The sequence below is a fragment of the Gopherus flavomarginatus genome, chromosome 25 (assembly GCF_025201925.1).
Source record: "Gopherus flavomarginatus isolate rGopFla2 chromosome 25, rGopFla2.mat.asm, whole genome shotgun sequence".
Classification (NCBI taxonomy): domain Eukaryota; kingdom Metazoa; phylum Chordata; order Testudines; family Testudinidae; genus Gopherus; species Gopherus flavomarginatus.
Window position 1 is genome coordinate 9,643,794 of NC_066641.1, and position 141,812 is coordinate 9,785,605.

Consider the following 141,812-nt stretch of genomic DNA (forward strand, 5'->3'; position numbering starts at 1 on the left):
ACCAAGCTGGGAGGGTTTGTGAGCACTTTGGAAGACAGGACTAGAATTAAAAATTACCTTGACAAATTGGAGAATTGGTCCAAAATCAATTAGATGAAATTCCGTAAAGATTTGTGCAAAGTAGCAAAGAGACCTGTGGCACCTTATGAACTGACAGACTTATTGCAGCATGAGCTTTCGTGGGTGAATACCCACTTTGTCGTATTCACCCACGAAAGCTCATACTCCAGTACGTCTGTTAGTCTATAAGGTGCCACAGGACTCTTTGCTGCTTTTGCCAATCTAACACAGCTACCACCCTGATACTTGTGCAAAGTACTTCACTTTAGAAGGAAAAATCATATGCACACCTACACAAGGGGGAATAACTGGCTAGGTGATCGTACTGCTGAAAAGGAACTCGGGGTTATAGAGTAGCAGCCGTGTTAGTCTGTATCCGCAAAAAGAACAGAAGTACTTGTGGCACCTTAGAGACTAACAAATTTATTTGAGCATAAGCTTTCGTGGACTACAGCATGCATCCGATGAAGTGGGCTGTAGCCCATGAAAGCTTATGCTCAAATAAATTTGTTCGTCTCTAAGGTGCCACAAGTATGCCTTGTTCTTTTGGGGGGTTATAGTGGATCAGAAACTACATATGAGTCAACAACATGATGCAATTGTGTAGTAACAGAAGCATCATATGTAAGACTCGGGAGGTAATTGTTGTGCTCTGCTCTGCACTGGTGAGGCCTCAGCTGTAGTACTGTGTCCAGTTGTGGATGCCACACTTTAGGAAAGACATGGACAAACTGAAGAGAGTCTGGAGGAGAGCAACAAAAATGATCAAAGGTTTAGAAAACCTGATTTAGGAGGAAAGGTTAAAAAATCTGGACTTGTTTAGTCTTGAGAAAAGAAGACTGGGTCGCGGGGGGGGGACCAGGTAACAGTTTTCAAATATGTTAAGGGCTGTTACAAAGAGGACAGTGATCAATTGTTCTCCATGTCCACTGAAGGTAGGATAAGAAGTAATGGGCTTAACCTGCAGCAAGGGAGATTTAGGTTAGATGTTAGGGAAAACTTTCTAACGATACGAGTAGTCAAACTCTGGAACAGACTTCCAAGGGAGGTTGTGGAATTCACAAGAGGTTTTTAAGAACAGGTTGGACAAACCCATCTCAGGGCTCATCTAGGTTTACTTGGTCCTGCCTCAGTTCAGGGGGCTGCATTGGATGACTTCTTGAGGTCCCTTCCAGCCCTACATTTCTGTGATTCTATGAAACACGCTGGTTCTTATTTGATAAATTTATGAATGGAATTATATGATGAAGTTGCCGGTGATAACAGGAGATTGAATGTGCTGGTCCAAGAGGTCCTTCCAGCATCGGTGCTGAAACTAGGCATGCTATGGGGGCTGCCACACCACCTGCTTTGAAGTGGGTTCCATCATATACAAGGTTTAGAGTTTGGTTCAATGGCTCTCAGCACCCCACATCCTATGTTCTTTTCATATACACCCCTTTTATACTGATATAACTCCATTGGGTCAGATTCTGTGCTGCACTTCACAGCTGATGCAGAACTGGAGAGAGAGGGAAAAGGTGGCTTTACTTCCCCCGGTTTGTGCTTCCTGAATTCTAGCATGGTTAAGAGCCTGCCACCTCAGTGTCCCCAGGGACTGCTCTAAGCTATATAGGTCATGTATAATTGCCTACGAGCTGCTCTTCAGTCCAGAATAACTGCAGTCCAGAGCAGAGCTTCCCAGAGGATTCAGGGAGCCTGGGGCAAAGCAATTTTGGGGGTCCTTTCCATAAAAAAAGTTGCAATACTATAGAATATTATATTATCATGGGGGCCCCTGTGTGGCTTGGGGCCTGGGGTAAATTGCCCCACTTGCCCCCCCCCCCGGGTGGCTCTGGTCCCGAGCTCTACTTCCATGCCTCTGTCCTCCCCTGATCCAATCTCTCTCACCCCTGGGCTCACCCCAGTATCCAGGGCTGCACAGGAAAGCAGAGACAGGCAGCCTACAACACCTCTAGGCTGAAGCAGGAACCTTCCCATGCCAGGTGAATCCCCAGGGATTCTACCTGAGAAACATAATGGGGCCATAGTGGGGGAGACAGAATTGGAGCCACTGGCTTTAGTGCTGTGACTCCTGCTTTATACCAATGTAAATGAAAAGAGAATCAGCCTCTGGACTGATTAACAGCTGCCATTTGCATTTGGTAGAGGAAGTGAGGGGAATTAAGTAACATTGCCCCACTTTATCATGCCCGACGAAACTGGATCTGAAAGGAGGGACCATGTGGAGTTCAGTTCTGGGCCAACACAGTTTATGCCATGTCTATTACGCCCATAACGTGCGCTAGTTCTTAATTTTGTCATACAGCCATGCTTAATTGCCATTAATGTAAACATATTTTAAAAGGGTATTTTCCTGTTCTGTGGGTCAATGGACCTAATGTAGCTGATCTAAGTGGCTTTGATTTGTTTTAATTAGCTGGCTGGTTTCCTGTTTATTTCATGGAAATAGAATTGGTTCATCACACCTGATGTATATAAAGGGGCTGAAGGTCCTAAGTTGAGACCTGAATCTGCTGGAGTCCTAATTGCTACGTCGGAGGACCAGGAAGGTAAGAAACTAAAATCCAATCTCTTTATTTTTGTAATCTCTTCTCTAAAATAATAGTGTGATGGCAGCAAAGGGCTTTGACATTCTCAGGCAGAAGGAGGTGTACAAAGTAGGAATGTGAGAGCTGCCTTACTGGTCAGATCAATGGTCCATCTAGCCTACTATCCTGTCTCTGGCAGTGGCCAGTAACAGAGCTTCAGAGAGAGTGTGCAGAACAGGATAATTTTGGAGTGATCCACCCCTGTCTTCCTCTTACAGCTTTTGGCAATGAGAGGCTTAGGGTCGCCTTAAGTATGGTGTTGCATCCCTGATCATTTTAGCTAATCGCCATTGATGGATCTATCCTCCATGCACTTACCTAGTTCTTTTTTTTAACCAAATATACCTTTGGCCATCCCAACATCCCATGGCAATGAGTTCCTAAGGTTAATTGTTTGTTGTGTTAAAATGTATTTTCTCTTGTTCGTATTAAACCTGCTGCCTATTAATTTCATTGGGTGACCCCAGGTTTCTGTACTGTGGGAAAGGGTAACTAACACTTCTCTATTCACTTTTTCCACACTATTCATGATTTTATAGACCTCTTTCATATCCTCCCTTAGAACCGTAGCTCACTAGTGGATAAAAATCTCCTGGCAAGGAGTTCTGCAGATTAACTGTGCATTGTATGAAGAAACTCTTCCTTTCATTTGTTTTAAACCTGCTGCCTATTCATTTCATTTGATGACCCCTAGTTCTTGTGTTATGAGATGGAGTAAACAACACTTCCTTATCTACTTTCTCTAAACCAGTCATGATTTTATAAACCTGAATCTTATCTCCTCTTAGCCGTCTCTTTTCCAAGCTAAAAAGTCCTAGTCTTATTAATCTCTCCTCATACAGAAGCCGTTCCATACACCTAATCATTTTTGTTGCCCTTTTCTGAACCTTTTCCAATTCCAATATATCTTTTTCTGAGAAGAAACAATCAGATCTGCATGCAGTATTCAAGATGTGGGCATACCATGGATTTATACAGAGGCAACATGAGATTTTCTGACTTATTTTCTATCCCTTTCTTAATTATTCCCAGCATTCTGTTCCCTTTTTTTCACTGCAGCTGCTCACTGAGTGGATGTTTTCAGAGAACGATCCACAGTGACTCTAAGATCTCTTTCTTGAGTGGTAACAGCTAATTAAGACCCCATCATTTTATATGTATAGTTGGGATTATGCTTTCCAATGTGCATTACTCTGCATTTATTACATTAAATTTAATCTGCCATTTTGTTGGCCAGTCACCCAGTTTTGAGAGGTCCTTTTGTAGCTCTTTGCAGTCTCCCTGGGTCTTAACTATCTTTAGTAATTTTGAATCATCTGCAAATTTTGCCACCTAGCTGTTTACTGCCTTTGCCAGATAATTTATGAATATGTTGAATAGGACTGGTCCCAGAACAGACTCCCGGGGGACACTACTGTTTACCTCTCTCCATTCTGAAAACGGACCATTTATTCCTACCCTTTGTTTCCTATCTTTTAACCAGTTACCAATCCATGAAAGAACCTTTCCTCTTATCCCGTGGCAGCTTACTTTGTGTAAGAGCCTTTGGTGAGGGACCTTGTCAAAAGCTTTCTGAAAATCTAAGTACACAATATCCACTGGATCCCCTTGGTCCACATACTTGCTTGCAATACAATGCTTGGTCTGGGGGAATTCTCCCCATATACCATCAGGATAGCATATAGTGGCTGATAGGGGTGGGGGAGGCAAAGATCCTTCCTCTAACATCTTGCCACAGTGGGAAGGCTTGTGTGTTCCGGTGACCTCGGGAGGTATGTTGGTGGGAGTTTTAACTCCTGGCAGGGCCACCCAAGCTGGACAGGACAAAGGGTAGAGGCCAGACAAAAAGCAGATTGCTTGCCCTTCAGGTTGGGAGTGGAGGGACAGGCCAACTGCCTATGCTCATAAACAAGTTAAGTTACAGTGACACGACAAGGTAGTGATGCCGGCAAACAGCATGATGGAGGGGGACAGCAGAGCCTTTATTATGCTGTACGCAGTGGCTGATAGCATGGGAACGATTTGGATTCAGAATTTCATACCAGAACCCCAATCCTGCAATATCATTAAAAACGTCATCACATTACTGTGCTAACTCAGCTCTGATTTTCATAAAATCTCTCAACAGTTTAAACCTTTTCCCCCTTGCTCTGGTAAATGTAACATAATCTGGGAATGTTTTACTACATGTTTTCCTTCTCTTTCATACCTGGTACATTTCTACCTCTATCCCAGCTTGACCAAAAATTACCTTTTAAGTGAAACACTGTTCTTCCACAGATTAACTATTTTCGTATATGTAACACAAAGCATTTGAAAAAAAGACCACCGCCAGTTATTTAAGCTTTATGCCTTTTAAAATTCAAAATTAATCAAATACTGTTCAACTTTGTATTTCATGTAGCTTCTTTCTGTAATTCACGAGCACATTCTGCAAACATTTGTCTTCTCTTGTTTTAGATATAAGCATTTTGAGGTGGTTGTTTCACTGTACATTTGATTTAAACATGAAAGATTGGATTCTTGATTCATTTGACCTTGATACATTTGATTTAACCACTATACCTTTGATTTAACCTCTGTCCATCTGATTAGTTTTCACTTAATAAAAGGGCTGCACAAATAATTTTTAAATGTCCTGTTTTTCCAGAAGTGAAAAATGTGTCATTCATTAAACGGCATCTAAAATTTTCACAATTTCTGTAAATTATAATTAAGGGACTGATCGTGGAAATATTTAAGAATATAAGTAACTTTATTGATGTGACTAAAGTTACTCTCATATAAAAGTACACCTCTACCCTGCTCAGGGCCAGCGCTACCATTTAGGCAGCCTAGGCAATCGCCTAGGGCACCAGAATAAATGGTGGGCGCCGTTTTGCCAGATGGGGCAGCAGGCGGCTCTGGTGGAGCTGCTGCAGTGGTGCCTGCGGAGGGTCCGGTGCTCCGCGGCTCCGGTCGAGCTGCTGCAGTCGTGCCTGCGGACGGTCAGCTGCTCGCGTGGCTCCGGTGGACTGCCCGCAGGCATCACTGTGGCAGCTCCACTGGAGCCACGGAGCACCGGACCCTCCGCAGGCACCACTGCGGCAGCTTGACCGGAGCCGCGGGACCAGCGTGCTGGGCGGCAAAATTGCCGTCCGCCTAGGGCACTCAAACCCCTAGCGCCGGTCCTGACCCCGCTATAACGCTCTCCTTGGGAGCCCCAAAATCTTACCGCGTTATAGGTGAAATCGCGGTATATTTAACTTGCTTTGATCCTCCAGAGCACGCAGCCTGCCCCCCTGGAGCACTGCTTTACCGTGTTCTATCTGAATTCGTGTTATATCGGGTCGCGTTATAACGGGGTAGAGGTATATTTGCGGGACTGGACACCTAAATGCTGATATATAATGATCTTTTTTTATTGGTGTTAATAATATTAAAACTCAGCACTGCAGCACATTTTCCAAAATATCTGTAAAAGAGAGTGAGATGCCGAACAACAAAATGCATGTTTTCTGCTATAAATACAATGAAAAGACAAGACAATATTTTTGAGGGGGAAGGGACAGCTCAGTGGTTTGAGCATTGGCCTGCTAAACCCAGGGTTGGGAGTTCAATCCTTGAGGGGGCCATTTAGGGACTTGGGAATTTAGTTGGAGATTGGTCTTGCTTTGAGCAGGGGGTTGGACTAGATGACCTCCTGAGGTCCCTTCCGACCCTGATATTCTATGAAAAGCATTTGCAGAGCTGAGATCTTAATTCAAAGCAGTCAAATGCCCAGTGAGTTTTGAACTTAAGTCTGGAAAACACACCACATGGACCAGTGATAGCTCAAAGACCATAACTTCTTGGGGACTGATCCAAAGTGTTTTCAAATGAACAGGAGCCTCTCCATTAACTTCAATGGATTTTGGCTTAAATCTTAATTCAAAATCCTATCCAACTGACTGGAAAAAGGCCCATTCATCTAAATAGAAATTAGAGTGGGCTCATAAATCCTGCAGAAATGTTACATAGAATAATCTTCCTATCAAGCTGCCATATTATTACCATTTATTATGTAAGGTCCCAATCTGAAGCTATTGAAGTCAATGGAAAGTCTCCCACCGATTTCACTGGGCTTTGGAGCAGCCCCTAAAGCAGTGTAGAATATGCAGCCCTTTCACAAATGTGGAGGAAGATAGGGTCTTTGGGTTTGTCTATGCTATGGGGACTACACAGGGGGCAGCATAGCTCCAGCACCTTGGCTATGCCGTTATAACCCTGTACCGTAGTTGCAGGCTACAGCAATGGACAGGTTTTCCTATTGTTGTAGGAACTCCACCTCCCCGAGGGCAGGGGAACCAGCACTTTGGAGGTGGGTCCCAGGGCGGAAGGACTCCCCGCCGTGGGTCTTCGGGGCACTTCGGCGGCAGGTCCCGGAGTGGAAGGACCCCCCGCTGCCGAACTGCCACAGAAGACCTGGAGCAGAAGAAGCTCCGGGGGCCCAGGCCCCGGGAGAGTTTTCCAGGGCCACTGGAGCAAGTGAAAGACCCCGCTCCAGGGGCCCCGAAAGACTCTCATGGGGGCCTGGGGCAAATTGCCCCACTTGCCCCCCCCTCTGGGCGGCCCTGCCCAAGGGGTGGTAGTTAGGTCTATGGATGGGTTGTCCTGGTGTCCTAGCCGTGTCTACGCTGGGAGGTTAGGTCAGCATGGCTGTGTTGCTCACAGGTGTGACTATTTCACACTCCTGAGAAATGTAGCTAGGTCAATCTAAATGTTAAGAGTAGACTAGGCCCTTGCCTCAAGGAATTTACAGTGTCCATGTATTGATGATTCCAATATAAAAATGTAAAGTGGCAGGGAATGGTTTTGGGAATGGTGTGTGTGTGGAAGTCGCTTTGTGTTTAGGAGAGAAGAGGCTGTTCTAAGCAGAGGCGTCGGATTCATGCATTACAGTCACACACACAAATTACACACGTCTCCCTCAGCTTGCTTTCCTGTTAGCAGATCACTTGGTCGTCTGGCCTTGTTGGTCATCTGTATTGCCAGTGCTTTCCGTCTTCCTTCAGAGAAACAAGCCAGGAAAATGATGTCCTTGAAAGTTCTTGCTCTGCTCACGGTCTCTCTGAGCCTTGTTCTGACAGAGGAGAATGACTTCAGGTAAGCCACGAACATTTTCTGTGCACTTTAGACCTCCCAGTGATTTCACTGGGCACTGGGTCAGATCCTTAGCTGGATTTCATGTGGTGTATCTCAGAGCACTGAGAGGTGAGCGGAGAGGAAGAGTTGCTTTTAGAGATGATCAGGTATGAGGGAGATTTGTCAGCCAAGGGCCCTGAGCACAGGGGTGGGAGCCATGAACTCCTGAGTCCCCAGCTGCAAACTTCTCGTGCAAACGAGCTAGAAATAAACGAGGCTGGCTAATTCCTCAGGGGTGACAGGCTTGGAAGGCTCTCATGTTTTGAAGCTGTTGAAGCCACAGGCAATTATACCAAATGGACATATGATATAACTCCTCCCCCCACTGTAAACTCGCTCCTCCATAGAACACAAGTGATTCGCACTGAAATCAACAGGAGTTACTTGTATCCTAGGGGATGGAATGGAAAGCTGGGAAAGGAGGATCCGGCCCTGGTGTACTTCATTAAGTTGGGCAGGCCCTGGGGGCCATCATGGCATTAGAGAGATTGCAGCTGGTCATGAAATGTCACTAACCACCATCCTTAAATAGGGCATTCGCCTTGAGCTAGAAGCAAGGGGGCCTTTGCAACGTTTTCTCTCTGCCCGGCCATGACTCACTCCGTGCATCTTCTGCATTCTCAGTGCCAACCCAAAGAGTCTCGGTGCCAGAGCCATACAGCGTCGCTACTCCGAGGCCATCCTGGCCAGCGATTACAGCCGGACCATGGATAACATGCTCAAGAAGAACTTTGTGGAGTGGCTGTTGGCTAGAAGAGAGAAGAAAAGCGAGTGAGTCTTTAGTGTTGCCGTTGTCCAAATTTCAGGCTGTCGTCGGCCACACTGAGGCGTATGGAGAGTGCAGAGCCCGGAATATTTTTCTTGCATGACAGCAGCAATGATGCAAGTGCTTGAACTCCAGGAAATGTTTCTGTTCCATGGGGGGTGACACAGCACAGCAAGTCTCCCCTCTGCTATCTGAGGTTTTCCCCTTGGCCTCCAGTGCTGCTGATAGATGGCATGGGGAGGGAGAGGGGGTCAGAAATCACACAAGGGAAGCATGTTAGCACACTCTGGTGGAATCCCAAGGTAAAGTCCTCTTTTAATTTAGCCTTTCCAGTAACGCCATTGATCCATCCAAGAGGGAAGCAGAACCCCAGCTGTCAGCTGTCAGTGGTCAAGGTTTGGAGCTGGCCTCCCAAGGGGCTCAGGACTTTTTTGTCTGGCTTCTAAAAAATAAAAGAAAACAGAGGTGAGTTAGTTCTGTGACTGGAGAGCTATTTGCTTGTGAAATAGTATCCCCATGGCAGGACGGGATCCCCAGTGGCCAAGTGATTTGAAGGAACACTTTCAGATTCCAAAGCTTTGCTAAGAATTAGAGATAGCTGAAACTTGGCATTTCCAATCTTTGATCAGAACACTGGTAGCAACATGACTCACAACAACAAATTCTGTTGGAAAACAAAGTGTATCCCTGGTGAATTCCAAATGCAACTGTCAATTTATTCCATTCATGGCCCTCACTTTTATGCATGGCAGAAGTTTAGGAACAGGCGTGGGGGTGTCAGAGAGTTTGTAGAATACCCCTCACCCACAAACACACTGGTCACCATGCACCCCAGAACTGCAAAGAGGAGTGAGCTCAGCCGACGGACAATCAATGCCACATTAACAACTCCCTCTGAAGGGTTTGTCATGTCGGAAAGGGGGTTAAGTCACTCACATTTCTTTCCTGGTTAGTCAGCAGGAATGCCCCCCAGCCATTGAGAGGTCCTCTTCATTCTGCCTTCCTCACTGAAGCTTTTATTTTGTACAAGAGAGCCCGGTTATTAAGACCAAAATACCCTTTAATTTAAACTGCCTGTCACTGCTTATGGTTTTGCTGGGATGCTCAGACAGCAGCATGAGGGTTTCTGTTAAGAAGCAAATGACCTAAGGGAGTTTGTCTTGCCTGCTGCAATAACCAGGACTCCAAGCGGCATCTAGAGGGACGAGACTGGATCCATGCAGGATTACCTAGTTTTTGGTCCGGATCAGGAGGCAGAGATTTATTTGGGAGGTTCCTCAACGCAGGGGGAAGATGGAGGGAAAGCCATGTTGTGGTTTCAGAGGGAAAGAGTGTGGAGTGATACATTTAGTAAAGGATAATACAGAGCACTGTGAGGTACAGAGAGGAGGGAAATGCGTGCCCCTCACTGGGGAGTCCTTGAGCAGTTAGATCCAGACAGCAGATGAATTTAGACAAGACCCTGAGCTGCAAAATTTGAATCGAGCTCTAAACTTTCCCATTCCGATCCACGGGGTTGATCTGGGTCCAACTCTAATTTATTTGCAGAATGAAATTCCCTCGGCGTTACCCTCTGATAAGCTAATCACTGTCCAATCTGTCCAGCAGTCTGGCAAAGCAAGTTCTCTTTGACATTGGCATTGCTACCTTTGCAAAAATTCTCACCTTCAAACCTCTCTGCTGGGCAACCTGAATTGCATGAGCAAATTTTCTAGTGAAGACAAGACTTTGAAGCAGAGAAGGAATATTGGCAGGGGGCAGAGTGAAGCAAGCTTGCTCTGCCAATGCCCCATCCTGTCTCTGTCCAGTGTAGGACTCCAGTCTCCAGAGCTGGCAATCAAACATCTTCCAATAGCATTAAAGTGAGTGACTATATTTGTAAGAGAAGGAAAACACAAAGGTGACGGTCTTGGGGGGAGATTTGTATTCGTGGATCATTATCAAATGAAACTGGATTATCTCTGTTCCTCTGATTTACATTTGTTGCAGTCTTACTGCTCCCAAAGAATCTGATCCCCCAAAAGACGTTCTGAGCCAGGAGCTATTGGCGTGGCTGATGTCTGCTGATCTCTGTAGATCGACGTGAGTGGCTGTTCTTCCTAGTCCTGTTTTTTTTTAATGCTTCGCTTCAGTTCCCATCTCCCCTCCGTCCCACTGTACAAATAGCTGCATAAAGGTGCTGGGCTGCTTTGGTGACAGACGTTAGATTTCTTCAGATAATGTTCAGGCCAGATCATTAGCGGTGCTGGCACAGCTAGGGTGACCAGATGTCCCGATTTTATAGGGACAGTCCCAATTTTTGGGTCTTTTTCTTGTATAGGCTCCTATTGCCCCCCACCCCCTGTCCTGATTTTTCACACTTCTTGTCTGGTCACCCTAGGCACAGCTCAGGAATAATGTCTTCATTCCACCTTAATAATAACATAACATACATGAGAACAGTCAGACTGGATCACACCAATGGTCCATCAAGCCCAGTATCCTGTCTTCTCACAGTGGCTAATGCCAGAGGTTTCAGAGGGAATGAACAGACCAGGGCAATTATCAAGTGATCCATCCCCTGTTGTCCAATCTCAGCATCTGACGGTCAGAGGCCTAGGAGGACACCCAGAGCATAGGATTGCAGCCCTGAACACCTTAGCTAATAGCCATCGAGGGACCTATGCTCTATAAACTTATTTAAATCTTTTTTTTTGAACCCAGTTATACTTTTGGCCTTCACAAAATCCCCTGGCAAGGAGGTCCACAGGTTAACTGCGTATTATGTGAAGGATTACATCCTTTTGTTTGCTTTAAATGTGCTGCCCACTAATTTCATTGGGTGAGCCCAGTTCTTGTGTTATGTGAGGGAGTAAATAACACTCCTCTATTCACTTTCTCCATCCTATTCATGATTTTGTAGGCCTCTGTCATGTCCCACCTTAGCTGTCTCTTTTTCAAAAATCACAGTCTTTTAAAGTGGCGCAGACTGAAGGATGTGCTTGCCACCCTTCCCGCAGACCCCATTGGCCTGGAACTGCAAACCACGGCCAGTGGGAGCTGCGATCGGCCGAACCTGCAGATACGGCAAGTAAACAAACTGGCCTGGCCCACCAGGGGCTTTCCCTGGACAAGCGGCAGACCGGCTTTGAGAACCACTGGTCTAGAGAGGGAAGATCAGGAATTTCTGTTCTCACAGTCTCATAACACAAGAACAAGAGGGCACTTAATTAAATTAAAAGGTGGGAAATAAAAACTGATTGAAGGAAATATGTTGTCACACAATGTATGATTAAATGGTGGAACTCACTGTCCGAGGAAGGTGCTGAGGCCAGGAATTTAAGAAGATTCAAAGACGAATTGGACACTTAGATGGATATCAAGTATGTGCACCAATGTCATAATTAATTATGACAGTTTTCAGAAGGGATATTAAGCCTTGTGCATCAGGGTTTAAGCTGATCTCTATTTAGAGACCAGGATGAGACCTGGAGGGTGGGGGACAGATTATCACATATCTGCCTACTGTGGGGTTCTTGCACCTTCCTCTGAAGATCTGCTGCTGGCCACTGTAGTGGACAGATTTTGGATCTGATCCAGCCTGGCTTGAATATAGCAACGCATAACATTGTTCCTTCTCCCAATTATCTCTTTTCCCAGGACTCAGTAGCCCCAAGACTCTCCAGAGGAGCTGTCTATGCACTCTAACAACGGACGTGTTAAGAATGAAGGAGGATTTTGTAGCCACTTAGCTCAACATTCCCCCTCTGTGCATATTGTGCTCTTTGCTACTGTAAACAATAAAGAAGGTAGTCTGAAACTGAAATGAGACTGAGATGATTTTTTTTTTTTAATGAATGGAAATATGACAGGGTGACTGGGAGGATTGCCAACCCTCCAGGATTGACCTGGAGTCTCCAGGAAGTAAAGATTAATCTTGAATTAAAGATTATGTCATGTGATGAAACCTCCAGGAATACATCCAAGCAACATTGGCAACCCTACCAGTGGTCCCTTTAAGAGTGAGTGAGGTCCTGGGTACCAGAGATTGATTACCTTCTGCCCAATTGGGTCTAAGGGATGGCCCCTGGGCCTTATATAGGGAGGAGACACAAAAACAAGGAGGAGAAAAGGAAGAAGGTGAATCTAGTAAGAGACACCCAGAGTCCTGTGCTAAAGAAGAAGCTCGTCTCCAGAAAGAAAGCCCTGAAAAGACACCATCTGTGGAAAGGTGTCAGGGTGCAGACCATGCCTAGAGAAGATGATTATCTCCAGAGGGAAAGCCTGATGAGAGAGCACCTGGTGAGGAGGCAGTGGGATGTCTAAGCATTGATTTAAGATGGTTCAAGGAAGTGTGGGGTTGTTGAACTGGAGAAATCGAAAGGACAAGGAGAGACCACTATTGTCTCTGGACATTGGGGTTTAGAGCAAGGCAAATCCTCCTGTCTATGGGAGTGAGCAGGTGACTTTGTCCCAGTAAAGAAACCCAGTTTGATCATCAGCATGGATCATCCTGGTGTAATTCTAATGGGGAAACCCTAACTTGTGGAGAAACTGAGGCAAGAAAGGTGCTGCAGAGCCACACTTGGCCAGAAGGGGACGTCACAGGGCAGGCATGCCCTTTACTGGGAGATAGTAAAAGAACACAACACTGTGCCCTAGGATCTCTAAGCACTTTAGGAACATTTCTTAATTTTATCCTCATTTTACAGATGAGCAAATTGTGACACAGACTGGTTAAACTCCAGGTTTTTAAAGACCCAGCTCTCATTTAGGCACCTGAATAAGGGCCTGATTTTTGGAAGTGCTCAGCAGGCTGAACTCTTCTGCAAGTCAAGCCCTGACTGTGGGCACTGGACCTTTACTAAAAACCTGTTCATAAATGGCCTGCTACAGGCATAGAGTGATCTAGGGCAGGGGTCAGCAACCTTTCAGAAGTGAAAAAAGAACAAGAGTGCTTCTGGCACCTTAGAGACTAACCAATTTCTTTGAGCATAAGCTTTCATGGGCTACAGCCCACTTCATCAGATGCATGCAGTGGAAAATACAGTAGGAAGAAATATATATACACCGAGAACATGAAACAATGGGTGTTACTATACACACTATAAGGAGAGCGATCAGCTATTATCAGCAGGATAATAGCTCGCCTTAACTGATCACACTCCTTATAGTGTGTATAGTAATACTCACCATTGTTTCATGTTCTCTGTGTATATATATATCTTCTTGCTGTATGTTCCAATCTATGCATCCAATGAAGTGGGCTGTAAGCCCACAAAAGCTTATGCTCAAATAAATTTGTTAGTCTCTAAGGCCTGGTCTACACTGGGGGTGGGGGGTCGATATAAGATACGTCGACTTCAGCTACGGGAATAGCGTAGCTGAAGTCGACGTATCTTAGATTCACTTACCTCCCATCCTCATGGTGCAGGATCGACGGTCACAGCTCCCCCATCGACTCCGCTTCCGCCGCTCGCCCTGGTGGAGTTCCGGAGTCGACAGGAGCGCATTCGGGGATCAATATAGTGCATCTAGATCAATTGCTAACCGCCAATCCAGCGGGTAGTCTGGACATACCCTGCAGTGCCACAAGTACTCCTGTTCTTTTTTGCGGATACAGACTAACACGGCTGCTACTCTGAAACCTTTCAGAAGTGGTGTGCCGCGTCTTCATTTATTCATTCTAATTTAAGGTTTCACGTGCCACTAATACATTTTAACGTATTTAGAAGGTCTCTTTCTATAAATCTATAATATAGAACTAAACTATTGTTGTATGTAAAGTAAATAAGGTTTTTAAAATGTTTAAGAAGCTTCATTTAAAATTAAATGAAAATGCAAAGCCCCCTGGACCGGTGGCCAGGACCTGGGCACTGTGAGTGCTACTGAAAATCAGCTTGTGTGCTGCCTTTGGCACATGTGCCATAGGTTGCCTACCCTGGTCTAGGGCAGAGTCTGAAACAGAACCCAGATCTTGCCTATGCTCTGACTTATGTCTTAACTACAAGACAACCTTGCCTGTTCACACTCTTGGATCCTCTCACACACTCATATTTATTATTATCCCAATAGGGCTTGGCAGTGCTGAGACCAAAAGTCCACTGCAAAATAAATCCTGTGTTAGAATTCATTGCAGAATAAAAGCTCTTGCCTGCAATGGTTCTAGGCCCTGATCCAGCAAAGCACTTAACCCAAGCATTGCTGAATTCACACCCGAAACGTTTCAGGAGTCTAGTTTGATTGGCTCACCACTAGAGGGGGGGCTTATAAAAGGAACACACTTTACCAAGCTCACTTTACTATGGCAGGGCTAACTAAATTTATCCATGGTGTAACTCAGCTGAGGCCAGGTCTATGCTACATAGTTTTGCCGACACCGCTATATTGGTAAGAGCTGTGATCCTCGACTGACATAGCTGCCTGCACCCAGATTGTCCTACACAGAATCCTCTCACCCCAGAGCTGGATCCCCACCTCTGATCCCCTCCACACTTGGAGCCTCCCTGGTTGAGCCTGCCTGCCTGCCCCAAACCTGGTGTGCCTGGGCCCTTGTGGTGTGTCAAGGTCAGGTGTAGCCTCACCACTGAGTCTGTGTCTGGGGGCTGAGGCGGGGGGGGGGGGGGGGCTGCAGGATGACCTCCCACCATCATGCAGCCTGTGCTTCTCCACTGCATTTATTTATTGACAAATAAAACTTGCAGAATTTTAAAATATTGTGTGCAGAATTTTTAATATTTTGGTGCAAAATTCCCTCAGGAGTATTACATTGCAGGGTAGACAGACCCATAGAGTTTGATGGAAGGCAGGGGGTATAGTGAAGCCTTCAGGGCTGAGGTCAGGGGAAGGAAGGAATCAGAGAACCACAGGTGACAAGTGGGACTCAACCTCCTCTGCTGATTATTTCGAGGGTGCCGGTGGAATTGGTCTCCCAGGAATCTGGGAGTCAGCCCCCAGATTTTGGAGGAGATGCTAGCAGGATTATCCCCCCACCCACTCAGAAGTTTGAAAGGAGGGGAGATTAGACTCCAACACCCAAGATTTTGGTAGGAAGTTGACCCTCAACATTTGGGCGGGGGTACAAATTGGTATGAGCCCCTCCCCCAGAATTTGACGGGACAAATTGATATGAGCCCCTCCTCCAGGATTTGGGTGTATGAGCCCCTCCCCCAGGATTTGGGGGGACAAATTGGTATGACCCCTCCCCCAGGATTTGGGTGTATGAGCCCCTCCCCCAGGATTTGGGGGGACAAATTGGTATGACCCCTCCCCCAGGATTTGGGGCTACGAAGGGGTATTAGCCCCTCCCCCAGAATGTGGGGATACAAAGGGGTATTAGCCCCCCCTCCCCCCAGGATTTTTGGTAGCAGGGGGATTAGCCCCACCACTAGAGTCAACCCCGCTGCGATAAGGCGCAGGCGCAGTGGCTGGGGGATTAGCCCCACCCCTTTAGAAGGGGGCGCGGAAGGGAAGACGCCACTTCCTGTCGCAGAGAGATGACGTTGCCCGCGAGCATTTCCGGTTCGGGAGGCCCCAGAGCGGTTCCCAGCCGCCGGGATGCACCGGCGGGGGGTGGGAGCGGGCGCCATCGCCAAGAGGAAGCTGGCGGAGGTGAGAGCCGGGGACGCGGCCCCCCCCGGGCCCGACCCCACATCCCGGGGGGCCGAGACACCCCCCCGCGCACCCACATCCTCGGCAGGGGCTGAGACCCCCCCCCTCACCGGGGATCGTCCCAGATCCCGGGGGCCGAGTCCCTCCTGAGGCTCCACCACCCTCTCGTATCCCGGACCTGCGGGTGCTGAGTCCTATTCCTCCTCCAGCCTGCGGAGGCCGAGACCCCCCCCCATCTTCAGACAGAGGGGCGCCAAGTCCGCCCCTGCACCCAGATTCTGGAGAGGCTGAGCACCCTCCCCCCATCCCAGCCGCCTTGCCCCGGACTTTGGAGGTGCTGAGCCCATTCCTCCTACTCCATCCTGGAGAGGCTGAGCCTTTTTCCCCTCGAGCAGGGGGGTCTGAATTCTCCATCTCCAGATCCTTGGGGTGTTGAGAGTCTGTACTCCCCTGCTCTGAACTCATCTGGGCCTGAGTACCCCTTTTGACAACTTAAACTCCACTGGTGTCGTCCTCCTTCCTCCCCTAGCAACTTTGAAACTACTGGTTCTTTTCTCCAAAGCAACAGGCTGTAGGACACCCCTGTCACCCAAACTAGGCGTATCCTCTCTTGGTAGGTAGGGAGCGCGTCTGGGATGGGTTTTCTAGTTTAAAATGCGGACGTACTGCAGAAATGGTGGTGGTACAGGTGGGGGACCCTGCAGAGGAGAAATGGTCTTGGCCTATGTGGGACCGCTGAAAAACTTAAATAAAATGATTAGGGCAGGGATTTGGAGCAATCAGATTTTTTAATTGCTCTGCTCCAGCTCTGGGCAAAAACCTTCTGGTCCATGCTCCAGCTCCAGGCACAGCTCCAAAACCCTGCATTAGGAGGATTTTGTTTTTCTCTTCTAGGCCAAATACAAGGAGCGAGGGACAGTTCTGGCTGAAGACCAGCTGGCTCAGGTGAGACACTGGCTCCAGGTTGTGTGTGTAGGGACCATTGCTGGTATGCAGTGGACTTGAAAGTTGGAGGGATGTGAGGTTTTGCAGCATGCTCTGAAACTGGAGTTGTCCACCTATTTATTATTGTGGCTTGATGCGGTGATGGTGGTGGGAAAAACAGGAGTACTGCACCTGTTAGTTTTACCTGATTTTAGGCTGGAAATCTGGAAGTCATGGATGACTGTGAATCCTCCTCCCACTTACATTTTAGGGCCCTTCTTCACAACAAGAACTAACTTCCTCTTCAGTGTGCACCAAGTAGGCCTTCCAGATCTCTGCCCCCGTGCCTAAAACAACCCCAACAGTCTTTTCAGCTGGCTTTTCACTCCTTATTTTGCCTCCTGTGTAAGGTTGGTACTTTCCTAGGAAAAACTAGTTTGGGGCAGGATGCAAGTGAATACCAGCTTAATTCCAGTTTAAACTGGGAAGTGGGGAAAAATAATTGCTCCAGTGTCCAGCAAGTTCAGCAAGCCCAGAACGAACCTTTTCAAACTTTGGATACATCCATTCAAAAGCTCAGTCGATCCACTACATCAGAATTGGTCCATTACAGAACACTGCATGACCAAATGGACCTGAATTAGTAGGCTGCAAATCTGCCTGCTTCTGCTTACTTAATGCCTTAAGCCTACAACTCTGCATTACTGGCGTTTTCATATAATTGATGGTCTTTGACTTTTGTTTATGTAATACTGAAATGAGTCATTACATATACAGCTTCCTTGAAGAAAATACTGAACCAAACTGTATACAGACATTCTGTTGTTCAGTATTTCAATTACCGCTATTATTGGTATGTTTTACTTCTTATTTGTGCAGCCTTAAATTAATCAGTGCATCAGCTGTCTTATGTAACCACAATTTGAATATGTAATGAAAACCAAGTGTGCGTTAATGAAACCATTTCTAAAATAGAAAATGCCTTAAACTGGGACTAACTAGTTTTTTCGGGGACAGTAAAAAAAAAAAAAAAAGATTTTTACCTGGTGAAAACTATCCCTGGTAAATGCCATGCCATCCTGCTCTGTTGTGGACTACTCTATTATTTATGCCTGATTATTTAAATATATATTTAAACAAACAAAGGATTCTGACTTCTCATTATGTTTCTCCTGTGAGCAGTCTTCTATTATTATATCCTCCATCTAAGATCCCTATGGTCAATTATCATCTTGTTTTTAAATGGCTCCAGAAGCAATCCTGGAAATTAGACCGCTAAACCTAACTTTAATACCAGGAAAATTGGTTGAAACTGTAGTAAAGAACAGAATTATCAGACACCTAGATAAACACAATATGTTAGGGAAGAATCAATGTGGCTTTGGCAGTCATGCCTCGCCAATCTATTAGAATTCTTTGAGGGTGTCGTCAAGCCTGTGGACAAGGATATTCCAGTGGATATAGTGTACTTGGACTTTTAGAAAGCCTTTGAAGTCTCTCACCAAAGGCTTGTAAGGAATCCTGGGATAAGAAGGAAGGTGCTCTCACGGATCAGTAACTAGTTAAAATATAAGAAACAAAGGGTAGGAATAAATGGTCAGTTTTCACAATGGAGCGGTAAGTAGTGGGAGTCCCCTAAGGATCTGTACTGGGACCAAGGCTGTTCAACGTATTCATAAGTGATCTGGAAAAAGGGACAAACAGTGAGGTAGCAAAATTTGCAGACAGGACAAAATTACTCAAATAGTTATATCCAAAGCTGACTGCAAAGAGTTATTAAGGGATCTCACAAAACTGTCCAACTAGGCAACAAAATGACAGGTGAAATTCAATGTTGATAAATGCAAAGTAATGCACATTGGAAAACAATCCCAACTATACGTACAAAATGTTGGGGTCTAAATTAGCTGTTACCACTCAAGAAAGAGATCTTGGAGTCATTGTGGATAATTCTCTGAAGATATCAGCTCAAATGTGCAGTTATAGTCCAAAAAAGTTAAGTGTTAGGAAAGGGACAGATAAGGCAGAAAATACCAAATGCCACTATATAAATGCATGGTATGCCCACACCTTGAAAACAGCATGCCGTTCTGGTTATCACATCTCAAAAAAGATGTATTAGAATCGGATAAAGTATAGAGAGAGGCAACAGAAATGATATGGGGTATGGAACAGCTTCCATACGAGGAGATGTTAAAAACTTTGGGACTGGTCATCTTAGCAAAGAGAGATGATTAAGGAGCAATACGATAGAACAGTGGTTCTCAGACTTTTGTACTGGTGACCCCTTTCACATACCAAGCCTCTGAGTGTGACTCCCCCTCCTTATAAATGAAACACACTTTTTTTAATTTATTTAACACCATTATAAATGCTGGAGGCAAAGCGAGGGTTGGAGTGGAGGCTGACCGCTCGCAGCCCCCTCCATGTAATAACCTTGTGACCCTCAGTTTGAGAACCCTTGCAATAGAGGTCTATAAAATCATGAATGGGCTGTAGAAATTGAACAGGGAAGTGTTATTTATCCCTTCACATAACACAAGAACCAGGAGTCTCCCAAAGAAATGAATAGGCAGCAGGTTTAAAATATACACAAGGAAGCACTTCACACAGTGCACAGTCAGCCTGTGGAACTCATTGCTGGAGGATATTGTGAAGGTCAGAAATATAAACTGGATTCAGAAAAGAATTAAGACTCCATGCTCTGGGTGTTCCTAAACCTCTGACTGCCAGAAGCTGGGAGTGGATGACAGGAGATGGGTCACCTGATTATTCCTGTTCTGTCATTCCCTTTGAAGCATCTGGCACCGGCCTTTGTTGGAAGACAGGCTACTGGGCTAGATGGACCATTGGTCTCACCTAGTATGGCTGTTCTTGTGTCTGTGTAAGTTAAACAGGGACCTTGTCATGTTTTGTACCAGTGCCATGCTGTGCTTTTCTAAAGCCTTACTGTTTTATATAATGTTACAAAGCAAGCGTTCAGTCATAGATGCTTCCCCTCTTCACTTGTCACTTACAGATGTCTAAGCAACTGGACATGTTTAAGACCAACTTAGAAGAGTTTGCCAGCAAACACAAGCAAGAGATTCGTAAAAATCCCCAGTTTCGGGTCCAGTTTCAGGACATGTGTGCAACCATTGGAGTGGATCCATTGGCATGTAAGGAATATGCTGGAGAGGTTTAATGCTGAATGTCGTGATTGAGTTTGGAGACAAATTGTATTGTCTTTGCTCGGTAAAATCTCTCATTGAAGTTGATAGGAGCTGTGCTGAATAAAGACGATGGGATTTGGTTCTTTGGGCCTGTAAACTGATAGACTGTTTTGCCAGCCTGGGAAGGGAAGCAAGCACCAGGACTAAGTCCTTTTAAGGCCTTTCCATTAGGACATGTTTTATTGTTTGAACAAAAAAGACATGAACAACCCAAAATAAAGCAACTCAGCGGACAAATCGGATTTTCTCTGGCTGACAGACTGGAGACTGAAAGGACACATCCTTATACATCTTGCCTACCCTGTGCTAGGAAGGGCTCCCTTAACTCCTTCTGGGCTGCTGCATCACCTTATCGCAGGGCCCAGTCCTGCAAACGCTACACAGTACAGTGCTTGTGGCTGAAAGTAGCCCTACTGCCATCAGTAAGGCTCAGATCCCCCAAGATATTTAGGAGCGTAAATACCTTGGAGGATTAGGCTGTTAATGAAGAAGAATAGTCTTGATGCCTAATCTGACACACCCCCTCCCTCTCTCTCCCCCCCACTTCCTTTGCAGCTGGTAAAGGATTCTGGTCAGAGATGCTGGGAGTTGGAGACTTCTACTATGAGCTGGGTGTTCAGATTATTGAAGTTTGTCTGGCTCTGAAACACAGAAATGGAGGTGAGGACTCTACATGTTTGCCTCTTGAGCACAGGAGCAAATACTGGCTTCCACCGGTTGTATGTTACAAGGTGCTTCTGGAAACCGAGCCACGCTTGGTAAGATGCTCAGTGTGTGGTGTACTTTATCGGGTTTCAAAAAGTGCTGAGAAAATGGTTTTGGCTTTGTCTCCGCTCCAATAAAAAGGTGGTTTGGTTTTTACAGTGAGGTAGCTAACACACACGGCTTTTGTTTTTCCTTAGAAAATCCGTTGGAGGCAGGGTGGATAAAAATCAATGATTTTTTAAAAAAAGTGTTCCTCAAAAAGCATTTTATAAAAAACAATCTAAAGATACATTATAGTGCAAAGATATCTCCTCATGGAATAGTGATTAGAAATTCTAATTCTATAGTATGAGACAATATATTCATGTAATGTTTAAGAAAAGTTTTGTAAATGAGTTCAAATAGTTCATGGATTAGGGACCCAATCTTATGGGGTTCCAGGGTCTTCTGTACAGATTCTTTAGGTTAATCTTTCTATCTACCCAATGGGACTCAGTGCTCACTCTAGAAGATATTATCAGAGATGCTTGGTTTGCAATTCTCAAGCTGTGGATTTGTATCTCCAGAGATAACGTGCTTAACAGCAAAAATGTTTTTTGAGAAATAACAGACCTCAGTTCTATTGTCCCTCTGCAAATTTGTGTACACAGTCTCAATCCCTTACCTCTCTCTACAAGTGCAAAGTTTCAAAAAGTTCAATGAATAGAAGATTGTGGGGGGCAGAATAGATCTGGATAAGGAGAAGAAGTCTGGAGATAAATGTGAGACAGGAGGGACATATGCTTTTTTGTTAAAATATTATGTTGGCTGTTGAAGAAAAAAATCCGGAATACTTAATGTTTTACTTAAATAAAACAATTTAAATGTCTGGTGATGTTCTCCTCCTAATACAGCATGGCAAGAAAATCCTCCAAATATTAATGATTAACCTGTTAAATTGGAGATAGTTCACCTCCCAATGACTTGATAAATAGCTGCTTCAATTACCTTTGGTAAATGAACTAACCAAACAACCATTCATTTTCTGATATAGCTGTAAAACTCATCTGAAAAGCTTTCAGAATAAATCACTGTTTAAAAATGTATAGTGTGTACCTTCTAAAAATGAAACCTATGAGTTGTGAAGAATATGTATTAAAGTAATAACCAACAAGAATGCACTTTTATGTAGAAAACCATGATTAAATCGAGTCTTCCTGAGTAGTGATTTAAAATCAAATCCACTCTGGCTGGAGGCAAGGCTCTGTCGCTTTTTGCTTGATGAGCTGAATTGTGGATGGGAGGTGATAGTGTTGCTATTGCCTAGCTACAGTGCAGTGAAAGCGACCTGCATGCAGTCACTGATAGGATTTTATAGTGAAATAGCTAATGTGTGTTAGTTATTACAATGTAAACTTCTCACACCAAAGATGCTGCTTAACGGTGCCATAAAATATGCCTGGTGAGCCTGTAGCAGTACGTTAAGTTAATAGCAAAGATTGGAGGATTAGTAATTGATTTTTTTATTAAACTATACATAGAGACACACACAGAGGGAGAAAATATGAATTTCTAGCCCACTATTGCTAAATAAATAAATGGACAAAACTTATTTTAAAGAACTGGCCTGATATCCTGCCTAGTAAAAATTAAAAATACTTCTGACACCTAGAGTAAGCAACTTACTATGCAAGCATTTATTGTAAGGTAACGTCACGTGTATGGCATCTGCTGTTAGTTTGTACTGCAGTAGTGGCTAGCAGCCCCAGTTTTGGACCACAACTCCATGGTGGTAGCTGCTGGACAAACACAGAACAAAGAGACAGGAGGATACAGTCCCTTTTTAATTGAATTAAATGTACCTGATCCATTAATGGGAGAAAACCAACTAACTCTGCAGTACTCTCAATCTGGGAATAGAAATGTTTAGATATTTAATATCCTGTCTAAAGCGGTGAAATTGAATACAGTGAAAAACAGGTTAAAATGACTACATAAATGAAAGGAACATGTAAGATGGCGAATGTGAAAAGGAATTTCAAGTGCTATATAATGCTACCAGAGGAACCTTTGCTCTGTATTAACATCACCTCCCTCATTTGTTCCAGGTCTCATAACCCTGGAGGAACTTCATCAGCAAGTGCTGAAGGGAAGAGGGAAGTTTGCCCAGGATGTCAGCCAGTGAGTATCTGCTTGAGCTGTTACAATCAAGGAGAGCCTGAAAACAGCATGAATAAAAAGTGACAGTTAATATAGGCAGGCACCTGAAAGTTCTGCTGCTGCTAATATAACCCCAGATAGCTCCATAATAATAAGTCTGTCAGTAGTGAGTCCATAATTAAGGTTGCAAGCAATGCCCTATTATAAATGATATGCCTGCTGGAGGGGCCCAGCCTGGTTCCTGCCCCCTTCCCTCCTCTCAAGATTACATTATGCAAAATATTTTTAGGATAGCTTAGATCAGTTAATAAGAATCTGTATTTGCAAATCATACATTAAGACAAATTACACTAAAGTCCTACAAGTGAAACATTAGCTCAGTCTGTATTGCAATGTAAACAAACAGTCTGTACTTGCATCAAGGAGAATTGACAGACTAATTAAAAAAAACCCTTATTTTTGACTTTACATTGAGTTAAATAAGAGGACTGCTAAGATAGGGAAATCTATTTAGTATAAAGAACAGGAGTACTTGTGGCACCTTATGCTCAAATGAATGTTAGTCTAAACTTTTGTGGGCTTACAGACTAACACAGCTGCTGCTCTGAAACCTGTGTTTAGTATGTTAAGTGTAACATCTTATGAAAATGAGATTCATACTTTTGGCACAGATTCACTTGGACAGTGAAAATAGACTGAGTTTCACTTTCTTCTCCTGCATCAGCAAGGTGTTACTCTAGCAGGTTGGGGACTGGTAGACAGTATTACTTGAACAAATAACAGTTGAAAGTTCAGTTGAAACTTTGTGCTTGGAGACCTTTCCGTTGATAGTTTGCAAAAGGTTGTCTTACAGGATCTGAATTTTGGGCCTGACCTTGTCTTTTGAATCTTATTTTGGCAATTTAGAGTTTGAGTTCACAGGACTTATATAACGAGTGTTCTAGACAGTTGTGGAATGAGTTCACTCAAACAGTTTTAGTGACCCTCTCATAATCTTGTTGGAATCAGAGCACACCTTAAATGGAAGGAAGGCAAGCAATCTTTTCAGTTGCTGTTGCCTCTTGGTAAGTATGAAATAAAACGTAAACAAATAGCATCTGATTTTTCAGAAATGCTTAGCATGAGAAGAAATTACTATAGCCACTCAACATGTGGAGGTGGCCTCTGCATTTCAGACCTTAACTTTGCCACTTGTACAGTTGTTGTCCCTTATTTACTACATTACTTAGCATCTGGTTCAACTGAAGAGCAAAAGCTTTTCTTTTAAAGTCTTATATTCACTCCCACTGCCTCTTCAGGGATGATCTCCTCCGCGCAATCAAGAAGCTGAAAGTTCTGGGCAGTGGCTTTGGGATTATTCCTGTCGGAGGGACATATCTGATCCAGTCTGTACCAGCTGAACTGAACATGGATCACACAGTGGTTTTGCAGCTGGCCGAGGTAATGTGGCAAGAGATTCTTTAGTATAAGCTACCCCTGAGGGGCCACAGAGTACCCTTGACACACTAGGGCAGGCTCTATAGATAGAGAAGAGATGGTATGAAGAGTGTAAATTCTAATATGAACAAGAACCTAAGGTCTCAGCTTGTAAAGATATGAATATATAGGCAAGTAGACATTCCAAAACATGGCCTCTGCTATTAAGTCCTGCTGCTTAGCAGATGGTAAGGAGCTTTCTGTGCACTGAAATCATTGTCCTACAAATTTTCCTTCCCTTATTCCAGAAAAAGGGGTATGTAACTGTCAGTGAGATCGAGTCCAGTTTAAAGTGGGAGATGGAACGTGCCAAGCATGTGCTGGTATGTATGTAATCCTTGTGGGGTATGCTTGTTTGTAACCTGCTACAGTGGCATTTAATCCAACCATTTACACTACCACAGCCACCCTAATGGTAGGACACAGTAAAAAGTTTAATCCCATCTAGTCTGCAAGACCAAACCAGGGAGAAAGTAAAATGGGTTCTTCACCCCTGTAGGACTCAGTGTGGCCAGGCTGTGAGGTAGAATCCTTTTAATGGCAGGTCCAGGCCTTTGATTGGTGCTGCTGTGAAATATGTACACACTTTACTCCTGCTACTCCTCATTTCCTGCCTTGGGACTGGGGCTGCACCTTCCTTAGTTCTGTAAAATTTACTTGCCGGCTCTGGCTTTGCTTCCATGGTTGTAGAATACACTTTGAACATCATCTTCATCTGTCCCCACCCAGTGCAGTATGCGGAGAGAATGGAGGTAACTGTAGTGAAGTGTTTCTGCAGTCAGTATAGCCACTTGCCCTTTAAATATTTGTAGTGGGTGAGAACACTTCCAGTAGCGGAAGTGGTGATCAGTTGTCTGAACTACAAGCAGCTAGACTGAGTGGGGCAAAGGAAGCCCAGTCTAGTGCTAAATTAAGTCACAGGACTCTTCCTTCTCCTGCCTGTAGAAGGGCTGGAATGCAGAAGTGGTTCTTGCATGCTTCCCCCCCAGCTGACTTTTTGCAGATCCCTGTTTTCTCCATTCAGCTTCTGAGACCTTGGTCTGTTTTGACAGGAACACCTGCTGAAGGAAGGCATGGCCTGGCTTGACACACAAGCTCCAGGGGAATCTCAGTACTGGCTGCCGGCTCTCTTTACAGAACTTTACTCTCAGGAAATCACTCCAGAGGAAGCAAAGGAGGCAATACCCTGACTGTTAAGAGGAAAACATGGAGCTGTACATATTCTCCCTGTGCTGTATTACTTGAAGTAGGACATTTAGCCTTAAAGTTTGTTTAAACAAAGTCCCTAGGTTTACCCATTTAATTGGTCAAAATTATACATCTTTAAATTTCCTTTGAATTGTACCAACCTTTACCAGTGGTGTAACTTAAAGGGCTACTGTTCTAAACTAGAACACTGGAAGGATGTAAAAGTGATTCTACCTCCTTAAAAGGGTAAATTCCAGTTTAAGCTTATCAGCTGTGGAGACTAAACTGTTCCCACCAGCATCCCTGCTCAAGTGTTTTAGAAAGCTCCTGTAAGCTCAAGTCACTTTCCCCATGAAAAATACAATAGTCTAGATTCTGCCAAAACAAACTTTATTGCACAAAAAAATCTTATGTACAATTGTATATAAACAAGGTGTTTTATAGTGACTCTTGTGCATATATTTTCAAATCATTAGGTCTAAAATTCTGTCACTAAAACAGGTCTGCCTAGAGCAGTCATTGAGGATTGTCACTTTGAAATGGAAACATTCAGAAACAGCAGGACGGGTAACAGCGCTATTAAACTAATACGTTTACAGCCACATGCTTTAGGTGAATGGTGCCCACAGTAAGGCATTGTGTGTGTGGATGGTAATGCCACATGCATCACATACATATTTCTGAATGAGATCTGCCTTATGAAGGCAGAGGCCAGCTCTAACCCATTTTAAAGTGGGGATACTATTGATTGATGGAAACAGTGAAATTTACAAGGGGATTAAACAGAGGCATCACAGTAGCACAGCTCGTGCCTTCTCATACAGATATGCCTCCATGAAACCTTATATCAAGGAATAAACTGCTGTATTTACTTCCATGTGGGGTGTCCTATGTGAGTTTCCCTTCAGAGAAGATAGGGTTCTACTCTAAACCATACCAATGACAGACCCAAGGTGAGATTTTGTTTGAGGGGGAAAAAAAGTTGTTGGAAACATTCCTGAATTCAAGGTGCCATTTAACATCTTTCAACTTCAAGGCTACTTATGCAGCAGGAGGCAGGCTTCTGAAAGTTTACAAGAGTTGAATTGTTTTCAATACAGATTGTTTATGTAGAATATCAACACATGGGACATTGAAAACAACTGCAATTTGATCTACAAAAACAATTTTTTTAGAACAAAAAGTTTCCTGGCTTGGAGTTTCTTTCCATGCTACACTAAATCGGGAAAAGGATTACAGCAAAGGAATTTGGGGGTGGGTGGGAAGGTTGATGCACCATTCTATGTGCTCAACTTTTAGGGGAGCATTTTACCACCCAGTTTGGTGATTTTATTTTGTTACCAAATCGGGCTTATTTATCTGCCTGCTTGACCTTAGTATGTTTCATCTCCATACCTCTTACTTTAAATACATCCTTGATGTAATGGCATGTGCAGCCAGACAACACCTGCCCAAGAGGCACGAATTGCTCAAAAAGGAGACTCTGCTGTTAAAGCTTTGATCGTTCTGAGAACTAGTTTTACCACTGGCCAAGTTTAGCAAGGGAATATTCTGCTGCTATTGACATTCGCTCCTCCCCTTCTCTGTAGGGCTCCATCAGAAGCTGGCTTCCTACTTACAAATGTCCCTTATCCTAGCATGTAAATTTGGCCTGGATCAAAATATTAACAGAAAAAAAAAAACCCACTGACTTCAGGGGCTGAAAGCAAACAGCAGTCAAGGAAACAGCACTTCCATTTAGAAGAGCCAAAGTAGAACATGTCAACTCCAATCAAGATCATAAAAAACCAAAAGCCTTGATCTGTGGGCGGGTGGGTGTGGGGGAGTTGTTTTAAAAGAACCAGTGATTCTCTCTCCAATGTTTCCAAGGTAAAAGCATCTGCTCTTGATTTATAAGCTTTTACAGTTTGCATCCATGTCTCCCCCCCTTCCACCTAAAGTTCAGCCAGCAAAAGCCACCCAGGGACTGGATGAAGCTTTCAGAAAGAAAGCTAGACTCCACCCTGTTTCTTTGGTCTGTCTAGAAGAGACATCAGCAGGTAGATGGGCTTATGCAGAGCACCTGTGCCCCACCTCTCCTCAGACAGAAGTTAACCCTGGGCAAGCAGCAAGTGGACCCCTTAGTATTATGGACTCCACCCAAGTGCTCCTACAGCTCTGGTCCTTGGGAGTTCTGCATGGCCAGAGGGAAGGGCACATACGGGCTATTTAACAGAAAAGCTGTAAAACGGACTTGCATTCTACATCTCATTGTTTTAATCCAATAAAGAAAAAAAAAAGCCACCCAGTATAGGTGTTTCCAAAATAACCTGATGCCACATGCTCCAGCTTTCTAGCATAGGAAGTACCTTTTCGAGTAGCTTGTCACAAGCTTGGCTTTGTCTACCATGAAGTCCTCTTGTTCGGTATCCACCAGAGCATTAAAGGAGACAGAAGACCTCTTCCAGCTCTAGCCACTCTGGGATTGGCTTGGTTCTCAAGTCTGTCGGGTAATTCTAGAGTTCGAAGACAGAACCATCCCCAGGATTGGGTTTCTCACTTAGAGAGACCTCTAAGCCTTGGAGCTCCCTTGAGTGTCCGTCTCTGTCTCCGAGGAGCTGCTGTCAGAGTCTATTTCTACATTCTCCTGCTGGTGTTTCTCTTGCACCTTCAGCCGAATTCCTTGCAAACGGATTAATAGGGACTGATAGTCAAAGTGGCCTCGTTTCTCACCAAAAGGATCCTGGGGGGAGGGAACATGTAAGATTTAGAGACTTGTACAGTGCCAAAGTACATCACACTCTATGCGGCATCTACGAAATACACCCACCGCAAGGGCAGACAACTGCATGGCAAGGAGATGCATTTTGGCCAAAGACACTGGTTAAACCTCTCTCTGCCAAGTGTGTTAGGGGTTTGTCAGTGTCAAAGCAGAGCATATGGGACCCTGGCTCTTAAATGCTCATCTGAAAAACCCAGGCAAAATAAACTGGAGGGAACTTAGTTTACCTTCCACAGCCAGATGAAAGCTTGAGTGGACACTGGCTGGATTTGAACCAGTTTCAGAGAACTGATGAATTGGTCTCAGGCAGGAGGGAGTGACAGTCTCATTAGGAAAGACTACAGACTTAGTTACTAACACCTCACGTAGTGCTATAGAGGCTTTATAAAGGAAGGCAAGTAGCATTATCCCCATTTTACAGATGGGGAAACTGAGGCATACAAGTGCCCAGACTTGCCTACAGTCACTCACAGCAGCGAACAGGGAAGAGAGATTTAGCTCCTACTCTCTCACCCTGACAGGACCACACTGACAGAGCGATTGGGAGGAAGCTTGCACTGTACCTGCTCTGGGATAAATAAGATGACTTTAGACTCCAAAACTGAAAAGTCAGCTTCTTTCCCAAACACTACGCTCATGTGGGGAAGCTGACAATGAGCTCAACATTTTGGAATGGCTTCATTTTCACAGTTTATTCTTTTATCTACAGTTCATCTAATGAAGTGCCTATGCTACAATTTATGACGGGGACAGGAACGCAGCAATCACGACCACTGTAAGACCACTGTGTGTGTACAGCACCTAGCACAATGGGGTTCCTAGGTGCTACAGTAATAAATTGAACCTCTGCTCTTCGCAGCTGCAGCAGTTATGACTGTAGAATGTGATTGGTGCCATTCCTGAATAACCCCTCAAGTCGTGTTGTTTTACAATACAGCCTCTAGTCGCTGTACTAAAGATTCCAGCTGATGGGAGTCAGTGTTGCCTGGTGGCACTATTCAGTCCAAACACAAGCGGTCTGCTTTTGTCAAGCTAATTTTATGGATTATGGGGCTGTTTGTTGACAATAAGGGCATGGGTAGATACTAGGTGGTAAAATTAACCACCTCCCTCTTTCATCAATGGTGATATCTTTAAATGAGCAGACGGGAGATGGCTGATTACAAGCGTCTTCTGTTCTATTCATACCAAAATATCTTAGCAATCAGCAATAGGAAAAAAACCAGGGTTTTTTCTGATGAGGGGCTCAGGAGCAGTGCTAGGAAAAGCTCAATGGCTTGTACTGGGTCTGGGAAATCAATGGAAATTGAAGGCACTCGGCACCTCAAGGGACCGGGCCTCAGCAAAGCACCTCTGAGTCCACACTTAGGCTAGCGCAGATTAAAAATTACAAGAGTTACTAGCTGGTTCTCAGGATTAGAGAGTGGGAAGAAACCTCTCTGACTTCCCAGGATTGTATTGCATAAATAGCGATGGGGCCCTTAAGAAGAGATTAGCAGCATCGCAGGAGAGTTTTAGGATGTCCTGTAAAGTACCCAAAATAGCCAGAGCCAGCAGAAAAACACCAGCTAGCTAAACCTTTGACAGGGACATAGGAACTGTCTTACTGGAATCACACCATTGTCCAACTGGTGGTAGTAGTTTCCTATTCTCTTTGCATGAGTCCAAGGATAGACCAGCAGTTCTCAACTTATTTACCATTGGGGGCCATATATGTGGCCCACAATGTGTTATGTGGGCCGCATCCAATACTACCTGTATGGCCCTGATCCACGTGAAGAGGAAATACAAGCACATTTAAGCTGGTGTATTCCCCCGCTTTCTGGCTTTCAGGGGAAACTTTCAAATGAAGTACAATTGGCACCAACAGAGAATTAAGCAGACACTTAGTACACTGTCTTTCTTCTAAACACAAACAACAGGAATTTCTCAGCCTTATTTAATGGCTGATGTGAACTCAAAGCACATGTCTGGAGAGAATTTAAGAAATTCTATCCTTCAATGAACTCCCATTCTCCTCCTTCCTAAAGTAGCCATGTTGAGAGGCAAGCTCATTACCGCCTTCAGCCAAAGTGGCCAATAAAAAGAGCTGTGGCTCCATCTCAACAAGCAGACATTTCACACCACATAGCTGGCACATCAACACTTTCATTTCTTACAACCTAACAGGTCATTAAACTGTGCCCTTCTAATTAAGTCATGGCATGGTTGCCAGCTGCTTACCTGCATTGTCTGTCCTTGGAGGTGAAGCCTCTCTTTGCATGCACCCTCGTAGAAGTCAAAGTATTCCATGAAAGACTTCTCCATAACACCCCTGGAACGCCACAAAAGAGCACAGGGTCAATGCAGGATGAGCGAGCATTTAAGCAATGGTCTCATCACCTCCTGGCCACATGAGACTCCATTCAGTTAAGCAAACCTGTCATTCATCTAATCCACAACACTCAGTGTATGTCTTAAAAATTTACGAGGATGATCCAAGCATTCAAAAAATCTGCCCTGGCAACTGAGGCAACCATTCTGCTGCTCAGCAGAACCTCGGACACGTGGGGTTTGCATTAACTTTGTGTCTCACTGCCCTGACTGAATCACAACATACAGGAACAAGAGTATGCAGGAGAGGAGGTCATATAGCAAGTGGATACAGTGAGACAAAAGCAGGGCAGGGAACAAGTACAGGGGGCTGTATAAATATTATACTCGATACACATCAGGAACAATTAGCCATCCACCCATGCAAGGCAGGGACATGTCATCCCCCTTTACAATATAGGAATGGGAACAGACAGGTTTAGCGGTACCCACGGTGACACAGTTAGGACTGGAACTCAGGAGTTCAGAAACACCAAGATAAGAGTTCCAATATATGACACTGTCCCTTCAACAGAGATCCAGCCCCTAACAGTGACTCAGCAAGTGAACATGAAGCATATAGAAGTGCCCAGTTAAAGCGGACCCTGACTGTTCAGAGCAAGGTGGGGCCACTCCTCATCCCCATTACCTACCGTAAAGGCTCAGGACAGGGACACTTTCCTTCCAGCATGTCGCACACAGCTACTCGGATGGTTTCATGCCGAATGCACTCGTTATAGTTCTTACTATCCCCAGGGTGCCTCTCCTGTAAACATAAATTGCTCTATTGAGTCCAGTGTGGTGTGAATGGCTATTATCCCTTCCCCTCCCCTTGGGCCATAAGGATTTCACACTCCACAGCGAACTCTCCTCGGATCTGCCTGCTCAAAGTACAGTGATCTCGTTTATGCTGAAAAGCTGGTAAGAGATACCGCATGTTCCCAAAGCACAGGATTCGGGTAGCTGAGGAGATGGATCAACCTCAGCTAAAGCCAGCACAAGTCTCTCTCTCTGGGACTGAAGGCCAGGATAACCTGAGCAGTTTGTTATGTCCTACATGAATCAATACATCCCAGGGAAGCCATTTACTGTCAGCAGAGATTGGGAGAACTAGGAAAAAACCCTGCAGATATAGTCAGTTTCCTGTACGTTTCCAGTTAATTCCACTACCTTACTTATAATGTAAATTACAACGGGATCCGTGGCATTGGCTCTGCGGCATGAGTGCGAACACTTTTTTAACCCAAGCCCTGTGTATTTAAGCCAGGTGACCATTAGCGCTGACAGGATATTCCACCATACAAATCTCAAAAGGAATTACAAACATTTGAGCTCTTCTGCAAGTCAGATAGCATCATATCCATTTTATCGGTGGGGTAAATTGGGGCTTGGCACAGTTAACAGATTTACTCAAGGTCACAGCAACTCAGCAGCAAAGAATGAAACAGAAAGCAGGAATCTTCCAGTTCTCTAACTACTAGACAACACTCCCTTTTGCCCATAAGTATACACTTCAGCTACCATTGCTTGCATAGCGTCGGGATGACTAACTGTTTCTCTGCAAGAGGGAATTCACTGTTGGAGTGAGGGAGCGGGGGGGGGACGGGGACGATGACCCAGGAGTCAAGTCATCTCAGAACTGGAGTAAACCGTGCTCAATCAGATCTATTACCTGCTCAAAGCCAGGTTCGTTGTGATAGGGGTTCTCAGTCATCAGAGACTGTATGGAGATGAGGACTGAAGAGATACTCTGTGCTGGGCTCCAAGCAGGACCAGTCCAAGTGCTGAAACATCATAAACATAGGAATGTATTTAAACACAAGACCTACAATATGATGCAGTGACCTCCCCTTTCACCATTACCACTCTCAAAGTCAACAAACCCCAGTTTAGGAAATCAGAAAAAGCTAAGAGGGGACTATCCAGAAGGGGAAGTGGACAAGAAAAACAGGGAGCCCAGAACAGCCCCCAATGATCTGCAGTGTTCAGAAGCTTTTATGGGTGAAGTTAGTGTTAGTGTGAGGCAGACTTTCCCATTGCGGTAGAAGTTGGGGTTAAACCTCACTGTGTTATTCCAAATGCAGGGGTGCGCACCCCTTTATGCAGAGGGACACTGCTAGATGACGACTCTGCATTAGCTGCCCTTAACCCTTTTGCTATAGATCCTCTCTCTCCTCCCCTAGGAATGGCAGCATTTCAAAAGAAGGATGCACCTGACACATGAGATGCTTTCAAATCCTTTCATTTTTACTGCTCCCTTTCCCTCCGCCTTTCAGTTTGATGCACATCCCAAGAGCTTGAGGAGGTCTGCCTAACCAAGTGCCTCCCGCTTCAAACCCACCCCCTACCTTTACATCAATAATCTTCCTTCCTTAAACCGTTGTTCTGGGTTTGCTCGAATTTAGACCCCAACCCTGAGAGACAATGAGCATCTGCAGCCTGCACTGGCTTCACGCCGAGCTGCACGGTGCTTAGTGGCACCTAAGATCATGCCCTTACATTGTTAACGTGTCAGGGACGGGCTAATGCGTTTGCAGGATTGGGACCATCAATACGTGTCCTTTAAGCACAGTAGTCCAGTTGAGGCTAATGGGACTGCTCACCTGCTTAAAATTAAGCATCTGCAGAACTGGAGCCTAAGTTTGTAAAAGCACTGTTTGAATAGGCAGTGCTCTACTGGAGACTTAAAATAATTATACTACTCATGGTTTTGCGCTGAGCACAGGCGGAAGCAGAGAAGCAGTTAAACAGCTTTCCAGGGAGTTCTTAGTGGCTTTTTTTTAATTTCTATTTTCTTTTTAAAAACCACACACACACGGGAAATTAAAACCACAAAAATCTACATTCAAACAACAATAACGGACGGCCTTCAAACCACAAAAAGCAGAAGAAATGCAAAAGTTCAGGCCAAAACTCTATGGTGGGACTGGGAGAGGGGAAGAATGTTGTGTTACTTAGGCACAATGGCGGAGAGAAGAGAATTTCCGTCCTGGCTTTTGTAGGTTCAAAGAAAGTCAGTCGTAATTTAGCTACATTTTGGCAGCGTTAAGGCCTCCATTGTACAAGTGACTTCATGCAGGGTCTGTGCAGGCAGATGTCACTACAGGATTGAGACCGAAATATGCAAAGAGGGGGACATACTGCAGGTAACTGCCTGCAGCAAACTCCTGGCTTCCCCTTGAAACAGCTGAAGTCTCCTCTTACCCTAGAATACTCAGGCAGACTTTCCCATTGCGGTAGAAGTTGGGGTTAAACCTCACTGTATTATTCCCTGTTGTCATCAGTTTGACCCTTGGTGGGTGGATGGGATAATCTGGAGGACAGCGAAACAGGAACAAGAAGAAACCCCCTTCATAAGGCGTGTCAAATGGGCCTGTGATCAATGCATGAATCTGCAAAACAAAAGCCCATCTTGCGCACCACTTCAAAATTGCGCAGCACGGTGAAATTCTCAACAAAACCGAACAAGTGCAAGGAATCCCAACACAGACCAGGCTTCTCTCACAAGCATGTCATACACGGTCCACTCTTTCCCCTCCCTGCCAGACTCACTCATTCCCTGAGCCACTGCTTCACATTTCTCTGCCACACCTGTGCACAATGCGTGCCTACGTAGCCGTTTTTACAAAGGGGCCGCGGCAGCTGCACGTCTCACACACTTGCACATACATCCGCTCCATGTCTGCACAGCCAAACGCAGAGTAAACAGTACTTCATCAGAAGAGCTTGACTTTTCAAAAGTACAGGATTTAAAAACAAAAAGCAATTAAGAAAAAACAACATTCACCACCTATTTCCATCCCCGACACTTTAATTTTCCAACTTCTGAATTTCCGCCAGCAGTTTTGCTTGGCTTGAAGATACTGCACTGATTTGTACTTAAACGGATCACTAACTTTCCTCAGCCAGGACCTAAGATTAGGAGCACATTCTCTCCTCATCGTAAAGTTACCTCTGAAAATCCTGATTGCATACAGGTGAAACTACTCCTCCGAAGCTATTAGTTGAGCAATATTATTTCTTACCGTGCTTTTTCAAATGTGATCACTTGATCAATTTTAAATGCTTTTTAACTCCTTGTGATTTGCAAGAAGATGCCAATACTAAGACGCTCTAGGACATGGTCAATGATATAATGCATTGTTGGAAAACGTGTGTGTATTTTCAGCTTCCAGCATCAAGTTGGGCCAAAGTTATGATTAAAATACTGAGTATATACTTGGAATTTGGAGTATTCTCGTATATAGGAATTCTCTCAACTATTCCCTTGCAGTATCTTAAAACCCAAAGGCCTCAAATTCAACCAAGGGTTAGTGCTGGTGGAACCTAGAAGTGGAAACTTTGTTGTAGAGGTGGGAAAAGCTTGCAACAACAGGAAAAGATGAGGCAACTTCTCATCCACTATGAGTCTCCCAGGAACCAGTGCAGCCCAAAGAGTGGATGTCGCACGGAGGCTGGGAGATGCACGAAATCAAACGCATCCTGTCAGCATCCACTGTTTGCAAACTTACTAGGGTATCCTGACTGCAGTGTGACACTTAGCAGAAACTACATGGACAGGCCTCTCCCAAGAACACCTCCGCTGGGGCACAGGGATGCAGGCTAGCACGGGGAGTGTAAGTTACACTTCTCTGCATCAGCTTGGGTGTGAATCGTGGCCAACAGGGTCACTAATCTGAAGTTTCTGATGCATCCAACTACTACATTTACCATCCCCAGCTTCCCATATCCAATAGCTCACAGTGGAGTCAGCTCTTCCTCAAACATTTCCACTGATCGTTTTCAAGCATTGGCAGCACGAAGCCAGCAGGATTGGTGCTTTACCAAGTCACATGGCCATGGAGGCGCTACTGGATTTATCTGCAGCGCCAAGGTTTCTCACTTCACAAAGCCAGCTTCCTTGAAAGCCTCTTCCAGTTTTAAACACAACCCCTTCCCACTGTCCCCAGGAAAATTTAAGCTACTTTATTCTTTTACAACCTTTTGAGGATGCTCTATGAGATTCTTACCCACCCCAACATGATACCGACAAGCCTTATATGGACTAAATCTTAAAGTAGCCAGCAAAACAAGATACACAGAAGGGGAAAGTTGGATCAGTTCTGGATATTCACTTACCTTAGTCATATCATGGGGATCAGGCACAACAAACATTCCAGGGGGTGGTTCCTTATAAATGGACATGATATCCCTGAAGAAAACAAAACAGGAATTAGCCATTTTCTCCCTCAGGGTCCAGCCCAATCCAAGGAACAGAACAGAGTATGAGAGAGAGAGAGCGAGAGAGAGTGCACGCGCGCACAAAGGGGTGTATTTTAAGAAGTAAACCTGTTACTGAAAGCATTTATTTTGTTGCCATTGTTTTCTGGCTAAGCTGTTCCTGCTTATCCAGAATAAGAGCTGTAGGAGATAAGGAGCGCACACGCTCTCAAAATACGTAACAAAAGAGACGTGGAATCAGATACGACTCACTGCGAGTTGGGGACATACGGCAGCACTCTATCTCTAACAGTGAAAGAGCACCTCCCACTGTTGACCCGAGTTGCACACGGCCACAGAAGGATTTTCAAAAAGCCTTCCTGATTGTAAAGAAAACTGAGCTGAGCTAAAGTTTTCAGCAGCATGACTAAGCAGATGAAACTTCTGAAGTGACAGGAGAACCTCATCTTCTTACAAAGTATTATTAAGTTAGTGCTATCGTCCATTTGGACTGGAAACATAGTTTGTACCATCTTATGGTGAAGTTACAGGAGTTTTGTAACCGGCAGTAGACAAGGATATGCAATCATTTGGCAAGCAGTGATATTGGTGATGAGGGAAGAGGAAGAATCTATTGACGTAATGCCAGTATTTAAAACAACATGTTGTTGTATTGTTATAAAGTTGATTAACACGCCAGACCTAATGTGAGCAATCCTTTTACATGCAGCCTCTAATACTGCAGTTAGAGGAGAAACAGCTGAATTGATCAATTTGCACCACTCAGGCAAATGAAAGAACAGGGTTATGGGTGGGCCAGTAATGAACACCTTATAATTCAATCTAGGAACACAAAAAAGAAACCCATTCCCCTATTGATCTAATACAAAAAACTCCTAATTTGCAGATGCACAGAGACATTGGGTTTCAGATCACTCCCTGGCAGACAGCCAGCACAATAGATTAAGTAGAGGTAGTTTTGGTCAGGTGAGGCTTCATCTTATGTTGAATGCACAGGACAGAATTAAGAGATCAAAATGCTACTCTTGTCTCTGACACAGCTTCATCGTTAACCTCGGGGAAGTCACTTTGCCTCTCGTATGCACCTGTAAAATGCAGTTGTGAGGCTGAATTCAATGTATGGGCTTTGAGATCCTTGCATGGAAGGGGCAAAACATATGCTCTGTTGAGTTGTATGAAGTCATATTTTCCTAGCCACTGGTAGCAGCAAGAATGGTTTAAACCAGGTGAGGGACAAAGGGGGGAATTAACAGAAAATTCCCCCATTAAAATGATAAACGAAAAGGACTGTGGCAGTTTTAGCAAGAAGCTGCTGATCCATATGAATTGCCAAATTTCAATGGTGGATAATTTATTCTGTCTACTACATTTACCTGGAAGTTTCATGTGCACATGAGATGCTTCATTTCCTGTGCTGTACAGCACTGCTGCGCATGGAGAACAGCTATCACATTCCACCCGAAAAGTGGATACATGATCTTACATGTATACAGCCTGCAAGTCACTTTGGGATCCTTCTGGCTGAAAAGTGCTTTATAAATACAAAGTGGCATTAGCACGCTGGCTCTAGAGCAGCAGCAGTCAGCTGGGAGTAGATGCGTCAACAAAGCCAGAGGGAATCTAAAGCATTTTGATGCACAGAACGTTCTCCTAACACTGGGGAAGCCTACTAAAACCTAGAGAGCTGCAGATACCTCTGGGGACAAGACCAAAGGGGTGATGAATGAGGTAGCCCCACGCTCCATTGTGGAAAGCTGTTAAGTGCTGGAGCATGAAGAAATGCATCTAGTACCCTAGGATATATAGGTGCCTCAGTAGGTGACTTCAGGCCATAGAGCAGAACAACATGGAAGAGTTTGCCCTGTTCCTAGCACAAATGCTGATGACATCCATGTGGTATAGGCTATCTAGGTGGTTAGGGCCCACTCCACATACACTGTCCCATCTGCCTGTGTGTTGGTAATGCAAAGCCCAAAACTCTAGGCTCAAAGAGTAAGAAGGTGGAAGAGATCACGAGGGTTTAGAAAGAGGGGGAAGGCCCCAGACACAGACAACCGGCTCCTTTCGGGGGATCCCCAATAGAGCAACTAGTTATCACCATGACGGGGCATTTACTCAGAGGCGATTTGGCCAGGGAAGTCCTTGGCTATCCCAGCAACGCCGGGCGGGGGTCACTGGATCCCCAGCTGGCACGCGGGGTGCTGGCTGGGCCCGGAGCAGGGAAGACACCAGGCGAACGGGGGATTCCCCATCGGGGCCCCCGGTGTTGGGGCGCGCTGTCCCGGGGCAGGGACCCATGGGAGGCGGGGGTTGTAGTTACAGACACCCCCCACCCAGGCCGGGCAGGCCCGTGGGGCTGGGCTCCCCGGCTCGATCCGCGGCAGGCGGGCCGGCCCGCTCGCTCACCGTTTGATCCGCAGCAGGCAGGCCGGGCTCGGCCTCTCGCTGTCCCAGTCGCCGCTCACCGTGGGGTCCCAGAAGGCCGAGTGCGTGAGCAGCGCGGCCCCGGCCGCAGCGGCGGCGGCCGCGGGCAGCCCGGCGAGGGGGGCCCCGCCGCTCCCGGGGGGGACTCCGGCCCCCGCGGGGGGCGCCCCGAACCCGGCCACCGCCCACAGCTCGGCCGGGATGAACACGCCGGGGCTGCCCGCGCCGCCGCCCCCGGGGCCCGCCGGGACCCCGCCGCTCGTGGCGGCCGCCAGCACCGCCGCCGCGGCCGCCTCCTCCGCTGCCGGACTCTCCGCCATTCTCCAGCCCGGGAGAGCGCAGCTTCCGGGACTCCACACCAGCGAGTCCGCCGGCCAGAGCGGCCCTCACCCCCGCTCCTCCACCACCGATTCCGGGCCAGAGCGTCCACCCACCCCGCCCTACTGCCGCCGCAAGCGCTCCGCTCACCACCATGGAGTCGCCTCCCACCTGCAGAGTGTCGCTACCGAGCTGCCCGCCGAAGAGACGACTTTCCCTAGAGCGTCCCCCTCTGCCAACCAACGAGTTGCCGACCATAGAGTCTTCCCTGGGAGCAGAGTGTCAAACCGGTCAACGAGAGGCCGAGGAGAAGGAGGGCCCTGCTTTTCATTCCCGGGAGGCAATGGGCGTGGCCTGGGGGTGCAAGACTTTGCAGTTGCAAGGCTCGGTGCAGCTAGGGTGGTGCCTGGGTGTTGTGACCTTTGCACTTGGGTGACCAGATGTCCCAATTTTCTAGAGACAGTCCAGATTTTGAGGTCTTTTTCTTATACAGGCTCCTATTACCCCTCACCCCAGTCCCAGTTTTTCACACTTGCTGTCTGGTTACCCTAGTTTGCACACAGCATTGTCCTTGGCCTATACTTTTTGTGGAGGGTGATGATGTTTCAGTGTGATGGCATTCAGGATGTCACCACATTGCATCACAGCCTGAATGCATGCAGTGTAGGTATAACGGTGTGAGTCCCAGGATATTAGAGAGACAAGGTGGCTCAGGGAATACTTTTTTATTGGACAAACTTGTGAGAGAGACAGGCTTTTGAACCACACAGAGCTCTTCTTCAATAAAAAGTATTACCTCACCCACCTTGGAATGTCTCTCTAATCACAGCATGAAGACATTTTGAGAGTGACTGTGCATTCAGTAATGTTTTGTCAGTCTCTTGCCATGATGCTGTCCTGGCTACAATCATGTTGTGTTTTCACCATTCCCGAAGGCAATGATCCTATCTTCATCCTAGAGTTTTACAGCACTTTACAAACATTAATTAAACCTCAAACCTTCTCTGAAATATAAAGCATTATCATACTCAGTTCACAGAGATGGGAGATTGACAAAAACAATGAGGAGTCCAGTGGCACCTTAAAGACTAACAGATTTATTTGGGCATAAACTTTCATGGGTTAAAAACCCACTTCTTCAGGTGGGTTTTTCATCCACGAAAGCTTATGCCCAAATAAATCTGTTAGTCTTTAAGATGCCACTGGACTCCTCATTGTTTTAGTGGATAAAGACTAACACAGCTACCCCTCTAATACATGGGAAATTGAGGCATACGACATGAAAATCTTACCTGAGGTCAGGCAGCAAGACAGTGACAGAGCTTTGAATAGACCTCAGGACTCAGCCTACTGCTGGAATTTAACAGTTACATTCTTTTCGATCAATATATAGAAGTTGAACCACAAATGACCTCAAATGTATATACTTGGCAGTAGTTACAAGTTGGAAATATTTGGTGAACTTTCCTCACACAATAATAATAATTTATGGGTTGGGTTAAACCCCATTAAAACTTTCCAGTGTAACAGCCACTCTTCCGTTCAAGGTAAATGAGGGAGCAATTAAATGCCACTTTGTTTAGCAACAGCCAAAACAACAGAGACCAAAGCCCAAAACACAGACCCACAGGGCAAGGCTGAGTGCAAGCTATGACATGCAGGCTCAGGGGTTTCCCAGGCACTTGTATAGCAAATGCAGAGGCTGAGTACTCACTGGGGAAAGGGAATGGGGTGCATATGAGGCTATGTCTACACTTAAAAACAAGACAGTGGCATAGCTGCAGCACTTCAGTGTAGACACTACAATGAAAGGAGGGGTTTTCCTGTCACCGTTGTAAACCCATCTCCCTGAGAGGTGGTAGCTAGGCGACAGACGAATTGTTCCAGCAACTAGCACTGTCTACACAGGGGGTTGGGTCGGCTTAACTACATCATTCAGAAGTGTGGATTTTTCACACCCCTGAGGGATGTAGCTGGGTTGATTTAATTTTCTAGTGTAGACCAGCCCTGAGACAGAGGCAGAAGCAATAAAGCAGATACAGTGGCAGGCCACAGCCAAGAAAGCCAAGGATACAGCCAGAGCAAGCATGGGGAGCAGGGCCCTGAGAAAAAGCCTAGAGAGAGAACTTGTTGGGCTGATTGCAGACTGAAAGAGGCTTGGAACTGTGAGCAAAGAAACTATCTCCTGTTTGATTCCTCCTGTGTTCAAGGAAACAGGACTGTGTACATTTTTGGAAATAAACAGGATTGCATCAAAGAAATAACTATCATCAATTTCTCCTTATGGAAACAACTTATAGGATCCCAAATTTTGGCTAACCACTTCGGTCAAAAAGAGGTAACAATACTACGAAGCCACAATTGACTAACAATAATTCCTCTTCAAGGTCATTTTACTGGGGGCACAGAAAGGAAAATCAATGACCTGGAAAAATAAAAAAGTTGTTAGTCACAAATCAGTGCAAAAGAGTTCTCTGCCAGGAAAAGTCAAATGTAATAAGTAATTTAAAATTAATTTAGTGAGTCACAAAGGCCAGGGAAGGCCAAAGTGCAGTCTGCAGTTACTTATTTCTCTACTAGAAAGGAGCAACCCAGAGAGACTACATCTCCCAGCAATCTATGCTTTAACATACCCTTAAGCAATGTGTGGCCTTTTATTTACAATTATATCAACAGAGAGGGGCGGGAAGGAGGGGAGGGTGACTTGACAGTGGGACTTTAAATAAAAAAAGTGCATAGAAAATAAACAGGTTTAGAAACATCTGTACAAATTTTACACCAGAGGAAATGGGAGCCCTCAAGAGCTACGATTCACAATTTGGGAGCTGGGATTAGGCAGACTCACCTGTCCTTGGGTCTCTGCCAGTGTAGATGAGGGGGTCATTGTGCACCCCCTGCTCTGGGGTGACCCCCAACAGTTTCTCCTAAGATGAAAGTACCTCTGGTGTGTTTTTATGTATGTTGTACCTAGCTTTAGGGCTTGTGACAATTTGCCACAGCAGCCCCTGTTCTAGGTTATCCCTTTGTAAGATCCAGTTATTCCACAGCTATTCCTGATTCCTAGTGCTAAGGGTAGACTTGAAATTTAGATTACAAATGGGAAAATATCAAAGAGTCTAATCAGCTGATGGGGATTCTACTCTGTGCTTCTGGCTCATCACTTGACTCATGGCTGACTGGCTAATCGCTTTTCCCCTCATGGATACAATTCTAACACTGGAAGAGGCCAGATCAAACAAGCAACAATATCTGACCCCAAGTTGTTTCATTGTAACTGGGTACTAAAGCTGGACATGTTTTCAGGCTTTCTAAGATCCTAATGTATATACAGCCTTTCATTAAACTAGCAAACTCACTTCAGGGCAGGCACATTGCATGCAGAGGCCCCAGCAAGCCACTTGCTGGTGTTAAGGTCTATCTTTATACATAGAGTCTGCACTCACCAGGCAGGCAGACCCTGTGAAGCAGGCACCATTGAGACAATGTAAGTCTATCATAAACCAAAAGCTTGCCTCTCTCACCAACTGAAGTCGGTCCAATGAAATTTATTACCTCACCCATTTTGTCTCTCAAATATCCTGGGATGCAGCTACAACTACACTGCAATAAATGCAAGCATCGCCCTTAGATGGGCTCGAGGGGATGGGATCCACACAGGGACGTGTGAGCCACGATGCTCAGCATCACACCACCTAACTTTTAGGTACCCAGAAAATCACAGGAATAGCACTATCATCCACAGTCTGAGTTAGGTGCCTAGGCTCTCTATACAATGAATGGGGAGACAGAGGCACCTTACAGGAGACTACAGGAAGAAGCTGAGAGTGGTGTGTGCTAAACCCTCACCCCTCTCACAGAGATAGCTGCCTATCCTGCTAGTAGAACAGGAGGACTTGTGGCACCTTAGAGACTAACAAACTGATTTGAGCATAAACTTTCGTGGGCTACAGCCCACTTCATCGGATGCATAGAATGGAACATATAGTAAGAAGATAGATATACATACAGAGAACATGAAAAGGTGGGAGTTGCCCTACCAACTCTAAGAGGCTAATTAATTAAGAGAAAAAACTTTTGTAGTGATAATCAAGATAGCAGATTACAGAGAGTTTGACAAGAAGGTGTGAGGATACTTAACATGGGGAAATAGATTCAATGTGTGTAATGGCTCAGCCATTCCTAGTCTCTATTCAAACCTAAATTGATGGTATCTAGTTTGCATATTAATTAAAGTTCAGCAGTTTCTCACAGAAGCTTTTCTGTTGCAAAATTGCCACCTTTAAATCTGTTCCTGCTAGTGAGTCTCGAACCTGGGGATTGGAAGATAGGTGTTTGGCCCCCTAAGTCACATGTGGAACCCCAAACAAAACAGCCAGGAGGAGGTGCTCCCTTATAACCTTTAGCCTAGTGGATAGGGTACTCAACCAGGATGTGGGAGACCTCTAATACAAGTCCCTCCTCCACGTGAGGGCCTCTGTGGTCCTATGGAAAAAGATAAAAGGCACCAGTGATGTGTTATTGCCACTCCCATCTTTCCTACTGCCAGAGAGGAAAAGAGGGAGCTGCCAGGCTCACGTGGGATGATTGTAGAGTTCTACATGGCTGCTTCCTTTATTTATGCTCAAGGCCAGCCTTGACTGGGGGTTAGTCCAGCATGTTAAGAAACCACACCTATAAACAAACCAGATCCTCAGAGGTACTGATGCACCTTACCTCCACTGAAGTAAGAGTTAGCTGTCTAAATACCTTAAAGGATCTAGGTCCCCAGAGTCTTTTCATTTAACAAGTAGTTGATCCTGCTCCATGTACACTGATCCCCTCCAGCAGAACTATGTACATCCTCAGAACAGTTCACAACAGCTACCTATCTCAGGACAAGTTACATACATTCCAAATCCTTTCCCCTACCTTCCTCTTTATTGAGATTTCACACAATGTTATTTGGCCCAGAATCCTCCTCTCTCTACACAGGTACTTGCTCCCAACATAATCACTTTCCTCAGAAAAGATAGATACTGGGCTTGTGTAAGATAGGAAATACAGGACAAGGCTCATTGTATGAAGTGAGTTTTAGCTCACTTAATACAGCAGTTGCCTAGGAAACACAACTGTAGAGCCTTAGCTATGGTACCACATGACCATGTACACAAAACAGTTCCAGCCGTGCAAGGAGAATGCCCCTAACTGGCTAAACACCAGGGCACAGAAGTCACCATATTTAAAATAGCATAGTCATTTCACATTCACGTATGTGTATTTGGCCAACAACTTTCAACTTGGAATCCTCTGAGATTCAAGTAAGTCATTTTCTCCAACACAATCCCTTCCTCATGAGGGTACTTTCTTACTCCTACAGGGGAGTTTTGGGATTCCTTCTGACTCCATGTTACTGTTTGCCTCATAAGGCTACTCCAGTAGGTAAGTAATGAGAAAGCACCCTAGTTATTAGTATAATCCATTTTAAAATTCACATTGTCAGCAAAGGTCATGACTAGAACTTCAACAAGGGCTTTAATTTACCAACAGTTGTTTTAGAATTAATTTATCAGAAGCAGAGAACCAGGTAAGATTTCAACAGAGCTGCGATCTTCCAATTTTTTTATTAAGATCATAACCTTCTTTCCAGCAGAAATTTAATTGAGTTGATTTAGAACGTGTTAGAGCCTTGGTGCTTTCTTCTGTTCCAATCTCTGTTACAACACTGCCAGTCATGCACAGCTGCTGAGGAAGTAAAAGCCATGTATTCGTGTCTGAATATCAGTGACATCACATCAGAATTTTCAAAAGCCTTGCTGAGTGGAAAAATAAACCTTAATTGGTACCACTTTATGTTATTGCTTACCAGAAGATGATGCAAAGAACCCAGGGAGGGTTGGTTGATGACAGCCCTTTTAAACCCTGACCTTCAGCCTGCCCCATTTCTCTAACACAACAGGGAAGTTAAATGCATAAGGCATGCATTGTTGGAACTTTTTCTATGATGGAAGATACCTTACCCACATTCAATTACTACCACCAGATATGCTCAAATTCTCCTTCTGAGAATCTCAAAACAGCCTGTTTCAGATGTTGCATAAGAAAGGCACCAGAGTTAAGATATTGATTTGAGAAAATGGTGCTGTCTCATATCAGCTTAAGCAGTTATCCGCTTTAGTCTGGCAACATCTGCTCTATCTTTTGAGATCTTTATAGATTTGTGTAAGACCATTGTATTTGTGAATGCGATCAGCTCCAGTGGCCCTATTATTATGGTAGTATAAAGCTGCAGACTCACGTCATTTAGTGGCAGCCAGCCAACTTTACTCATCTTGCCACTTTATTTACAATAGCTACCTTCTCCCACAGCCTCCCATTCTTTCTCTTGAGTCATCTTTAAAAAAATCCTACAAGACTACTTTCTTTTATCAGTATACTACAGAAGATGAATCCTTAAGGACATCCCAGGCCTCAGCACTGGGCCATATTGAGTGTGAGAAAGGAGGAGTCTGAAACTAGTTTATTAGGAGAAAAGTTTTTGTTTAATTATAAATCTGGAACACTCTGATGAAGGAGGCAGACTCAACCCGGAGAGGACACAGAGTGATGGAAGCTATGGGTCGGCCCAGAGGCTATCACATAGCAAACAGGATGAGGAACGCCACCATCAAACAGAAGAGTCCCATGGCCTCGGACAGGGCAAAGCCCAGGATGGCGTAGGAGAAGAGCTGCTGCTTGAGAGAGGGATTCCTGTAAGGGACACATTAAAAAAAAAAATTCCCATGTCAGAAAAGCCAACAACAAAACTATTCCACAAGCCACTGATTCAGCTAAAGTTATGCCTCCTGAAGACAGGATCCCACAGAACAGTGGATACAGATGAATGTGGATATGGCATTGGCAGGCTCAGAACACACACATGCATTAAGTTGGAGCAAATAAGTTAGTGAGAAAAAGCCAAAGTAGTTCAAGGTATTTCCCTGGCTTCTTAGCATGTCTGTGTGCAATCCACTAAGCTCCTGAAGGTTGGTCTCCAATGAATTATTTGATCAGGCAGCAATCCCTTACCAAGCATTAATGGGATTACACCCTCTGTGTGATGGTAGGCAGTTGTGAAGTTCTATCTAGTTGTTGTAAGCACGTCGAAAGAATAAGGAAGTGATTGATATTCTTTACATAGGTTCCAACTTTCCCCAGCACCGGTGGGTGCTCACGCCCTCCTCACCCTTACCCCCACCCATTCCAGCCCCTTCCCCAAAGTCCAGCCCCAATTCCGCCCCCTCCCTGCCCCATTGGACCGCTTCCTCAAATCCCTGCCCCAGCCCCACCTCTTCCCCAGCTCAGGGAAGAGGCGCTGGGAGCTAGGGGGAAAAAGCGGGCATGCAGCACGCTCAGGGAAGAAGGCAGAGCTGAGCTGTAAAGCCTGTGGGATGTGCATGGATAAAAGATGCTACACAAATGCAAGATCCTCATAAATGGTTCCTTGCGGTTTGGAACACTACAGTTCTAAATTCACCTTCTTATTCTCCTCCCATTTTTCTGTTTGCTATGGGTCAGTTTCAATGTCTTTTTCCTACAAAATAAGTACAGGCGAGTCTCATCTTACGCAGGGGTTCCGTTCCGTGGTTAGCACGTAAAGCGAAAACTGTGTATAGTCAAAATTACATTGGAGTTGAATGGCGGGCAGAATCACCTGCACTACAGAAACAGTATTTAAATTGTTATTTTTCTCTCTTTTTTTTGTTTTTGCCGACCACGTAAAGCTGAAATCGCGTATGTTAAATGCGCATAAGATGCGACAGACCTGTAAGTGACGGAATGTTTACAAAAAGGGCCTCCACAACTGACTGCTGGAACTGGGAAGTAAAGTTGAAGCCAGTGGCTTGCTTACCTAGCATAGCCAATGATCAAGCTGCCAAACACGGTTCCAATACCTGCTCCTGAACCAGCCACCCCAACTGTGGCAGCACCTGCACCAATGAACTTAGCAGCAGTATCAATATCCCTAGAGGTTGTGCTCGTTTGGAACTCCCGGAGAGCCAGCTGTAGATGGGAAACACCAGAGGGCTGTGGGGAGAAAGGAGAAGAAGCCAAACAGCGACATGATTTTAACTGAATACATTTATTAAGTGTCTGTCTAAATTTTATGCTCTATTCTAGGTACAGCAAGGGCATCCAAACTTTGTCCAGCTGAAAGGCCATTCTAGCATCTTGGTAGGGTAACACTCCAACCCATAGTACAACCTCTAGCCATTCCTTAATGTACAGGCCTCTAACTTAGACACACACACACACACACACACACACACACACACACACATACACACATACACACATACACACACATACACACAGCCCCTCCTTGAATCTCTGTACAGCGTCACCAGCAAGTCAAGCTGGTAACCAGAACCAGGCACTGAAGACAAACGGTATCTTCACTGTCCAAACCCACATACATCTGGCTAGTGATGAATGACAGGGCTACCCATAACAAGGAGGCATTTCATCCCAAGATGTTAAAAACAGAGACCCAATTATAGCAGCAAGGGGCAATTTTCTTTAGTCTTACCTGTACAGTAAGAGTCTCAGGCCTGCTCAGTACAGATATGGAAACCGGCCTTGCCAGAGCCCTGGAACAGCAGCGGAACTGAAGTGAAAGAAAGACATTTGACCCACAATGGGACACCTCCACATTCCTTAGAGCTGAAGGCAGTTTACAGTCATCTGTCAGGGTCTCTGAGCAGCTTTTGTCAGGAACAAGAAATTAAGAGTCACCCTCAACTCCACTGAAAATTTGAAAGTACATGTCTCAGGGACTCAAGCTAGTTGACTAACAATAAGCTATAATCTAAAGGACAAGACACTATTGAAGTATAATAAGTGCCACTAAATTTGAGTTTTGAGCCAGTGTTGCACACTTTGAGGGATTTATAAGGAGGAAGGAATCCTATCAAGAGTGGAGGTGCCAGTACCCTTAGCCACAATAGGTTAGCACAGGGGTTGGCAACCTTTCAGAAGTGGTGTGCTGAGTCTTCATTTAATCACTCTAATTTAAGGTTTCGTATGCCAGTAATACATTTTAACCTTTTTAGAAGGTCTCTTTCTATAAGTCTATAATATATATAACTAAACTATTGTTGTATGTAAAGTAAATAAGGTTTCAAAATGTTTAAGAAGCATTTAATGTTTAATTTAAAATTAAAATGCAGAGCCCCTCAGACCAGTGGCCAGAACCTGGGCAGTGTGAGTGCCACTGAAAATCAACTCACGTGCCACTTTCAGCTCACATGCCATAGGTTGCCTACCCCAGGTTAGCATATCTTCTCAGCCTCTGGATTTGCATAACAATACAACCCTATTGAGACGGTGAAGGGAGTGTGGATATCTTCTCAAACACCACAGATGACCTTGATTCCCCCAGTCAAGGAGTCTGGACTGAAAGTTATCCACCATAACACATCCCAGGTAGAATGGGGTCTGGGACAGCATTCTTACTACAGCTCTAAACAGAAATGCCTTCATTCTCCATGATAGTTGCATCCCCACCTCCTGGCATTACTCCTCTGCAAACAAATGACTGCTTACCAGAGCTGGAGAAGCAAGGAGAGCCACTGGAGTCTGCATTTTGATTGCTCTAGTGAGAAGAAAGCAAAAGCACATTGAAAAGGAACAACACATACCCAAATCCACGTTACTCTTTATAGTAGAATGCTCATCAGATCAACATACGCTCCCCAGGAGAACTATATGCAAAATTTAGCTGCTGCGTCCTATCCTTGTCCTGCTTCCTTCCCCTGATTCTCCCTTCAATTACAACTCACTCTCTCTCTCGGCCAAAGTTTGTTGCAGTTTTACTTGGGGTCCTTCAGACAGAGTCACGAAAGGGTTTTGCCAATTTTCAATCATAAACTAAACTAAAAGAAAAGGCTGGCTTTAAGTGGATGCCAACAGAAGGATTAAGTCAGTCCCTCAGAAACAAGAGAGAACCACACAGATGGAGTAGCATGAGTGAGAATGACTTCCAATTGTGGAAAGTCACCACGAGGACCAAGATGGGAAGAATAAACTAAGGGATTGCCTAGATTAGAATAAAGTTTTAAAGCTAGCATATTTAAAAGCTCTAGCGGGCACAGGACAAGTTGTTAGCAGGAAGAGGTGAATTCTGGTGGGGTGGAGCCTAAAGTTGCACCTTTACCAGAGAACAAGTTACCATATAGCTTTCCTCGTCAATGCTAGTTGTAAAACACACCGCTGTTAATCACTACATTTTTTAAATACACCTATTGTCATAATCAGGACACACCCTAATAAGAGGGAGGATGCAGCAAATCAGTAAAGGGGCCTCCCCGCCCCTCCTCAACTGCCCCCCATCCCCCCTTCCTGCCTCCCCCCCTCAACTGCCCCCACCCCCCTCAACTGCCCCTCTTCCTGCCTCCCCCCAACTGCCCCATCCCCCTTCAACTGCCCCCCTTCCTGCCTCCCCCCTCAACTGCCCCATCCCCCCTCAACTGCCCCCTCACTTCCCCCCTTCCTGCCTCCCCCCCTCAACTACCCCCATCCCCCCTTCCTGCCTCCCCCCTCAACTACCCCCATCCCCCCTTCCTGCCTCCCCCCCTCAACTGCCCCCCTTATTTCCCCCCTCTTCCTGCCTCCCCTCTCCCCGGCCCAAGCCATGAGGGTCAGAGGAGAAGGCGCCGCCCTAGCGAGCCAGGCTCAGGCTGCAGCCTCAGCACAGGCCCAGCAGCCAGCTCGGGCACCTCACCTGCAGCCGGTAGCCCCCCACTCGAGCTCCAGCGCTGCAGCCCTTTCAGAGAGGAGAGCAAGCCCCGCCCCGCCGCTCACCTTGCCATGCACCTCAGCGTCCTCCACTCCCATTGGCCGCCGAGACGCAGCGTGCACTACCCCGTTGCCTCATGGGAACAGAACGTGCTCTCTCTATTGGCTCTCCTGGGTGAGTCTCCGCCTACCAAAATCCGGGTCATTTGGTCGGCGAGAAACGGAGACGACGTAGTCATATCTCCAGTTTCTGATTGGCTCCTTTGGGGCGTCTCTGGCTTCTGATTGGTTGGCTGCCTGATAGCCTTCCAAAGGACCGTAGAGTTGGCCAAGGGGGAGGCTAGAGAGTCGCTGTTACTTTGACTCTTTCCCCCTTCAGACCTGGAGATTATTGCAACATGGGATCTGAAGCGGCCTTGGCAGTCACGTGATGAGGCTGTAACTGCCGGGTTGTGGGTTCGAATCCAGCCCCGGACAGCTCCTTGGGGGCCCCAAACCTACCTCACGCACAGGGGACCTCAAGGAGTTGTCTGGGGCTGGATTCGAACTCAGCCCCCACAGCCACTGTCCTGGGCTGGATTTGAATCTGGGATCCTCATCCACCGTGCTGGGCTGGATTGGAACCCTAAATCCCCCCTCAAGCTATCTTGGGCTGGATTCGAGCCTGTCCCATCACCTCCCTGCAGTTGCCTCATATTTGAACCCAGGGTCTCCAGTGGCCAGTATGGGCTGCATTCAGACCAGGGGCTCATGAGTGGCCGTTTATAGGAACAGTTTTCCTTGCACAACTCTCAGCCTGGTTTTGAACTTCAGGTCACGGATTCAAGTTCAATCTGAGTTTGAACCTTTCACTATTTTATGTTTCAAGGTGATCTGTCTTTTTATGTTTCTTCATGATGCAAAACAAAGGCTGGAAATGTTTATAATTATTTTATTTTCTACTTTTTTCCCTTAGTAACGTTATGCTTCCCTTTTGTCAGAGGTCTCTGTGGATATATCTACACTGCAATGTAAGCCCATGGTTAATAGAACTCAAATGAGCAGACCCTGGATTTGTTAACCTACGGCTAGAGCTTGTTTGTACCATCAGGTTAGCAATTGTTGAACCCTGGATCCTAACCTGGGGCTACAGTCCAGCATCTACACAGCATTATGCGGGCCCAAGACCAGTCACTGATATCCAAGACTTTCTAGCACCCTCCCAAAATGTGTCCGCTCTAGACCTTGGTTTTTGGTAGTGTGGTAAAACTTGACTGTCCAAATGACAAAGAAATTCAGCCCATAGAATTGTTAGATACTTTTGGTGGACTCCCAGAGCACAAGTCCAGTGGGACTGCGTCTACATTGCAAAGTAATAGGGCTATCCTGGGTCGCATCTTGACTCAGGGTTAGACCTTCCACCCCTGTCCAAGAAACCTAAGTCCAAGCCCTGGGTTAGTACGATTTGTAGACATCAGGAGGGTTAGGTTTGAGCCTGAGTTCAACCCCTGGGTTTACACTGCAGCATAAATATATCCTGTGAGTCACTTGGAAATGTAGGCTTGGGGCTTTCTCAACCTTTAGTTAAAGGATGTATATATGTGATCAGGCCTCAACAAAGAGGGTTTTTCTCCTGTGTGTTTGAGTTAAACAGGTGCTGACAAAATCAAATAAAAATTGAGAGGTTTTAAACACCAAATAATAAAAAAAATTCCCCTCTCACTTAGTTTAGGTTTATTTTCCATGTTATCTGTGATGTCACTATTCTTAATTTTTATTTGTATGACCTAGAAACCCTAATTATGGATCGGGATCCCACTGTGCTAGGTGCTGTACAAATACAGAGCAAAAAGACTGTCCCTGCCCCAGAAACCTTATAATCTAATTTATAAGACAAGAGACAACAGATAGATACAGACAGGCAGTTTCATAATTCTACTTGTTATCCAGTGCTTTAGAATTTTTTTAATTTATATTTTCTTTTCACCTCCAGAAGAAGCAAAAATGTCAGAAGGCCATTTTTTTCCTTTTATAAGTTGCTTCTAATTGTGTTTTTTAATGAGCTGTTTAAAACAACTTAATTTTTCTTTGTTTTGTTCACATCTGTAACTCAAACACTTGAGCAAACAGTTGGAAGAAACGCTGTTGTTTAATGCAGCACCCCGGGTCCTATAATTAAGTCCTCTGCTATTTCTGCATCTTTCTAGGAGACCTCCAGGGAAGATAAGCTCAATGTTCCAGTTATTTCTGAGGTAAAAAATAGAAACAGAAGTTACAAACAATTTTCAATTAAGTCAAAGTTATGTAATTCATGCTTGTATTAAGAAGTTAATGGCCTGATTTTTAAAGACCTCTCACATGTGCTAACATGTCTCAGTGACCTTGACCTTTCCCCACATCAGTACAGACTGCAGGAGGGAAACAGGGCAGCCACAGAAGAAAAGTAAAGTGAGGTGCTGCTCAACCATTCTAGTAGAGTAAAGACACACAGTGAGTTAGGCTTTGGGTTCATCCTAGGGGAAAAATTCAACCACTGAAGATTTTTTCTCGCTGTTCAATACTTTTATCTTGTATTGAGTTAAACAGGTACTGATAAACAGAAAGCTTAGAGGTTTTAGACACTGAATAATAATAATAATAAAACCCCCCAAACCCCACGTCCTCTCTCAGGTTTACTGTCCATTTTATCTGACAGCTGTCTGTCAATCCACAAACTAGCCAGCGGGTGGAGCCATCTGCCTGAGCAATAGGGTGTGTACCTCCCTTTCCAGTGCCCAGTTAAATGGTTAAGAGGATTCCCATCTTGTTACTCTTTCCTCCTAACATGAAGGACCCACACAGTCTCCTTGCCATATCCCACTCCAAAGCCATATCCCAGGGCAAGGAATGCCTCCATGATGTGTTGTTGCAGGAGTGCAGAGTGGGTGAGATCCTGGGCTTGGGAGATGCAGACTTATTTCAAATGGTGTCCCATCCTATCTCTCAGGGGCGAGGGTCCCCTCTGGCAGGACTACAAATCCCAGCATCCTCTTCGAGGGGCGGTGCTCCGCTAAACCAATTCCGGCCGGGGCTGAGGGGCGGGAGCAGTCGGTTCCGCCCTTTCCCGGTGGCTCCTCCTCCTCTGTCGCAGCAGGGCCCGAGAGGCGGCGAGAGAGACGTGGTCCAGCGGTGAGCGAGTCCGCGGGGCGGCGTTGGGGGGTGTGTGTGTGAGAGCCCCGCCTCCCCCCGGGGAGAGATATTGGGGGGCACCGGGTTCTCTACCTGCGTAGCAGCTGCCCCCTGCTTTCACTTTCGTTTCCCTGCGCGCAGCGCAAGTGGGGCTGGGCTGGAGGGGGGGTCCCCACTTGGGGGCACCCCCCCAAGGCATGGCTGTTGTATAGGTGGGGGGCAACTTCTCTCCTCCACCATCAACGGACTGGGGGGGCAGCGACCCACCTGGGCTGGCACTGGGGGTGACCCCCCATCGTAGGATCGCCGCAAAGTGTCACCTTGGGGCACAATGGTGGGGTTCCCCCCCAATTCCCTCCGCCTTCCTCCCCTTGTACCCCTTGTCCCTACTTATTCCCATCACCCAAGGCCTCTTTGTACGTAGCCAGTAAGAGGAGGTGGGTGGCACAATCCCCTATGCCTTCCCCCCCCATACCAGAAGTGGAAAGAGGCAGGTCTTTAGGCTTTCTATGGGTCAGATGTCTCTCCCTCCCCAAGAATCCTTTGGACCCTGGACTTTAGCCATAGCATCTTCCATGGGCCAATAGCTCCAACCTTTTTGAATGACCTGCCCCACCCTGAGATTTTCTGGGGCTGTCCCCGTTTCCCCCCCCCACACTGCCCCGATCATCTCTCGAGGGGCCCCATTTGAAATGTTGCAACCTGTGCCAGATGATGCGCTGGTGTTGCACACCAACATAACAGTGCACGGTGACAAAGGGATGATGTGTCAACAGTCACTGTGTCCACGTAGGGTTGTGATGCCTGAGTTGGTAAGGAGGCAACTCTGCATGTGCCTCATGTGACTGGACATGAGTTTGGGTGGAAGGGAGCTATGTTATAGTATTGGGGAACAAGAGAGCATGAAAGGGATATATGAAATAAAGGGCTATATAGATAAGGTAACATGGGAGCAGTCTGTTACCTTTATTGATGTTTCTAAACTATTAAGGAAATAAACTTTAACACTGATAAAGGGAAGTAAGGTGTTTTAACACACATATAATTGGCCTGTGGAACTCACTGCCACAATATACAATTGAGGTCAAGATCTCACCAGGCTTCACAAGATGATTATCCATTTATCTGAATAATGAGAACATCCACTGTGACATTGAGTAGGAAAAAAAGTGTAAGGGATATAATCCCTTTGCCTTATTGGGGAGAAACTTCCCAAATGGCAGTTTATTTCATAACTGCCCTAAGCAGTGGGTCGTGATTGTATATGTGAAGCATCTGCTAAAGGCCATTGTCAGAACCTAGATGGACCGTTGGTCTGCTCTGATATGGCAGTTTCTATGAGTGATGAAGAGGGAGGTCAGCATTGGAAACCTAGCAGAAAGAAGTGGGTCTTGGGAAGTTGCAGGGCACCCCGGATCAGGGAGGTTGTTCCATGCATATGGATTGATGTGGAAAAGACATAGAGCTGCTTATGGGAAAAGGAGACTAGAGGTGTGTCAATGCAGATTGTGTTGGCAGAGTGGAGTGTTCACTGGGCCCAGTTACTCATTTCTGTACAGTCCCTGCCGCTTAATATACAGATGGCACGTTGGGGCTGAGCTGGGCCAAACCTAGCCATTCTCTGTTGCTGCAGTACCCATAAGGGCAGTAGCTTCAGGGGGTGCCACTGAATAGAGGAGACACATTCTGCCCCCCTCTGTCCTTGCATTGGCATATAGTTGGCTGCATGAGCAAGGAAGTAGTGAAAGATGTGGGGGTCAAATACACGTGGGATAGAACTGTGAATAGCTTTCATGGTCAGAATGAGGGAGTTGAGCATGGTGCTGAAGGAAACTGCAAGCCAGAGTAGAGATTCAAGTGGAAGCAAAGGGGATGACATCGTAAAAACAGCAGTCAAGGAAATAAACATATGATATTCCAGACTTGCAAGGGTAGTCAATTAGTTTTTGTCAAGGTCCAAATTTCTTTGCCAAGGTCCAGACTCCAGAAAAAATTATTTAAAAAAAAAAAAAAAAAAAAAAGGAAAAATATTTTGGGGTCCATTCAGAAGCACTCTGGATTTGGCCCATGGTCCGCCTATTGACCACCCTGCTCCAGAGTGACAAGAGTTGCTGCTAGCTTTGCTGGCAGAGGGTTTATTGTGCTTGAGTTTACTGCTTTTCTCCATCCCGTGATTCATCTAACTAGGCTCCTTTAGGACTACAGTAATCCTTGAAAATAAGTGGCGGATCATCTGTCAGAGAAGAGGGGAGGGAGAAAGGGGCTGATGTATCTGAATGATGGCATTGGAGCAAGAGAATAGAGTTGGGGTTCCTGCTCACGTGAAGGCCATCGTGATTGTACTTATGCAGCTTCTTTCATTCAGGGATCTCAAAGGGCTTTGCAAAGCATTTGATCATCAGAGGGGATAAGAGGGTTGTGTTGGGCGCTGAATTCCTGGACTGGATGATTCTTGCTGTTTTTTAACCTTTCTCCTGGATCTGGACTCTCTGATCGAGGCCCTGGCATATTTATTCATTGGTGACACAATGGAGCAATTGGTTTAACTTGTTCAGCAATCACCCATGCTAGGTGTAGGGATTTCTTGAAGGGTTCAATTCTGGGCCTTGTGGAAACAGTCTGTTTGCCTCTGTCTAGATACTTGTGATTGCCCTTTATAGGTTTGGTTTGGTTTCTTCTTGCACAAGGAAACTGAGCCATAGAGGGATTAAGTGACCTGCCCAAAGTCACATAAGAAGTCTATGGCAGAATCAGGAATTGAATCCCAATCTCCTGAGTATCTTGTTTTAGCCACAAGACCAACCTGCCCCCTCTTTTTCTTGAATCCAATTATTTATTATCTAGCTGGTACCCGAGGGCTATATGAATACACCTCTACCCCAATATAACGCTGCCCTTGGGAGCCAAAATATCTTTCCGCGTTATAGGTGAAACCACGTTATATCGAACTTGCTTTGATCTGCCGGAGTGCGCAGCCCCCTCCCCCCAGGAGCGCTGCTTTACCGCGTTATATCTGAATTCATGTTATATTGGGTCGCGTTATATCGGGGTAGAGGTGTATTTTGGAGAGACTCAAACTCTTCTCAAATAACTTTAGTTGATTAACACCTGTGAGGTGCGAGTGCAGGTCTAACCTTTCTGATCATGACAATTCAATGACCTTGTCTTGCCTGGTAAGAAGAATTCAGGGTTTCATATAGTTCTAGGAAACAGTGTTCATATACAAGCCTATCTTAGGATCTCTGGTGCTTATATGATAGAATTGAAAATGGCCTCTTCCTAAAGAAAAAAAAATACAAACAGTCCCTCAGAGAGGGACTGTAAAAAAGGGAAATCTTTAATTGGTTATTTATTCCTCCCCTGCTGGGTGCATGGTGTAATAATATCTCATTAGTTCATTGCACAGTCTGCGTTACAGCAAGCTACTCATTAGCATTCCATAAGGTGTGGCTGTCACTGGCCCTTTCATAAGGAGCAGCCCCAGATTGCTCATTTTTTTCTTCCCTCTTCTCCCTCTGCTGATGGTTTATGAACAGCTCAAGGAATAAGTGGCGAGATTTGACATCATTACATTGTCACTTCATCCTTTTTTCCTTTCTTTCATGCTCTTATAATTTCGTCCCTCTTCTATGTCTATTTTCCTCCTCTCCCTCTTTTTTCTCCTTAATTCATTATTGTTCTATTGATTGAAATGAGTTGACAAACAAGTCTTGCATCGGTGAAGCACTGGAACAACGCATGCAGACAGCTGGCAGGCTTAGCAGCTAGAACAGGGGGGAACTGGGATTCAGCACTCTTCCAAATTCTGTCACCAACTTGCTGTTTGATCTTGGGCAAGTCACTTAAACTCTCTGTCTCTCAGTTTTCCCCATTTGTAAAATGAGGATAATAATACTCTTGTAGAAGGGTTGTGAAGTTTGCATGGCACTTTGTTGGAAGATGCAAGAGAGAGGCAAAGCATTGCTAATTATAAAACGAACGCAGAGCCCTGTATGTTCTGTGGTTGTGGAATTTGCCGTGGAATTTACCCATAGTTTCAGATTGTACCCCAGCACCTCAGCTTTCATTTTTTTTTAAATTAAGTTTGATCTGTAATGGCTATAACAACCTCTAAAACATGAAACAAATGTAAAGCAATGCCTGTCTGAGTCTGTAAAAAGTCTGAAATAATTGGGTTTATGAGTGGCCCAGCCATCTCACTCAGGGCCCTATGGCTTCTGCTATTGGGGCAGCTGCTGAATTTAGCTCTTTTGCTGCTGAATTCATTATTTGGCTGCTGCCAGACACTGTTCACATGTAGCCTTTGCACCATCTTGGGCTCAGACCCAATTCTGACGTAGCACAGTGGCTGTTAAAGGTCCGATGGCATAGCCCAGAAAGAGCCAGGCTCCCTGCCCCCAGCCTGACTAACTCCTCCCTGTCCCAAGGAAACATGTTCCAAGGGTCAAGTGGTTTTGAGCTAGTTCTGTGTGCAGAACAGTTGCTATGTTTGTCCACGTAGTCCTTGCTCTCTCAACATCTGAACCGTTGCTTTGTAATGTGCCTTGAGGCATATTGAACGTGAAAGATACGAGATACAAGAAAATCACACTCTAAATGTAGTGCTTATTTGGGGGCTGGGGTGATGAATGTCATTTAAACATGGAGTCGGTAGCTGTCAGCCTTTGTACCTTGATTAGGAAGGCTGGGAAATAATGGAGATAAAGTAATTGTTATCTACCCACGGCATTTTGTTGTATGCTGTGGATGTGATTGGGCAGAGGTGATAGCTGCACCACCTTTTGCTGGATAAGTTCTCAGCTGGAGTACTGTTGAATTCACCCCTGTACTACGAGACCTGTGAGAACCCATGGGCCTAGAACCAGGCCTGCAGGGTCCAAGGTAGGTACTACTTCCTCACTGCTACCCAGAGCCTGGTTAGAGTTATCACCAAGAGGAACTGAGAGGCTAAGCCCTGCAGGAAGTCCCACCCTAAGGGGCGTGAGCAACAGCCCTCCATGGTTCCCTGATTGGCTGAAACTCCCCATATAAGCTAGGAAGCCATGGCTGGGAGTTGTCTGAGCAATGCAGACTCTGGTGTGCTTTTGCCCCAACTTTGCTTGCTGTGATCCCTGGTTCCTGACCCTGATTTACTGTCTCTGGCTTAAGACCATTCTTGACCCTAGTGAAAGACCCGGGCCTGGCCTGACTCCGATTCTCACCTCACGTTCTCAGTTTTGTAATGGACTTTGACCTTGTGGTTTTGACCCGACTTGGATTGATCTCTGACCTTTGGCCCTGATAGTGAGCAGCTCACTGTGCCCACAGGCTGCCCAAGTCCCAACCTTGACAATACCCGAGTAACAATAAGGACCAATAGTGTCCCTCTTCCTCTCTATGGCTGGCTGAGATATTACAGCTTTTCTTTTCTGAATGCGGCCCTAAGAACAGCCGCCTATACCCTTGCCACCTTCAGGCTATACATCTGCCATCTGTTCCATTGAGAACTGCTCCACGAGGTCACTGGGAAGTATTGGCTGGCACAGAGTGCAGCTGGCCACCTTCTAAGTGATCACAGGAAAGCAGCGTTCTGATCTAATGTCACTTCCACATGGAACTCCTGGTGCCGGTGATGACACAGACTTTGATGACACAGTCCCAGACCTTCTGGGGATTTTATCTGAGGTCATCTCTTACCCTATGTACTATAGCTGCAGTTAAGATTAGTTGGGAGGCTCCTGCTTTCTACTCTTGGAATTGGGTTTTCCTGGACTTGCAGCAGGCTTTTCTTGGCAAAAAAATCCCACCCCTTGGCAATCTGCCAGACAAGGAGGCTGGCTGCCTCTTGTGCATGATGGTAAGGCATATATTTAGTTTTCTGAGCGTTTCCTGACTCTGTTCTTGGTAGTTTGGATACTGTTTTATTAACAGTTGCTGGGTCAGTAATTTTGTACTGTCTCTTGCAGGTAACCTTGTGTAATTTATTTTTTGAACTTGTAATAGCACAGTTAAAAGGTTCCTAAATAAAGAAACAGGTGAGAGTTCTTATACTATTGATTAATGCTGCTGCTATGCAACATATGTGTTTTAATACTGAGAACCATGTGGCAATTTTAGTATAGTGGTTGCTAGTAGCAAATGCTATATCCTTAGGGTTCGGACCCTTAAGAGCGAACTACTGCCACTTAGGAAGCAAGGATCATGTTGCCTGGGAGGAGTGCACAATGAACAGGCTTGGAACCATTAGATTTCTACTGGTAAATGTTGGCAAATGTCGATGTCACTGTACACAAGCACACAAACCCACCAAAAATATTTCTATCAACAGTATTAGAAATTTACGAATAGGCAAGGCAGGAAAAATGTTTCTTGGGAACTTCTTGCAGTTTGATTTAAGGATATTTGTTATGTATATTTCGATATGCGATGCTGACAATTTTGTTTTTTAACATTTAAAAAGCTTTAACTTTTTGAATCTCGATGTTTCCTGTTGTTTAAACAGTTATTGGCTGACCTGCCCACAACTTCCTGCAACTGTGAAAATTTAGATAGCTGATGATAAAAAAGGCTTAACAATAAACATCGATATTATCTGTTAAACTTATAAGTAAATAAATAAAAATTGATTTCTGCCAAGCCTAACAGTGAGGTATCAGTCTCCCTTTTGAGCCACAAAGATGAGGATGACACAAAATGTATTGGATTTGGATGCTAAAGCGTTACAGTAGAATTGCTAATGAAAAAGATAGGAAGGCTGTTGGATTTGCTTCTTATTGGCATGAGTGCGTGTCTTGCATTTCTCATGCAGACTGGCCTTGGGGGGTAAGAATGCTCTGGATGAGGTCCAAAGATTCTCTTGTGTCCCAGCACCACAGGCTGTAAGGTTTTGTCTTACCCTTCGCTTTTGCTCTTGTCCTCTCATAGAGCCCGGTCATGGACGAGACCTTAGATGAACCTCCCACTTCTGCTGTCTTCTTGGACAACTGCCACTTCTCCCAGGTTATCTTTAATAATGTGGAGAAGTTTTACGTCCCCGGAGGAGATATAACCTGCTATTATACCCTCACGCAGCACATCACTCCTCGCAGAAAGGACTGGGTGGGCATTTTCCGGGTAAGTGTGTGCTCCAAGCCATTAGCCACCATGTATTGTAAGGTGGCCGCTCACAAAAGGAATGACTTGATGTGGGCATTTCCAGTTATTTCATGCTTGATCCCTAAGCGGGAGTTTGAGACTTTGGAAGAACAGAGTAGCAGCTCTTTTTCGGTGGCTAACTTGTATATTGTTGTGTCTGTACTGCATCAGGAGACGTGGGACCTGAATCTTTGCTGCGCCGTTCTTGCACTTGGGAGCAGGAATGGAGTAGGGGAGGTTAACGTTGCATTGAGCCACTGTTGCACTTCCTGTATTCTGGGACTGGTCACGGGCCAGCCTGAAATTAGAGCTGTTTCAGGGCTAATCTGACTTGTGCCCTGTTTCCTAGAGCCAGTGAGGAATAGGCGTGGTGTAGTGCATTGTGCCCCCATCTACCCTCAATGCTCTTCTCCCACGCGCCTCTCATTTCACACCTCTCCCTTCTGTCTTGCTCCAAGGAAGGAGTAAGCAGGCAAATAGCCCGGTTTTTCCTATTTGTATGGACCCAAGATCTGGGTAGCTAGTATAGGAGTGTAAAGGGGGTTCTTATGGCAGTGTGGGCATACAGCCCAAGTTACAATATCGCCCTGCCACAGGATAAACGTAAGTAAGCTGTATGATACCATATGATTATCTCGCTGTTGCAGGTGGGATGGAAAACAACCCGCGAATATTACACCTTCATGTGGACTCCTTTCCCGAGTGACCTCAGCGGTGATTCTATCGTGCAGCAGCAAATTCAGTTTCGAGGTCAGTTGGGAAGGGATGGGCAGCTCACAGCGTGCACACACACACACCATCATGTACCAAATTGCTCTAAACGCCAGTAATAAGTGTTACCACCTGAAGCTGTACAACTGTTGAACAGGAATATAGTCCAGTATTTGGGTAAATTTCATTCGAGGAGCTGTGGCTATAAGGTCATCTCAAAATAATAGCCCCCAAGTTTTTCTCAAAGGGTCCTTCCCCCCAAATGTACTGTCAGTCAAGTTCAGCTTGGTGAGAGTGTACCCTCCTGCTAACACAGAGACACGTCTATATAGCACATGCAGTCCTGCGGCCTCTTCTTCCGCTGTTATCACTGTAGCAAAAGCCCCTGGTGAGAATCCCCCTTGCAGGTACTACGCCGAGCTGTGTTTTACCTACTGTGTTCTTCTGGTGATAAGGAGTCACTGACCTGCTCCTTGAGGAGTCATTTACATCAGCGCAAAGTGTCAGTGTTTTACGCTTACTTTGCACTGCTATAGATGAAGGCACAATGAGTGGGTCAGTGATTACCTGGCCCCATAATGTGGATGCTGCTTTGTATTCTGTGGTCTTGGGTCTGTTAGATCTGGGGTTTCGGTGCTGTACAGATGACAAGAGGCCTGAGTAATTAAAAACACCTTACGGTGGGGATTTTTGTTCCTTTTAAGCCTACTACCTGCCGAAAGATGACGAATATTACCAGTTCTGTTACGTTGACGAGGAGGGAGTGGTCCGTGGAGCCAGCGTACCTTTCCAGTTCCGGGCAGAGACTGAGGATGATATCTTGGTGGTTACTACACAGGTATGTTCCCTCTCTCGTCCTGCTTTCTCATGCCCTTATCTTCTGTTCAAACTCCCTTTACCTAACACAACATGGAGGTCCAATGGCTACGGCACTGAACTGGGACTCACATTTGTCGAGCGCGCCAGTGTGCTGCGTGTTAACTTCCCCCATGCGATCCTGGCTGGTGTGCACTAAATGTTCTGTAGTGCACATTGATATAGTCCTGGTTCTCCCCACTGCACGTGAGCATGGTCTGCCTGGGGGAGTCAGAGCACAACACATTGGTGTGTTCTGCACATCACATCCCCGTAATGCGGACTCTGGGGTCAAAGTCTGAGGACTGGATGAAATGGCCTGCAGAATGTACATTTAACAACCCTGGTCTAATCCAAGTTATTGGGCTCAGCATGTGAATACATTTAATGGCCGGTGATATATGGGAGATCAGTAGATGATTTACAAGTCCTTTCTGGCATTTGTGAAGTCCATGAAATGAAATCTATGAAATACTGTAACAATAATGTACACTCTGTAGCACCTTTTGCTCAAGAATCTCACACACTTCGCAAACATTCATTCATTAGCCCTTGCAGCCTCTCTCTGAGGTAAGCAAATATTATCCCCATTTTATAGATGGGTGAACTGAGCCACAAAGCAGTAAAGAAACTTGCCTAAAGACTCAGAGCAACTCACTGACGGAGCTAGAAATAGAACCCAAAATCCTGGTTCCCCGTCTCTTGCTCAGAAGACCAGACCTCACTTCCTCCCTAGCTTAATAGAACTTAGGGTGAACAGCTTAGGATGAATCTTTTCTGCTTGCCAAGCAGGAGGTAGAAACTGGCATTTTATTTGTCTCCATTAGCGGGGAATCTCCTTGTCAATGTAACAGTTTGAGGACTGTTGTTGTTTTACAGACTGAGATCTGGAACTTAAACAGAAGAACAGATTTTTTCCCTCCCCTCCCACTGTCAGGCTGAGCAAAATTATCCTGTTAAGGGTTCTTTGCAGAATTTGGCCTTGGAGTCAGTTAAAAAGTTTGGTGTTTGGGAGGAGGGTCAGACAGCCAACTTAGATTGTCAGCTCTTTGTGGCAGGGGCCATTGCTTTGTTCTGTGTTTGTGCAGCACCTCGCACAATGGGGTCGTGGCCCATAATTGGGGTTCGTAGGTGCTGTGAAAGAAAAACTGTCAGATTCAGTTTTCCACTGGACTTAAGGAGACTTTTCTTAAAAGAGGCAATGTAGTATAGCTAGAGTAGAGGACTGGAAATCAAGACTGCTGGGTTATGTCCCCAGGTGTACCGCAGACTGTGCTATTTGGACAAATTCCTTTATTGCTGTATGCCTCGGTTTACACCTTTGTAAATTGAGGACAGATACACTTTGTAAAGCCCTTTGAGTCCCTCGATGAAGGTGCTGTGTAAGTGGAAAGTGTTTTTTGGCTGGGCTACATGGTGGAGTGTTGTATGTGGCCTGTAGCTATCTGTGGCTTCTTCAGCTGCTGCTCCCTGCAGCTCCGTCAGGAAGCCTTGAGCATGGGTGTGTATCTGGTGCAGTTCACCACCTTCTCCGACACCTGCCCCTTCGGCGGTGAGAGGGAGACCCTGGCGCACATCTACATCGAATGCGCCAGGTTGCAGTCCCCTTTCCGGCTTCTCCAGAACCTTCTCCTTAAGTTCTGGCTGCACTTTCCTGCATCTCTTGATCTTTGCATACCTCATCTGTGGCCCCGCAAAGTCACAAGACGTCCTGGTCAACCTCCTCCTGGTGCTGGCCAAGGTGGCTGTCCACTATATCAGGAGGAGGAAGCTGGACAGGGAGGTGTTCTGTGATATTTCTGATTCTCCTTTAAGACATGTCTCTGGGCAGAGTTCCTCTGGGCTGCGTCCACTGGCTCCCTGGATGCCTTCAAGGGGTAGTGGGTGCTATCCGGGGTTCTCTGCTCAGTGTCTTCCTCTGGATCCCTGCTTTTGACCACGTGACTCTCATTCCTGTCTGGTTTTTCATTTGTGCCTCCTATAATCTGTTGAGACCTGGGTTCAGTGGCTTCTTCCCTTAGGCTGGGGGAGGTGGGGATTTAAAGGTGTCCCATAGCCTCAGTCTCCAAGAGCCTCAGTAGGTGCTGCTCCCTGCAACCCCAGAAGTAGAAATTGGACCATTCCTGCATTAACAGGGTGGAGGTGGAAGTGCAGCTGTGGCAGCAGGTAGTGCTGTGCCAGGAAATGATCAAGGGTGCATTTGGGTAGCCAGCAGGTGCTTGTTTGTATCGAGGCCTCAGCTGGCCACCTGAACTTAATGGTTGTGCAGAGCCGTCAGTTCATGGACCTAATCCTACAAGAGGCAGAAGACCCTCTGCTCCCACTGATGTCACAGGGAATTGAGGGCATTGAGCGCCTTAGAGGTTCAGGCCTAGTGGAGCTTGATTTTGAGCTCTGGTTGGACAAGCTCTCGCAGCACCGGGAGAGACTGAAAGGGAAGTCCAGTCTCCTTGGTGTCAGTGAAGAGGTAGGGAAGAATACACTGATTTTCTGCAGGGCTCACGTTCCTTTCCTCATCACTACACTGCATTCTTATTGATCAAGTCTGTGTTGTTTGCCAGGGAGAAGTGGAGGAGATTGAGCAACAAAACAAGGATTTACTTAAAGAAAACAAGGAACTGAAAGAAAGCTGCCTGTGTCTCCAGAAACAGAACCTGGGTCTGCAGGAGGAGCTCCGGCTGGCACAGGTACAGACACGGGATAATACAGTAATTCAGAGGCCTTGTGGCTGACAGCTCAGGCTTATACATGCCCATTGTGTGCTTTCAGGAGAAGATGAAGGAACTGGAGGGAGAAGTCTGTTTCTTGCAGACTGGGAACTTGGAGCTGCGGAGAGCTCAGGAGCTACAGGCCGGAGAGATGAGCTCTGCCCAGATGAATTTGGCTTCAGTTAGGGAACAGAACATAAAACTTGGAAAGGAAAATCAGGTAAAAGTCCAGATTAGCTGGAAACGGGTGACATGGAGGAAGGGAAAAAGGGGAGACCAGAGAAAGTGGAGAGGGGAGAATAAGATAGAGTCAAGGTCTTAGCCTCAGAGAAATGTGAGCAACTGTATCTCCCGTTGTAACCCATGAAGGGGTTGGTAAATGCTTCTCAGGGTTAGTCCCAAAGGGCAGAGAGAAGAGAGAATCTCCCCCTCACTTCTTTCCCTTCCCCCATCCTCTTTGATCTCTGTGGAACGGTCTTGCTGCAGCCCCAGTGCCTTGTGCTTGGGAATGGAACTGACAAGCCTCTTTCTGCAATTAAACAGGTTCTGAATGGAACGGGGCTCCTGGGCTCTGCAAAGTTGGAAACCCTGGACCTTCCCAATTCGGGGGAAACCCTCAGTGCAACAGAAAATCTCCACTTCCATTTAAAAAGCAAAACAAAAAGGATTTCAAGGCCCTTTCCTGACAAAAAGCCTTGAAAATACAAACCATTTGCTTAGGTGGAAAGGACCAAGCAGCTGGGCTTCGCTTCTGTAGCAGGAGCCTGGTGAGGTCCAAAGATTTGGACAGAGAGAGAGATCTGACGCGCATCTCATGTGCCACAAGTCAGTTGTGCATGTATCTCCAACAAACCATCTCCCCAACCCTCTCCCAAAGCCTGAGGCTGACCCAGTGCAGAGTAGAGTGGTAATGATGGCCTGGAGTTGGTTATGTTTGGGGAAGGGGAAGTGCTCAAGAATGATTTCATAGGCCTGTCCCAAAACCCCAAAGACCAGCTCTGGATCTGACCTGCCTATTGCTCCTTCCTCCTCTTCTGTTGGCCAAGGCCCCAATTTAAGGAAAACTGGAGCTGAATACATGCGAGAAAGGAGAGAGAAAATCTTGTTCCCTTCAGGAGGGTTGTCTGATGTTGCATTCAAAGATACAGTGGGGAGCAAAAATGATGGCCATTTCTGTGGTTTGACTCCCATTTACCTTCCTGCACTCAGGAGCTGCAGAAAGGACTGGAGTCTCTGAAGAGCAGCTGTGAGAAATTGGAGCTGGAAGGAAATTTCCTGAAAGAGGAGAACAAGCGGCTGACGGAGCAGAATGGCTGCAGAGAGAGAGAGCTGCAGCAGTGAGTGTTTACACGATATGTTTGCAAATGGGAGTTCCTGGAAGCGCAGCGGTTTGGGTTTCCTCTTCTGTTTGGTGCTGATGAAAGCCAGTGACTGTATGCACAGAATGAACCCTGTGAGTGAGAGTATAAGGAGCCCCTTGGGGTTTTGAGCTAGGTTTGGTGTTCACAGGCCCTCAGGCAAACATAAGTGTGAGGGTAACTGAACAAAACTACTCTTGGAATAAGTCCACGCATTATAGGCTCTCAGCTGTTTGCGTCAGTTGGGGGAAAGCAACCCACAGGGCTGTGAAACAGATCCAGGATTCACAGGATCTCTGGTAACTTCATGCAAAGGTTTGAGCAAGACAGCAGGGCTTTGGTATCTAGGGTTACTCCATTTGAACCTGCCTGAAGACTAGATAAGCTTTTGATTAGGTTGAGAAATGAAGGTCTGCGGGTGTGGTTTACCAAGAGCTGGTGCTGAGGGGGAATTTGGCGGGGAGCCCACATGCAGCTGAAAATGTTACAGTTTGGTTTCCTCTGAGCAGATTCAAAGAACACAACCAAGAAGTGTCATCTGAAAAGGAACAGCTAGAAAGCAGATTGAAAACTACCTTGGATCACATGGACCAGCTGCAGGTAGGCAAGGCGCAGTCTGTCTCTGCTTCTGCAATCTGTGCAGTACTCTGTATCTGTCTGGCTGTGAATGGAGCTGCCTGTACCAAATTAGGATGGTATCTGAGTTGTTCCTAGAGATTCCATGAGCTTCTTAGGAAACTGTGAACCTACAACATGACAACCTGAGCTCCAGGAAGTTCCTAACAAGTGCTGTATTTGGGAAGGAGGAAACTTAAGTGAATCCTTGCAGATTTTTCATCTCATACTCCAAAATACCTACCTTGTGCACCCATGTTAGGTTCATCATAAAGACTTTGTACTCCTCTAGCTCCTCCTATCTGAGGATCTCAAAGGGATTTATGAATGTGGAAGGGTTTATTCTCACAAGAGCCCTATGAGGTAGGTAAGTGGTAAAGATGGCAGGAAAACAACAACTCCATTTCATGAAACAGAGAGGTTTCAAAAAATGTGTTGTTCTGCATTAGAAGGAAAAGAAGAGACTGACTCTCTGTATCCTGGTAGTTAGGCTGGGGATCTGGGAGACCCAGGGCAGTGTCTGAACTACTGGATTATGGAGCCTCTACCCACCCGGCTACATAGCTTTCCCACCCTCCTGACCAGAAATGCCGTCCTGGTCCCGATGAACCTTTCCAACAAAAATGTTATCAAATCCAATATGATTCCTTTGAAACATCCCAATTTCACTTAAATGGCATTTGATGGAAAACTGTTGCATCAAAAAAAATTGATCTGCTTTAAGATTACTAGCCCTATTTTACAAATGGGGAAACAAAGATGGAGTGACTTGACTAAGGCCATGCACAAAATCAGTGTCAGAGCCAGGAGTAGCACCGAGCTCTCTTGTCTCCTAGCCAAAGGATCATCTTTCTTGTCTCCAGATTGGTGCTTGTCCAAAAATTTCATTGGGTTCCAAAAATGTCTCACTGGAATTCATTTCCAGACATTTGTTCCACAACATTTCAGGTTATTTACCACTAGTGTGTCGTTATGCAAATCACCCCCAAAATCCATGTGAATAGGGCAGGTTCATTCTGGACATTCCTGCTGCATTATAAATTCCCTGCGCTTCTTTCTGTCCTGTATAAACTGTTGGGCCATCGCTTTCATCCACTCGTTTTACCTCAGTCACAGGTGTTGAATCAAGAGAAGGAAATGGAAAACCTGGTTCGGCTGGACCATGACAAGACTGAGCAGCTGGAGCATTTGAAGGAGGAGAATCGTCAGTTACGCATTACTTTGACTGAACAGGTAGGGCCTTCCCTAATAATGTTGAGGCTTGAGGGAGCTGGGTTGGAGGGATATAGAGCAGCCCATAGCGGTGAGCAGATGGAGGTGATCTTATGGAAGCTCCAGGGGAATTAGGTGATGGCGGGAAAGGAGTTGCCCCTGTTATAGCAGGTGGTGCTGTTGCACATAATTTTCTGTTCCAGGTGCTCTTTTTTTAGAGTGCAAACCAGTTTTTAGTTGGGGAGGGGCGGGGAGACATTTGTTGGTTGGTTGGTTGTTGTGATTCAGTTCCTTTGGAAGAGCAGTTGCAAGCAGCAAGAGAATTTGCTCCCTACCTTAATCTCTAACTAGTGTCAATTCTTTGGTCAGGTTTGCTCTGTGGGAGCCAGGGTTTTGTGTTTGGCTGAGATTTCTGAAAAAGAGAGGATTGCCTGTGTTCTGTTTGTGACCACCCATGTCCCAGGACTGGTGTATACATATAAATAAAACAAGGTATTCTAGGAATATACCCAGACTCTGCATTGCTGATTTCTGCTCCAGTGGGAAGCTGGTTTACAAAGCCCTGTACATCCGCTACTGCTTGATGGAGGGGCAACAATACCCTTAACTCTTTTCTATTGTTCCTTATTCATCCTATAGTGTCTTAGTTTAGCAAAGCCATTTAATAAGGTCTAAATTACAGAAGAAAGCCAGAAACAGTGGGAAGCATCCATTTTTGGTGGGGGATGAGTTGATAGGCACTGTGCGCTTCCCATTTTCTTCTCCAACCTCCCTTCTCTTTGGCGTTCCTTTTGTTATTTATATGTGGCTCCCGCTCACTGATGCGTATGGTGCTGAAATTTGTGGTCCTGTGCAGAAAGAGCAGGAAGTGAAGCTGGAACAGTGTCTGGAGGATCTGAAGGTGACAGAGGCCAGCATGGCTCTTCATCTGCAACATAAGCAGGTGTCATGTCTTTCTTTGGGTGGATGTGGGGGGATGGTCTCCAAAGAGCAAAGTGAAGGGATGAAATCTGTGGTTGCACAGAGGACAGAGTGTTGCTGGGATTCAGAGAGGGCCAGTATTTCACTGAAAGGAATGTAAAGTCAATGGGAATACAGCAGAATGGAACACTGCATTACTTTTTTATCATGAAGGGCATATACCTGGCAGGTTAGAGAAGTCACATCAAAGAAACAGACCTTGCACTTGGAGAGGAAGGAGGCCAGGTTTGCGATGGTCTTTAGTCCTGGGGGAGTTTGCCCCACAAGCTCCAACTAGCCCTGAGAAAGCTCTTGTTCCTGCACACACAAACTGTTACCATTGTGCTTGAGGAGCAAACTTGTTGACCGTGATCTTGAGCTCGGAACTTGAGTAATCTTTTAGATACCCATGGCTCAGGTCATCGAGCACCCTGAAGATGAGAACCAAGACCTCAGACTTGATTTGCTATTCTATGGGAAGCAAGTGTAGGGAGCTGAGGGCAGGTTTTATGTATTCTCAGTAGAGTTGTCAGGTTTGGTTGGACGTACTCCTGGAGATTCTATCACATGACAGAATCTTTAGTTAAAGATTCATCTTTAATTCCTGGAGACTCCAGGACAGTCCTGGAAGGTTGGCAGTCTTAGTTCACAGTAGCCAGTGTTGCTGAGGAGATATGCTGTGGTGTTCTCTACCAGCTGAAGTTTCCTGAATGCTGAAGGCTTCATGCCCAGGTACGCTGCATTGAGGTAATCCAGCCTGAGCGGTAACAAAGGCATGTATAGCCAAGGCCAGGTTGCTGTTTGCCAAGATGATGGAGACTTTTAGACAACCAGAGAGGAGTCCTGGGCGCAGGCCAGCTGTGGAGTTTAATCGATAACCGAAACTGATAAGATTAACCGATAAGCATCAAACTTTTTTACATCCCTACTCACAGTATCACCATGTATGTAATGAGGGAAGTACAGACCATGAGTGGTTTATTTTGGAAGCAGTGGTGACTTAGGTTGGTTACATATGACATGGTCAGACTCTCGTTGAAGTTCAAGGTTGATTTATTGATCTCTCTCTCTCTCACACACACACACACACACACACACACACAAAACAAATGATATCTGAGCAATTCCTGATACTCTCACAGCTTTTCGTTTGGTGATTCGCCATCACTGATTAACCTAATGCTTTTGCTTAACAGCATCAAAACCACGATCTAGCAAAGGAACTTGAGGAGAAGAACCATTTGTTTCAGATTCTTCAGCGGAAAAAGGATGAAATTGAGGAGAAAAATCTGGTGAGAAACTCACACCCGCACTACCAACCTCACAGCGCAGAGAGGTCTTCATTAGTAGTGGTACTGAACGCAGTTCAGAGTTAGGCAAGGTGGTTGGACGAAAAGCTGTAAGAGATTTTGCTGAGATGGATTAAGGAGCTCGTAAAAGTGAACCATTATTATGAAATAGAGAATCATGAGAAAATAGTTAAAAAGGGCTGTCTGACAAGGAAATTGTGGAAGAAAGCTTTAGTAAAATGCAATCAGACGACATGGTGGGTTTTTTCAGGTGCTCTCAGCACTGGCCTAACTGCTCCCATGGAAATCAGTGGCCCTACTCAGTATTTGCAAACAAACCACACAAAAGTCTTTTCACTGAGTTATTAGCTAAAGAATAGCTCCCAGTTTCTGTTAAGAGCTTTGCCACTAACTGAATGACCTTAGGCTGGTCATAGATTTTAAGGGCAGAAGGGGTGATTTTGATCATCAGTGTCCAGTTCTGGGCACCCCACTTTAAGAAAGATGTGGACAAATTGGAGAGAGTCCAGAGGAGAGCAACAAAATTGTTAAAAGGTTGAGAAAACCTGACCTATGAGGGAAAGGTTTAAAAAAAACCAAAACACCTGGTCATGTTTAGTCTTGAGAAAAGTCTAAGGGGAGACCTGTTAAGTCTTCAGATAGATTAAAGACTGTTATAAAGTGGACAGTGATCAATTTTTCTCCAGGTCCACTGGCGGTAGGACAAGAAGTTAAGGGCTTAATCTGTAGCAGGGGAGATTTAGGTTAGATACTGAGGGGAAAGCTTTCTAATTATAAGGCTAGTTAGGCTCTGAAATAGACTTCCAAGTGAGGTTGTGGAATCCCCATCATTGGAGGTTTTTAAGAACAGGTTGGACAGACACCAGTCAGGGATCCTGACTTGGTCCTGCCACAGCTCAGGGGGTTGGACTTGACTACTTCTCAAGGTCCCTTCCAGCCCAAAATTTCTATGATTCGATGATCATCAGGTCTGACATCCTGTGTTACACAGGCCATCAAATAGGTATTTTCACCTCTCTTTGCCTGTTTTCCCCCCATCTGTAAAGTGGGGATAAGCCTGACCTACTGAAAAGGATTTGTGAAGTGCTTTGAGATTCTCAGGTGAGAGGAACTAGTCATGACCGTTTGCGCTGATATAACAACAGATGCTTCTCTTGGAAATGGCCCCCTGAGCTCCTGGAACTTCATTCTGCTCTTCTTTCCCTTTGCAGAGACTAAGGCAAGAGAACAACGAGCTGCTGATGCGCCTCTCTGAGAGCCCAGATTATTCTGCCTGGGTTGCAGTCCCATCGGCGCAAGTTCCAACTCGGTCTCCAGAAAATGCAGACCTTTTGTTTGGGAACCCGTACAATAGTGAGTTACTTGGCATTCTGTGCAGAGGCTCCCAGGGACCACATGGGATGGGTCCAATCTAATCACAATCCTGACAGCTCCCAAGCAGGAGAACCCTAATCAAGGAACTGGGCTAGAATCAGAGATGCATTAAGAATGAATAGAGTTCGGAGCTACCAAAATTCCAGTCCCCACCCCCTGAAGATCTTTTCTTCAGTCCTCCTACTTCTTCTTGGGCAGTGAGAGACAGAAGGTAAAAATCTACTTCCTTCCCATAGCTCCTGAGAAGATGGAATCTGTCCATTCACTCTTTGTTGGCAGGAGGGACATCCCCCTACACGTGGTGGTTGGGGTCTCAGCAGGTTGTCATCCCTCTTGATTTGGAGGCTTGTAGAAAAGAAGCTCTCAACAGCATGTGTGTACTGCCTCCCATGTGTTCAGAAGATGCCCTGCCAGCTCCACAACTCTGTCAGGTCTGAGAGTTGGCTTAAGTGATTAGCACTGTGCTCTCTTTCTGCTAAGAAAGAGAGCCAGTTTGCCCAGTCGCAAGGCAGCCAGTTGAGCATTCCAGAGTCTTAAATACGGAAGTTCCTTCCAGATTCAGAGCTAGAGCTGGTGCTTCAAGAAGAATCAAGAATAACAGGTCAACAGCACATCAAATGGTTTACTTTTGGCTATGGTTAAGACTTGCATTTTCTGTTCTTTTGCAGAATCCCTAGAAACATATGGTGTGAACGTGGTGAGTAAAGTGGCTGGTGGATTTTGCTTAGTGGTCTGAAGGTGGCAGTCTAACTGAGCTCTATGGCCAGTTTCCTCTATAAGCTTTTAGTGCTGGTCAGGGTAGTGGGTTCTACCTTCCCAGATAGCAAATGGAGCTCTGGATATTTCAGAATAAGCTGGGGGAATTAATGATAATTGTGCTACGCAGGAGCGAGGGAACTTTGCTAGAACTCAGTTGCAGCCCTGGACAACATGAGCATGGAAGCCGTAATGAGCAGAATTCAGCTGCCAGATGCTGTATTTCATATGGAGAAATGGACACATACTGGGTAGGATAGAAAGCAAAAGCCATTCTGAGAAGCTCTTGGGCTCCCAGAGCCAATCACTGAGGCATGGGGACATTTAAAACCCTGTGGAGTATTAGAACCTAGAGCGGCCTGTCCTGTAACTGATTATTTCTAACCTCCCTTCCTCCTTTTATTGCTAGTGCAGATATCTATACATCATTGTTTTGTATTCACCTTTCAGCCCTCTGTGAAGAAATGCCCCCTGTGTCATGAGGTCTTTTCTGATGACATTGGGCCACGTCAGTACGAGGAGCATGTGCGAAGCCACATTCTGGATTGCCCGTTCTGTGACGAGACCTTTCAGGATAAGCAGGTGTATGATGATCACGTGTACTGCCACAGCCTGGAATAATTCTTCAGTCTGCTTTGTGCTGTCTAGCAGGTGTATAGCTCCTCTTTCAGGTGTGGTAGCACGGACTTGATCATAACCAATACTGTAAGAATATAGACCCTAGAAAAATCACCCCAGCAAGGCTGGATTCAGCACCAGTACTGTAGTGCTGACCCATCTGTTCCGTGTGATGTAATCCATCATCAAGTTGGGTCAGATACCAACCAATACTATTGAAATAATCCATCCTTGTCAGCTGTGTCCTTTATCTTTAGTCAAATATGGGCACTCTTCAACAGCTCAGTCCCTGTAACCAGTTGTTCAGACCAAGTGCGATACCAATACTTCAGAACAAAGGCTGTCACTATGATCTGTTGTTCCAATCTAGCCAAGTGCTGATATTGTAGAACAGCAGTTCCCAACTGTCTGTGTTTTGCAGGCATGTCTCTGTTACAATTGTTATATTTCATAGAGTAGAGCTGAGACCACTAACCCTAAGGCCAAAAACAATGTATACTGCCCTTGAGCCCAAAGTCCCAACTCTTATTCATGGTTACAGGACTGCAGCTCTAACTTCATAATAAAATTGAATCCTTCCTTCACCCTTTATCCCAAGCCAGTGAAAGCTTTACATATCTCAGGAATGAGTTTAACCATCTATGCGCATCCTCTAAGGAAACTGATGGGGTGGAGCCTGGATTGTTTCTCTGATTTGCTTGCCTGACGCTTCTTGATTCCAGGCCAAAAGGAGCCTCTTCTGAGTGCAGAATGCTGAGGTTCAAACCTATCAAGTTCCTGGGATGATTGCACTGCTTTTGCACAAGTTTTAAATTCTTTTTGTTGCAATTTACAGCAAACATTCTTTCCTCTATGCAAACCCAAGGGTAAAGTTTATTATCCAACAGAGTTACACTGTGCATTAATTTAGTGATGAATCTCTAAATCTATAGGGAATCCTAACAGGTTTTCATAATAGCCTGGTTCAAATGAAGTTAAGAATAATGGATATTTTAAAACGCTGCTTTAATATCTTCAGTGCTAAAGGCTTAAATAAACTTGTATCCATCAACCTTTGAAAACTTTGGACTTCTGTCTTCAATTATGTAATAAGGCTTTTATTTTATTTTTTTAACTATTAGCAGGCACTATACAAAACCATGTAACAGAAAAATGGAAAAGGTGAATAAACAATAGCAAACAGAAACTACGCCCATAGAAAACGTCTGGTTATTTTTGTAACAAATAAGACAGGTGGAGATTCTACCATCCCATCCCGAGTGACAGATGTCCTCGGGGAGTTGTCTTGCAGGTCCTTATTCCTTTCTAAGGCCCAAGTCCATTTATGCACACCCTTAACTTTTAGCACTCCACGCTGAAGTCAACTGCATTGCTTGCACTTACTGTAAAACAAGGGGCTTGTCCTCACACAGCCTGGCACCAAAATATCTAAATTGATTGCAAGTCGCACCTTGTGCTATTTCAGTGCAAATCTGTGCAAGGACACTCTTCTAGAACCCTTTTATTCTAAAGTAAGTGCCCCCTCCCCCCCGCAGACTTTTCCCATCCCCAAGCACATTCCCAGCCTCTTCACTCTGCCCCCAGCATTGCTACTGAATCCCCTTGACTCTACCACCCGTATCACCATTCAGAATCCCTATTATTTATTTTCCGGTAGTATCTAGGAGCCCTAGTTGTGGACCATGGCCCCACTCTGCTAGGTGCTGTACAAACACACAACATTTTCCCTGACATGTCCAGTCGCCTTCCGTGTTTCTCACACTCATCCCTTGCTGCCCAGTTTGCCTCCAGGCTGGCATAAATAATCACCATCCCCAGAATTGGATAAATATTTCCTCATAAGAGAAACATGCATCGGTTTCATACCCAGGGCATTTAGTTAGTAAGATGGATCAGGACTGACACAATCATGTCACTTTGGACAATCACTTATACTCACTGGCTCAGTTTCCCCATCTGTAGCATGGGGATTCTGACACTTTCGTACCTGTCACCCAAGACTATATTGCATAGCTCTGAAGAGGGAGAGCATTGTATTTGTGCTCAGTATTATGATAAGGTTTGCAGGTTTGTTTTCCTTGTAGGTGAGACCATAGAGCTGTTTTCCTCACCTCAGCTCTGAGTTAATGAGTCACTGATGTTCAGAGGTTTGCTTGAAGTACAGGAGGAACAATTCAGTTTGATCGTCTATTCCTCCTCCTTTTATCATCATTAGGTTTAAGTTTGACTTGAGGGTTTTTGTGGTGGTGACATCATGCAATCCTCTTAAGACATTTGTCTATAATTAGGGCATTGCATGATTTGCTACATCATTACTCTATTTTTCTCCACTGTTGCCTCTCCTCATATGTTTAGACTATAAATACTTTTAGGCAGGGATTGGTCTTTTTTTCATTATGCGTGTCTGGTGTCTAGCACCCTGATTCCCTGATCCATTGACAGATGTCTGAGTTTCACTATCAGAGTTGGCCTTTATTTCATCCATGGTTTCCATGAGGTCTCTCTTGGCCAGATCCTCAGCTCATGTAAATCAGTTAGCTCCCTTTACACCAGCTAAAGATCTGACCCTCTGTGTTTAACTTAAATGGCATAGAAGATCTTGGAAAAAGGAAAGATTCCTGTTGTTAACTGCCTCCTTAATATGAACTCCAAACAGAGCAGATTGAAAAAAAGGAATTTTTATCCTGTGGGAAACAGTATTTTGACGTTTTGTTTTCATCTCCAATTGGCACAAAAATTGCAATACTGAGACTCCTTGCACAATAAAAAGTTCTGAAATTTTTTATTTTGAAATGTCAGCGTATTTCATTCTAACATGATCAAAATGAAATCTCAAGATTCCCCAAATGAAATGGTTCATTTCAATTGTCCCCTACAGAAAATGTCACCAAACTTGTTCTTTTCCCACAGAAGCCCCATTTTCAAGTGAAAAACCATTTTTTCCCACCAGCCCAAGTACCAAGTTATTTTTTGCTTCCCAGGAAACCCTCCGTTTTTACAGACACATGGCTATGATACAGACAGCTATCGATGTTATTAAAATCCTGATATCAACACATGCTTCTGTTAGACACTATTACCACACCTCTTTCCCCACCTACACTTAGGGTGACCAGATGTCCTGAAATTATAGGGACAGTCCTGATTTTTGGGTCTTTTTCTTATACATGGTCCTATAACCCCCCACTCCCACACCCATCTCGATTTTTTACATTTGCTGTCTGGTCACCATACCTACACTGTGGTTAAAACTTGCTTTAGAATCCGAGTTCACAAACCCAAACCATGGTTATTTGAGGTTAGATCCATGGTGGGAGTGTGTCTTATGCCCTTTATGCTGTCAATGCCATGAACTGTGCTCCTAGTTCACCATTCCCTCCCTTTTACATTGGTTGCTGTCACCATCATCTTCCTTCTTGTGTGCTCCTGTCGCTTCTGCAGGTATCATCACATAACAGCGCCTGCACCATTCCAATAGCATGCAGAGACAGTGGATGCCCAGCAGGGGAGGTTAGATAGCAGGAAGTCTCATGATGGAGCTAGTAGGAATTTTCTGCAGTAGTGGCACAGATTCAGCCCTGCCCCTCTACAGAGCACAGTAAGGTGCAGCACGCATCTTCTCTGTCCTGGGGTAATTTGGCCCCTGCACAGATTAAGGCATCCATTTGCTGACCTGTAATGTACAGCACCATTTATATCACCAGGGAATGGGGCCCAAGGAATCCTCTCTGATACACTGGTGTAAATTAAGAGTAACTCCACTGGCATATACAGTAACTCCTCACTTAATGTTGTATTATGTTCCTGAAAAATTCTACTTAAGTGAAACGATGTTAAGTGAATCCAATATCCCCATAAACATTAATGTAAATGGGGAGGTGTGGGAAGGGGGTGGGTTCCAGGGAAATTTTTTTCACTGGACTAAAAATATATACAGCATAAGTTTTAAATAATTTTAAACAGTTTAATACTGTACTCACCAATGATGATTGTGAAGCTTAGTTGAGGCAGGGGCGTAGCGGGGTTGAGGCGCAGGGACTTGCCCCTTTCCGCCCACCTGGTGCTCCTGCTGGGGAACGGGCTTGGGGGCTTGCCTGCGCCCCGGCTGGGATGCTGGGCAGGCAGAGCAGGGTGAGCCAAACAACTTTATAACAGAACATTGTGCAACTTTAAACGAGTATGTTCTCTAATAGATCAGCAACCTAATAACAAAACAATGTTATCCGGGATGACTTTAAATGAGGAATTACTGTATGTACTTTCTAATTTTGGAGGTGCTCCCCTATTACATTGATAGGTGTTGAGTAAGAACCTACAGAGAGCAACCCCAAAAAGGCATAGGAGGAGTTTTCTGCCTGTGGCAAAGTTTCCATCCCAGCACTGCCTCTTAGCTGGCTGTGGTCCTGTGGAAACTTTTGTCTCAGTTTCCCACACCATCCTTAGGCCTGCTCCAGGCATAAGAATGTCCTAGCCATCAGCCAGATTACTTTACAGAGTCCTTTACTAAAGTCCTAAAGGAATGTATACAAAAACCAAATCTTCAGCCCAGCTGGGTTTAGCTAGTAGCCACCTCTCCACAGGTGCTGACATTACAACTACCATAATAGTTTCTTCCCTGTACCTGTGCAGAGTTCAGCAGGTACTTTTTTGTCCAACTTTGGTTATATCCTAGAATGGAAAAGGTGTTTATTTGAAATTTGGCTAAAAGGGAGGACAGTGGGTGTAAGTCTGGTCAGCTCTATTCACCTCAATGAAGCTACATCAATGTACTTCAGCTGAGGATTTCTGGGGCCACTGATCTGTTCAGGGTAGCAACTCCTGTAAGCCAAGCAAGCCACCCAGATGAATGCAGCAATCACCACAGGTACCTAGTGTCAGTATCCCCACCATATCTCTCTTCTGTCCCCAAAACAATCTCTTTCTGCCCTATGAATGAAATAAAAGTATCCCTCTATCCATTCCCATGCTCCACAAATTGTTAAACCAACAACAACAACAAAAGGTACAGCAAAACAACCCTAAAATAAAATAAAACCAACTTTTGGCATTTAAAACCTAAACACAGCCATATCTGGAAAAATAAGATGACATCCTTTTGTCCACACTCCCAATAGGCTCTGAAATCCTGGGCATTAGCAAACTGGCCAGGTTTCCAAACCGCCCTCTGTTCTTGTTCTTTTAAAGTTGTTCCTCCTATCTGAATATACAAATAGATTCAGTTTTAACACATATTAAGGGGGCCTAGATGCAACACAGATGAGTACACTATAAATATGCTATACCGTGAGCTCACTGGAGCAGGGACCATTCCTTCCTGGATGTGTGGATGTGGCCATAAATTATTAAATAATTGTAACAAACATTGATTATTAATAATCAGGGGTCAAATCAGGGATAAGTGATTGAGCTCTGCATCTGTCCCATTGGTCACATCCCCTTCCCTATTGACTCCTCCCCTTACACCTTCTTTTGTCTGCATGCCTCCACTTCCCCCTTTTCCCTCCCCTGGAGGTTTTGTCGCTCTCTATCTTTTCTTCTGTCTTCCCATTCCCCTAATCACTGACCGTAGCTAGGAAGAAACAGTGACACTTCTTGGAGGAAGCACTGATGCACACAGGGATGTGGGTGGTTTGTGAGAGTAAGGGAGTGAGGCAGGCAGGGAGAGTATGCCAAAACTTTTCTTCACAGCCTTACTCCAGTGCCTGCAGTCCCTTACAGGAGTTGCTAATGCTAGTGCCTGCAGTCCACTTCTGGGTATGTCTGTTCAGCCTGGAAAGGCCCCTTTTCCCCTGCTTCACTGGGAGTTCTCTCCATCATTTGATTTCTTTTTGCCCTTCTCTTTGACTTTCTCCTCTTTCCTAGGCAGTTCTCTCCTCTCCTCCCTTGGGCTTTTGTTGTCCAGTTCAGACACACTAGAAATGTATCTGTCATATTTTCAGACAGCTCATTCCATGGTGGAACATTTCCCAATTTGCATACAAAAAAACTTTGCTCAAAAGTAAAGGGTGCATATGTACAGTGATCGTTGTCACAAACAGTCAGGAGCCAGGAAATAAAACGGTTAAGTCATTAAATGCTAAACTCCATCAACAGCAGCGACATACTACCAACCCTAGCTGTGATCGCAGAAAGCATAACACGCTCGGTGATCTCAATTCTTTCAAGAGGGGCCAGAGCTTTTCCTTTGTCAAGATACTCTTGGTGCAGGAGAGAGGGAAGGGACCATGAGACAGCCAGTTGCAGCTTTCCTGATTCTCAAACCCACCTTAGTCCTGATGTAAGTTAGAGCAGCCTAAGGGCTGCTGTGATTTATGGCTGTGGTTAAGGTTCTCTAAGGGATCTTACCATATGCTAGCAGAGAATTGCTGTAGAGGAACAGAACCCTGCACCATCTGCTCCGCCACAACATACCACTATGTTGGAGTGGGGAGGAGAAAAAATTTAAGAGCCAATTGGGCTTTATGCAAATTGGGAATTCAAATCCACTGGAAGAATTCTCAGATGGCCAGCTGCAGCCATATTACATCCCCTTTATGCTGCTTAAGCCATGTGGAGAGGATGGAAATAGGGCTGTGGAATCTGGCCCAAATTTCTTATTAAGCAATACACTATCTTATCTGCATTAAAAGAGGGAAACCTTTTTTGTGATTATTGTACCTTGGTCACAAAGCAAACATGTTTCTCTAGAAGCACAATACATTTTTCATAATTTCTATTTCAACAATACTAGCAGACAGTATTAAAAAGAATCAAGGTAGCAGTTAAGGCCAATGTGGTAGATGGAGCAATTTGTATAGGTATAACCTATGTTTGGTAAACTCATGTTAATTACTTATATGGAGTTAGTTTGCTTGTTGAGCATCTTATAAATATGTGCAATTAATAATTTATTTCCTGGCTTTTGAGGGTTTGTGTCAAAGGTAGTTGCATGTGGACATCCTACACAGTTGGGGAAACATACACACACACCCGTATTCACCACTGACTTGCATGTTCAGTCATTAATTACTCCTGTGCAAATTGGATGTTAAATACTACAAAATCAGAATGGTAGCATTTTATTACACTTACTTTGCACAAGTGTAGGTTACGATGTAAAGTGTAGAAGAATGGAAATCAGACTCTCTCTGTCAAATTTTCAGAAAGGCCCAAGAGACCTAAGAAGGAAGCTGTATGAATAACTGATGTTTTGGTTTGCTGGGAGTTCTGGAAAGAAAGTAGTTTGGAGTCAACCCAAATCAATTTTTTTTCAGAATTTCTAGCAAATTGAAAAGTTAAAAAAAATGTTTTGGGTCAAAGAAAATATTTTTTTAAGCTCAAACCAAAATGTTTCATTTCAATTTTGAGATCTTTTTTTTTTATTTTAAAATCAAGTGAAGGAAATTTCAAAACAAATAGTTGTTTTGAATTAAAAAATCAAAATCTTTTCAGAATTTTTGTAGGTTTTTTTCCAACTGAAACAATTTGGCAAAATCAGTATACATTTGTGAAATGTTTGGATCGATCTGAATGTGCTTTTTTTTTATCGAAAAACATTTCAGCCAAAATATTTCACCCAGCTCTATTTAGTAGCCTAAGAGCCATTTTCAAAAGTGACTTAGAGCCAGATTTCTAAAGGTATTTAGGTGCCCAAAAATGCAGATAGACACCAAGTGAGATTTTCATATACACCTAAGCAGATTGGGTGCTGCTTTTGAAAATCTTGCTAGGCACTCATCTACATATTTAGGCACCTAAATACCTTTGTAAATCTGCTCCTTAGGAGTCTACATCCTGTGACTTTGCCTTCTAAGTCACTTTTGAAAATTTTACCCTCTGTATGCATAGTTATCTATTATTATTCTGCATATGGTGAAAAACATTAACATGTCACTTTTTAAACAAAGAAATGCTCCTGCCACAAGAAATGTAAATAGACAAATGCAAGCAAACAATGGGAGGAAAGGAAAGCAACATATCAGGAAGTGATTGAGTGGTTATGCTAGTCATTCAGCTTGTCAGTTCAATTTTAAGACACAGCAAGAGAGAGGGTAATTTCTTCACAGTTTTGTATAATATACATCCTCATGCGTAAAGCTACATGATCATCAGAATGTTTATTTCAGGGATCATTTCTATTCTGTTTATGGTAGCTATGTTAGAGATGTACCCATATTTTACCTGCCATTTTTCACAATTTGGGCAAAAAGTTGGGTATTGTTATTCCAAAAGCCACTGGGCATTGGATGTTAAAGGTTCAGAAACTTTTACAGAAATTAAATAAATCCTAATGTGCCTATGTAGAATTTGGAAAATAAATGAATAAATGCAGATTCTTACTGCTAATGCATTTTTTTCCATATTGTTTTTGAAGTACAGATCCCCTTTTTGTTGTACATCTTTGCATTACTGTGGAGGTCCCAGCTGACACTGAGAACCTGCTCCAATTAAAGTCAACCAGAGCCTGTTTCTCCGTTACCCTGCAGCTTATATTGTCATGTATATCAATGCAAAGTGGGCGTAAATGCCACCAGATCAGAATGGCAGCATTGTACACTCACTTTGCATTGGTATGAACGATGACATGAGGTGCAGGTATGGCAGAATCAGACCCTGAAAGTCTGGTCAATGGGTGCAGGAGTGAGTCCCAAATGAAATCAGTTGTTTTCACCAATCTGTTGTTGGGCTCCTCCATTATACTAACAGAGCTGGTTTCTCATTTGTTCCAAACAGCATAATTGAAGCAGAATGGTACCTAGGCCTGGGACATTAGGAGCACTGTTGGCCCTGTCATAAATCACAGATTGTCAAGGATTTTAACGGAAGCCCTCTGAGTGCTGTAAATTTGTGCAGTTTTGCCTGCATTCCCTCCCTCATTTCCATCACAATATCACTCCAGTGGGACTGCAGCCCTGCAGCATGTGCCTGGCAGCCTAGATTGGTAGGGCACAAGGGAAGAAGGAGAATAAAAAAGAGAGAGAGAAGGGCGGGGGATTCAGAACAGTTGGTATTGCAGAAGCATCTGCTGGGTGGCCAGTTATAGAGTCACCTGGTCCCATAGTGGAGGAAAGGCAATTCATCCAGGGGATTGGAGACCAGGGATAATGTAACCGTGGAGGCTGCGGGAATAAAGACAGATGTGCTGCCGTTTACACTCCGCTCCCTCAGTCTGCAAAGCAGTAAATCTTAGGCAAACACAAGGCCTCCTCCTTAGCAATGGAGTTTCTGATCTGAATTGGTTTGACAGAGTTACTGTATTTGTACTACATATCCTATCTCCTGCTGTTCATCAGAGGAGGCTTTTCTTTTCAAGTGCAATCCTTTTACCACGTTATTCCCCCATAGCCAACCCCAGCTATCGTCAGTGGAAAGGTAGGGTTGTATCCTGGTCCCAGTGACAAAGTTACCCTTGGCTTCCATATGACCAGGATTTAGCCTTTTAGGGATCGTAATTTCACACAATTGCCACTCTGGTGTGGAGAGTTCAAAATACAGTGAAATCCTTAGCAATGCAGAACCTAATCTGCAGAACCTGTGAAATGCAGCTCATTCTTTGCCCTTTCCCTTCCCAGGATCTCAAAACACATTACAAATATTGATGAATTAGGCCTCACAATTCTGCCTTTCCTCTCTCCTCCCCATGGACATAGAATATTATCCTCACTGAAGGACATAAATCCACACCATGTAGAGGTCAAGCATAGGAGTTTATTATACAAAGCGCTGGTGGAGTGTTACCTTGCTTATTAGGCTCAGGGACACTGTCAATCAATTGACCCTGGCTCCACGGAGCTCCTGGAAGTGGCAGCATGTCCCTGCAGCCCCTAGGCGCAGAGGTGGGCAAAGGGCTCCACGTGCTGCCCCTGCTCCAAGCGCTGGCTCCACAGCTCCCATTGGCCGGGAACCGCAGCCAATGGGAGTTGCAGGGGTGGTGCCTGTAGGCACAGGCAATGCACAGAGCCTCCTGACCTCTCCACCCAGGGACATGCTGGCCGCTTCCAGGAGCCACGCAGAGTCAGGGCAGGCAGGGAGCCTGCCTTAGCCCTGCTGTGCCTTGTACCAGGAGCTGCCTGATGTAAGCGCTGCCTGGCCAGAGCTCGCACCCCGAACCCCCTCCCGCACCCCAACCCTCTGCCCCAGCTTGGAACCTCCCCGCACACCCAAACTCCCTCCTGGAGCCCGCATCCCCTCCTGCCCCTCTCTCCCCACCCCAGCCCTGAACCCCCTCCTGCACCCCAAATCCCTCATACCCAGGGCCGGCTCCAGCTTTTTTGCCAAGTGGCAGGAAAAAAAAAAAAGATAAAGCCCCGATTGGCAGCACTTTGGCGACAGCTCAGCCGCGCCACTTACTTCTTCGGCGGCAATTCGGTGGCAGGTCCTCCCCTCCGAGAAGGACTGAGGGACCCCCCGCCGAAGACCTGGACGTGCCACCCCTTTCCATTGGCCGCCCCAAGCACCTGCTTCCTTTGCTGGTGCCTGGAGTCGGCCCTGTTCATACCCGGCCCCACTCCAGAGCCCACACCCCCTCCCACACCCCAGCCCCCTGCCCCAGCCCGGTGAAAGTGAGTGAGAGTGGGGGAGCGCAAGCAATGGGGGAGCTGGGGGGCGGGGAGTAAGTGGAGAGTGGGGCCTCAGAAAGGGCAGGGCCTCAGGGAAGGGGCGGGACAAGGGTGTTTGGTTTTGTGCGATTAGAAAGTTGTCAACCCTATCGCAGTGACACACGTGGTGCACTGATGTGTTTAGTGCAGTGTTGTCATGTGATAGGTTTGATGCAGTGATGTCACGGTGACACATTTAGTGCTGTGATGTGGCAGTGACATATTTAGCATGGTGATGTCACGGTGACACATTTAGTGCTGTGATGTGGCAGTGACATATTTAGCATGGTGATGTCACGGTGACACATTTAGCGCTGTGATGTGGCAGTGACATATTTAGCATGGTGATGTCACGGTGACACATTTAGCGCTGTGATGTGGCAATGACATGTTTGGCACGGTGATGTCACGGTGACATATTTAGTGCTGTTGATGTTGTGGTGAAACGTTTAGTGCCGTGATGCCATGTCAGGCTAAGGCAGTGGTTTAGAAATGGGTGGTGGAAGGGATCCAGTCACGAGGGGTCTCGTTCCCTCTGTCTGGACCCCCTTCTCTCTAGGCAGAACCTCAGTTCCTGCCCCCCAAATCTCCTGAGAGAAGGAGGAGAGCGACTTATGTATATTCAAATCAAACACTGCCTTCACAGCTCTGATTGGCTGCGGTCTGGAGGTTCAAACCGAGGCCCCGCCCCTGGCTCCACACCCGAGGTAGGGCGGTTGGTGGTGACAGTTTGTCTCGAGCTTTTTTTGAGGGAGGGAGTGGGACAAGGGAGGGAGAATCGCCGAGAACCTCAACTGCGCATGGGCAGGATGGCAAGCGCCCTCACACTCGGGAGCGCGAGGCCAGAGCGTCCTAACATTGCCGTGACAACCATCTTCTCACCCAATCAGAAACCTAGCTGACGCTTGGACCAATGGGACTGAAGTATATAATGATTGACAGGAACGAGAAGTGGAGAGGCGGGGCCTTCGGGATGTATTTCAACTAATAAGAAGGCAGGCGGTAGTAATCAGGGTAGGTGGGGGGGAGGGTGTAGGTTGGTTGAGAGTGTTACGGGGTGAGTTGGAGAGTTGGGGAATAAAGCGAGGAGAGGAAGGGAGCAGGGTCAGGTAAGAGCGGGGAACTCCCCTTATTCTCCAGTGCGTACAGCCCCCACCTCAGCGTCCCTCCGGCCCCAGCACAGAGCCCCCCGTTCTCCTCGGTGCGCACAGCCCCCACCTCAGCGTCCCTCCGGCCTAGCCCCAGTACAGAGCCCCCCTATTCTCCTCAGTGCGTACAGCCCCCACCTCAGCGTCCCTCCGGCCCCAGTACTGAGCCCCCCTATTCTCCTCAGTGTGTACAGCCCCCACCTCAGCGTCCTTCCGGCCTGAGTCCCAGTGCACAGCCCCCTCCATTCTCCCCAGTGCGTACAGCCCCCATCTCAGCGTCCCTCCAGCCCTAGCTTCAGTACACAGCAGCCCTCCCCACATTCTCCCCGGTGCACACAGCTCCCTGGGCACAGCCCCCACCTCAATATCCCTCCATCCCTATTCCCATTGCAGAGCCCCCCCCCCCGTTCTCCCCAGTGCACAGCCCCCACCTCAGCATCCCTCCGGCCCTAGCCCCAGTGCAGGGCTCCCCCCCCATTTTCCCCTGTGCAGGTTCCTCTATATTTCCCTCTGTGCAGAGCCCATCCTGATGCAGAGCTCTCCCATTGCCCCCCAGTACTGGAGCAGGGTTGGAGGGACCCCAGAGGCCCACTCTGCTGCAAGAGTGAGGAGTGACAGGAAGCAATCCCTTACTTTTTCTTCTTTTCCCCTCTTTTGGGAATAGTATGTCATTGCTTTCTGTACTGCTGCCAGATTTGAATTGTCCCCTTACCAATTCCTCTGACTGGTGACCGCTGGTGGACCGTGTTGTCAGGATAGGGATGGAGGAAGGAGAGCAAAGGTTGTAATATGGTGGGCACTGCAGACAGTAGGGACATTATAAATATTCTACTAAACCTCCTTGCCTCCCCTAAAAAGGGTGGCTGTGTATGCAGCACAGTATCTGACTATGTCTTGCCCTTGCTCTATCCATTTGTTGTCTGGGGCTGCTTGCTGAGGGCCACATGAGTGTTCAGAAATGGTGAAGGCCTATGTGTCTTTGTTCGTGAACGTCTTACTGGGTGTCACTTTTCTTTCCTTGAGCCCAGTGCCTGTTGTTTATACTCAGTCACTCACTCACGCTCTCTGTCTCTAGTCCCACCTTCTTTACCCAACGATATTTCCCCTTCCCATTCTTCACACTCCTCTCCTAGGGAGTTGTGCATATAGATATCAGACAGAGGGTAAACAAGGACATATATTGTGCAATAATGTATCCATGTTGTGCAGTGACTGATAGTGAAATCTGTGTAGATAATACAAGATTACCTAGGGTGTTGGTGAAACACCCCCACTGTCTGATTACTCAGAAGTGAACTAAAAGCCATTTATAAATTACATTACTCATAATTAAATTTCTAAAAGTAAGTTTGCAAGTTGCTGCTTAAACTGCAGCTACAGATTCTTCAATCTACTCTCCACCAAGCAGACAGTTCTTCTGCATGAGCAATGCAGAATTAAAAAATTGGGATATCAGGAGAAAATATGTTAATACGTACCAATAATAATCATCCTGAATTATGTGTATATGCTCAGATACCGCAGAGATGAGTGTGGCATGTGGACTCTGTCAAAAGCCCACTGAAAGAAATAGAAGGGCTCCAATTGACTACAGTAGTCTTTGGATTGGAGTAAAAAAGGCCTGGATATAAAAAGTTTGTAAAATAGTTTGATTCAATCAGTTATACTATATATACATAAGAGAAAAAGACTATATGTTACAAATACAATAACATTTTCTGACACATTTTAAATTCAGTGGCACTGCATCCCTACTCCTTTTCACTTTGTGTCATCATTTTCACCTATGCAAAAAGTGTGAAATGAATGTATAATTCTACCAAATCATTCACTCACTGGTGGTAGCATCTCTCATCCACTTTGCGCAGATGCGAAGGACTACACAAGATTCAGAGCAGTGGAGAATCACGCTCAGTCTCTTCAATTATCTTCCAAGAGTTCAATGTTGTGTATTTGTCCTGCAAGCATTGATGTTATCACGAGCCTTCAAAACAGTATGATTAGTAATGGTTTTAGAAATCTTTCCTTTACAACTTAAGCTGGAGGACCGAATTCAACCCTGTTGTAATACCAGGGACTTTGAGGCTGTCCTGCACTAGAGGTTTTCCCAGAATTTGCCAATTGTTAGTACTGGTTTAACTGCACCAGTGGTAGCTGTAGTAAAAATGCTAGAGTAGACATGACTTCTATGGCTATGTCTTATGACCCTGTTTGAGTCTTAAATACATTACAGTAAAAATACCAGTGTTCCCTGGTAAGAACATAAGAACGGCTGTACTGGGTCAGACCAAAGGTCCATCTAGCCCAGTATCTGTCTACCGACAGTGGCCAATGCCAGGTGCCCCAGAGGGAGTGAAGCTAACAGGCAATGATCAAGTGATCTCTCTCCTGCCATCCATCTCCATCCTCTGATGAACAGAGGCTAGGGACACCATTCTGCACTAATACTGCCATTTGTTATGCAATGGTGCTCAACTGGATGTAGTACCAGTGAGAATTTTTTGACAGAAAAATCTGATGAAGACAAGGCTCAAGGGAATTACAGCAGGGATGAATTTGGCTCTGTTTGTTACAGGGACAATGTCAACTGAAAAGAATTTACCATATATCAAATTTAATAATGTTTTTAATCTGAGGTGTTGCCAGTAACACAGGAATTATATATAAATTCCTCACCTGTGTTACTGCCAACACTTTAGATTATAAAAATGAAAAGAATATTTACATCTAATTTATTCTTCAGTGATTGTTTACTTTTTGCATTTATTTTGCAGTCAATTTCATTTTCTGGTTTATTTGTTCAGTAGCATATTGCTGCAATATTTGCAAACTTTGCAGAGGAATATTTGCTTTTTTTTTGTTATGTTGTTTATATTAAAAGTCTATTTCCATTGGAATTTTGGGAGGAACGATTGAATCGTAGTTTCTCTTTTGTGAAAAGTTGCTAATTATTGAATTGTGGCTTTGCTTATGGGTCAGATCATGTGGTTAATCTTCCAGGATTGGGGCTTATACCATGCTTTGTCTTGCCAAGAAGCTACTGCCTTTATATGACCATAAAAAATAAAATAAAAATAAAAAATCTGAAAGGACTGTACTGATCTAGGATCAATAAGATACATTTTACACTTTCCTTTGAAAAGCTCTATTTTTTAAAATGTGAGACAATACAAAAAACAATATTCAGGGTTCTCTAACTAGACAGAAACCATAATAATCTATAGCGGAAAGCCAGATCTAGCCAGTTATACTGAAACACACAAATGTCTTGAAAATAATGGGCCTAATTCTGATCTCACTTACATGGGGGTGCCCATAAATAACACAACATATTAGTGGGTTGGTGGTCCTTAATTTTGCATGACATAGTGTTTGTTGCAGTGTTACAAGTGAATGGGTGGGTTTTGGAAATCACCAAAATATGTATTACATAATTTATGGACAGCCCCCATCAGTTTTATTCCAGTGTAGCTCCGTTGAATTCAATGGAGTAACTCCTGATGTACATCAATGTGAGTTTAGAATCAGGCCCTCCATATATATGTGAGGCACTGGCATATTTCACTCTTTCATCAGTTGGGATTTGTGTTTGTTATTTTGTCTGTCTGTGACTTCCTTACCCCAGAGACAACTACTAGATAAAAACTGTAACATGCTATTTCTTCTCCATGCTGTGGCCAGAGCTGGGGAAAACCCAATGTTTATTCTGGGCACAGGAGCTAGAAATCCAGGTCAAATTTTGTAAAGAGATTAAGGTTAACATTTAAAGAGATGCTATCAAATTAAAAGTGAAACTTTTTTTAACTAGATTTGGTTGTGCTACTAATAGTATTTAGATGATTAAATCTGAACACTTTAAAAATACGTATAAATGTAATCATTCATATGCTGTCTGCACTTAATCCCCTGTATTATAGGCAGGCTGGTAGTACCACATATTATTAAGGGTGCTCAACATTTCCCATTATAAGACTCTGTTTTCAGTTGCTTATAACTTTGCCAAACTTTAACCATTTAGGCTGAAATTTTCTATCCTGGGTATCTGCCTCACGCTGAATTAAAAAAAAATAAAATTCAGCCAGCACTGTACAGGCGTTTCCAAGAATGAGGCTAATGAAAAAAGTTGTTTTGCCCATGTTAAAAAAATTCTGGCAATCTTTTCAAACATATCTGAAACCCACTGGCAAAGTGTTCCATTCCCCTTTAGCATTGGTTCACATCGAGGATGACAGTTACTTGTTAGCTCAAATGGCAAACATCCGTGTGGTGGGGCTAAAGGCTGCAACAATGCTGATAACCCATATGGATGTCAATATGCTGCCACATGATGGAAATTTGTTTTTTCAGTTTGTTTTTTTTTAAACTTCAAAAATCACATACACAAAACTACATTAAAAGAACATTATTAAAGTTGCAAAGTCAAGCGCTCAAAGTTAGGCTGTGTCCTGATTCACCTTCCTTGTGTGTATGCGTTACAATAAAGTCTTTAATTACATGATCGTATTCTATTTTTTCTACAGGTCCCCTGCTTCATTCAGTTCTTTGTAAGTAATAATGGAAATAGAATAGTTTCACTTTCTGGTTCTCAAAAGTTAGCACAATATTTAGTATTCAGGTGGTAAATACTGCAAGGAAATTTTTAAGTGCAAACAAAAATTATGTTTTAAATAAAAAGAGTGAGAACATTTTTGTTAATATAAAGTTTTTTAGAGTTTGTTTTTTGAAGTACTTGCTATTTATACTTTAAGAGAAAGGAATGCTTACCTCCTGGAGCATTCTATAAATACAACCCCATGCTGGAAGGGCAGGGTACAATCCGTAGATATATGAGAAACATTAACTTCTATATCAAGATTGTTAATCTCTCTTTACTTTGCCAAAGATTTCTGTTTGCAGCAGAACCTGATCTGTTAGAATAGGGTTTCACCTGTAAATTTGATAGATGTTGATTCATCTTATCCCTCTGATCATGTGTTAGCGCTGATCTGGCACTGAATTCTCAAGTCTGAGGGACTGAACCTTTGGGAAGAGAGAAAGAACAAGATGTTAAGGGAGCACTAACTCTGATGAGACAAAAGCTATTAAGCCTTCCACTGTAGTTTCTTGCAGTAACACTAAGGACCCACATCAAGACACCTTCCTGATGGTCTATTAGCATAATATTACAGATAGCAGGAATTTAGAAATATTCATCAGCATCAAAAATAGCTATTTCCCTGTGCAGAGATGTCATTCAAATGGGAATCACTATTGGTAAAAGCAGATACATATATAGGTACATACATACAGATACAAATATTCCTTCTGATCCTGTCCGAATGGAGAGAGAGGCATGGAGGGTGGACTCGTGAGGAGGGGATGAACATCTCTCTTCCTAACTTGGGAATATGTGGGGAGTTATACATTACTCTGTTTTATCAGCTGTATTTGAGGAAGCAGCTGGATTCACAAAAAGGTTGATGAAACTGTTGCTCATCCCTTTACTCTGTTCATTTTTCTTCTGATCTGTTGTGGATGTTTCCTCAGGATGAAGGCATCAGCTGTGCTGCAAAAATATGGATCCTTTGAAGAAGTGGAGCAGGAGACAGAAGAGTCAGATAAGAAAGATGTAACTGAACTAAACTTTTTACCAAGAGAACTAGAAAGAGAAGATAATGCCTTGGACACCATACACCAGGATACAGTGGGATGTGAAGAGAAGAAAAGGAGAATTCAAGATCCTAACATATCCATGAAAAAGAAAAGAAAGAGAAAGAGGTTAGAAATAACTATTGACAGGGCTGTAAAAGTCCTGAAGAGGGCAGAATATGTTCCTAGTAGAGCTAGTGAAAATAGATGAGGGTAATGGGGGGAAGAGATGTTGGAGAACAGGGTGTTCAGACTGGTGCTATGCAGAAAGGGAGGAACACAGGATTTTTGTGGTGAGAGGGATAGGTAAGTGTTGTGTTGGAGTGGAGGGGAAATGAAGGTGTTTTGGTGTTCAGAAAAAGTGATGATATTAAGTTTTGTAGGCTGTCAGCTACTTAACGTAGGGACTGCCTTTTCTTGAATGTATAGAAAGAACCTAAGAGGTAATAGTTACTACCGTAATAAATAATAGTAGTAATAGTTATACACTAGTGTTCATGGAAAGAACATGGTTCAGAGGAGCTCTTGTTCTGATGTGAAATGGATATGCTACTAAGTGTTGCAGTGCAGAATAGCCCAGGAGAAGAAGAATGTGTACAATCTGTGATCATAAATATTTTCTGTTAATCCCCATTCACCTTTTGATCACTTGGCCTTTGGCTCATGACTTTGGGGAATCCCATTCATAGGTTGATTCCTAAATAATGAATCTTGTTGAGTAACTGCCATATCTTTTTCTCACACTGTAACAGAAAGAGTGCTCTTCCTGTAAACTTAGTCACATTGGTTCCATAACTACTGGTTTTCTGGTATTTTGGTATTCTAGTATTATTTTTTATTTTATCTTTACAGGCATTTCTGTAGTGCTCATCACTGAATTCTCTTTCTAGATGCGTAGTTATTTGGTTTGTGTCCAGCAAGTAATTTTCTAAGTGACCACTGAGCAAAAAAACAGTGATCAATCCTGGTGAATAGCCTATTAGATGAACATTTAGATAGTGCTTTACGTAAATTTATGGAAGCACAACTGTAAAGTTCCCAGGGCTTCCCCGTAAAGCGTAAACTGGTCCTTGTCTGTATGCCTCTGTCTTTCTGCTTTTTTTTATTTTTTTCCAGATGACCTGTGATAAATCTGACCAACTGTAAGTATGAGAGTGGTGAGTGTCTTTCTCATCTTTCCCAAATGTAGAAGGTAAGCCAAAGAATTGTGACCCAGTCGATTCATGTAAAAAGGAGTACATTTTAATTTGCTCTTAAGAAAAAGAACTCAGTTTAAAATGAAATTTATTTTGTCATGTGACTTGTTAACTGAATTTTAGTGCTTATGAACGTGCCCAAATGAAAGCCTCATTTAAAAATCTCATGCAGTCTGGGCAAGCATTGTTCAAGATCCCCCTACTAGTGAAACTAATTCCTGACCTGCATTCCTGTTATTCCACACATTTGGCACCACATAGCTCTCCCAGGGTGTCTCATTACTGACCCACAGTGTCCCCTGAATTTTATTACCTGCCCTCCTCAAGCATAGTCTGCTAATGATGTCAATTGTCTAAAGGGACTAGCTTGTGATCATCAAATATGTTTCCCTCATCATAACTGAAGTTAGGCAAGAATTCATATCCATGAACTTTTGCAAATGCAAGATTTGAATTCTTGTCATGGATTTGGAACACGGGGAACCAGTTCAAATGGCTCCATTCCACATAAAATGAATAATTTAATTTGTTTGTTTAAAGAAATTCTGCTTTACACCAATAGAAAGACCAATGCAACAACAACGCAAGCTTACTCCATCTTGCAAGATTTGCTAGCTAGTGTGAAGTTTCTAGCAGCATACTGGATAGGTCAACTTGTTCAATAGTCACCAGTGACTGTCCAATTTGTCAGACAAAATGGATGATTTTTGGGCAGCATATCCATAGAGATTAGAGGACTGGAAGTTGCCACTCAAAGTGGAATAGGGGTCTGTACATGGCTGAGTTGAGTGGTATAACTGAACCATGATTCTATATCTCCTTCTGAGTCCAAACAGAATTTTCTAAAGTCTAAATTTCTGGTATGATTGAAACTGTTTCTTTTCTTACGACGCAGTGCGTCGGGCTGCTCAGCAGTATGGCTTACGGGAAGCAGGGGAGAATGATGAGTGGAATCTCTATTGGACAGACTATTCAGTCTCACTGGATCGGGTAATGGAAATGAAAAGTTACCAGGTACTCATCTCTGTGAGGTGGAGAGGATATTAAATTATTACTTTTTTCCCCAGTGCAAATGACCTAGAGACCAGGAAGATGCTTATTATTATGCCTTTTCTCTGGACTTCTTTCCAGAAAATCAACCACTTCCCTGGGATGAGTGAAATCTGTAGGAAGGATTTGCTGGCCAGGAACATGAGCAGGATGCTAAAGCTCTTTCCAAAAGAATTTAACTTCTTTCCCAGGACCTGGTGTCTTCCTGCTGAGTGAGTCTTCCTTAGAATGTTCATTGGTGATGCAAACCCCTTGGCAGTGAATGGAATAAAATTCCTTTTATTTTTCTGGATGAAGTCCATTGCTGTATTACTCAGTGGGATGAGGTATCTTCCCTTGTTGGAAGAGGAGATGATTTCTACATCATATTAAGTCTCTTTTCTCTAAAAATCAAAAAAAGGGATCATTCCCATAAGACTGTGTGATTCACTCCAAATTTGCATTTACTGGAAATAAAGGTTTACTGAGAGCTAGAGAACAGGTTGTATTCCAGGCCTTGGAGGGACAGATTTTTTATTTTGCGATCACTGGTTCTGTAAACATTTGCATTTGTCTGCCAAAACATTTCTAGCACTGGTAGGCTGTGAGACATCAAACCTCAGAATCATGTAATTCTGATCTTTCTTTCTTTCTTTCCTTCCCAATAGCTACGGAGATTTGCAGACCTATAGCAGATCAAGGAAACATAAGACATACATCTGTAAGCCCGACTCCGGCTGTCAGGGTAGAGGCATCTTCATCACCAGATCTGTGAAAGACATAAAACCCGGAGAGGATATGATCTGCCAGCTCTACATCTCAAGAGTAATCTCCCTATTCCGCATACCAAGACTACTGTTCTGTCATTAAACCAGAGTTTAATTCAGCTCAGCCTTGCTTGCCTGTGATCAGCTGGTCATAAACAGCAGTCATTACCTTTGAATACATGCCCACTGAAATAATCCCTCTTTTGTGTGCCATTGGGTTCCTAAATCATTTTTGAATAAGCTTTTTATATAAACTAATTCACCTTTGCTGGGTGAACCTAACTGGATGAGGGCAATCTCCTTCCTGCCGTAGAGTGAGTCAGCTCTCAAAGAGACACAATATTTTTGTAGGCCCAACTGGAGGAGAGAGCAAAGGGATTGTTTGTACCCAGTCCCACAAATCTTTCTTACTCAAGAATCTTTTGGTTGATATCTTGGCATTACCCTCTCTTCATAGCAAACATCCACATTCAAGCCTCCAGGATCTCCTATGTCTTTGGGACACCTATAATCAGGGCCGGCTCCAGGCACCAGTGAAGGAAGCAGGTGCTTGGGGTGACCGATGGAAAGGGGCAGCACGTCCAGGTTTTTGGCGGCAATTTGGCGGCGGTTCCCTCAGTCCCTCTCTTCCTCTTTGAGCTGCCGCCAGAGAGGAAGAGAGGGTGCGAAGGACCCGCTCCCGAATTGCCGCCGAAGTGCCACCGATTGGCTTTATCTTTTCTTTTCTTTTTTTTTTTCCCGCTTTGCTGCTTGGGGTGGCAAAAAAGCTGGAGCCAGCGCTGCCTATAATGTTAATACCAGAACCTAAGTTTTTACTCTGGTTTGTTCTTTCATTTTGAATATGTTTCGTTATTATTCTTTATTACTGATTTTTAAGGGAGATAAAGCATGGTCTGGGGAGCTGGGATTCAGAACTGCTGGGTTTTATATCTGCTCTTGCACTGACTCACTGTGTGGCTTTCAGCAAAACACTGTTCCGGGTCTGTTTCCTCACCTTTAAAATGAGGGGAAGCCTATCTACCTCATAGGGTCTATGTGATGATTAATGAGTTTGTTCAATGCTCAGAACATGTAAAGAACTCTATGATGGATTAGTTTCATTATTATTATTGTGTTGCGGCTGTCCTCAGTACCATAGAATACATTATTGTTCTTATCTTCCCTAATTTCCCAGTATTTGAATAACTATAAGAAACATCATTTATAAGAGGAAGGTACTCTAGCAAGAATTGATTATATCCAGGATACTGGGTTACATGTAAATTGTTGTTTGCATTGTAATAGAACTCAGGACCACAAACAGAATTAGGGCCCATTCTACTGGATGCTATATAACCATATTAAGAACACTTAGATCTACTAAAAGCAACAAAGAGTCCTGTGGCACCTTATTTAACAGAGATATTGGAGCATGAGCTTTCGTGGGTGAATACCCAGTTCGTCGGATGCATGATCTATTAAGTGTCCATGACTAGTTCTAATCATGTGATCTTATTAAAATGATGATGCTCTGCATAAGGTTTGCAATTACCCTTATTTGGATGGAATGTCTTAACCTAGATAGTTTCCCAATTTCTAAAATGGAGATAGATAAGGAAGTGTTGTTATCTCCCAAAGGATGCTGCAAGGCTCGATTACTGAATATCTGCCCAGCACTTTGAAGAAGGAAGGTGATGTATATGTGCTAAATATTGTTATAAGGTTTGCATGTCTTGGTTTTGTTTTTTCAGCTTGTAGGTGTGACTGTATAGCTATTTTCATCACCTCAGCCTTGAGTTAATGAGTTACTAATGTTCCTCTTGTACTTCAAACGAACTATAAGCAACTCAGTTTTGTCTTCTTTTTCCCAGCCTTTTATTATTGATCGTTTTAAGTTTGATCTGAGGATTTACGTGCTGGTGACATCATGTGACCCCCTGAGGATATTTGTCTATAATGAGGGCCTTGCACGCTTTGCTACATCAGCCTACTCTGATCCCTCACACAGCAATCTGGTGAGTAAAGAACCCTGTTAACATAACGCCCTTCACAAACAATAATAATTAAGCCTCACTTTGTCAAAGTGAGATGGGTAAGGTTATAGATGAATCATCTCACCCACCACTGAAACGCAGCCACCTCTGTGGTAGAACATAGCTAGAGTTTAACAGCACACAGTAACACTACATAATAGTTTCTTTGCAGTTAGGGGCTGATCCTGCAAACAATTACATACCACAATGACTTTACTCATGCAAGCGGTCCTCTTTAAATGACCTTAAGACTGTTTTGGGCTCATTAGAGAGATAAGTACTGATATTAAATGTCTTGCACCTAAGATTTTTTCTGCATTAAGTAGTGTGACCAGATATCATCATGTACAGGGAGAGCGAAGAAGGCAGATGTCTCTGTCATCCTATAACCCACTCGTTTATTTGCAGGATGATATCTGCATGCACCTGACTAATTATTCCATTAACAAGCACAGTACTAATTTTGTCCAAGATGAAGATTCTGGAAGTAAGAGGTAAGAGGGAGAGAACATTAATCACAGCCAAATGATGTTAGTCTGTTCTCATGAATCTTCATATGCATTTCCACACTTTTTTTCATATATGTTTAGGAAATATTTCTTTCTGTGCAGCCAGTGAACAGTGTATTTTGTGTCATTAGTTATATACATCATTTAAAGAAGATCAGATGAGTAACAGTGAGAGGCCAGAAGCAGGAGAGAGAAAAGTGAACTATCCTTCAAATTGAAAATATCAATGCATTTGTTGCAACTGGTGCTTCTGGATTACATCACTCTGTTTATTGGCCTTGGTGGTTACGTTGGGCTATCTAATGTAGATAAATCTATATATAATGATCAGTCAGGTTTTTTTCCTCTTGCCCACATTCTTCTCCCAGTCGTCTTCTACTTTTCTTTTCTTCTAAACCATGTTTCTAGCTGTTTCTACATAGTACCCTGTCCATTGCACTAGGACTTCAGTGGTATCAGTTTCTTCTTAGCAGTATTGCTCTTTGCCAGTAGTAGCAGGAACTCCAGCAGTGCCAATGTTTCTTCTGCAGTGCTCTGTTGGTACCAGAAAGGCTCCAGTAGAATGAATTGACTTGGAGCAATGCCTTGGTCACTGTCCAATAGTGTATGTCTTCTTTCCATTTCCTATCCTAAAGCCTTGTCTATTCATGAAAGTTGTCCTGCTCTAACTATGCCAATATAGTTAATGCAGTACAGCCCCCCTAGTATGGACGCAGTTATATTGGTATAGAGATACTTTATGCTGGTATAGCTATTCACATACATGAAGATGAATAATTATACTAGTATAAGGCACCTTTGTACCAGTATAACTGTGTCCACACTAGGGCTTATATTAGTATAGCTATATCATTAACCCCCACCCCCACCCCCAACTGACGTAGCTATACTAATAAAATTTTCAAGAATAGAGCTGTCCTAAGAGCAAGAGGTTAATTAGAACAGTGGTTCTTCTTTTTCATACAAGGAATCCTTTCCCGTATATCTGGGATCCTCTCCCTATTAGCAATATGGTAAAGGCAGGCAGGACACACTTGACTGACATTCATAGTATGCTTGGTTGAGAACCTACGTATTAGTGTGTCTCCCATCCTCAGTGTCTGAGAAGCTCTTACATTGATCTGTGCAAGGGTTTGACTAACAATTTGTTCTGTTAATTCATATTTTGTTTCTGCGGGTATGTGGATCTCCGTGAGGCCTAAATTTCTATGCTTAACTTAAGCAGCATGGAAACATACAGAAAAATGCTTACTGTGAACTGATTTTCCATTAATATGGGCTACCAACTTACATTTTTTTTCTTCATAGGAAGCTCTCCACCTTTAATAAGTACATGCAGAAACATGGCTATGATATTGACCAGATGTGGCTGGATATAGAAGATGTTATTATTAAAACCTTGATATCAGCACATCCTATTATCAAACATAACTATCACACTTGCTTCCCCAACCACACTGTGGGTAGCGCTTGCTTTGAAATATTAGGATTTGATATTCTATTGGATCACAAACTCAAACCCTGGTTGCTTGAGGTAAGAACCGCAGCAAAAGTCTCTTAGATCTCATAACATATCCATACCATGAACTGGTATCTTTTTTCACCCTTCCCTGACTGTGGGGCCAAATTCAGCCACATGAGTTGCTATCACCAGCCTCTTCCTTAACACCGATTTTTGCTTTTTTCGTTTCTCTAGATCTCCTAACAAAAGTCCATCCTGTAGCATCTCCTACATTATTCCATCAGCTTTCTAAGCTGATGTGTGACCAGCAGAGGGGGTGAGACTACAGATAAGCTAATAACAGTCATTCCCACAGACAGTCACATTGATCTGTAGCCTTGAAATTTAAATCTGTTCCTGCATGTGGGAATCCTAGCTCATGGGGACAGCCTTACCCTTCAGTTCTTTGAACAAAGGAATCTTCCAGGGTTATCCATTAACCTCAATGGGAGCTGCACCTGCTAATACCAGAGCCTGAATTTGGTCCTCACAGCATATCAAATTAATATAAATTACTGATCTTGCACTGAATACTAAACTGGTTCAAGCTACATCACTCTGCCACTTGCACCTGTTTTCTACCAAATCTATCCCACCCATTATGTCACTTCTGAATTTGGCCCATGGAATCCTACTATACACCTGTATCATACATTGAAGTCTGGCAAGGATCCTTGCCAACGCTAGATTCTGGCTGGAATCCCCACTAATCTAGATTTCAGACTTGTTTTATGTCCTGAGTTGTAATTTCCATTGAATCTCAACTGCAGCAAATAGATGACATTCTTGTTGTTGTTTCAGGTGAATCACTCTCCAAGCTTCACCACTGACTCCTGGTTAGACAAAGAAGTGAAGGACCAGTTGCTGTATGACACTTTGGTTCTGATAAATTTAGGGGCCTGTGACAAGAGAAAAATCCTAGAAGAAGAGAAACGTCGAGGAAAGGAGAGACTCCTGAAGCAATGCCGTTCTCGAGAGACCAGGTGTGTTCTCATACAGCTTCATCTAATTTCCTCAGATTATGTGAGCCATAATTTTCAAGTGACCTGCAAAGTATGTTTTTTAATTAGTTTATGTCCTTTTTTTTTTCTGCTTCTTTGTGGCATATACAGATGGCCTGCACAGATATTTTTAAAGATTTTTTCTTTCCTGTTTTTTTAACCTTAAAAATACCAGGAATGTAAAGTCTGGTCTTTCCTGGCTTTGTTGGAGTGCAGTTGGGATTTGTAAGGGCTGTTTATTATAAGCTCTTCACAACTGAATTGAAAAAGTGAGGGTGCTGAATGTTTAACAAAGTCTTCCTTTATTCAAAATGTTAATTAATGTTTCATTGAACAATTCATTTAAAGTAACAAAAATAACCTGACCAAAAATTCCTTCCCCTCTCGATAGCTCATCTTTCACTTTCTTAGGTGTTGTGATGGCATTATTTCACTAGTTCTTTAGTCTTCATAGAGTCTTCCAGCTTAGACAGTTCCCATATTTATAATGTAAAAAACAAGCAAAAAACAAAATAAAATTTCAGGCCCTCGTTAACAACCATAGGGAAACCAGAAAGACAAGCTCATTTTTTTTCCTTTGCAGATAATCTTTACGTTTATGCTATAAATTATGTAGGAAAGTAAATGAAAACCGTTCTACATTTCACCAAAACTAAGATGACAGGATTAGGGATGCGATTAGTGTGAAATGAAAATAACTCCTGCTCTGGAGATTTCTCCGAGGGCTTTGCTACACTTAAAATGCTGCAGCTGCACCACTGTAGTGCTTCAGTGAAGATGCTACCTATACTGAAGGGAAGAGTTCACCTGTCGGTGTAGGTATTTCACCTCCCAGAGAGGTGATAGCTATGGGCTTCTCTACAGGCAGCGATTGATCCAGCGGGGATCGATTTATTGCATCTAGTCTAGACACGAAAAATCAACCGCCGAGCGCTCTCCCATTGACTCCAGTACTCCACTAGGGCGAGAGGCGGAGTCGACATGAGACCATCAGCTGTCGATTTCACGCAGTGAAGACACCGCTATAAATAGATCTAAATACTCCCCCCGCCCCAGTGTAGACCAGGCCTATGTCAATGAGAGAAGCCCTCCCATCGACTGGGAGTCAGGTCGATCTAACTGTGTTGCTCAGGGATGTGAACAATGTCATTATCGCAACATAAGTTCCTAGCACCAGGCCTGGATCCCACAGGATTTGTTAATGGTTATACCTGAATTTTTTTTTTTTCAGGGCTGAGGAGTATAGGAACTGCCAGACCACTTGGTTGAAACAAGCTGAGAAATATGAGGAGAATAACATAGGTGGTTTTCGCAGAATTTACCCCAAATCTGATTTGGACAAATATGATAAGTTTTTCCAGCACAACAATTCACTTTTTCAGGAGACTGCAGCTTCTAGAGCACGAGAAGAACATGCTAGGTATGGAGGATTTCCAGCTCAATTTTTATTAAGTAGAGTGGAGGATGCATTCTGAATTTGTGTTAAATAATAATACCCATCACTTACATGGCACTTTACATTAACTGATGGTTCTTTGAGATGGCCCTGTCAGACAGGTAAATGAGTATTATCAATCCTAATCTGACAGGTGGTGAAACTGACACACAAAGGTTAAGTGACTTGCTCACAAACCTATGTCAAAGCCAGGATTAGAATTCCAGAGTTCCTGAGTTAAGCGCAGAGCTCAATACTCTGAATCATGTTGCCTCTAGATCTGACCAGACTTGTTCCATATAAGGCAGAATTTGTAGCCAAGATCCAGTCAGTGGGACTCGTATCATCAGAACTATTTTAGACCTGTTAGGACCCATTTGTATCTACAGGCAGCAGCTACAGGAGCTGCGAATGAAGCATGAGCAAAAACCAGCCCATTTGCAAGAGAAGAAGACAGAGCTTCTGGGGGAGTCTGGATCTGAGAAGATAAAGACTTTCACACAGAAGTTAGTGAGCAGGGCAGCTACAGCACAAGGATTAAGACAGGTATGATTTAGGGGGAAGATTCAGTTGATTTTTCACTTTTTTTCCTGCTTCTTGGGGCATGGGGAATAGAAGCCTGAAGGTCAGAAATAGAACATCCACAAGAAAACTAATGAGATGGGATAATAATGGTGATGGGCATATTATATATAAAAAGACTCCACTGGTGTTCACAAACTTTCAATTTTCTCCACCCAAGCAGGTGAGGGACACTAAGCTAATCATTTAAAGTCTTTTCATGTAGGCAGATATGTGCATCCTATAAGCAAATATCGTCACCTATATCTGGTTGTCACCTTTTGTCAGACATCAGAAGTGTTTTCTAAAAACACTGCTGAAGACAAGATAATTGGTGCTCAATTCTCCCCTGTCTTGGAGGTCAGCCCGACACTGAAATGGTTCACCAGGGGTGTTGTTACAGCATCAATTAGTGCAGCCTGTGTGTTTCTCTAACTTTATTTCTGGCATAAAATCTCTAAGGACTTTATGTCAGTGGGGGATTGGTGCAGTGGAGCTCTGCTGTGCCACACTACCAAAAAGTTTCCTCCTTCCCTCAGCAGTCCCCCTATACCAGATTGGTGAGGGGTGATGTGGCTCTGGATTTGCTTCCCCTAGGCTTATACAAGGGGAGAGTTCCCCTCCTCAAGGGGAATTCTTCACTGGCCATTTACAGGCAGAATATGGCCCTTTTATGCTGTTTGCACCAGAGAAACTGGCCCTGGGTCTTCTGGCAACAGTGTTGTTCTTTATTCATATGAGATTTAATTATTTTTTTTTCCGTTCTCAGCATTATCTTTGTTCAGAGTCAGGACCTGGTGCTCCTCGCCTGCTTCACAGTTTCTCAGGTGAAAAAGAAACAAAAAAAGAATTGGTTAATGGGGAATCAAGCATCCCACCAAAAGAGCACCCCAACACTCACGTGTATTCAAATGCACCTGAAAAACAAACGGTACAGCACTGCAGCTCCATGCCAAACTTGACAGTGCAGAATTCAACTAGTGCTCCGGACCAGTACAACTCCAACCATGACCTGAGGGACCGCACAGTACATGGTCATCACTCTGCAGCAGATATGGACATCAGATTAATAGTAAGTAGCAGAACTCTTGTAAGTATGTATTTGTAGTAGTTTGCCTATATTTCTAACTCCAGTCCATTCAAACATCCATCTCAGACTGGAAATGACACTTAATGTGGGCCCCAGACCAGCCTACAAACTGTCTATTGCCTACTTTGCTTCAGGCTCACTGAAGAGGTTAATGTGAGCATGTGCTCGACTCAATTACTATTAACAGGGGAGAAAGACTGCCAAAGCAGAGAGAGAACAGATGAAAGAATATTTAGGTAAATTAGATAAATTCAAGTCATCCGATCCTGATGAAAATCATCATATGGTACTTAAGGAACAAACTTAAGCAATATCAGAACTGTTAGCAATTATCTTTGAGAAATCACAGAGGATGGATGAGATCCCAGAGGACTGGAGCAGGGCAAACATAGCACCTACCTTTAAAAAGGGAACAAAGAGGACCTGGGGAATTATAGACTAGTCAGCCTAACTTTGATACCTGAAAGATACTGGAACAAATGATTGAACATTCAATTTGCAAGCACCTAGAGGATAACGGGGGAGGGGGGGGGTTAAGGAATAGAGTCAGCATGAATTTGTCAAGAACAAATCATGCCAAACCAACCTCATTTGCTTTGACAGAGTTACTGACATAGTGGATATGGGAAAAGCAGTAGACATGATATATCTTAATTTTAGTAAGGCTTTTGACATGGTGACATCCAACAGTCTCATAAGCAAACTAGGGAAATGTGGTCCAGATTAAATTACTAAATGGTGGGTGCACAACTGGTTGAAAGACTGTATTCAGAGAGTAGATATCAATGGTTTTCTGTCAAACTGGGAGGTCGTTATCTAGTGGGGCCCTGCAGGAGTTAGTCTTGGGTTCAGTACTGTTCAATATTTTCATTAATAACTTGGATAATGGAGTAAAGATTATACTTGTAAAATCTGCAGATGATAATAAGATGAGAGGAGTTGTCAGCATTTTAGAGGACAGGATTAGAATTTAAAACAACCTTGATAAATTGGAGAAATGGTCTGAAATCAACAAGATGAAATTCAATAAAGTGAAAAGTACTATACTTAGAAAGGAAAAATCAAATGTAGAACTACAAAATGGAGAATAACTGGCTAGGTGATAGTACTGCAGAAAAAGAGGTAGGGGTTCTAGTGGATCACAAATTGAATATGAGCCAACAATATGATGCAGTTGAGAAAAAGGCTGATATCACTATGGGGTGTTTTAACTGGAGTGTTGTATGTAAGACATGAGAAGTAATTGTTCCACTGTAGCTGGCATTGGTGAACCTTCAACTGAAGTAGTATGTCCAATTCTGGGCACCATACTTTGAGAAAGATGTGGACAAATTGGAGAGACTCCTGAGGAGAGCAACAAAAATGATAAAAGGTTTAGAAAGCCTGATTTATGAGGAAAAGTTAAAAAACCTAGGCTTATTTAGTCTTGAGAAAAGAAGACTGAGGAGGGATCTGATAACAGTCTTCAAATACGTTAAGAGCTGTTATAAAGAGGATGGTGATCAACTGTTTTCCAAGTCTGCTTTTGCTGGGACAAGTAGTAATGGGCTTAATCTGTAGCAAGGTGGATTTAAATTAGATATTAGAAAAAACTTTCTAACTATAAAGAGAGCTAAGTTCTTGAATAGGCTTCCAAAGAGGGTTATGGAATGCCCATCACTGGAGGTTTTAAAGAACTGGTTGGACAAACATCTGTCTGAGGTGGTTTAAATTTACTTGGTCTTGCCTCAGTGCAGGGGGCTGGACTTGATGACTTCTTGAGGTCCCTTCCAGCCGTGCATTTCTATAATTCTGTTATTCTACAAAGGGTATAATTCTAGTGGAAACTACTCCATTATATTAAACAACAGGATCAATATACTGCCCATTCTGATTACACCGTAGCTACGAAATCAGTCCTTGTCAGCAATGTTCAGATAAGTCAGATGTCAGAGCAGGACAAAAAAGTGTGGTGGTAGTGTCCAAGCCAGATCCTCCCACAATCCCAGAATAGCTAAGTGTTGCTACTAAAATCAGCAGCAGTGAAATGGTTAATGTTGACATGTAAATTATCATCATTAGATTACAAAGTCAGCACCCTATTGAGTTTAATGGGATAGTTTACAGCTTACAAATTTTTCTTCCCAAAGTATATTCAACTGTCATTCTGCACCTGCTGAGATGGTAGTTGAATCATTTCTTGGTGCTGTCAAGGTGGCCGATATATAGTTTCATGAGCAAGGGAGCACCCACTGAGGTTAATGGGATAGTTTACAGCTTACTCATTTTTCTGTTTTTTCTGAAGATTCATTCAGACAACACTACATTATATAAGCTGGAAGTTATCTCCTCAATCATAAGAGTTAAAATTTTAGACCTTGAATCTCTGTTTCTCCAAACCTATGTTTCACAAAGGAATGGAAATGAGTGGAAACATGACTTTAAGGCAGTACACTCCCCAGAACCCTGGAACAACTGTTAGCCTGCCTATCCTCCAGCATAAATATAGCGGCCTCCAGGTTTCTCCAACCTATGCTCTGGCCACAGCAGCCCCATATGGGCCCTGTGACAGGTGATAATATCTGGAGAGCACTATGCTAAGACTGTTCCTTCCCTCCTCTAGTGTGCCCACTTCACTGCCTCTCTCCTATAGAGACAGCTCTGCACTGGCCTGGGAACCCCATATACTGGGGTATTTCTCTGAGGTTGTTTCTTCCCCCTTTGTGGCTCCTAAACTCCACTACAGTCACGTAAAGGGGGCATTAGTATAAAAGAGAATCAGGCCTTTTGTTTTTTGAAATAATAAATTTCAAATCCAGTAGAAACTGCTGGGGCTACTAGAAAAATTTTGGTCCTAATTACCACCAGCCTCAATCTGACTCCTGCCCCTCCCTAATTTGATCTTTCTGATTTTCCCCTCCAGCTCCAAACACCAGTGGATTCTTCCAAAGTATCAGATAATCCAATTCATTGTTCTTCAAAACCTTTCCCAACATTGGCTCAACCTCGGACTGCAATCACAACAGCAACTGACGTGGTTTACTGTGAAAGCATAGTCACTCAGAATTTGGTGCCATTTGGATACCAGAGAGAGCAACTCCCACCCCATGTCAGGGAGAACTTGACCTCATACTCAAAAGTCCATAGACCACACAAAAACTTGTTAGAGTACGAAATAGAAAAGAAACCTATCTTGGTGTCAAAATTCTTCAGCAAACTCAATTTCACACCGGGAGACAAGGCTGTAATATTCCCTTTTCGCCACCACCCTCATCTCATCAGTAGAACACGTGAGTGTCATCTTCATGGAGCACATTTGTATTGTATCATCTAAGTGCCTAGTGCCTCTCTGTGGAAACATAGGGTGATAGCCCCAGTGTGCCTCAAATGTACATGATTATTACAGCACGAGAGGAAATCTTAGCATACCCACAAGTCTTTGTATAAGAATACAGTAGATCTGCCCCTATAGTATTCTTACACTCTATCCCTCTATCTCTCCTCCCTTTGTATCTCAGATTCAGATACATAGACATGGACTCTAGGAAAACTGGTCTGGGGTGCGTGTTGATTGCAGAATATAAATTGGACTTTTGTTTACGCAGAAAGTGCTTTCCACTCCAGGAGAATCCATCTGAGTAGCAGAAACTCCACAGACAAGAGACAAACACAACTTCAGAGTGCTCAAACAGTTTTCCAAAAAACAAATTGTCACCAGTTCAGCCTTCAGGACCTTTTGGTAATCTCCACCCCAGGTCACGTGGACCCGCGACCTAGGAAAAACAATACCCTAACTTCAGGGGATATTCCAACGGGCAGGTAATGGGTAGAATCACTCTGCTATAATATTGTAGAAGCCAGTAGCATTCTGGTCTGCTTCAGGGAATACTTTGCAGTTAATGGACATTGATCGGTGAGGGGTAAATTGCTTTATGAAATTGTGCTCTTTAAGTGGACCTGGTCAGTTTTTATATGTGAGATCAGGTTACTGCAGGAAATCATGTTAGTCACATGACTCAGTCAATGGTATTCTTTCCTCTGAATAATCATTGTATTAGTCTCTCAGCTTGATGCTCAGATGTTCTGTGCTTAATGGTACTGGGTAAAATTTTCAAAGTGCCTAAGTGCCATTTTAAAAGGTGAATTAGGTATTCAAGAGCTGAAATTTCATGGAAAGACTAAGGCCCACGTCCTTGAAGATATATAGGCACCTAACTCGCACTGAAATCAGTTTAAAAATCTGTGGTAGCTAGGTGTTTAAATAGCTTTGAGGATCTGAGCTTTAAGTGCCAAAGTCACTTCTGAAAATTGGAATTAGTCTCCTAACTCACTTAGGGACAGATTTTTAAAGGAATTTAGATGCCTGAATATGCAGACAGACATCTAGTGGGATTTTAAAAAACACCTAGGATCTTTAGGAAAATCCCTCTAGGCACCTATGGATATCTTTAAGTGACTATATACCTCTAAAAATCTGGCTGTGGGGCACTTCTGAAAATTTTACCCAGCATCTTTTGATTATGTGTAATACCAAAGCCTGGAACACATGGGCTCAATTAAAATCCCTTGACACTTTTTGTAACGCTAGAGGGTGCTAGATCCAGTCTCCTTTCATGCTGGGTCATTACATTCTGCCTTCCTAGATTCCTGCTGTAGTTTCAGCTGGATAAATTCTTCTTCACTTCCTTACCTAAAGATTACTGGATAGTGTTGCTACTGTAGAAAGCTTGCTGCATTTCATTGTGGGGTGACTAATGACTATATGTTTAGCACTTTGGGATCCTTCAGAATGAAACAGGTGTAATCTACTAATATTGTGATTGTTGGCATTGGTCAATTTCTGTTATAAATTTGTGAATAGGAATAGCAATGAACTCCTGCAGTGATCTGGGACAGGGAGGCAGAACACAGAAGGTACATTCCAGGGAGAGAGAGAGCAGATTTGAGGTTGCTACAGCAGTGAGTATAGCCCACAGCATAATTTACAGTAACCTCCCCAGGGCTGTCTATGGATTGTGCAACAGAATCCTTCACAGCACTGAGTGCTACGCTACTCCACCTTTCTCGGAGGGCTTTGAGGAGGTATATAGGGCCTCAGATATTAGCCTGATATAGCTCCTGTACCCGAGCAATTCTCCCAACACTTGTGGCTTCCTTCTGGGCCCTGTACACTCCTGGAGAGATGAATAGTGGCCAGAGTAGGGGGCAGAATCGGTCCCTAACTGGCATTATGCAATGTGGTATCTGACTCAAAGCTGATCTGTTTTCTTGGTCTGAACTGTAGCTAGTCTGAAAGTAGAATGTTGAAAATGAGGGTGCTGCCTACTCACGCTGCCTTCTTCACTTCACTATAATATGTAATGTTAGAACTTCTATGAAAAGTGCTAGGATGAATGTATCTTAGTCCACCTATTCAATGTGCATGGTGTTGTATTTCCTTCCTTACAGGGCCTGAGCAGAACTGCAGCAGTGTTTTGCCTCCTGAAGTCTGAGAGATGCTCACTCCTGTAGATAATCTGTTCATCAGGAACTGACAGAAACATTTTGTTGTTTCTTTTCAAATATACTCCTTGGTGATTGCCTCCAGTTATACGGCTTCCATAGCATGAAACATCAATGTGTCACCAATGACATTTGCATTCAAAAAAAAAAAGTCAGGAGTTTGTGGGTGTCTTGATGTGAAACTGTCATGCTGGAACTTAATGTACATCTCCCTTTGGCAGTGTCTGCTTACTGCCAACTCTTGTTTTAGTTTAGTGAAAAATTCTTTTGTAAGAAGAATTCCAGTGTGATGTCTGCTCTATTCAACTGAACATCAGCCAGTAAGGGGAAAATTCCGTGCACTGAATTTCAGCTGCACAACTAATATCAGCTGGAACTGCACAGATGAATCCTTGCAGCATAATTTGAAAATTTACCCTGAAATGTGCAGGACATACTTATTTTAGCTAATGTAGAGTGAAGTTGCAGTCCTGACTTTTAACAAGAATTCAGAGAAAATAAAAATGGGCAGTGTAGTGTAGAAGGGGTTTTACTTTTCAGGGCCACAGAAAGCAAAGGCAGAAAGCTGAAACAAAAAACACAATAGGTTCATGCTGTGGCAGAGTAGTGAAGATATGTGAAGTCACTTTCTATATTGGCAGAAGAAGTTTTCCATTAATGTAGTTAATCCACCCCTCTGAGGGCTGGTAGCTAGGTGTACAGAAATATTCTTCCACTGACCTAGCTGCGCCTACATTGGAGGTTTGGTTGACCTCGCTACGACGCACAAGGCACAAAACTTTTCATAACTCTGAGCGATGTAGCTACGTCGATCTACATTTTTAAGTGTAGATTCCCCCAAACGTGATGTTGCAGGTCTTCAGTGCTCTCAGAGAGTACTCAACCCTCATAAAAATGCCCTTTGTTGGCCTAGTCTCCATCTGATTAGTGGGGACAAGGTCTAAAATCACTGAAGTTAATTCACTGAATGGGGCTGCTTCTTTTTCAAGTTGTGTTTCTGAACATGCATGTTTGATAATAAAATTTGTAATAGCAATGGCTACTCAGATCATGCTGAAAGCCGTAATACAGAGAGGATGGATGGCTGACTGGACATATGGATGTGGTATGGGACACAAGGATTGGAAACATGAGTACTGCTAGGTAGGAAATACATTTGTCTATTGGAGATGTGCTAAGATCTTTCACCTTTTCATAATGGAAAGTCTTTTAAATATTGCAGTTGTAAACAAGGACACCCCCCCAGCTGATTATTAATTATCATATCTAATGCCAACAGCACTCTGCAGATCTGCAAGAAGGCTCTCGCCCTTCCCAGTGGGCTTACAGTTCAAGCAGTGATTTCTACAAGCATTGATTTCATTGGCAGTTTTACCCAAGTAAGGAATGCAGGTTTAGGCCCTAAGCTCACAGGGCTAAATCCTCTGGTCTAAACCACCTTTGAGCTTGCAGTGCTCTCCAGTGAGGCCTGCAGTGATCTCCAGCACAAGTTTAAAAATCCCAAGAGCTGCTCTAAGCTGCATTAGCTTGTAGTAGCCCCCAAGGAGTCTATACACCTGTAAGGTTCATTGGAGCACAGTGCATTTAGGTCTTGCCCCGTACTTGAGGAGGCACGCGGGCCCTGGCACAGAACCAGCTAGTCTAGCCTTAAACCATCTGAGGATTGCTCCATACCAAGGGAATTCTCAGCCCCATCAGCTTTATAGCAACTGAGGATTCACGCAGGCCAAGGGAATCCCTACTGGCACAGTTAGAGGGTGCAGTTTTAAGATCTCTTTGCACCATGTTCCAGGATTGGTCCCATAGCAACCAATTCCAAGTTATTTCACACGTTTTCCTCAATAGGAATAGAAGTGTAAATAAAAGGAACAAGAAGATTTCTCCAGAATAGAGAGGAACCTAGCCTGAGCAAGTGAGATCTAGATGATACTTACTATTCATCATTTTACAGTGCCTAAAGATGTGGTAGAGCCGAATACAAGTAGAAAGAGAATTTACAGTATCATATTAGACATGACAGAACAGCTGGGTATATTTAATAGTATGGGAGGGTGGAGGTGAGGAAGATCAAGAATTCCAGCAACAAGACTTAATTTCTTGAATTAGGCTCATGTAATGGAATTTCTACCAGCAGGAGGAAGAGGTTATTTTCTTTAGTAGTTAATATTATTAGCGGTTATAGGCTCCCTTATTGTGGGGTATTACAGAAGGCTATTTTAAGCCTACGTAGTCTCTTAATGATCTTTGTTCTTTTACGATATTAAAGGGAATATTTCCAGGGAGAATATTTAACTATCTGAGAAACAGTGTTTGTTCTTACAATTGGGAACGTTCAGAGGTGGTCCAAAGGGGAGATCAATTTTTTAACTTCTAATTCCCCGCCACCCTTCCTTCGCACACATTCCTGGTCTGATCTAGGTCGAGATAGTTGTAGGAAAAGAGGCTCCAAGGAAAGCAAGGAGGAACTTCTAGGACATGATCTTTGCAACAAGCAGTTTCTTTGGAATTGGAAACCTGTCTTCTACGTTAGGGTTCATTGGGCTATTGCTCAGGAACAGCATCACTTCAAAGCAATCTTTTCCTTAAAGGCATCAACAATATGTATTGAGGCCCTTCCCTCTGGGAGGGGCTTGAATTTGCATGGACTTTCAACATGATTATAACAATCAAGGCAGAGCTGGCTCTAATTAAATGTTAAAGATGAAATTGAATGTTTTGAAAAAATATATATATTAACCATCACATACCATCCAGAGACTAGCTGTGGGCTTAAAAAGCACAAATTAAATACATTTTTAAAACAAGATCTTTGGAAATCACATTTCCTTGGCAAGTTCCAAGTTTGATTCCAGATTTCCCCTACAGACAGCACTTAAAGTCCCAATCCAGCAAACATGAGTTTTTGTGACAATTGTCATTATTTTAGCTATGGATTTACCTCTCTTATTTGGGATATGAAATAATTTTTAATTTGTTTTTAGAAAAGCCTCTATTTCACCATTATCAGTACAAAACCCCAGGACTATATGTTTCAAGCTGTGAAATCATTTTAAACAGAGCTATTGAATAATATTTATCAGATAATTATTTGTGATGCCCCCCATCAATCAACAGATAAATGGTGTGAATTTTTTCTCAATGATTTAACCAACAGATCATTAGCAACAGATAGATGTTAAGATCTAAAAGCTACTAATAGGGGCATATTAGAGACACAGATTTAGGGCTGCCACATCTTTAACTATTTTGCAGTGAATTAGATTTGATTAGCTTTTGGGAACAATGGAAAAATTCTTTTAGGAGTGACATAGCTAAGTAGTGCTGAGCCTAGGTAATAAATGCACCTTTGTTTAATTGCTGGACATTAAAATACTCTTGAAACATCCTCTCAAAAACACTTATTGCCATTACCTAACTAAAATTAACCTGGGAAATGACAAAAATACACCAGTTCTTCTGTTAACGAGCTGACAGAAACAAAGGAATATTTGCAGGTGAAAGAGCAAGTTCAGGGAGATGCATTTGGTGACAAAGGATTACACAGCAAAAAATGTAGTATAAAATACAGCATTTTTATTTTAAGCCTGTAACTGCATGGCATACTAAAAAAACTTGTAGGTGGTACCTGTTCGGTGAGCAGTGCTTTTGGCATTTTTCTCCATCTGTGCTCATTAAAGGATGGCTTGTTAAGGCTTTCTTTCCTTCATCTGCTAGTTCTCTGTTGATTTATGGATTTGTGATGACGTGTCACCCCTTATTTTGTGTTTAGAGACAAGTTTATTAATCTTATTTAGGCCTATATGGCCAATTAAGTAACTGGTCTGCCTACCCACATCTGCCTTTTTTTTTTCTGTTCCTAATGAAAAGCAAAATTATCTTATTTGCCATGCCTTGAATTACCCATACACCCCACTATCTTTTAAGATGTTTTCAAGATTGTCAGAATTGCTTCTCTTTAAAAATCATGCACGTAGGGAAAGAAAGAACTCTCAGGCCTGGTCTACACTACGCGTTGAAACCAGTTCTAGCAGCATTAAACCGATTTAATGCTGCACCCGTCCACATAACGAGGCCCTTTATATCGATATAAAGGGCTCTTTAAACTGGTTTCTGTACTCCTCTCCAATGAGAGGAATAGCGCTGAAATCGGTATTACCATATCAGATTAGGGTTAGTGTGGCTGCAAATCGACGGTATTGGCCTCCGGGCGGTATCCCACAGTGCACCATTGTGACTGCTCTGGACAGCAATCCGAACTCGGATGCACTGGCCAGGTAAACAGGAAAAGCCCCGCAAACTTTTGAATTTCATTTCCTGTTTCCCCAACGTGGAGCTCTGATCAGCACGGGTGGCGATGCAGTCCCAAATCCAAAAAGAGCTCCAGCATGGACCGTACGGGAGATACTGGATCTGATTGCTGTATGGGGAGACAAATCTGTTCTATCACAGCTCCGTTACAGAAGACGAAATGAGAAAGCATTTGAAAAAATCTCCAGGCTATGATAGACAGAGGCCACAGTACAGTACTGTGTGATAAGCATAACGGAAAGCCAAAGAATCAAATGGACGCTCGTGGAGGGAGGGGGGGGGTACTGAGGACTCCATCTATCCTGCAGTCCCTGCAGTCTCCGAAAAGCATTTGCATTCTTGGCTGAGCTCCCAATGCCTGTAGGGTCAAACATATTGTCCGGGGTGTTTCAGGGTATATGTCATCAATTTAGCCCCCGGTGCTGTGGCAATGAATAGCAGCATCCTCTCCCCTCCCCTCCCCGATGGCAGACGGTACAATATGACTGCTATCCATCGTCATCATCAGCTCATGAGTGCTCCTGGCTGGCCTCAGGTGAGGTCAGCCAGGGGTGCCTGGGTAAAAATAGGAATGACTCCCGGTCGTTCCCGGTAGATGGTACAGAACGGCTGGTAACCGTCCTCATCATAGCAACTGGGGGCTGAGTTCCATCAGCCCCCTCTTTTCATGTCTAAAGAAAAGATTCTGTACTGCCTGGACTATCAAGCAGTGGGATGCTGGGCTCCTCCCCCCCCCATTTAATGTCCTGCCTGGACTATCATAGCAGCTGGAGGCTGCCTCCCCCTCATTTTATCTCACTAAAAAGTGTTTCTTATTCCTGCATTCTTTATTACATCATCACACAAATGGGGGACACTGCCACGGTAGCCCAGAAAGGTTGGGGGAGAAGGGAATCAACGAGTGGGGTTGTTGCAGGGGCACCCGTCGTGAATGACATGCAGCTCATCATTTCTGTGGGATCTGACATGGAGCAGCTATGCTCTCTGGTTCTCTGATACACTGGTTCTCTAGTACACTTGCCCCATATTCTAGGCAGGACTGACTCTATTTTTAGATAAACCATAAAGGAGGGATTGACTCAGGGAGTCATTCCCATTTTTGTCTTTGCGCCCCCGGCTGACATCAGCTAAGGCCAGCCAGGAGCATCCATGACAGTAACAGACAGTACAGAATGACTGATAACTGTCATCTCATCACCAATTTACAATGGCACAGCAGACGGTCCAGAATGACTGGTAACCATCTCTGCTACCTTGCAATGGCAAATGAATGCTGCTGTGTAGCACTGCAGTACCGCCTCTGTTAGCGGCATCCAGTACACATACGGTGACAGTGACAAAAGGCAATACAGGCTCCATGGTTGCCATGCTATGGCATCTGCCAGGGCAATCCAGGGAAAAAGGGTGCGAAATGATTGTCTGCCGTTGATTTCACAGAGGAAGGAATGAGTGATGACATTTACCCAGAATCACCCGCAACACTGTTTTTGCACCATCATGCACTGGAATCTCAACCCAGAATTCCAATGGGCGGGGGAGACTGCGGGAACTATGGGATAGCTACGGGATAGCTACCCGCAGTGCAACGCTCCGGAAATCGACGCTAGCCTTGGTACATGGACACGCACCGCCAAATGAATGTGCTTAGTGTGGCCACGTGCACTTGACTTTATACAATCTGTTTTACAAAACCGGTTTATGTAAAATGGGAATAATCCGTAGTGTAGACATACCCTCAGAGAAGAGCATAACCTGATGACCATTAGATTTGGGATAAGAGCTCAAATTGTCAAACTGGTGAGCCATCATCTTAAATCAGCAAAGCCCCCAAATACATGAGTCAGCTGTTAAAATTAAGCATGTGCTGAAGTGCTCTGCTGGATTGGGTCCGGTATGCACAGCACTCTGTAGGGCCCTGTCTGAGGATCCCACGTAGCCTGCCTTGTCCTTAAGACTTTGCTCTTGGGACGCACACGTTCATCAGCATCTGAGCCAAAGGATGGGGAAGTTTTTCAACTGTGAATGCTTAAGTAGGGAAGCTGTCTTCACAAAATGAGGATGTTCTCAGCCTTTAGCATTAATTCCTTTTATACTCTCCAACGGCGGTGAATCACATGTGGGAGAGAAACTCATGGATGTCAGATTTGTTCACAAGTGCCTGAATTCCCATGCATGTCAAATGTATAGCTTATTTAATACCAGAAAAATTACATTGTCTATGTAATATCTATACAAAAGTTCATTGGCCTCTTACTGCACCTCCTCACCTGTCCACCTCAGTATATTGCACTATATGATTTTGCAATTTAAAACAATACACCTCTAAAAACAATGTTTTTAAAAGGCTCAAAGCCTGCATTGAACGTCAATGGGAATTAACCGAGATTGGAAGTTTAGGCACGTAAATGCCGTTGAGGATATGGGTTTACCCCCTGACCTTCTCTGACATTTCTAGCTTTCTGTCTTGGATTTAATTCCTATTTTAGTCTGGGATCCTTTCTGAGCCAATACGCTCCCCCATGCAATGAGGAGGGGACATTTTTTAGGCACTGAAAAATCAAAGATCCCCCCTACTTACACACACACTCTCTCTCTCTCACTCACTTTTTTGGTGTGTTTATTTAAACAGTAAGTAAGTCTACTATGGTTAAATAGACAGACAAATGTATCACTGCTGCTGTAATTCCACTGACCTCAGCAGCATTAAACCAAGGATGAATCTGGTCTATGCCATCAATCAAATGTTGAAGCAGGTGGAGTTACAGCTGTTCAGCCTGTTTGTGAGACAGATGACAGGGTCTGAATGTCGAGGGAAAAAACCTCCAATACAGAGCCCACCTAAAACATTAACCTTTTTATTTTTTTAATACAGACTGATTCAATGTAATTTTGCTACCCTGAGTCTTTCCTAGTTCCTGTATAAAAAAATGTATAGTAGTCTTTCCTTTCCACCCCTCTTCCCCCATATATGGATTTTGTCATCCTATGGCAAGAAGAGAGAGGTGGAGATGAGGGTCATTACAACGCTTGAGGGGGCCACTGAGTTGCTTTCTTGATCCTTTCCAATATCTTGAGTGCAATAATGGATGGTAGGGTGAGCTCCCAGGGACTGGTAAAGAGAGGGATATCTGAAATTGGAGAGGACATCAGGCCTCAGGAATGGTGGAGGAAAAAATCTGAGGTTATCCAAGGGCCTTAGAAATGTTGGGAAGATACTTGAGTACAAAGGGACAGGCGTCTGAGACGGTAGAGGGTATGAAATATGGGAGGTCTGGCTCACCTAGCTATATAAAACAGGGACCAAGAGTGGAGGCCAAGGCAGAGAGTATCTCTTCCTTCTATCCTTCATCCTTCAGTTCTGGAACCAAACCTGTGAAGAAAATGACTGGGCTTTGCACTTCTCAAGCACTTTCCATGCAAAGCACTTTGTAAACAATAATAACTCAGCCCTTGCTGTGCCACTAAGGAGGAAAAGAAGAATTGCTATCAATTTTACAGGTGGGGAAACTGAATCATGGAGCAGGAAATAGCTGTCATGGGGGAAGAAAACCTCAATAAGATGCACCTTATGGATAGAGAGGTGAGCCTAGATCCTCAAAGGTATTTAGGCACCTAACTACTGCTAAAATCAATAGAAGTTAGGCACTTTGAGGGTCTGGGCCTGAGTGACTTGCTCAGTGTCACACCAGTCAGGAAGAGAGTGAGGAATAGAACCCAGGTCTCTGGATTCTTCTCGCAGGGCCAGCTTTAGACCAATTCCCCCCGAATCGGGCCCCGCACTCAGTGGCAGGGCCGATGGGGGGACAAGTGGCTGAGAATCCCTTCCCTGGCTAGAGGCTCCTTTTTAATTTTTACTCACCCGGCGGTGCTCTGGGTCTTTGGCAGAACTTCGGTGGTGGGTCCTTCAGTTTTGTCGAAGACCCGGAGCGAGGGAAGGCCCCTCCTCCGAAGACTAGGAGCACCACCCGGTGAGTACAAACCCCACGTGTTTTTCTATGTGGTTTTTTTTTCAGTCATCCCTGCTGGGATCCCATTGAAACTGTTTGAATCAGGCACTGGATTTGCTAAACCTGGCCCTGGTTAGGGTTCCTATGGGTAGGGTGCCCTGCCCTAGGGTTAGGGTTCTTATGGGTAGGGCACTTGGAGCTAGGTTTAGGGTTCCTATGGGGAGGGCTTCCCGCAGTAGGGTTAGGGATCCTATGGGAAGGGCGCCCCGCCCTAGGGTTAGGGTTCCTATGGGTAGGGCACTTGGAGCTAGGGTTAGGGTTCTTATGGGTAGGGCGTCCCACCCTAAGGTTAGGGTTCCTACGGGTAGGACACTTGGAACTAGAGTTAGGGTTCCTATGGGCAGGGCACCTCACCATAGGGTTAGGGTTCCTATGGGTAGGGCACTTGGAGCTAGAGTTAGGCTTCCTATGGGTAGGATACCCCGTCCTAAGGTTAGGGTTCCTATGGGTAGGGATCCTCGCCCTATGGTTAGGGTTCGTATGTGCAGGGCTCTTGGAGCTAGGGTTAGGGTTCCTAGGGGTACGGCAGTTGCAGCTAGGGTTAGGATTCCTAACGGATAGGGTGCCCCACCCTAGGGTTAGGGTTTCTGTGAGTGGGGCACCCCGTCCTAGGGTTAGGTTTCCTATGGCTAGGACTTCCGGCCCTTGGGTTAGGGTTCCTAAGGGTAGGGCACTTGGAGCTAGGGTTAAGGTTCCTTTGGGTAGGGCACTTGGAGCTAAGGTTAGGGTTCCTATGGGTAGGGTGTCCCACTCTAGGGTTAGGGTTCCTAAGGGTAAGGCACTTGAAGCTAGGGTTAAGGTTCCTATTGGTAGGGCTTCCCGCCCTAGGGTTAGGGTTCCTATGGGTAGGGGACTTGGAGCTAGGGTGAGGGTTCCTATGGGTAGGACGTCTCACCCTTGGGTTAGGGTTCCTAAGGGTAGGGCAGTTGGAGCTAGGTTTAGGATTCCTATGGGAAGGATGCCCCACCCTAGGGTTAGGGTTCCTATGGGTAGGGCACTTGGAGGTAGGGTTAGAATTCGTATGGGTAGGGTACTTGAAGCTAGGGTTAGAGTTCCCTTGGGTAAGGCTTCCCGCCCTAGGTTTAGGGTTCCTAAGTGAAGGGCACTTGTAGCTAGGGTTAGGGTTCCTATGGGTAGGGCGCTCTGCCCTAGGGTTAGTGTTACTAAGGGTAGGGCACTTGGAGCTAGGGTTATGGTTCCTATGGGTAGGGCTGGTGGAGCTAGGGTTAGGGTACCTAATGGTAGGGCACTTGGAGCTACAGTTAGGTTTCCTATGGTTAGGGCTTCCCACCCTAGGGTTAGGGTTCCTAAGGGTAGGGGACTTGGAACTAGGTTTAGGGCTCCTATGGGTAGGGCACTTGGAGCTAGGCTTAGAGTTCCTATGGGTAGGGGTCCTCGCCCTAGGGTTAGGGTTCCTATGTGCAGGGCACTTGTCGCTAGGGTTAGGGTTCCTATGGGTAGGGCTCTTGAAGCTAGGCTTAGGGTTCCTAAGGGTAGGACACTTGGATCTAAGGTTAGGGTTCCCAAGTGTACGGCACTTGTAGCTAGGGTTAGGGTTCCTATGGGTAGGGCACCCCGCCCTTTGATTAGGTTTCCTATGGGTAGGGCACTTGGTGCTAGGATTGCAATTCCTATGGGTAGGGTGTCCTGTCGTAGGGTTAGGGTTCCTAAGGGTAGAGCACTTTGAGCTAGGGTTAGGTTTCCTATGAGTAGGACACTTGGAGCTAGGTTAGGGTTCCAATGGGTAGGGCTTCCCTCCCTAGGGTTAGGGTTCCTAAGGGTAGGGCACCTGGAGGTAGGGTTATGGTTCCTATGGGTAGGGCTCCCCACTCTAGGGTTAGGGTTCCTAAGGATAAGGTACTTTGAGCTAGGGTTAGGGTTCCTAAGGGTAGGGCACCTGGAGCTATGGTTAAGGTTCCTATGGGTAGGTCTTTCCCCGCTAGGGTTAGGGTTCCTAAGGGTAGGGCACTTGGAGCTAGGGTTAGGGTTCCTATGGGTCGGGCACTTGGTGCTATGTTAGGGAGGATCTGCTCCCACTTTTATTTGGTTCCTGCTCTGAAATTCTCGTGTCATGGGATTTAATCAGTTAACAAACAACGTTGTCCCTTAGAAGGGACATCAGCACATACTTGCTCCTAGACAAGACATGAGATCCCATATCTTTTCCTCTCTATGGCCTCAGCTAGACCATTCCTGTCTCAGAGCATATCAGGGATAACAGTTTACCTTGATGGTTTATTCAGGTAGATTCAGAGCACCAGCCAATTTGTACCTCCTCACCCCAGAAAGGTAGCTCTCCTTGGAATATTCCTACTCCAGTGTTACCAGTTGCTCCTACCTGAAAGCAGGCCTGTGTCTGTGAACTGGGTCAGCCTCTGCAACTGGGAGAGGTAGCTTCTGGGCCAGACCTTTCTCAGTTGGTTCAACATCACCTGCTGGGTCTTTGTTATCTAGGTTCACTGATGAGAAACCAAACCAACTTTAAACACCCTGTTCTCTAAAGGCCAGGTTTTTAGAAGTGCTCACCTCCCATTTAGGCACCTAAATAAAATGGTCAGATGTTTAAAATGCCCACCTAAGAGTAGCTCCTGTTGTTGCCAGCTGCCCGGTGGGCCAGATTTTCAGGAGAATTCAGTATTCTGGGCACTGAAATCTTTTGAAAATTGGGCCATGATGGGTGGTGTTGGGAGCTAAGCACCTTGGCTTTTACTGAGGCACCTAAATGGAACATTCTTGAAAATCTGCCTCCCATGGGGACGCTGAACAATTCAAAATCTGCCCTGAGCTCTACCCAAAGTTTGGCTCGATGAGAATCACTAAAACAGATCCCCATGGCAGCTTCTGAGTACTACTGAAAATCTAGCTACTTCATTTAGCTAGAATTAGCTTCATTTAGAATGAGAACTGGTTTCTTTAAAAACCTAATTATCAGAGACTGTTAACTGCCCCGTTTATTTAACTTGAGGAGAATCAGCCAAGCTCATATTGAAAAGGAGAAGAAAAAAAAAAAAGCACCATTCAGTTGTCTCTGGCTGCGAAGCACATTTTCAATAAGTTTCTGCTCTAACAAGCTGCATCAGTTTCATTTCACTAGATCTGATGGTTATTGAACAATGTTTAATGTTCTGAAGGGGATGAGGACATAATTGTGTTTTACAATGCTGTGAAATGAATCAGGATGAAATTAGCGTCACTGGGCAGAATCCCTTCCCTTTAAATTACTTGATCGAAGGGTTAATCAAAAAGGAAATAAAGTTTTGAAGCTGCCCTTCAGCTAAGGGCGAGCAGAGGAATCAGCTGCCTCACTGCAGTTGGCAATAGAAAAGGAGGTTTAGAATCTTCCTATTCACATATATGGGAGTCAGTCCTGGTCAGTTTCCCAGCTGTGGAATCTGGAATGGAATAAACGTGCTGCTTTCCTTTCAAGTGATCTCCCCTTAAAACCAGTGCCAGGAGAAGCTGATGCCACTTCCTGTTTGAACCTCCTGCAAGGTCTGAGTCAGTAAAGTTTGGGGTCGTGGGAGGGCTGGCCTGTCTGGCACTGCAGAGTGGATTTTCCAGGAAAAAGGGTTTATAACAAGGGGAGGGGGATGCTGCCCCTGCCCTTTTAAAGCACAGAGAGCAATCCACATCCCTCCCCCTGCGCTGCTTGGGCTCTAGGCTGAGGAGGGGCCAACTGCATCTTCCAAAATGGCTCAGTTTTCCCACCATTGCCTTGGAAATCAGCTCCCACCTCCTTATTGATTTCTCTTGTATAAAGTGGCTCCCTGTGGCGATAAACCAAATCTCCATTGTGCTGCTCCCTTTGATCTGCAATTCCTATAAACTTCTCTACCTCAAAAGGCTTTTAAGTCTTGCCATGTATGACCATTGCCTGGTTCTGGCCATTCACCAGAGCAGTTTTATTGTTTTTTGTTTTCACTCCATCAATATGTGTGTGCACGTGTGTGTGTGTAGGTTGTAGTGACATTTATTACCTGTCATGTTCTTACATCAATAAGTGAGCTGGGCAAGATAGAGTGATCGTAAGCAATAATGTTTATATGCAGCAACGCTGTCAGCTACACACTCTGAGGCCTTGTCTAGACTAGGGAAAGTTTGCACTGGTGTAACATATAAATACCTAATGTGAGCACACTGCCTTGGTAGGAAATAATGTTTAGGCCTTGTCTACACAGGTTTAATTTAACTATTTTTTAAATTGGTATAGTTAAGCTGGTTTAAATTTCAGTGTGAATGCTCTTAAACCAGTTTAAAGTCTTGTCTTTAAAAAAGGTGTGTCCTCACCATTGGTTGGTTGACGTGCGGAACCAACAGGAGTTAAATTCCTAGTGAAGATAAGGCAGTTGTAGTTTTAACACCTGTTAGCAGGTGGCAGGAAGCCCTTGGCTCACCCCCTGGAGCTGGGCACTCACTTGAAATTACATCTTTGCTAGGGTGTTTTCTTCTTTCCCCTGTGGAGTGGCTTCTTATGGTTGAACTTAAACTGTTCCCAGTTGACTCTGGCTATGTTTTCAATGAAAAATAGGTGTGTTTTTACATTGAGATAACTAACAATGTAAATTTCTAGGGAATCATAGGCCTGGAAGGGACCTTGAGCGGTCATCTAGTCCAGTCTCCCTGCACTCGTGGCAAGTCTAAGTATTGTCTAGACCATCCCTGACAGGTGTTTGTCTAACCTGCTCTTAAAAATCTCCAGTGATGGAGATTCCACAACCTCCCTAGGTCATTTATTCCAGTGTTTAACCGCCCTGACAGAAGTTTTTCCTAATGTCCAGCCTAAACCTCCCTTGCTGCAATTTAAGCCCATTGATTCTTGTCCTATCCTCAGAGGTTAAGAAGAACAATTTTTCTCCCTCGTCCTCGTAACAACCTTTTATCTGCTTGAAAACTGTTATCATGTCCCCTCTCTGTCTTCTCTTTTCCAGACTAAACAAACCCAATTTTTTCACTCTTCCCTCCTAGGTCATGTTTTCTAGACTTTTAATCATTTTTGTTGCTCTTCTCTGGACTTTCTCCAATTTGTCCGCATCTTTCCTGAAATGTGTTGCTCACAGCTGGACACAATACTCCAGCTGAGGCCTAATCAGCGCAGAGTAGAGCAAAAGAATTACTTCTCGTGTTTTGCTTATAACACTCCTGCTAATACATCCCAGAATGATGTTTGCCTTTTTTGCAACAGTGTTACACTGTTGACTCATATTTAGCTTATGATCCACTATGACCCCCAGATCCCTTTCCTCACTACTCCTCCCTAGGCAGTCAGTTCCCATTTTGTATGTGTGCAATTGATTGTTCCTTTTCAAGTGGAGTACTTTGCATTTGTCCTTACTGAATTTCATCCTATTTACTTCAGATCATTTCTCCAGTTTGTCCAGATCATTTTGAATTTTAATCCTGTTCTCCAAAGCACTTGCAACCCCTCCCAGCTTGGTATTGTCTGCAAACTTTATAAGTGTACTCTGTATGCCATTATCTAAATCATTCATGAAGATATTGAACCAATCCGGACCTAGAATTGATCCCTGCGGGACCCCACTCGTTATGCCCTTTCAGCATGACTGTGAACCAGTGACAAGGCACTATTGTTTTTACTCAGATGCAGCTAGTGCTCACCCCAGGTTGTTGTGAGACTTTCATGCCTAACTGATTTAAGTGCTTTAAAAAAAACCCATCCTTAAAGGATCATTAAACTCATCACAAAATTTCACTGGATCTGTTAGAGGAGGCACCATCCTGCTGTGACATTTGCCTATAAGGAGGATAAGACCAATGGTCCATCTAGCCCAGTCTCCTGTCTTCCCACAGTGTCCAATGCCAGATGCTTCTGAGGGAATAAACAGAACGGGTAATCGTCAAGTGATCCATCTCCTGTCCCCTACTCCCAGCTTCTGACAAACAGAAACAGAGGGTGAAAACCACTGCACTGCAGTTTGAAGATGCTGTGTTCTGTAGAAACAGTATGAGTGAGAGCTCTCGAGAATAAAGGATTACAGTAACTCCACCAGGAGGAAACAAAGGCATTTACCAGCAACTCTAAATCGTCTTCACTAAGCAACAATCTCAGCAGTAATAAAATCGTGGTTTAGTAATGAACGGAAGATCAGAGCCATTGATGGGTCCAATGATGACAGACCACCTGAGCTTTTAATGCTTGGAGGCTGGACTCAGAAATGCATGGTCTAATGCTGGGTAGCAGCATCACTCAGCAACCACTTAGGGCTGGCAATTGGCATTTGTTGGTACAGGGTTTCATAAATGATGACAGCCCTTGCTTGGCTTCTTGTGGTAGGTGACTGGTCAACATGAAACGTGCCCCATGGTAACATTGGAAGGGCTTTGTTTATCGGGTACCATCTGCCTGCCAGCTGTGCTTAGCCCATTTTCTGACTGGTGCATGATGGACATTGAACAAATATGTAACAGTGAAACATCAGCTTGTGTAACCCACACACCTCCTGCGTGTGGTCTTCTGTCCCATCTAGTGGCACTGAGACCACTTAGCAGTTCTGTAACAAGGGTGAGGCAAGTGAGGCACTTGCCTCAGGTGTGCAAAGCGGAGGGGGCGCAGCTCTACCGCAATCGGTGGTGCTTCGGCAGCAGCTATTCTGCAGCCGCTTCTTTGGCGGTGGGTCCTTCTCTCCGAGAGGGACTCAGGGACCCGCCGCCAAATTGCCGATGAAGAATGAATGAAGCAGCAGCGGCAATTCGGCAGCAGGTCCTTCCCTCCAACAGGGACTCAGGGACCCACCGCCGAATTACTGCTGAAGAACCTGTAGCCAGCCCTTGTCTCTGGAGCAAAAAATTCTTGTTACGGCTCTGCCACTTAGAGAGAGATTAATGAGTCTGTTCTAGAGCTTTAGCTAAGGGCCATGTGGCTTTTAGCTCATGCAGTAGTCGAGCCTCATGCATTTAACTGCAGAGGTCCCAGGTTCGATCCCACCCACTGATGAGCGGGATCTGACAGTATTACATTCGCACCTCCTTACGGCACAATCCAATTGACACATACATACCTACTAACAGAAAAAGGGTCTCAGAACAGCGAGACCTTGGTTACACGGAGGGAAAATTTAGCCAGATAGATTTCTTTTTTGAATAATAAAATACAAATCTCTTGCTCCACATTCCAGTCAATGTGAAAATTCTCCAAGGTTGGAAACATGACTTAGGTTTTGTGGCAGCTACTAAAGTACTTGGGAGGGTCTGGTGTTTACTGATGATCATCCTACATCCTTAGGCAAAAATGTAGCCCTGACCCTGCAGTTCACTTTGCGTGGATGCAAGGAGCAGCTTGCAAGAGCGGGGTCTACCTTTGTCTGTAGCCATTGTCCTGTTTTTGTTGTGGTGTAGGAACTGGTAAATATTTCTACTGGTATCCTTTGGAAATTAAATGTCATGTGGGCTGGATTCTGTTCTTTGATGGGGCAGGTGACTTCCATTATTATCAATTATTTATCCCGAGCTCAAAGGGTGGACTCAGGAAAGTGAAAGTCATTTTGCAAGCTGGCTGGTTCTCCAGCTGTTACATGCCACACTAATGATCCGGAAGATAAAAAGGGTGTGCCATGCCTTTTGCTGCATTGCAAAATGTTGCTCACATTTTGTACAGTTTCCATGCAGTTGTGTCCTTGCTCAGTCCTGTGACTTGTGAAGTATTTATTACTATTACTATTTATTACTATAGTGCAACATCCTAATCTAGCTATCTAGCTTCACCATACACTAATTCCTGTCTAGCTAATGACTCTCATCACCCTAATATCTGAGCTTCTTCCATTACTAAACTGAAGTCAGTGCTCTCCTCCACCCACCCCACCTGCAAAAAGCAGAGTTAGGGCTTCTTATAATGAATGGATCTGTGGGAACTAATGTACTATTGTGGGAAAGCCTGAGCACAGTTTTGGATGTTCTTAAAATTGGGGGAATTTTTAAAGCAACCGCATATAGTCAGGGGTTATGGATATTTTGGTCCTGCTATCTGTCCATCTCAGCTGCTTCCACACTCTGAAACTATCTGAGTGTCCAGCCTCAGGGATTTTCCAAAGGCAGCGGTCACATTAGGTTATTGTACCCAGCAACTGCTGTGCCTCCCTGTTTCAAAATATAGAACTCTTCCTGCCTTGTTCTTGGCTGGGGCGGCTCCAGGCACCAGCGCTCCAAGTGCGTGCCTGGGGCAGCAAGTCACTAGGGGTGCTTTGCCAGTCGCCACTAGGGCGACAGGTAGGTTGCCTTTGGCAGCTTGCCTGCGGAGGGTCCGCTGGTCCTGTGACTTTGGTGGACCTCCCGAAGCCGCGGGACCAGCAGACCCTCCGTGCTTGGGGCAGCAAATGTCTAGAGCCGCCCCTGGCTCTTGGACCCTACCACTCAACAAAAAGCCAACCGGGGCCTCTTGGGTGATTGTTGGGTCACACAGACCTGGGAAACATGCAAGCTATCAGAAATGCACACACTGCTTGGATGAGTATGACCCATTCATCACATCAGTCACATTGTTCCTGCCCAGAGGAACTGCTAGAGCAGTGGTTTTCAAACTTTGTATTGATGACCCCTTTCACACAGCAAGCCTCTGAATGTGACTCCCCCATATAAATTAAAAATAGGATGTGTGTTAATTTAATTTACTGGGGGCTCAGGGCTGTCAGTCCCATGGAGCTGACAGCTCACGACCCCCATGTAACCACCTTGCAACCCCCTGAGGGGTCATGACCCCCCAGTTTGAGAACACCTGTGCTAGAGAAACACTGCTGAAAAAGAAATGTGCATCAGCTAAGGGTCCTTCACCACAAATTGGTACATTTCAAATAAAAATCCATGACTACCTTAAGACGCATGCAGCGCTGTCAGCATCCAGGATCCATTCAACATCACACTCACATTGTGGTGAGTAACTGTTGATCTGCCTATGAGCCCAGGGGATAGGGAGCAGATCACAGTTCTTGGTGTTAGAGGCAGGTACTCAGGACACTCTCCCCTTGTTTCAGGGACACAGACACAAGGGCAACAATATCCAGGGACAGCACCTGCAGAGAACTCTACTCAGCATTACCCCATATTTGGAGTTGGGAAGGAATTTTCTCCAGGGTCCTACTGGCAGAGAGAGAGAGAGTGTGTGTGTGTGTGTGTCTTCCCCTGCAGCATGGGAAATGGGTCACTTGCAGGTTTCAACTGGTATAAATGGTGGATTCTCTGTAACTTGAAGTCTTTAAATCATGATTTGAGGACTTCAGTAACTCAGCCAGAGGTGTTATGGGTCTACTACAGGAGTGGGCGAGGTTCTGTGGCCTGCAATGTGCAGGATGTCAGACTAGATGATCATGATCGTCCCTTTTGGTCTTAAAGTCTCTGAGTCTACATCAGTGGTTCTCAACCTAGTTACCATTGTGGGCCGCATATGCAGCTCTCTGTGTGTTATGTGGGCCACATCCACACAATGTATATGCTACCTGTATGGCCCTGAGGATGTCACATGGGCTGCAGATGTGTGTTAACTGGGCTGCAAGAAGCCTGTGGGCCATGGGTAGAGAACCATTGATTTAAATCAACTGTACACCATGTGCAATGAGACACCAGCCACACATACTCTGGAGGATTATTTTAAAGGATGGTGCCAGCCTACATCATGGCTTCAGCTGGGGCAGGAGATCGGGGAGGTTATTAGAAGATAGACTAGCCATCTAGATACACCAGAAATATTGCATATCTCAGCAACAAGGACTGGGCCAAGATCAGGAAGAAAATTAGGTTTTGAGATGACAGAAATTTTCCAAGCCATTTCCCCTGGTCAGGCACTACCACCCACCAATGCATTGCAGCCTTGGGTAAACAGCAGAACCAGCCAGGGGTAGAGGACCTGTGCTGAGGATGCAATGCTGTCGCACATTCAGAAAAATGCAGTTGAAGCTATTGTCAGTTCAGTTTGCTTCATTTACAAGTCTGTTCTCTGCTTATGTGGTGGATAGCAGGGGAAGGAGGCGGAGGGCTGTGTGACGAAGGGGGGGATTTTCTTGTTTTTTTCTGTGTTTTCCAATGGTTTGCATGCAGAGGGGGGTGAGACTCAGTTTCCCTGAGTGTTACTGGTTTAACGAGGTGAGGGGCAAGGAAGTTTGTTGTTACAGAGGACCAGCAAGGGAACTTGGGACCCAGGCCAATGGCCTGGAGAATGGATACCCCAGCGACCTGGTGACCTGATGACCTGAGGACCCAGCTCAGGAGTTGAGGACAATGGACAGAGGTGGGGCTTGGGGCCAGTGATTTCAGATGCCCAGCTGGGAAACAGGGACACTCTGGGCTGGAGAGAGGGAGCAGGCAGAGCCCACCTGGGTGCAGGGAAGGCTTGAATGTGCTGGGTTGAGGGAGGCCAGGCCTGAGGCCCTGCGAGTTTCCTGTGCTGTGTTCAATGCTCAATAAAACCTCCTGTTTTACACTGTCTGAGAGTCACTCCATTCTAGAGAACAGGGTTGCAGCAACCCCTTCAGGGGGTGGAGGCCCAGGGGTCCAGAGCACGTGGATTCCCTGAGTGGGCGCACAGTGAGAGACAGGCATGCTAAGGCTGAGGGAGGTGTGGCTCCAGGAGGTGGAGGGGCCTAACCCCGAGAGAGAGTGGACTCTGGAGAAGAGCTGTTTCACTGAAAGGGATACCCCCCCACAGACAGCACTGGGCCAAGAGTGGGCATGATCTGTGAGTCTGTGACAGGCTGCTGCAAGGAATGGGCCTTTGTTCAAGAGCAGAGACCAACAAATGAGGGAAGAGACTAAAGAGGAACAAGGCTCTCTTATTGGCTATATGTAAATCAGCCAACACAGAGATGCCCCCTCTTCATGAAGCCAATGAACAAAAGTTTTGTTAACCAGAGACAAAACATAACAAAGCAATGTGCCCTCCTGGAGAGATGGCTGGGCTGGAGATTCAGGACAGCTGGGTTCTAGTCTCAGCTCTGCCACTGACCTGTTGAGTGACCATGGCAAGTATCTGTGCCTCAGTTACCCCATCTGTAAAATGGGGATGATGAAATTCCTTGGTTGGCTTGTGGTTTTGAGTCAATAATGTCACTCTGTTCATACACAAGACTGTGTAATAAAGGCCTCTACACAAGGAGATGGGCTGAAGTCACACAGTTTGCACATTTTGGTTTTGTTAAGGTTTTTGTTAGGCTATTAGTATTAGCCAAGCATCGGCTGGAAAAGGCCTCATATAAAACCCCTTAAAGTCAATGGGAATCTTCCCATTGATTATAATGGACATTGGATCAGGCATTTAGGGCCATATTTTCAAAAGATCTCTGCAGCCACAATCAGGGTCAGATTGTACAAAAGTTCTGCATACTGGGTGCGGAAAGCTTCTGTAAATAAGCTCTCATTTGTGGGTGCTGAACATTTTGACCCAATTTGAAGCCATTAAAGCTAATGGGAGCTTTGCTGCTGAGAACAAGGCCAAGCCTCTGAACCTGAGCTACTTTGAAAATCTGACCCTAAATTAACAGACACTTTCTCATGAGTTTTTTAAGGCATATTGATTTTTATGCTGTTGATTTTTAGGCACTCTACAATCTATCATATATGAAAAATAAGGTGTTAAAACAGGTGTTAAATACGTAGATTTTACTAAAGGTCATTCAATGAATCAGAAGAGACCCAGGTGATAAAAGTGTGAAAAGTATGTTCTTCAACAATCCGTATGATGAGAGAATAAATATAAATAATGGTGAGTATTAGTCAGTGGGGAATTTTAGGGTAAAAATTGGATGTTATTTCACGAATAGCATGTTTGAGGCAATATTTGAATTCTAAATTGGAAAAGGGAGAAATGGGCCATAATTGCAAACACTTTTAGATACCAATATTTTCTTTCTTTCTTTCTTTCACAATGTGCAGAGCTTTTACAAGCTCTCTCATAACTGAAGTCAATTTTTCTAAGGAGGACAGCTCCCAGGTAAGCATCAAAATAAATGGCCAGATGCTCAAAAGACAGCAGTACAATTCCATACAGTCACAGTGGGTGCTGGGTGTTTTTGAAAGCCTGTCTGCTGCAGCTGTGGGTGCTGAAAAAAATCAGATCGCCTTTGAAAATTAGCCCCACCTGTCTCATCAGCCCAGCTATTAAAAACGGACTGTGACGCAAGGCAACAAAACCCAGCAATGGGGGAATCCCTGAGACAGAATCCTGTACTGTAAAAATGACTCCAGCCGATGTACAAGCACCTAGAAGGATGACGAGGAGACAGGATCACTTCTGTAAGAAATGACCATGTATAATTACACTGCCTGATTGTCTGTGACTCAGCTTTGGATTGCCCCACCAGAAAGGAGAGGAAATTGGTCACCTTATAGAAGTAACACATTCTAAATAAACATAAAGCCCCCACCACCGCCACTCTGCATACAGCTGCCCTAAAAACAGAGCACGACGTTGCATTTCATGTCTTCTCCTGTCGCAAATGGTTTGGTTTTTGCACCCTGACTGTTTTTGTTTTTTTTTTAATTTAAAAGAAAAAGGAGAAACTTGCCCGATCTCCTTGAGGAACCCTAGGACTCTAAGCTGGGAATGGGGGAAATGTCACCGACAGATGCGGTACTGCATTTCTATGAAGGTTTAATAAGGGGATGACTAATTCCTTGGGGAAAGTGTTGAGTTTTCTCTTCTGTGGGGTCAGTCCACTGGCTTTGACCTGCTGGACTTTGAAGGACACGGAAGGACAGAGGAAACCCTACTGGGGAAAGGGATGAGGGAGAAGGGTAACTCGGAGCAGCTGAGCTGGAAACTCGCTTTGACAGAAATCGGGGGACGTGACCCCCTCCCGGGACTTTGTAACCCGGTGTTCGCCCAACCTGCAGCCGTGACAGGTTTGCCTGACGACTGGTTTGGAAGGGAGGAGGAATTAGAAACACGCCCCTGGTGCCTTCGCTTTGGGCGCATCAGGCTGTTCGTTTCCCCTCCTAAATCCACGCTGTGGGTTTTGCTTAACCGGTCGTTATTTTAGGGACAGTGCCTGGCGCTCTGCGTCGCTGTGTCTATCCCCTCTCACTTTTCCCTACAGGGCCTGAAGGTGACACATTTGAGCCACACAGGAGCATCAGGGCTCTATTTTCTCCCCCCTGCGAAGGGGAAAAGATCGTCCTTGATTTTCACGGGAGCAGCAGGTGAAGAAAGGTTTTTGGGTCCTAAAGGAGGTGATTTGGGGCTTCGACGAATCGCCGTGGGGAGCAGGATGGAGCCAGAGGATCTGTAATTAAAAAGCCCCTTCTTAGCGACTATGTAGCGCTTCCAGGCAGGAAAGGCTTTTCCCGGTTCTCCCCCAGCCCATGATCGTTCGGAGATGGATGTGGGGCGCTATTGGCTTTAAGGCATGTTTAAAACATCTGCTGCCTCTTACGATGAAGGGTTTCGCTGGGGGGTTTCCCCCCTTCGGCCCGTCATCTCAGCCTGAAACTCGCCCAGGCATTTTCTGCGGGGCTTTAAAAGCCTCGCAAACAAAACGCGCGGGGAAGAAAATAGCCGCTTGCAAAGAGCAACCGAACGAAAGAAGGAACGAATCTATCCATTGGTGTAACCGCAACAGGGTCCCCCCTCACGCCGCCTTGGCGCCTGCATCCCAACGAGACGCAGCAACGAAGGCAGAGATTTATTGTATTTTGTATTTCAGACTCTCATTATTCAGTTCTAGTTATACTTCTGTTTATACACACACATCTCGTGTAAATAAGAGTTCTTAAGGCTGACGAAATAATGTGATTGTTAGTTGTGTATAGCATTTGCACCGATAATTCGAATGATCTTCACACGCGCCCCAATATCTATCTATCTCCATACACAGGCATCTAGCTATCTATCTATCTCCATACATAGCCCACTATCTATCTATCTCCATACACAGCCATCTATCTATCTATCTATCTCCATACACAGCGCACTATCTATCTATCTATCTATCTATCTATCTATCTATCTATCTATCGATTCCACGAAATAGATCATATTGTTCCATCATTTCATAAGGAGAACTTCCCATTAAAATGATTAGGGGATTTTGCGCAATGATAGAGGTAACCCCAGATTTGGACACCGTGACCCGGCAAGGCAACAGCTGAGATCAGGAAGCTATTTTCTTGTTCCTGTTTGGAGAATTGTCTGGTTCTCGGTGGCTCTCAAATTTCTGTACTGGAGACCCTTTTCATACAGCAAGCCTCTGAGCGCGACCCCACCCAAAATTAAAAAATCCTTTTTATACATATTTAACACCATTATAAATGCTGGAGGCTAAACGGGGCTTGGAGTGGAGGTTGTCAGCTCGCAACCCCCCATGTAATAACCTCAAGATCCCCTGAGGGGTCCCGACCCGGTTTGAGACCCCTTGTGCTAGACATTCGTTGTAGCCTGACGCTCTGGATTTCACGTTGTAGCTTTCACTTGCTGTTCAGGCTTTACATAAGGGCTTGTTGCGTTTTGCTGCCGTAACCAAGCCTTGGCGACGTTACTTTCATGCCTTTCTGCAATTTTAATCTTAGAAATACATCGCCATACGGTTGTGAAAGAGGGAAGGATGAATATTTTCAATGTAGCGTATAGCCAGGGTCCGGTATTAACTGAAAGGTGCAGTAACAATTCATTAAAACAGCCAAACAACGTTTGACTTTGCAGTAGGAAAGCTTCTGTGCTTTTCCCGCATTTGCTGCTTCTAGAAAATCAATAAGTGAATGTGCTAGAAGACCACACAATGAAAAAGCGAACCGGCTGACAGGCTCCATTACCCAGGATGAGACATATCACATCCTAATTGCAGAAAATCTGCCCCTAGTTCTAAATTAGAAAATAGAATGACCCACTTAAAGCCCTTCATGGGAATAATTACACAGCCATAGACTGGTAAAATTGGAATTATTAATGTCGGCTCCTCCTCGCATATTATAAAGAAAAAAATTATGTTACAAACAAAATACCTGTAAATCCAGACAAATACAAAACTGGTCAGTGTAGTCAGAAATGTGACCAAGAATAGATGCTTTAAAAATATCTATTTCCCTTCTGTTTTCCTCTCGTTTCCAGTTATAAAGTTTTCTGCAGATTCCCAGGTCTGAAAAGATTAACTTTCAGTACCTGGAGGGTTAGTACAGAGAAGCAAATATGTTCCGATGAGAGTGAGCTGATCCGAAACCTCATTAAAAGTATCTCGTTGACTTGAAATGTGCTCTGGATCAGGCCCAGAGAGAGAATGCATTAACCTGTAGAACTGCATAGATCAGTATGAAAGGACGAATGTTAAGGAAAAACCTAATATTCACAGAGAGAGACTCCAGACGTTTTAGGACATGAAAATGGAGAAATCTAATTATTCATCGGATTTTGCTCAGATTCCTTTAAGTGGGATACGGTACAGATTCATTTTGTTGACGGTGGGCAGGAAAAGTTAGCAGTGTTACGAACAGGAGACAGAAATCTCTGAGTTTTCCCCCCAAAATGAATTTCTGGGGAATGGATTTGATATGATCTGCTTTAATCATGACAAGTGTTTTGATCTTGTTTTTTTCAATCATATTTAATAGTATCTGTTTTTTTCTTTGTTAGGAAGCAGGGTTGCTCTGAAAATGACACTGAAATGATACCATACAATGTTGCTTGTCTCTAGGCTGACCAAATAGCAAGTGCACAAAATTGGGGACGGGGATGGGGGGTAATAGGTGCCTATATACGAAAAAGCCCCCAAAAATCTGGACTGTCCCTATAAAATCGGGACATCTGGTCACCCTACTTGTCTCTCTCACCAAAAGAAGCTGGTCCCAAAATATATTACCTCGCCCACCTTGTCTCCGGACTGACTTGAGACTGACCAGGTCGGCAACCGGCCATTTGGTTTAACTGGGAGTTTTGCCTACATCAGATTCTCAGTTACAAGCGGCAGTGTAAATTGTCAGGGATCTGCCCCCTGCCCAAGGATTTACACCAGAAGCGTGATCCACCGAGGAGCAAGGATTCTGACTGCTGAAATCCTCGCAACGGAGGAAGGGAACTGGGGGCAGACAAATCTAGAACAATTCAAAGGCAGTGAAATCAGAACTGAAGCGAAGGTTTCAGAATAACCCCTTGATGCCACGTCACTGCACTGCTAACATACAACCACGCCACTGAAACACGTACAGTGTTGCCAGTCGTGCCATCAACAGAGGAACGAGTTCACTAAACGAGGGCTTCTTGCAGCATATATAGAATGGGGGACGGAGGGGGAAAGTGTCTCTGTATTTATTTTAAATTGCAATTATGTCACAACTCACCTAGCTTGTTCCAAGTCAGCCCCGAGCCTTTTAACGCTGTACCCGTCCACACTACAAGGCACTTAAAATCTATTTGAAGGGGTCTTAAAATCGATTTCTGTACTCCAGCTAAACGAAAGGAGTAACCCTAAAATCGATATTACTAAATCGATTTAGGGTTAGTGTGGACGGAAATCGAAGTTATTGGTCCCATTCTTTTACTGAGCTACCCAGAGTGCACCACTCCGGAAATCGATGGTAGCCTGGGACCATGGACGCACACCACCGAAGTAATGTGCCCTAGTGTGGACGCGTAAAATTGATTTTATAAAATCTGTTTTATAAAATCGATTTTATTAATTTCGATTTTACTCTGTAGTGTGGACGTGGTTGGTTTCTCTGCAGTCTAAACGAACCGCCCTTGCAATTCGATTGCCCACCGCTGGCTATCTGCAGAAGGCTGCATGTTTTCGAGCAGGGAATTCTGGCTCGTTACTGAATGGTCCAGCTACCATCGAAGTCAACGGGAAAGTCCAATCAATTTCAAATAGGAGCAGGGCTGCTCTTTATGGCTTCAGCCTCTGGTGCTCTAGACCAGGAGCCGTGCTAGCAAAATTGATCTTAGGGAAAAAAAAAAATAATTTTAAAAAACCGTGTTAAAGTTAACTCGGACTTAACATGAGTTTTAGGGAACAGGACAAATTGTGTTTAAACCCCATATAATTACTGTCAGAGCATAAAGAAACCGATCCTGCTTTTCTCCTGCACAAATAGCCAATGAATTAAATAAACCAATTTAATGCACTCTAAACCCGTATTTCTTGTGTACACGTATCCAGTTAATTGAATTAATAAATCCCTCCTTGGTATTACTTGATCCAGCACCAGGCAGCTTCAGAAGTAATACTTGTAACTGATGAATGACAATACAGTACAGGTATAAGAACTGAAAAGCACTTGTTCAATACACCTTCAGAATGAAGCCATTACAATGGATAACAACAGCTGTAGCCAAAAATTGAAATGGACTTTGCCACAAGGTAGCGCCTAACTCCTGTCGAAATCAATGGAAGTTAGGAGCCTAAATACCGTGTTGGGGCTGGGCTCAGGGGCCTATCTGCAAATTTAGGCCCCCGAATACCTTTAAAAATTTGCTCCCTACATCTATGTTTAGGCTTCTAAATAAGTGGTCTGGTGTTCAAAGATGCAAAGAGCTTGCAGCTGCCATTGAAGTCAATGATAAAGTTGTGAGTGCTCATCACTTTTGAAAATTAAGCCAAGTATTTGGGTGCATAGATTAGGATTTGTGGGCCTATCTTTAGGCATATATATCTGACAATTTTTTTCCCTTTCTTTATTTGTAAAGTTCCTTGCTTTGGGCATGTCAGAAAAAATAAAAGCACAATTATAATAAACAATATATATTTAAAATATAGTAAAATCAGACGCCAGGGCAACATAAACAAGGGGAAAAGGCTGGAGCTGAGGTTAACTCAAATTGTGAAGACTTCTGGGGAAAGACATGATTTTAGATAATTATTGTGTATGGTTTTGTTCAGGAGTACAGTGGTACCTAGAAGCTCCAATCTAGATCATGCTCCAACCTAAGTGAATAGAGACAAAGTGTGGGAGGAGGTACAAGGGAAATGAGGGGAGGAGGTCACATGACAGGGCAGAGCTAGGAACAGAGCCAAGCACCCCAAGGCCCAATCCAAGGCATCATACTGCCATTCTGAAGGCTGAGATTCATAGATGTTAAAGCCAGAAGGAACCACTATGATCACCTAGTCTGACATCCTTATATGGGTGATCTGAGATGAATGGGCATGGAAAGAGACCTCAAACCACAATAAAATCTTCCCCACATGAAGCCCTAAGAAGCCGGGATATCCCCTCTCCATGGATGTTGGTGAGTATGAGTAAGGGAGCACAGGGTCCAATGAAGAAGATGCTCAAGGAGAAGATCTGCAATATCAATAATCTGTTGTTACCAAGAAAAAAAAAGTATCTACTGCAAACATGTCTGTTGCCAACCTTCACCCTGGAAAGTTTGATTGAATTTACGGAGGCTGCCTAGCGGGGATGATCTTCTCCTTTGCAACTTAGACCTGGACTACTGTAGTCAATACGAATTGTGGCTCTGTGTTGGACTTCTTGTCTTATGACCTCCACACTGATTTTTTTTAATCCACTCTGCAGTCCCTTAGACTGAATTGCCCCAGGTACATTTTGTCCATGATCTTGCTTCTGCTATAGACCTGGGGTATTTCTGGATCAGAAGCCCACTTGCAAGCCTTATCCAACTCCACCTGTGCTACCCAGCCTTGAATAGTGTTACCCCTTTTCTCCCAACCTTGCATAGCTCCTTTTACTCCATCTGAGCCAGACCCAGAGCACCCTGTGATTGCAGTCCTGGAACGTGTATGCTCTGCCAGTTCACCTCAGGCTTAACTCCAGTGCCCTTGATATCCCAGGCCTAAGGAGGCTGTTTATCAGGCCAATGGTTTTGGTTGTTTAATCTCAAATTCTTTATAAACTCTATATCACTTTAAGCACCGATGAATGGCAGAGAGATGGAATGCAGCAACTGCTTTACGGGCCCACAGCAACACTACAGATTACAGCAGGAAGTGGAGAAGAATAAGCCCATATCACTCTGACCCTGCAGGGGAAAGTAGAAGGACAGAATGCAGTTATCCAGACTAGCACTTAACTGGGTCCAGGTCATTGAGGCAACAGCCCCTCCCCTTGCCAAAAGTGGCATGAGATCTTTAATAGCTACTAGATGTCAAGACCTGGATTTTACATGCCACCTTAGAATCATAGAATATTAGGGTTGGAAGGGACCTCAGGAGATCATCTAATCCAACCCCCTGCTCAAAGCAGGACCAATCCCCAACTAAATCATCCCAGCCAGGGCTTTGTCAAGCCAGGCCTTAAAAACCTCTAAGGATGGAGATTCCACCACCTCCCTAGGTAACCCATTCCAGTGCTTCACCACCCTCCTAGTGAACATTTTTTTCATAATATCCAACCTAAACCTCCCCCACTACAACTTGAGACCATTACTCCTTGTTCCGTCATCTGGTACCACTGAAAACAGTCTAGATCCATCCTCTTTGGAACCTCCTTTCCAATGGCACAACACATCCTGCCCCCATCTTGGACCCTCAGTTCAGTAGTGGAACGAGAAGAGCTCCTTCATCATCAGTAGAATTACCTTCAGCCCTTCCTCTCCCATCTCTTCGGACATTCCCCATCCAAGTACTGACCTGCTTAGCTTATTCTGGGGTGCAATCCAGATAGAAAAGAAATAATAATAATTCATTATTCATAAATACAGCAGTTTGCCCTTACATAGCTGTATTTGATTGGAGGATCTCATATCCGTTTACTAGGATGCATCCTCATTTTACAGAGGAGGAAAATAAGGCTGGGAGAAGTGAAGGACTTGTCTGACATCACACAGCAAGCAAGTTTTAAGCCTATTGGGGGGGCTGCTGATTCAGTCCCTTGTTTTAAACAAGGTGCTAGGTCACACTGTCTTCCACAATAACGATTATCGTTATGGTAGCACCTATAAACCCAAAACCAGATGGTTCTTACATACACATGGACAGTCCCTGCTACACCAGCTCACGTGCTGTTGTTATTACCCTAGTCTCTGAGAGCTCCAGTCATGGGTCTGGAGAGCGGCTGGACTCAATGTTGTTAGGTGCCAAACAAACCCAGAACTCCTCACCCCAAGAAGCTCACAATATAAGTATAAGATAAAGAGGCAACAGAGAGATACAAGCAGATGGGGGAGTTCTCCTGAAGTGCCCATAATCACACAGCAGGCCCCAGCAAGAGAACCCAGATCTCCTGAGTTCCCCAGTCACAACTCCAATGTATGGCCTAGACATATCATGAGTCCACTCATAAAGTCAGGAAGCCTCCAGATCTGAACTCTTAGCTAGCACTGTCACCTATCCCCTTACCCATTCCAACCCCCCAGGTATTCAGTCAGACTGCTGGAGAGGTTCATGAGGTTAAAAGAGCATCCAATGCTGAAGCGCTAGTAATATATGGGTGCGATGGAATAATTTGTTCGGAAATGTTACCCACACTATCAGTAGAGGAGTTTGCCCCCCAGCCAATCATAGGCATGTCATATAATGAGATAGGATGGTTTCCAAACCACAAGAAAAAGAAAACCTCAACTTATAGGACAGGTGTTTGGGGGAATATAGACCCTCTTAGTTTTGGTGTTTGTGCAGGTATCGATGTTTGTGTTGTTGTCATAGTTATCAGTTGTTTGTGTTGTGGTTGCTGTTGTTTGTGTTGTCATTGTATATGTTGTCAGTGTTATCAGTTGTTTGTGTTGTGGTTGCTGTTTGTGTTGTTATTGTTGTAAGTGTTGTTATTGTTATCAGTTGTTGTTTAGACTGTTAATGATGTTATGTGTTTTGTTATGACTATGAATATATTTATTTTAGTGGATTGTCAATATTGTATTTTATATATTAACTGTTAAGCTCTGAGAAGGAGCTGATCATCCTAATGGACTCTCAAAACAACACTCTCACTATTGTCTAACAAGGGACAATAAGACGCAGGTGTTCCATTTCTCAGGATTGCCCTTTTTTTGCAGTTTCTGAAAACTGTGGTAAACAAAATCCCCTGTCAAGCAGTCTTGGGGCTCCCCTTGAGTTTCTTCTAGAGGTCAGATATGGCCCGATCCTGCTGATTCCGGTGAAATTAATGGCAAAGCTCCCTTCGACTTTAATAGAACCAGGATCATGGAGTGAAATCCTGGCCCTATTTAAATCAATGGGATTCTTGCCATTCAAGTCCATTCATCCAGGATTTCACTCCTGATTTCTTCCATGCAATCCTCTTACTGTCCCGGGAGGACTTGGAAGTTGTAGCATTCTTCATAAACAATGAACTGAGAAATCGTGAATTCTTTAATTCACCGGCGACATAAGAACATGGTGAAAACTGCAGCTCAATTTGCAAACACTGTATCCCTTAATTACATCGCTGTGAGCCAGCACTAGCTAAACAAATGCAAAACTGGGCCACGTTACTTTCATTGAATAAAACTCCCATTGAAATCCAGGCGAGCAGCGTGTCCTTGTTTAGCAGACACGTTGCCCATTCTATATCACGACACAATTTGCAACGTAGTTTACATGGATCCCACACCAGATAAAACTACGTTATAATATACTGTATTGGACACATTAATCCTCTGGGTACTAACACTGTATGTTTTCCCTCTGTCTCCAAACCGCAAGATTCTTAAATTAGCAGCCTCGGGAACTCAACTTGATGAAGAATTAAAGTAATTAATTTAAGAGGGTATTTCAGGGCAGTGCAGGAGTTAATGAACCTTCATAAGATCATTAGAGCCCTTGGTCTCGCATTTAGATTGCAAATGTGTTGACTTCTTAATTAAAAACAATATTTTCAGGGTATGTTTTCCAAATAATTAAATGCAACTTCCTCTCTCCTTACGGCTGTTGTGTCTATAGAGGCATGAGACTAGTTTCCTGATCTATTTTTCCTTATAAACGGAGGTTCTTGTCAGCGATTTTAAAGGGTCAAGAAATTGGTAGCTGCCTTGTTAATTACTTGTGATCGATAATTAACGGAGGCATAAAGGCAGCGCTTCTATAGCCTGGGAAATTTTCCAAAATCTGGGAATTTGCGAGTAAAATGTTTTGAAAGAAAATTCCCAATTTCCCAAGTTGAAACATTTTACTCGCAAATTCCCAGGTTTTGGGAAATTTCCCAGGCTATAGAAGCACTGTAAAAAAAATTCTGGGAATTTTTCACCAGCTTTGGGAAATTTTTAGCGCTAGGTTGGGAAAAGTTGCCATCACGATACACAAGCACTGAATAAAGGCTGGAAGAATCTTTCCCCTCCAAGAAGTCAAAGCGAAAACAGAGCGAGTTTCCCATAGTTTTAATAAAATACAATATAAGCATGTTGTCCGGCTTCTCAGTTCCTTAGGGATGGCTGGACAATTTTAATTATTCTCCTGAGGGGAAATATGTATTGCCTCTTTTAAAGCGGAGGGAGAGGAGCTTTTAGAACGATCATAAACCCAAGAAAAAGTTGGCCTTACAAAAAATAAGTAAAGGACGAAATGAATATTGAGAAAAGAAAAGAAAACTGATCTGTCCGCAAGAGATTTTAAAGCTAGCTAAATCCACGCCCCTGCATAAGAGCGCAGGGCAGCGTTACAGAAAATGATAGCACAAATGAGCATATACGTTGCTATTTTGGAACAGGAAAACACGTCAGAATGTTGCTTTCACCATCCACAGCACAACGAAATCTGGATTCCCTCGGGGACTCTTTTAGAAGCACGATCCTGATGTCCCTCTTGCAGGTAAAAGTCCCCATGAACTTAACAGACTTGTCATAAGAGAAACTGATGAGCTCAGAAGGGCCTGATCCTGCAGTCTCCAATGAGGCAACTTCTGACCCCACTCCCTTCAGTTGGAGATTTGTTGCAAAATCGAGCCCTGGGTCCTGGACAAAAGCTGTTTGCTAGGAGGGCTTCTGGAAGCATGAACGTGTAAGGTGGATGCGGGGAGTGGGAGTAGTTTTGTCGATGTCCCAGTGCGGCTTGCCAAAAATCCCGCCACACACACCCCCTTTGTTTAGGTTGGTCTCCTAAGAATGTGTGTGGCAGGGGTGGGGGAATTTCCAGAGGAAGGAATTCGATGGTTTCTGAATCCAGGCTAACCGAAACAGGGGGCTGCAGACGCCCTGGCGTGTATCCCGTCGGGGACCAAAAGACAGAGGATTTTGCAATCCAGGCCACAAATCTATCTCGTATCAAATATTGTCCTTCCCCCATTTCTGGCCTCTCTCGTCTACGCTCTGTTGGGCCTGAGGACCCTCCCCTGCCCGACTTTACACTCGGGGAATGTCTTTCTGCCTTCCCCAGCTTGCTCCGATGGGGCTCCAAGAACCACCAGGCCTTTCCACCGCTCCGCCTTCGCAGTATGGAAGCGAAGGACCACTCCCGGCGGAGTTAACCCTTCAGGCTTTAAGCTGGACTCCTGGCTCACTCACTGGATTGCAGACCTAAGCAGCCCCCTTATTCTCCAGACAAGAAATGGGATACCGCTGGGGAAGGAGGGGGGGACCCCGTCTTATTCCTTAGGTGCGATTGATCGCGGTCCCTTCCCAGCAAACACAGGATGGGTGTGCTACGTACCTTTGACCTTTTCAACATTCTTTCTCCGGATCGCTGTACACCTGCGGTGTTTGCACATCCCAATGTCCCCCTTTTAAAGGGACCTGTAAATACACTCAAACCTCCTGCGACCCAGACAGTTTGCTTTTAGTTTTTATTTTCCAAGGGAAAGTGCTTCTAAAACATTATTCTTCGGCTTTATCTTGAAGTGCAAGGGAGTTAAAGGGGGATAGTGGTAGTTGATGGATACCTAGATCTCCAAGTGTGCCAGCTCCTAACTGGATACAGGAATCGATATTGAATATTTCTATATAGTTTGGGCTGGTTTGCCCATGGGTCAGGAAAGATTCCCCAGAGCATTAAACCTTTCATATGCCTTAACGGAACTCAATGCGTTTCCCCGTCTTTATTCATTGCAACACATTTTTGTCATACATAGATGTAACGCTCGTCTTTGCAAGTGCAGTGTTGAGTGTGTGTGTGGGGGGGGAGATGTGTGTTGAGTTGGGGGGGGGGATTTGTGTGGCTGAGGAGTATGGGTAGATTCCCTTTTTTTCTCTTAATAGAAAAGAGGGATTCCCTTTTTTTCTAGTAATAGAAATAAATAAATACAATTTATCAGAGCACTGGATGAAGGCAGTCACATACATTCAAACGCATTAAGGTGACTTTAAAATCCACACGGAAAGTTCGTGCATCAATACATGCATTCCCATAAATTCGGGTGAATTAAAAATCCGCACGAGTTACGTTACGGTTTTAGGCTGCAGTTTAGAAGTATTTCAGAGAAACATAAATCCCACGGAGTTCCACTGAGATTTGCCCTGAGATTGGCGCTTTTGAAAAAACACACCAGCTACCATCCTTAATATTTAGATTTGTATTTAGAGATTTTCCCCCTGGGCTGTGTTGCTGAGGCAAAGAGACACAAGCTATTCAAGTCACTGCGTTGTGGCGAAGGGCTGCCTGGAGCCTGAGCGCAGAATGCCCTGGTTCACCAGCAGGTTCTCAGTTATCTAAAGATTTCCTTCAAAATGCACCAGCCAATAAACATTTTCTTATTTTTTTAAACCTCGCAAGAGACGTGAATGAAAAATGCCTCTACTCACCACTGTAAAGTACTTAATTCCCAGTACAGAACTGGGGAAACTGAGGAACGAGGAAGGGTAACTGCTCGGCCCAAAATCACAGAGAGAACTGTGGCGGATTTATGAACTGAACCCAGGAGTCCCGATTCTGAGCCCTTCCCCCCCATCTCCAAACTCTAGACAACAGAGGGCCCAAAATGAACGCAGTCCAGTAAAATACTCCAATCCCCGTGTTTTAAAGCAATGGATAAGAATCCAATATGCCTGCGCTAAGCAGATTGTGCGTTACAGGAGTCTGTAATATATTATGACGGATAAAGTTACTCGCTGACTGGAATTTGCAGAAAAGGATCGTGCATCGTGAATTCCATTTTAACATGTGCAACGAAGCGGCCCCTCCGTTCTTCCACCTGCATAAAATTCCATTTTTCCCGTTGAAACTGATCTTCAGCTGAAATTAATGAGGGGGCAAACGTCGCTTGTTGGTTACACAGGTGTAAAGGGAGCCACTCCGAATTGACACTAGGGACAATTGAGAGCAGAATTTGGCTCGCAGCTGAAAGCAAGCAAGCCAGCGGAGATATTAGATTTGTTTCTCCGCTCACTGTAGTTTAATATTTGTTTAGTTCATCACAGGCTGGCTCCAAAATTGCGAGCGTTTCCCTCTGAAATAAGCCAAATGAAAACAGCTTGTTTTCAAATTCACTTCCCAAAGCCCAGATTGTCAAAGACTGGGAAGGGGCTCATTTCCAGCCACCCCATCAGTAGTGCTTCCACAAACACCCATTTCTTTCCTGGTTATTCATCACTTTTCCAAGCTGGAGTATAGTGCATGTTTATTTCCCCCCTTTAGACATTAAGCACAAACCCTCGAGCTACCAGGGGCTGATCAAATGCCCCTTTAAGTCAGTGGAAAGACACCCATTGACGTCAGTGGGTCTGGGTCGTGTTCATGGGGTCTGATTTAAACTCACCATCAAGCCTAGGAAATCCATCTTTAGCTCAACTTGCTGTAGGTCGAGCCATTGCAAGGGGGTGGCGGGTGAAGGATGGGCTCTGAGTCTCCTTCTGGACTTTCACGGTTCTAGCTTGATAATAGCTTTTAAGGGCGGCTAGGTAAAAAACACACCCAGTTTTGAGCATTTGTGAGACATGAATCTCTTTCAGACCCATCCTCGCCCAAAGCGCCGGATAGAACTGAGCCAAACGTTTGTCTATCAGTTTGGATGCTAACTAATGGACCTCCAGATTGGACGACACCCAGAAAGTGGATACGCTGCCTAAAACCAAATTCAGGCTCACGGTGTCTTTCCCACGCTTGAATATTTTGACATTTAAATAAGAATTCCCTCCTCCGTTCGCAGATTCATTTAATTACTTGCAAAAATACAGCTAGAGGGGCAGGGGAAAGTGCTTGTAACAAGACCAGCACTGATTTCATTTTGCTTGCATCACAGATGAACAAACTGCATTAACAAGTAGCAGGGGTAAAAAAAACAACGTTTCTTATATGAGCAGAGTTTATATCGAAATTCCATTCTGCTTTATATTCTAAGTGCCTCAGAACAGTACTCCACTCCCAACGGTGCACGGATAAATAAATATCTTTATTCTAATCCTACAGATTTGGTTCCATTCTCTGCTGTGAAGGTTATGAGCAAGATACACATTACATAATTCTAGTCTCTCCATGAGCTGTTGTAGTCAATGGAAAGGCTCCTCTTGTTTTCAATAGACTCTGGATCAGGCCTTGTGAGGGTTGTGTAGGCTCAGGGGAGTTCTGTATTGATCTCCTCTCGTGGCACAGAGAGGAAAATATAGTCGGAACGATTCCAATCAATGCGCGTCGCAGGGTGTAACAGTGCAGATTGCTTTTAGCACAGCGAAACAAGCAAAGTTTGGCTTTCACGCATTTCTAATATCAGCCCCGAGTGCAGCACGAAAAGAGGAAAAATCCTGCCCTTTCCAGACCTGCTACGGAACACACGAGCAACAGGAAACAAGGAATCTACTCAGTTTCGATCCAGTACAAAGCTCAAAATTGAGCCGGCGATAAAAGCCAAAGTTAGGAGCAGCAGAAGTTTGACACTAGAATGAAGTTAAGGCACCAAATTAGCTTTCAAGGAAAGTTGCATTCGATCATAATATAGTATGAAAAAAACCCTGATCAGAAGAAACAACGCAGATGCAATATGTGAAAACGAATCAGAGAAAATTTGCCAATCAGTTTTGTATCCAGATTTTTTTATTCTTCAATCTCCCTTTCAAGCCACCTTGGTCTTCATTCGATTTTGATTTAAAAATAACAGAATCAATAGATCAAAGCCATTTTAGCCACTTCGGGGAAGGACGGACTACTTAATTATTGACATCATAGGATATGTTGGGATATAAACTCTCAAAGGGCAGGTGAAAAGAAGACATTTCTACAGTGAGTTTCAGGTGGAATTAAATTAAACCAGTCTCTTATTTTGCATGAGGTAGTAGGGGGCGGCCTTAAGGTAACTAGACCAGATACTACTCCAGTTAAGGTTTGTCACTGGCGGTCAGTGAAAGCAAGATAAGTCCATTCCTTTGAATTTGAGCGACTGGTAGGCTTGTACTTTCATGTAATGCTCACAAAGGCTGAGCATGCAAAGCTTTCCAGCACAC

At 44.5% G+C, this 141,812-nt stretch overlaps 6 protein-coding genes across 9 annotated transcripts; 4 read left to right on the forward strand and 2 right to left on the reverse strand.

Annotated features, from left to right (window-relative positions):
- Positions 1–7,686: 7,686 nt before the first annotated feature.
- On the forward strand, positions 7,687–12,293 carry LOC127040483 (pro-glucagon-like). Its single transcript, XM_050934683.1, has 5 exons — positions 7,687–7,775; positions 8,439–8,585; positions 8,914–9,045; positions 10,570–10,662; positions 12,220–12,293. Exons 1-5 carry the CDS (start codon positions 7,702–7,704, stop codon positions 12,227–12,229), a joined length of 456 nt encoding a protein of 151 aa, XP_050790640.1. The 5' UTR covers positions 7,687–7,701; the 3' UTR covers positions 12,230–12,293.
- A 3,777-nt stretch (positions 12,294–16,070) lies between these two features.
- SNF8 (SNF8 subunit of ESCRT-II) lies at positions 16,071–29,406 on the forward strand. 2 transcript variants are annotated; one of them, XM_050935337.1, is made up of 9 exons: positions 16,071–16,170; positions 17,065–17,115; positions 20,114–20,252; positions 20,862–20,966; positions 23,099–23,171; positions 24,449–24,590; positions 24,875–24,949; positions 25,679–25,840; positions 29,285–29,406. In XM_050935337.1, the coding sequence occupies exons 1-8, from the start codon at positions 16,117–16,119 to the stop codon at positions 25,814–25,816; spliced, it is 777 nt and encodes a 258-aa protein (XP_050791294.1). In that variant the 5' UTR covers positions 16,071–16,116; the 3' UTR covers positions 25,817–25,840; positions 29,285–29,406. The 2 variants fall into 2 exon arrangements, with proteins under 2 accessions (XP_050791294.1, XP_050791293.1); XM_050935336.1 differs by lacking the exon at positions 29,285–29,406 and having other exon boundaries at positions 25,679–26,691.
- On the reverse strand, positions 28,048–38,906 carry UBE2Z (ubiquitin conjugating enzyme E2 Z). Its single transcript, XM_050935335.1, has 7 exons — positions 38,554–38,906; positions 36,046–36,118; positions 34,132–34,319; positions 32,600–32,711; positions 31,581–31,693; positions 30,799–30,889; positions 28,048–28,536 (listed from the first exon to the last, which is right to left on the reverse strand). The coding sequence occupies exons 1-7, from the start codon at positions 38,889–38,891 to the stop codon at positions 28,366–28,368; spliced, it is 1,086 nt and encodes a 361-aa protein (XP_050791292.1). The 5' UTR covers positions 38,892–38,906; the 3' UTR covers positions 28,048–28,365.
- Positions 38,907–45,384: 6,478 nt separating this feature from the next.
- Positions 45,385–49,755, reverse strand: ATP5MC1 (ATP synthase membrane subunit c locus 1). Its single transcript, XM_050935310.1, has 5 exons — positions 49,628–49,755; positions 48,451–48,499; positions 47,435–47,512; positions 46,757–46,932; positions 45,385–45,615 (listed from the first exon to the last, which is right to left on the reverse strand). Exons 1-5 carry the CDS (start codon positions 49,738–49,740, stop codon positions 45,501–45,503), a joined length of 531 nt encoding a protein of 176 aa, XP_050791267.1. The 5' UTR covers positions 49,741–49,755; the 3' UTR covers positions 45,385–45,500.
- Positions 49,756–52,714: 2,959 nt separating this feature from the next.
- CALCOCO2 (calcium binding and coiled-coil domain 2) lies at positions 52,715–73,567 on the forward strand. Of its 2 annotated transcripts, XM_050935309.1 has the most exons (14): positions 52,715–52,788; positions 59,692–59,880; positions 60,549–60,651; positions 61,317–61,450; positions 64,029–64,154; positions 64,237–64,395; positions 65,385–65,512; positions 66,043–66,133; positions 67,259–67,381; positions 68,217–68,303; positions 69,517–69,612; positions 70,842–70,983; positions 71,673–71,701; positions 72,211–73,567. In XM_050935309.1, exons 2-14 carry the CDS (start codon positions 59,701–59,703, stop codon positions 72,379–72,381), a joined length of 1,569 nt encoding a protein of 522 aa, XP_050791266.1. In that variant the 5' UTR covers positions 52,715–52,788; positions 59,692–59,700; the 3' UTR covers positions 72,382–73,567. The 2 variants fall into 2 exon arrangements, with proteins under 2 accessions (XP_050791266.1, XP_050791265.1); XM_050935308.1 differs by lacking the exons at positions 52,715–52,788; positions 68,217–68,303.
- Positions 73,568–83,723: 10,156 nt separating this feature from the next.
- On the forward strand, positions 83,724–109,929 carry TTLL6 (tubulin tyrosine ligase like 6). Of its 2 annotated transcripts, XM_050934536.1 has the most exons (18): positions 83,724–84,064; positions 88,624–88,647; positions 89,630–89,859; positions 90,850–90,888; positions 91,823–91,941; positions 92,059–92,189; positions 92,625–92,781; positions 94,574–94,717; positions 95,144–95,229; positions 96,553–96,778; positions 97,547–97,728; positions 98,978–99,166; positions 99,571–99,727; positions 100,512–100,814; positions 103,735–104,101; positions 104,417–104,630; positions 105,673–105,770; positions 106,260–109,929. In XM_050934536.1, the coding sequence occupies exons 3-17, from the start codon at positions 89,631–89,633 to the stop codon at positions 105,695–105,697; spliced, it is 2,568 nt and encodes an 855-aa protein (XP_050790493.1). In that variant the 5' UTR covers positions 83,724–84,064; positions 88,624–88,647; position 89,630; the 3' UTR covers positions 105,698–105,770; positions 106,260–109,929. The 2 variants fall into 2 exon arrangements, with proteins under 2 accessions (XP_050790493.1, XP_050790494.1); XM_050934537.1 differs by lacking the exons at positions 83,724–84,064; positions 88,624–88,647; positions 89,630–89,859; positions 105,673–105,770 and having other exon boundaries at positions 90,848–90,888.
- Positions 109,930–141,812: the final 31,883 nt, after the last annotated feature.

Excerpts from the sequence above, each read along its gene's own strand:
- LOC127040483 (XM_050934683.1), top strand. The coding sequence starts at position 7,702 with ATGATGTCCTTGAAAGTTCTTGCTCTGCTCACGGTCTCTCTGAGCCTT. Across the intron at positions 8,586-8,913 it reads AGAAGAGAGAAGAAAAGCGA|TAACGCCATTGATCCATCCA; the intron begins GTGAGTCTTTAG and ends TAGCCTTTCCAG. Across the intron at positions 9,046-10,569 it reads AAAAATAAAAGAAAACAGAG|TCTTACTGCTCCCAAAGAAT; the intron begins GTGAGTTAGTTC and ends CATTTGTTGCAG.
- SNF8 (XM_050935337.1), top strand. The coding sequence starts at position 16,117 with ATGCACCGGCGGGGGGTGGGAGCGGGCGCCATCGCCAAGAGGAAGCTG. Across the intron at positions 24,591-24,874 it reads TGGTTTTGCAGCTGGCCGAG|AAAAAGGGGTATGTAACTGT; the intron begins GTAATGTGGCAA and ends CCCTTATTCCAG. Across the intron at positions 24,950-25,678 it reads AACGTGCCAAGCATGTGCTG|GAACACCTGCTGAAGGAAGG; the intron begins GTATGTATGTAA and ends CTGTTTTGACAG.
- UBE2Z (XM_050935335.1), bottom strand. The coding sequence starts at position 38,891 with ATGGCGGAGAGTCCGGCAGCGGAGGAGGCGGCCGCGGCGGCGGTGCTG. Across the intron at positions 34,320-36,045 it reads ATCCCCATGATATGACTAAG|ATTCATGCATTGATCACAGG; the intron begins GTAAGTGAATAT and ends TTTGTTTTGCAG. Across the intron at positions 30,890-31,580 it reads CCCTGTCCTGAGCCTTTACG|GGGTGTTATGGAGAAGTCTT; the intron begins GTAGGTAATGGG and ends GTGGCGTTCCAG.
- ATP5MC1 (XM_050935310.1), bottom strand. The coding sequence starts at position 49,740 with ATGGGAGTGGAGGACGCTGAGGTGCATGGCAAGGTGAGCGGCGGGGCG. Across the intron at positions 48,500-49,627 it reads TGGGGGGCTACCGGCTGCAG|AGCAATCAAAATGCAGACTC; the intron begins GTGAGGTGCCCG and ends TCTTCTCACTAG. Across the intron at positions 46,933-47,434 it reads CTGAGACTCTTACTGTACAG|CCCTCTGGTGTTTCCCATCT; the intron begins GTAAGACTAAAG and ends TTCTCCCCACAG.
- CALCOCO2 (XM_050935309.1), top strand. The coding sequence starts at position 59,701 with ATGGACGAGACCTTAGATGAACCTCCCACTTCTGCTGTCTTCTTGGAC. Across the intron at positions 65,513-66,042 it reads AGAGAGAGAGAGCTGCAGCA|ATTCAAAGAACACAACCAAG; the intron begins GTGAGTGTTTAC and ends TCCTCTGAGCAG. Across the intron at positions 68,304-69,516 it reads TTCATCTGCAACATAAGCAG|CATCAAAACCACGATCTAGC; the intron begins GTGTCATGTCTT and ends TTTGCTTAACAG.
- TTLL6 (XM_050934536.1), top strand. The coding sequence starts at position 89,631 with ATGAAGGCATCAGCTGTGCTGCAAAAATATGGATCCTTTGAAGAAGTG. Across the intron at positions 99,167-99,570 it reads GCACGAGAAGAACATGCTAG|GCAGCAGCTACAGGAGCTGC; the intron begins GTATGGAGGATT and ends TTGTATCTACAG. Across the intron at positions 99,728-100,511 it reads CAGCACAAGGATTAAGACAG|CATTATCTTTGTTCAGAGTC; the intron begins GTATGATTTAGG and ends TTCCGTTCTCAG.